This window comes from Salmo salar, chromosome ssa03 (assembly GCF_905237065.1).
Source record: "Salmo salar chromosome ssa03, Ssal_v3.1, whole genome shotgun sequence".
Taxonomy (NCBI): Eukaryota; Metazoa; Chordata; class Actinopteri; order Salmoniformes; family Salmonidae; genus Salmo; species Salmo salar.
Window position 1 is genome coordinate 13,627,986 of NC_059444.1, and position 122,227 is coordinate 13,750,212.

At 44.4% G+C, this 122,227-nt stretch overlaps 3 protein-coding genes across 15 annotated transcripts; 1 reads left to right on the top strand and 2 right to left on the bottom strand.

Annotated features, from left to right (window-relative positions):
* Nucleotides 1-23,078: 23,078 nt before the first annotated feature.
* On the top strand, nucleotides 23,079-37,860 carry LOC106598874 (CMRF35-like molecule 9). 4 transcript variants are annotated; one of them, XM_045714514.1, is made up of 6 exons: nucleotides 23,079-23,344; nucleotides 23,611-23,952; nucleotides 32,876-33,001; nucleotides 33,705-33,803; nucleotides 35,545-35,588; nucleotides 36,595-37,860. In XM_045714514.1, the coding sequence occupies exons 1-6, from the start codon at nucleotides 23,299-23,301 to the stop codon at nucleotides 36,679-36,681; spliced, it is 744 nt and encodes a 247-aa protein (XP_045570470.1). In that variant the 5' UTR covers nucleotides 23,079-23,298; the 3' UTR covers nucleotides 36,682-37,860. The 4 variants fall into 4 exon arrangements, with proteins under 4 accessions (XP_045570470.1, XP_014045367.1, XP_014045368.1 ...); XM_014189892.2 differs by having other exon boundaries at nucleotides 32,879-33,001; XM_014189893.2 differs by lacking the exon at nucleotides 33,705-33,803.
* An 84-nt stretch (nucleotides 37,861-37,944) lies between these two features.
* On the bottom strand, nucleotides 37,945-47,455 carry LOC106598876 (ras-related protein Rab-6B). 2 transcript variants are annotated; one of them, XM_014189896.2, is made up of 8 exons: nucleotides 47,203-47,455; nucleotides 43,791-43,849; nucleotides 43,437-43,490; nucleotides 42,840-42,945; nucleotides 42,568-42,679; nucleotides 40,780-40,873; nucleotides 40,381-40,447; nucleotides 37,945-38,793 (listed from the first exon to the last, which is right to left on the bottom strand). In XM_014189896.2, exons 1-8 carry the CDS (start codon nucleotides 47,270-47,272, stop codon nucleotides 38,729-38,731), a joined length of 627 nt encoding a protein of 208 aa, XP_014045371.1. In that variant the 5' UTR covers nucleotides 47,273-47,455; the 3' UTR covers nucleotides 37,945-38,728. The 2 variants fall into 2 exon arrangements, with proteins under 2 accessions (XP_014045371.1, XP_014045370.1); XM_014189895.2 differs by having other exon boundaries at nucleotides 43,425-43,490.
* A 20,657-nt stretch (nucleotides 47,456-68,112) lies between these two features.
* On the bottom strand, nucleotides 68,113-114,430 carry LOC106598877 (kinesin-like protein KIF1A). 9 transcript variants are annotated; one of them, XM_045714517.1, is made up of 50 exons: nucleotides 114,121-114,430; nucleotides 112,221-112,416; nucleotides 105,563-105,636; nucleotides 105,130-105,312; nucleotides 100,095-100,163; nucleotides 98,207-98,385; nucleotides 97,938-98,049; nucleotides 97,527-97,604; nucleotides 97,238-97,303; nucleotides 97,113-97,130; nucleotides 96,857-96,935; nucleotides 96,611-96,689; nucleotides 96,247-96,389; nucleotides 96,045-96,083; nucleotides 95,427-95,453; nucleotides 94,835-95,034; nucleotides 94,505-94,584; nucleotides 94,317-94,392; nucleotides 94,076-94,155; nucleotides 93,678-93,784; nucleotides 91,322-91,405; nucleotides 90,856-91,036; nucleotides 90,683-90,755; nucleotides 90,487-90,583; nucleotides 90,198-90,346; nucleotides 88,846-89,024; nucleotides 88,548-88,685; nucleotides 88,228-88,346; nucleotides 88,004-88,089; nucleotides 87,734-87,869; nucleotides 87,129-87,327; nucleotides 83,951-84,041; nucleotides 83,661-83,779; nucleotides 83,509-83,582; nucleotides 83,291-83,399; nucleotides 83,109-83,175; nucleotides 82,927-83,011; nucleotides 82,489-82,594; nucleotides 82,057-82,080; nucleotides 80,509-80,623; nucleotides 80,235-80,368; nucleotides 80,041-80,102; nucleotides 78,999-79,144; nucleotides 78,505-78,693; nucleotides 78,239-78,310; nucleotides 76,627-76,733; nucleotides 73,916-74,038; nucleotides 73,439-73,631; nucleotides 73,022-73,140; nucleotides 68,113-72,812 (listed from the first exon to the last, which is right to left on the bottom strand). In XM_045714517.1, the coding sequence occupies exons 2-50, from the start codon at nucleotides 112,324-112,326 to the stop codon at nucleotides 72,773-72,775; spliced, it is 5,211 nt and encodes a 1,736-aa protein (XP_045570473.1). In that variant the 5' UTR covers nucleotides 112,327-112,416; nucleotides 114,121-114,430; the 3' UTR covers nucleotides 68,113-72,772. The 9 variants fall into 9 exon arrangements, with proteins under 9 accessions (XP_045570473.1, XP_045570472.1, XP_014045373.1 ...); XM_045714516.1 differs by having other exon boundaries at nucleotides 90,198-90,358; nucleotides 91,322-91,420; XM_014189898.2 differs by having other exon boundaries at nucleotides 87,995-88,089; nucleotides 90,198-90,358; nucleotides 91,322-91,420.
* Between the last annotated feature and the right edge of the window lie 7,797 nt (nucleotides 114,431-122,227).

Sequence of the window (122,227 nt, forward strand, 5' to 3'; positions counted from 1 at the left end):
ATTGTGCCAAGTCACAATTGCCTCCCTGAATTTTCAATTAGACTGGAATTTCCCAATAGCTGGGAAATGCTGACCAATTTGATCCAGTTTGCAAAATATTTCCCATATTCGAGCCGAATTGGTAGAATGCTCACGTGCCTCTTTCAGCACCTCTAAAGATTTACTAAACTTTTCTTCCTCTAGCCCCACTTTACAGGGAAAATTGGGGCCGCCTGTCGCCATTTCAATAGTTATTATTCCGAAACCTCTCCCAACGGTGTCCAGTGTATTTAGAATTCTTCACTCCCGGCGCTAATACACTCCTTCTATGAACTATTTTCCAAAGTAGCGCTACCTACTTTCCCGGGGGAATAGTTATGGTATGTGTGCCTATTAATTGGTCACGGCACTTAATACTTTGTATTAGAACCAATACTATAGCGTCTGCAAATGTATTTACTGGAGAATACGGATGACCTAATGTTTTATTCAAGTGTTACGCCTTAAATATCACTGTTGTTGATTACACCCATTACCAAAAATGATTCACAGTTGTCTTCCTATTTCCACATAATCTGTCACGGTTCCCCGTCCCAATAGGGCATAAACCAACCTCTCTCCTTATTTTATTTATTGAACCTTTATTTAACTAGGCAAGTCAGTTAAGAAGAAATTGATACTGCTAATATACTCAAATCATGTTCAAACAACATTTGAATTTCTTCCTTTTCACACCATGGATGAGGCTCTCCTCCAGACACTTTATCCATCCCCTGGCACTATACTGCCTCACAGCCACTGCGGCTGAGACTTTCACCCTCTCGTTACAGGCTTAGCAGGGAACCAACCCCACCCGGGTCTTACCCCCTAGGACTTACCCTCTGCAGGTACCAGCCTGCTCGGGCTTACCTTCCGGGACTTACCCTACTCTTTATGATACTAGCAGGAACCAACCCACTCTGGATTTACCCCCTAGGATTTACCCTCTGCAGGCACCAGTCTGCTCGTGCTTACCTTCCGAGACTTACCCTATACTGTAGAGCTACAACCGGTCGTAATACAGTGGGACTACTGAATAATCTCAGGCTTTCTAGGTCCGTATCCTATAATTGACTCAGCCTATGACTCATCTCCCCAAGATTTCAGAATGAGTGATAACAGGTGTAGGAACTGTGCCTGCTCCTGTTCACTGATTCGGAATCTCTAGTTCGACTGTAAATCATGGTGAACCCTGCTCACAGCGCCAACTGTTAGGTTCTAAATTACGATTAGTAAAGCTTAAACCAAGTTTATTCACCCATTGGGTCACACAGCTGCATAAGACAAAGACATATTTCCACCAGTGGAAGTATACAGTTGAAGTCGGAAATTTACATACTATTAGGTTGGAGTCATTAAAACTTGTTTTTCTACCACTCCATAAATTTCTTGTTAACAAACTATAGTTTTGGCAAGTCGGTTAGGACATCTACTTTGTGCATGTCAGACTTTTTCCAACAATTGTTTACAGACAGATTATTTCACTTATAATTCACTGTATCACAATTCCAGTTAGTCAGAAGTTTACATACATTAAGTTGACTGTGCCTTTAAACAGCTCGGAAAATTTGAGAAAATTATGTCATGGCTTTAGAATCTTCTGATAGGCTAATTGACATAATTTGAGTCAATTGGAGGTGGACCTGTGGATGCATTTCAAGGCCGACCTTCAAACTCAGTGCCTCTTTGCTTGACATCATGGGAAAATCAAAAGAAATCAGCAAAGACCTCGTAAAAAAATTGTAGACCTCCACAAGTCTGGTTCATCCTTGGGGGAAATTTCCAAATGCCTGAAGGTACTATGTTCATTTGTACAAACAATAGTATGCAAGTATAAACACCATTGGACCACGCAGCTGTCATACCGCTGTCACGCACTGACCATAGAGAGCCCTTGGTTCTCTATGGTATAGTTGGTCAGGGCGTGACTGGGGGTGTTAAGTCTATTTCTATGTTGGTGTGATTGGTATGGTTCCCAATCAAAGGCAGCTGTTTAGCGTTGTCTCTGATTGGGAATCATATTTAGGCAGCCATTTCCCCACTGTGTTTTGTGGGATCTTGTTTTTGTGTAAGTGCCTGTTTGCACTTCACTGTCTTCATGTTTCGTTTGATCATTTATTGTTTTTGTATTTTGCTGAAGTTTCACGTTATAATAAAGATGTGGAACGCTACTCACGCTGCACCTTGGTCCAATCATTATGACGATCGTGACAGAAGATCCCACCACAACAGGACCAAGCAGCGTGCCCAGGAGGAGAGTGTATCCTGGACTTGGGTGGAGATCCTGGATGGGAAGGGATCCTGGACTTGGGAGGAAATCCTGGCAGGACGGGATCGCCTTCCTTGGCAGGAGCGGCAGACAGAAGGTTATGATGGAGGACAGCGACGACGCCGGGGTTCGCGGCCACATAGAAAGCCCAAAAAACAGCCCGAAAATATCTTGGGGGGGGGGGCACAAGGGGTGGTTGGCAGAGCCGAGGAGTGAACCAGAGCCAGTCTGGGAGAAGAAGGATAAACTGGAGGAGAGTGAATGGAGAGAATCAGACACCATCAGTGAGTTGAGGGAGAATTTGGAGGAGAGAGAAATGAGAGAGTTATTGAATTGGTGGAGGATGCACGACATTTGCCCTAAGGAGCGTGTTATCGGTTTAATGCCACCTGAGTCAGCTCTCCATACTCATCCTGAGGAGCGTGCTCTCAGTCTGGTGAAAGTTGTGCCGGCTCCACGCACCAGGTCTCCAGTACGCCTTCCCAGCCCTGTACGTCCTGAGCTAGCTCTCCACACTCGCCTTGAGGAGCGTGTCATTTGTTCGGTGCCATGTGTGCCGGTTCTATGCACCAGGTCTCCAGTGCGCCTCCACAGCCCAGTATGTCCTATGCCAGCTCCTCGCACTCATCGTGCGAAGTGTGTCATCAAACCGGTACCATTGATGCCGGCTATATGCACTAGGTCTCCAGTACGTCTCCACAGCCCAGTACATCCTGTGCTAGCTCCACGCACCAGGCCTCCAGTGCGCCTCCCCAGTCCGGTACGTCCTGTGCCGGCCCCATGCATCAGGCCTCCAGTGAGCCTTCACAGGCCAGAGCTTCTGGCGACAGTTCCCAGTCCAGAGCTTCCAGCGATGGTTCCCAGTCCAAAGCTTCTGGCGACAGTTCCCAGTACAGAGCTTTTGGCGACAGTTCCCAGTCCAGAGCTTCCAGCGACGGTTCCCAGTCCAGAGCTTCCGGCAACGGTTCCCAGTCTAGAGCTTCCGGCGACGGTTCCCAGTCCAGAGCTTCCGGCGACGGTTCCCAGTCTAGAGCTTCCGGAGACGGTTCCCAGTCCAGAGCTTCCGGAGACGGTTCCCAGTACAGAGCTTCCGGAGACGGTTCCCAGTCCAGAGCTTCCGGCGACGGGGTACTGTCATGCCCTGACCATAGAGAGCCCTTGGTTCTCTATGGTATAGTAGGTCAGGGCATGACTGGGATGTTCTATGTTGTTTATTTCTATGTTGGTGTGATTGGTATAGTTCCCAATCAGAGGCAGCTGTTTAGCATTGTCTCTGATTGGGGATCATATTTAGGCAGCCATTTCCCCACTGTGTTTTGTGGGATCTTGTTTTTGTGTAGGTGCCTGTTTGCACTTCACTGTCTTCACGTTCCGTTTGATCATTTATTGTTTTTGTATTTTGCTGAAGTTTCACGTTATAATAAAGATGTGGAATGCTACTCACGCTGCGCCTTGGTCTAATCATTATGACGATCGTGACAACTGCTCAGGAAGGAGACGCATTCAGTCTCCTAGAGATGAACGTACTTTGGTGTGAAAAGTGCAAATCAATCCCAGAACAACAGCAAAGGACCTTGTGAAGATGCTGGAGGAAATAGGCACACAAGTATCTATATCCACAGTAAAACGAGTCCTATATAGACATAACCTGAAAGGCCTCTCAGCAAGGAAGAAGCCACTGCTCCAAAACCGCCATAAAAAAGCCAGACTACGGTTTGCAACTGCATATGGGGACAAAGATGGTACTTTTTGGAGAAATGTCCTCTGGTCTGATGAAACAAAAATCGAACTGTTTGGCCATAATGACCATCGTTACGTTTGGAGGAAAAAGGGGAGGCTTGCAAGCCGAAGAACACCATCCCAACTGTGACGCACGGGGGTGGCAGCATCATGTTGTGGGGGTGCTTTGCTGCAGGAGGGACTGGTGCACTTCACAAAATAGATGGCATCATGAGGAGGACAATTATGTGGATATATTGAAGCAACATCTCAAGACATCAGTCAGGAAGTTAAATCTTGGTTGCAAATGGGTCTTCCAAATGGACAATAACCCCAAGCATACTTCCAAAGTTGTAGAAAATGGCTTAAGGACAACAAAGTCAAGATATTGGAGTGGCAATCACAAAGCCATGACCTCAAGCCTATAGAAAATTTGTGGGCAGAACTGAAAAAGCATGTGCGAGCAAGGATGCCGACAAACCTGACTCAGTTACACCAGCTCCGTCAGGAGGAATGGGCCAAAATTCACCCAACTTATTGTGGGAAGCTTGTGGAAGGCTACCTGAAGCGTTGGACCCAAGTTAAACAATTTAAAGGCAATGCTACCAAATACTAATTGAGTGTATGTAAACTTCTGACCCACTGGGAATGTGAGGAAATAAATAAAAGCTGAAATAAATCATTCTCTCTACTATTATTCTGACATTTCACATTCTTAAAATAAAGTGGTGATCCTAACTGACCTAAGACAGTGCATTTTTTTAACTACGAATGTATTGTATGGATTTAAAAAATGTATATCATGGTTTTTTTAACCCCTTTTTCGTGGTATCCAATTGGTAGTTAGTCTTGTCTCATCGCTGCAACTCCCATACCGACTTGAAACACAACCCAACCAAGCCGCACTGCTTATTGACACAATGCCCACTTAAGCCAGCCGCACCAATGTGTCGGAGGAAACACCGTACTGCTGGCGACCATGTCAGCATGCGCTGCACCCGGCCCGCCACAGGAGTTGCTAGTGTGCAATGGGACTTGGACATCCCTGCCGGCCAAAACCTTGCCTAAACTGGATGACACTGGGCCAATTGTGTGCCGCCCCATGGGTCTCCCAGTCGTGGCTGGCTGCGACAGAGCCTGGACTCGAACCCAGAACACAGATCACTGCGCCACTCAGGGGGCCCCCTAAAATAGATTATTTTTAAAGCCTTAGCAATCTACACGTGATGTTTGCTAACTTATATATTTTTTTATATCTTATTTACATAACTATTCAGACCCTTTGCTATGAGACTCGTAATTGACTTTCCATTGATCATCTTTGAGATGTTTCTACAAATGGATTGGAGTCCATCTGTGGTAAATTTAATTGATTGGACATGATTTGGTAAGGCACACACCTGTCTATATAAGGACCCACAGTTGGCAGTGCATGTCAGAGCAAAAATCAAGCCATGAGGTCAAAGGAATTGTCCGTAGAGCTCCGAGACAGGCACAGATCTGGGGAAGGGTACAAAAAAATGCATGCAGCATTGAAGGTCCCTAAGAACACAGTGGCCTCCATCATTCTTAAATGGGAGAAGTTTGGAACCAACAAGACTCTTCCTAGAGCTGGCCACCCAGCCAAACTGAGCAATCAAGGGAGAAGGTCCTTGGTCAAGGAGGTGATCAAGAACCCAATGGTCACTCTGGCAGAGCTCCAGAGTTCCTCTGTGGAGATGGGAGAAACTTCCAGAAGGACAACCATATCTGAAGCACTCCATCAATCAGGCCTTTATGGTAGAGTGGCCAGACAGAAGCCACTCCTCAGTAAAAGGCACATGACAGCCCGCTTGGAGTTTGCCAAAAGGCACCTAAATACTGTCAGATAATGAGAAACAAGATTCTGTGGTCTGAAACCAAGATTGAACTCTTTGGCCAGAATGCCATGTGTCACGTCTGGAGGAAACCTAGCAGCATCCCTACGGTGAAGCATGGTGGTGGCAGCATCATGCTGTGGGGATGTTTCTCAGAGGCAGGGACTGGGAGACTAGTCATGATCAAGACAAAGATGAGCGGAGCAAAGTACAGAGAGATGAAAACCTGCTCCAAAGCGCTCAGGACCTCAGACTGGGGCGACGGTTCACCTTCCAACAGGACAACGACCATAAACACACAGCCAAGACAATGCAGGAGTGGCTTCGGGACAAATCTCTGAATGTCCTTGAGTGGCCCAGCCAGAGCCCAGACTTTAACCCGATCTAACATCTCTGGAGAAACCTGGAAATAGCTGTGCAGCAACGCTCCCCATCCAACCTGACAGAGTTTGAGAGGATCTGCAGAAAAGAATTGGAGAAATTCCCCAAATACAGACTCGATGCTGTAATTGCCGCCAAAGGTGCTTCAACAAAGTACTGAGTAAAGTACTGAGTAATGGGTCTGAATACTTACGTAAATATTACATTTCTGGGGGATTTTATTTGACAAATTAGCAAAAATTTCGAAAAACCTGTATTTTCTTTGTCATTATGGGGTATTGTGTGTAGATTGAGGTAAAAAAAATAAATGTTTAAATAAATTTCAGAATAAGGCTGTAACGTAACAAAATATGGAAAAGTATATGGAAAAGTGAATACTTTCCAAAGGCACTGTACACGGGGTACCAGTACCGAGTTTATGTGCAAGGGTACAAGGGTACTCTCCGAGTTGGGCATCTCCGGCGCGGCCCACGCTTGGATTGCGTCCTACCTGACAGGTCGCTCCTACCAGGTGGCGTGGCGAGAATCTGTCTCCGCACCATGCGCTCTCACCACTGGTGTCCCCCAGGGCTCTGTTCTAGGCCCTCTCCTATTCTCGCTATACACCAAGTCACTTGGCTCTGTCATATCCTCACATGGTCTCTCCTATCATTGCTATGCAGACGACACACAATTAATCTTCTCCTTTCCCCCTTCTGATAACCAGGCGGCGAATCGCATCTCTGCATGTCTGTCAGACATATCAGTGTGGATGACGGATCACCAGCTCAAGCTGAACCTCGGCAAGACGGAGCTGCTCTTCCTCCCGGGGAAGGACTGCCCGTTCCATGATCTCGCCATCACGGTTGACAACTCCCTTGTGTCCTCCTCCCAGAGTGCTAAGAACCTTGGTGTGATCCTGGACAACAGCCTGTCGTTCTCCACTAACATCAAGGTGGTAACCCGATCCTGTAGGTTCATGCTCTACAACATTCGCAGAGTACGACCCTGCCTCACACAGGAAGCGGCGCAGGTCCTAATCCAGGCACTTGTCATCTCCCGTCTGGATTACTGCAACTCGCTGTTGGCTGGGCTCCCTGCCTGTGCCATTAAACCCCTACAACTCATCCAGAATGCCGCAGCCCGTCTGGTGTTCAACCTTCCCAAGTTCTCTCACGTCACCCCGCTCCTCCGCTCTCTCCACTGGCTTCCAGTTGAAGCTCGCATCCGCTACAAGACCATGGTGATTGCCTACGGAGCTGTGAAGGGAACGGCACCTCCATACCTTCAGGCTCTGATCAGGCCCTACACCCAAACAAGGGCACTGCGTTCATCCACCTCTGGCCTGCGGCCCCCCTACCTCTGAGGAAGCACAGTTCCCGCTCAGCCCAGTCAAAACTGTTCGCTGCTCAGGCACCCCAATGGTGGAACAAGCTCCCTCACGACGCCAGGACAGCGGAGTCAATCACCACCTTCCGGAGACACCTGAAACCCCACCTCTTTAAGGAATACCTAGGATAGGATAAAGTAATCCTTCTAACCCCCCCCTTAAAAGATTTAGATGCACTATTGTAAAGTGGTTGTTCCACTGGATATCATAAGGTGAATGCACCAATTTGTAAATCGCTCTGGATAAGAGCGTCTGCTAAATGACTTAAATGTAAATGTAAATGTACAAGGTAATTGAGGTAGATATGTACATATTGCAGTGGAGGCTCCTCAGTGGAAGGGGAGGACCATTGTAATGTAACATTTTAATTGTATGTGTCCACATAACTGAGTATGTGACTAACCTTGTGAAACTGTGTGAAACTGCCCTATTATAATCTCCTGTTCTTGGGAGTATAATCCTGTGTTTCAAACCAATTTGCTCCTGTGTCCTTTTATAGATAAAAAGGGAACTGAGAGTCCTGCCCAAGAACAGGAACTATAAAGATATGTGCTTTTCACCCAATGCTTTGGAATTCAGACTGTCTACACTGTAACTCCAGCAGATCCTTATTTTATAATATCCACCACAATTTGGCTGATGTATCGTTGACCTGTAGCTCCGAGAGCTGTGACTCTAGGGTAAATTCCTCCTCTTCAAACGAGGGAACGGAGAGACCCGCTTGACGTCCACGGGAGTTGAGGGTCAGCAATCGCTCAGTCAATTTTTTACTAAACTGGTGGGTCATCATTTGAAGATTCTTTATGTGAATGAAATCACTTTGCGATAAGGGATAGAGGAGCATGCTCTACCGCACAGTGCGACGCGGGTAGACCGGTTAGGATGTCATGTTAGACTAGAATATCAGGTTAGGGATGGACTTACTAACCAGTGAACAGGAAGAACTGTTTCTCATACAGTTGAAACTAACTATAATAACAAAACTGTGTTTATGTAGGTACGATATCCATTTGGACTAGTTCTCCAGTGGTTCAACGACAAATAGGGCAATATTTTAGCAGCCATACAATTGCATGGTTTAGGTTGTAGGAACTGATCACTCCTCTATGTTGTGTGTGAGTGTAAAGAGATAGGAACTCAAGATGAGATCATCCTCGAGCAAAAAGTGTTTTCCAGCCACCACATGCTACACAGGGCCATTGAAAGTAATGGTAAGCAAATGGGGACCGATTGTTGCGAGAACGTGTCACAATGGCACAGTTTAACAAATTGAGATTTTCCCGAAGAAGGCACCCTCAATGTCGTTAAGTTGAAATTAGTCAGAACAGTTGGAGAAAGTAGGGAAAGGCAAGAAAAATAATATAGGATGGGATAATTTTAGAAAGTGGGAAGTTGAAGCAGAGACAAGGACAGAGAGAGAGAGGATAAGTGCAGAGGTAATGATGAAATCTGAAGAAAAGAAAGGCAAAGCAAGTAGGAACAGATGTAAAGATGAACTGTACCATCATCCACCACACTACACTCCCCCCACCTCAACAAAAGCTACCACCTCCACAACCAGGACCCTCAGCAGCAGGAGTGGGGGCTGTGTGGGCAGACGGCGGAGAATCTGAGGAAGACGAAGAAGAAAAACCTTTGACCACATTTTACATTTTAGTCATTTAGCAGACGCTCTTATCCAGAGCGACTTATAGTAGTGAATGCATACATTTCATACATTTTTTTTCCGTATTGGTCACCCCTGGGAATCGAACCCACAACCCTGGCGTTGCAAACACCATGCTCTACCACACACACTGAGTTCCGACACCTCAGGACTGCCCCTGCCGAGACCCTAAGCCTCCCAAATGACTGGTCACCAAAATGACCTGTTGAGTTTATCCAGACTTACCACTCCATCCCCCTCCTATTTCCACACCACCCAATGCTGCACTGTTTCCCCTGACGTCAATACCAAATCCAGTGGCGGGCCATGACGCGAACGCCACTCCAACCATCCTCCTATTACAATCTCCTGTTCTTGGGAGTATAATCCTGTGTTGCAAACCAGTTTGCTCCTGTGTCCTTGTATAGATAAAAAGGGAACTGAGAGTCCTGCCCAAGAACAGGAACTATAAAGATATGTGCTTTTCACCCAATGCTTTGGAATTCAGACTGTCTACACTGCGCTGTGTAACTCTGTTATTCTCTCTGAGCTCAGAAATAAAGAATCTTGGTTTGATTTGGACTCCAGCAGATCCTTATTTTATCATTTCCACCACACCATCCTACTCAATGTATTTCAGAAAAATTAAAACAGTTAAACATTAAAAAGTTATCCTTTTTAGATAAAACTATACTAAATATGTATATTCACGTCACCAAATAATTGATTAAAACACACTGTTTTTCAATGAAGGTATACAGTAGCCTCAGCAGCACTCTTTAGCGTAGCACCATGGTGTAGCTGGAGGACAGCTAGCTTCTGTCCTCCTCTGGGTACATTGAACAATTCAAAACCTACAGTAGGAGGCTGTCACGTTCGTCGTAATGATTGGACCAAGGCGCAGTGTTGCTCTATAAAAAAACTTTTCTTAAACGGAAGTAAATGGAATGAAACGGGGAAAACACCTAAATTTGTCCAACAGAAACTCTCGTTTGCAACTGTTGTACTAATGATAACAACCTAGATCAGCTAAATGCAGGCAAGAGTGTGCATGGCAGTATTGAATGTGTCACTGTCTGTCAGCTTGACTACTCTTATTTCTCTCGACCTGTGCACCTACGTTGTAACTTTTAATTGTTGGACTAGGTTATGTATAGGGAAAATTCTAGTATCATGTAGTAGCCTAAACCAATCGATGTTACATTGAGCTGGGTGAATGGAATATGAATAACAGTCATCCAATATGCTATAATAGAAATAAGGCTGTGTTCATATAGAGTTGAAGTCAGAAGTTTACATACACCTTACATACACATTTAAACTCAGTTTTTCAAAATTCCTGACATTTAATCCTAGTACAAATTACCTGTCTTAGGACAACTGGGATCACCACTTTATTTTAAGAATGTGGAATGTCAGAATAATATTAGAGAGAATGATTTATTTCAACTTTTATTTCTTCATCACATTCCCAGTGGGTCAGAAGTTTACTTACACACAATTAGTATTTGGTAGCATTGCCTTTAAATTGTTTAACTTGGGTCCAACGCTTCAGGTAGCCTTCCACAAGCTTCCCACAATAAGTTGGGTGAATTTTGGTCCATTCCTCCTGACAGAGCTTGTGTAACTGAGTCAGGTTTGTAGGCCTCCTTGCTCACACACACTTTTTCAGTTCTGCCCACAAATTCTCTATAGGATTGAGGTCAGGGCTTTGTGATGGCCACTCCAATACCTTGACTTTGTTTTCCTTAAGCCATTTTGCAACAACTTTGGAAGTATGTTTGGTGTCATTTTGTGAAGTGCACCAGTCCCTCCTGCAGCAAAGCACCCCCACAACATGATGCTGCCACCCCCGTGCGTCACAGTTGGGATGGTGTTCTTCGGCTTGCAAGCGTCCCCCTTTTTCCTCCAAACATAACGATGGTCATTATGGCCAAACAGTTCGATTTTTGTTTCATCAGACCAGAGGACATTTCTCCAAAAAGTACGATCTTTGTCCCCATGTGCAGTTGCAAACTGTAGTCTGGCTTTTTTATGGCGGTTTTGGAGCAGTGGCTTCTTCCTTGCTGAGAGGCCTTTCAGGTTATGTCGATATAGCACTCGTTTTACTGTGGATATAGATACTTTTGTACCTGTTTCTTCCAGCATCTTCACAGGGTCCTTTGCTGTTGTTCTGGGATTGATTTGCACTTTTCGCACCAAAGTACGTTAATCTCTAGGAGACAGAACGCATCCCCTTCCTGAGCGGTATGACGGCTGCGTGATCCCATGTTGTTTATACTTGCGTACTATTGTTTGTACAGATGAAAGTGGTACCTTCAGGCGTTTGGAAATTACTCCCAAGGATGAACCAGACATGTGGAGGTCTACAATTTTTTTCTGAGGTCTTGGCTGATTTCTTTTGATTTTCCCATGATGTCAAGCAAAGAGGCACTGAGTTTGAAGATAGCCCTTGAAATATATCCACAGGTACACCTCCAATTGACTCAAATTATGTCAATTAGCCTGTCAGAAGCTTCTAAAGCCATGACATCCTTTTCTGGAATTTTCCAAGCTATTTAAAGGCACAGTCAGCTTAGTGTATGTAAGCTTCTGACCCACTGGAATTGTGATACAGTGAATTATAAGTGAAATAATCTGTCTGTTAACAATTGTTGGAAAAATTTGTTGTGTCATACACAAAGTAGATGTCCAAACCGACTTGCCAAAACTATAGTTTCTCAACAAGAAATTTGTGGAGTGGTTGAAAAACGAGTTTTCATGACTTCAACCTAAGTGCATGTAAACTTCCGAGTTGTCACGCCTTCTTCACGACTGTGTTGGTGTGTGTGGATCATGATAATTCCTTAGTGATGTGGACACCCAAGTAACTTGAAGCTCTCATTCCACTACAGCTCGTTGATGTGGATGGGGTCATGCTTGGACCTCCATTTCCTGTAGTCCACAATCAGCTCCTTTGTTTTGTTAACATTGAGGGAGAGGTTGTTGTCCTGGCACCAAACTGCTGGGTCTCTGACCTCCGCCCTGTAGACCGTCTCATCGTTGTCGGTGATCAGGCCTACCACCGTGCTGTCGTCTACACACTTAGTGATGGTTTTGGAGTCGTGGGTGAACAGATAGTACAGGAGGGGACTTAGCATGCAACCCTGAGGGGTCCCTGTGTTGAGGGTCAGCGTGGCAGATGTGTTGTTGCCTACCCTCACCACCTAGGGGTGGCCCGTCAGGATCCAGTTGCAGAGGGAGTTGTTTAATCCCAAAGTGTTGAACGCTGAGCTGTAGTCAATGAATAGCACTCTCACGTAGGTGTTCGTTTTGTCCAGGTGGGAAAGGGCAGTGCGGATTGCAATAGAGATTGCATCATCTCTGGATCTGTTGAGGTGGTATGCAAATTTGAGTGGGTCCAGGGTGTCTGGGATGATGGTGTTGATGTGAGCCATGATCAGCCTTTGAGCTAAGGCTACAGATGTGAGTGCTATGGGGCAATAGTCATTTAAAGAGGTTACCTTAGCATTATTGGGCACAGGGGCTATGGTGGCCTGCTTGAAACATATTACAGACTGGGTCAGTGAGAGGTTGAAAATGTTAGTGAAGACACATGCCAGCTGGTTAGTGCATGCTCTGAGTACGTGTCCTGTAATCCGTCTGGCCCTGTGGCCTTGTGAATGTTAACCTGCTTAAAAGGTCTTACTCACATCGGATTTGGAGAGCGTGATACACAGTCATCCGGAACAACTGGTGCTCTCATGCATGTTTCAGTGTCGCTAGCCTCGAAGCAAGCATAAAAGCTATTTAGCTCGTCTGGTAGGCTCACGTCACTGGATAGCTCATGGCTGTGTTTCCCTTTGTAATCCATGATAGTTTGCAAACCCTGACACATCTGACGAGGATTCAATTTTAGTCCTGTATTGACGCTTTGCCTGTTCAATGGTTTGTCAGAGGACATAGCGGGATTTCTTATAAGCTTATAATGGATTTTCTTATAAGCAATTAGTGTCCCGCTCCTTGAAAGCGGCAATTCTAGCCTTTTGCTCATTGCAGATGTTGCCTGTAATCCATGGCTTCCGTATGGGATATGTACGTACGGTCACTGAGGAAATGACATCGCTGCAACTCCCCAATGGGCTCGGGAGGCAAAGGTCGAGTCATGCATCCTCCGAAAACTTAGCCCGCCAAACTACGCTTCTTAACACCACCCGCTTACTCCGGAAGCCAGCCACACCAATGTGTCGGAGAAAACACTGCTCAACTGATGATCGGGGTCAGCCTGCAGGTGCCCTGCCCGCCACAAGGAGTCGCTAGAGCGTGATGAGCTAAGTAAAGCCCCCCTGGCCAAACCCTCCCCTAACCCAGATGACGCTGGGCCAATTGTGCACCACCCTAGGGGACTCCCAATCACAGCCGTTTGTGATACAGCTCAGGATCGAACCTGGGTCTGTAGTGACGCCTCTAGCATTGCGATGTGCCTTAGACCACTGCGCCACTCGGCCACATCAATGCACTTAATAATGAAGCCGGTGACTGATATGATAAACTCCTCAAATCAGATTGCAGCCGATGACCGTCTCTGCAGACTGGACAATGAATTGCAGTTTGTCCTTGCAGCGGGTAGATGCAGACCCAAACCAGACGGTGATGGAGGAGGTGAGGATTAATTCAATGATTGATGTATAAAGCCGGATCAGAATTGACTGGGAGATTGAGTTTTGTCAGCTGCTGCAAGTAGTACATGCGCTGGTGTGCCTTCTTGGTGACCACTGTAACGTTGTCCTCCCTTGTGAGGTTGTGGGAGATGATGGTCCCCAGGAATTTGAATGATTCAGCCATGCTAACAGCTGAGCCATCAATCTCGAGTGGTAGAGATGGTGGGGGGCATTTTCTAAAGGCAACTGTCATTTCCATGGTTTTGTCCGTGTTGAGTTCCAGGTTCTTGTGACTGCACCAGGCCACTAGCTGGTCGACCTCTCCACGGTACATGGACTCATCGCCGTCAGTGCTGAGACCAACCAGAGTGGTGTCATCTGCAAACTTTGCATTGTTGTAGGTGCAGTCATTTAGAAACATTTCCAAAAATGTGGAATTGGAATTTGGTTTACTTTCTGAATTGACTGTAATTGAAATGGAATTGACCCCAAACCTGATAGTAGTTGAGTGATTGGAAATGTGTGGGTGGCAGCCTTCCAGCTACCACAGAACTCCTGTACTTCATCCATTGTCGGTCTCTCCATCACCACCAGCATCTTCAAAGGGAACTGGGACTTTGTCAGTGGACAAGGGGTCCTCAGATTCAGGGTTCTCAATGGCTGGGGGGCAGCTCCTCACTGTCACTGTCAGAATCTGATTCCTGACTTTCAGACTTTCAAAATCTCCAGAATTTCCGCATTTGTGAGTTGTCTCCTTTTGAAAGACATTGCTAATGCTACAGCTTAGCTCACTAGCTACATACATAAACAACAACACTGAATGGTTCAGAGTGAGAGGTTATGTGATTGACTGCCTGCTCGCGCCATTTGTATCAAATTATTGATATATTTACTGTTTCATTCACATGTTTTTCAAGTACCGGTGATGAATCATGCGTTCCGATTCTTGCATAGATTGTAATGTGCACATATTATGTGTTTAAAATACTTTTTTGAAGGTTGTACTGATTATGATGAGCTAAGCTAATTCCAGCTATGTGTGTGTAGCCATGTTTGTTGACATACAATGCATTCTGGGTTTCACGTAATCGTCTGTTGGACCGAAAATGTTATAACAAAATGAGGGGCATAAGGGTTCACTCATTTTTTGAGGACTTCCGGAAATGAATGGTGGGATGTGAACAATGGTGGACGACACCCCCCTTTGAACATGCATACTATAAATAGACCAAACTCATCTTGTCTCCTCTTATTATTCTCTTTGGTTTATGTGAGGAAAAAAAGCATGGCAGTGAGCAGAAACTACCCATCGTCGGATTACTTTCGATTTCTAGAAGGTGTTTTACTCAAATATTTCGATCCATGGTGAGCTCACCCATGATGTGATTAATTATAAATAGTAATTTATATTAGCTAATTCATATTGTAGTTGGTCAGCGAGAGTTATACAAATATGACCGCATGTGTTATGTCAATCTTTCCTCAGTTAGCGCTAAGACAAATGAAGCCTACATTTTTCCAATTTGGATGATTGTGTTATGCTGTAGATACTTCTGTGAATGTCTGAACATTGCATCCAAAAATAAACTGCTCACATTCTGAACATAACTTTGTAAGGACTGTGTTTGTGCAAAATGTTTCTGAAAAAGTGTGGCCAGCTCAAATGCTGATTGTTGCATCATTTGAAACTGGCCGTTCTAAATAAGCATTGTAAATAAGCGTTCTAATCACACCAGTTTGATCGTATGCTACAGGGACCACTGTAGAATGATCACACCCGTGTGTTGGTACATGTGAAAAGGTTAACCTCTATGGGCTAGGTGGGACGCTTGCTTCCTCTCTCGATCATTTTAAATGATATCCTCTCTAGATCATTTTAAATGGTATCCTCTCTAGCTCACTTTCAATGGTATCCTCTCTAGATCATTTTAAATGGTATCCTCTCTAGATCATTTTAAATGGTATCCTCTCTAGCTCACTTTAAATGGTATCCTCTCTAGCTCACTTTCAATGGTATCCTCTCTAGCTCACTTTCAATGGTATCCTCTCTAGCTAACTTGCTGTAATAGTATCTGAGATACACATGAGATCACTTTTTCCACAATTTTTTGAATAGCCAGATAATTTGCCAAATTAATTGATAAAGTCTAGTAGTTTAGGGACAGAGGCTACTGGGTCCGAGAGGTATAAAAGCACATTGTCTGCATATAACGAAATGTGTCTTTCTATTTTTCCTACTTTAAGACCTTGGATATAAGGATGAACCCTTATTTGTATCACTAGGGGTTCAAGGACGACATCGAAGAGCAGAGGACTGAGTGGGTAGCCCTGCTGGACAGATCTATGTAGTTTAAAGGGACTATATTTGTCACTGTTGGTCAGAATAGAGGATGTTGCGCAGACATAGAGAATTTTGACCCAGGCGATAAATGAGTCACCATATCCAAACCTAGTGAGTGCTTCAAACATGTATGACCATTCTATTTGGTCAAATGCTTTTTGAGCATCTAGCGATATAATAGCCACCTTGGAGTCTTTCTCGTGATTTGCATATAGAATGTTAAGCAGCCTACGGGCATTCTGAAAAAAAGAGAACCTGCCGGGAATAAACCCTGTCTGATCTGGATGAATAATGGTTGTTACATGTTTGTTCAACCTATTAGCAAGCACTTTGGTGATTATTTTTTTATTTCAATTAAGCAATGCTACCAGGGCCTGCAGACTTTCCAGGTGGGAATGCTTTTATTGCCTCCAGTACTTCCTTTGTTGTGAAATTTGAGTTCAATTCTTTTTTGGCGCTGTCATCAAGTTGTGGCAGGCTGGTGGAATCAAAGAAGACTGATACATCAGAACTAGAAGCATCAGATCTAGAAGAATATAACTGAGTAAAATTATTTGAAGCAGTTGTTTATCTCTTTAGGATCTGTCAGCAAGGTGCCTGTGTAACAGATGTAAATCGTACTCTCCTTGCGTTGTGTTTTGTCCAAATAAATCACATCAGCCAGTGCTCCCAGTTGAGCATCATTTATTTCTGTTGCTGTTGTTAAATAGGAAACAGCACGTTAGTTGTACAGGGCTTAACGGTATTGATGGCTGTCGATGGCAAAATCCCTTGCATCACATTTTCATACTGGGCGAAAGCAGTCCTAGACGGATTACCAGGACGTGTACTCAGAACATGCTCTGACCAACTGGCAAGTGTCTTCATTCACATTTTCAATCTGTCCCTGACCGAGTCTGTAATACCTACATGTATTCAAGTAGGCCACCGTAGTCCCTGTGCCCCAGAACACTAAGGTCACCTGCCTAAATGACTACCGACCCGAAGCACTCACGTCTGTAGCCATGAAGTGCTTTGAAAGGCTGGTCATGGCTCACATTAACACCATCATCCCAGATACCAATCTGGGTAGCCTTTTGATTAGCTGTCCAGGAGTCTTATGTCTTGGGAGCTAGAAGCCGTTAAGAAGCCTTTTGGACCGAGACTTGGCACTCCAGTACCATTTGCCGTGCGGTAGCATAGAAAACAGTCGATGACTAGGGTGGCTGGAGTCTCTGTCTCCCTCCCTTCATCTACACTGATTGAAGAGGATTTAACAGGTGACATAAATAAGGGATCATAGCTTTCACCTAGATTCACCTGGTCAGTCAATATCAACGGAAAGAGCAGGTGTTCCTAATGTTTTGTGTACTCAGTGTATATTAAGGTTACGACTGCTTTTCCATTGTGAGACAGATTGATCAGGACACAGTTGTATGTCAGTGAAGTGAGAAGCTTAGATGGAATACAATGAGGGAGAGGGCTGGGTGTGTCTGTCTGACTGGAAGCGTGACAAACAGCTGGACCACAACTTAAAACCTGTTTGGGCTAGGGGGCAGTATTGAGAATTTTGGAAAAAATATGTGCCCATTTTTAACTGCCTCCTACACCAACTCAGAAGCTAGAATATGCATATTATTGTTCAGGTTTGGATAGAAAACACCCTAAAGTTTCTAAAACTGTTTGAATGGTGTCTGTGAGTATAACAGAACTCCTATGGCAGGCAAAAACCTGACAAGGTTTCATGCAGGAAGTGGCCTGTCTGACAAGGAGTCGTGCGTCTTGCATCTGTTTATTGAAGAGTAAGGATCTTAGCTGTAACGTGACAATTCCCAGGGCTCCAATAGGCTCTCAGAACCCGGGAAAAACCTGAACGATGACGAGGCAGCCTCTGGCTGAAACAGATTATCGCCTTATCCAAGTGGCCGATCAGAGGACCATTGAATGAGGCGCGTGCACGATTCGCCCCAGTGGAGAAATTTCATTCGGCTGTTTAGCTTATTGCAGATTCCCGGTCGGAATATTATCGCTTTTCTACGAGATAAATGGCATAAAAATTGGTTTTAAACAGCGGTTGACATGCTTCGAAGTACGGTAATGGAATATTTAGACATTTTTTGTCACGCCATGCGCCATGCGTGCGACCGTTATTTACCATTCGTATAGTGTCTAGAACGCATCGAACAAAACAGAGGATATTTGGATATAACGATGGATTATTTGGGACCAAACCTACATTTGTTATTGAAGTAGAAGTCCTGGGAGTGCATTCTGACGAAGAACAGGAAAGGTAAGAACATTTTTCTTATAGGAAATAGGATTTTGGTGAAGGCTAATCTTGCCGGGTGTCTAAATAGCTAGCCGTGATGGCTGGGCTATGTACTTAGAATATTGCAAAATGTGCTTCATCCGAAAAGCTATTTTAAAATCGGACATATCGAGTGCATAGAGGAGTAATGTATCTATAATTCTTAAAATAATTGTTATGCTTTTTGTGAACGTTTATCGTGAGTAATTTAGCAAACTGTTAGTAAATTCCCCGGAAGTTTGCGGGGGGTATGCTTTTTCTGAACGTCACATGCTAATGTAAAAAGCTGTTTTTTGATATAAATATGAACTTGATTGAACAGACATGCATGTATTGTATAACATAATGTCCTAGGTGTGTCATCTGATGAAGATCATAAAAGGTTAGTGCTGCATTTAGCTGTGGTTTGGGTTTTTGTGACATTATATATTACGAATTCGTCCCACCTACGTAACAGCCACTGCTATCCTGTGGCGCGATTTTCAAAACCTTAAAAATCCTATTACTTCAATTTCTCAAACATATGACTATTTTACAGCCATTTAAAGACAAGACTCTCGTTAATCTAACCACACTGTCCGATTTCAAAAAGGCTTTACAACGAAAGCAAAACATTAGATTATGTCAGCAGAGTACCAAGCCAGAAATAATCAGACACCCATTTTTCAAGCCAGCATATAATGTCACCAAAACCCAGAAGACAGCTAAATGCAGCACTCACCTTTGATGATCTTCATCAGATGACAACCCTAGGACATTATGTTATACAATACATGCATGTTTTGTTCAATCAAGTTCATATTTATATCAAAAACCAGCTTTTTACATTAGCATGTGACGTTCAGAACTAGCATACCCCCCGCAAACTTCCGGGGAATTCGCTAACATTTTACTAAATTACTCACGATAAACGTTCACAAAAAGCATAACAATTATTTTAAGAATTATAGATACAGACCTCCTCTATGCACTCGATATGTCCGATTTTAAAATAGCTTTTTGGTGAAAGCACATTTTGCAATATTCTAAGTACATAGCCCAGGCATCACGGGCTCGCTATTTAGACACCCGGCAAGTTTAGCACTCACCATAATCATATTTACTATTATAAAAGTTTCATTACCTTTTGTTGTCTTCGTCAGAATGCACACCCAGGACTGCTACTTCAATAACAAATGTTGGTTTGGTCCAAAATAATCCATCGTTATATCCGAATAGCGGCGTTTTGTTCGTGCGTTCCAGACACTATCCGAAATAGTAAAGAAGTGTCGCGCGCATGGCGCAATTCGTGACAATAAAATTCTAAATATTCCATTACCGTACTTCGAAGCATGTCAACCGCTGTTTAAAATCAATTTTTACGAAATTTTTCTCGTAGAAAAGCGATAATATTCCGACAGGGAATCTCCTTTTCGGCAAACAGAGGAAAAAATCCCAAGGGCGGGGGCGGTCGGGGTCACGCGCATAAGCCCAGTGTCCCTTGATCGGCCACTTGAGAAAGGCGATAATGTGTTTCAGCCTGGGGCTGGAATGACGACATTCTGTTTTTTCCCGGGCTCTGAGCGCCTATGGACGACGTGGGAAGTGTCACGTTAGAGCAGAGATCCTTAGTAAATGATAGAGATGGAAAAGAAGTTCAAGAAATGGTCAGACAGGCCACTTCCTGTAAAGGAATCTCTCAGGTTTTGACCTGCCATTTGAGTTCTGTTATACTCACAGACACCATTCAAACAGTTTTAGAAAATGTAGGGTGTTTTCTATCCATATGTAATAAGTATATGCATATTCTAGTTACTGGGTAGGAGTGGTAACCAGATTAAATCGGGTATGTTTTTTATCCAGCCGTGTCAATACTGCCCCCTAGCCCTAACAGGTTAAAGTGTACATTTCCCAGCTGTCAGGTTTACATCTAAATATTGTGAAATGTATGTGATTAAACATGAAACTATTTGTGAAAAGATGTAATGGGATGTTAACCTTCTAAATGAGAGTATGGATGTTCATATAAAGTTTAACTGGTCAGTGGCCACGCCCCCGTGAGGCCAGACATAACATCAGGTGTCATAGAACCGCCACATTTTTCCACAGAGTATTAAACCACTTCCTACAAAATATACATTAAGTCAGAGAACATCGGAACAGAGTCCCCACGTTGGAACTGCTACAATTCTATAGACCAAAATATGGAGCTGACGCTACATGTTGAAATGGTTAAGAACTACAACTCTATAGGCCACGGAGACCATACAGATTTCTTCCCTGTGGCTCAGTTGGTAGAGCATGGTGTTTGCAATGCCAGGGTTGTGGGTTCGATTCCCACGGGGGGCCAGTACGAAAACAAAAAAAATGCATGAAATGTAAGTTGCTACTGTAAGTTGCTCTGGATAAGAGCGTCTGCTAAATGACTAAAATGTAGTGTTGGCTACATGGCTGGAAACGGTTAAACTCTGAGAATATCAATCACTACAGAATATGAGCAAATCCTAGATGTATAATTACTAGTCTGCAGCTGGAAATTACGTAAGCCTAGGACAAGAATGCCGAAACAACTATTCTATAAAACATCCATGTGTACGCCTGATGTATCCATAATTAACACAACCAGAGACTTTCTGTCAATTGACACTCCAGCAGACAGACCGGATTCCAACAGAGAAGACAACGACATACGGGTGTAAATATTTACACTACCGTTTAAAAGTTTGGGGTCATTAGAAATGTTCTTGTTTTTGAAAGAATAGCTAATTTTTGGTCCATTAAAATAACATCAAATTGATCAGAAATACAGTGTAGACATTGTTAATGATGTAAATGGCTATCGTAGCTGGAAACGGCAGATTTTTTACGGAATATCTACATAGGCGTACAGAGGCCCATAAAAAGCAACCATCACTCCTGTGTTCCAATGGCACGTTGTGTTAGCTAATCCAAGTTTATCATTTTAATAGGCTAATTGATCATTAGAAATCCCTTTGCAATTATGTTAGCACAGCTGAAACCTGTTTGCCGATTAAAGAAGCAATAAAACTGGCCTTCTTTACACTAATTTAGTATTTGGAGCATCAGCATTTGTGGGTTCGATTACAGGCTCAAAATGTCTAAAAACAAAGTCCTTTCTTCTGAAACTCGTCAGTCTATTCTTGTTCTGAGAAATGAGGGCTATTCCATGTGAGAAATTGCCGAGAAACTGAAGATCTCTTTCAACGTTGTGTACTACTCCCTTCACAGAACAGCGCAAACTGGCTCTAACCAGAATAGAAAGAGGAGTGGGAGGCCCTGGTGCACAACTGATCAAGAGGACAAGTACATTAGAGTGTTGAAGTGCTGATTGTAAAGTATGTGTTCTAATGGTACTGTTTGTTTCTGTGTTCAGATACATCAGAGGGCATCATATTATCTGGGAATGTGGTTATGCTGCTATTGGTGCTTGTGGTCAGCCTGCTCATAGTCTATAGATGTGAATTCAACAAGGAAACAGGTGAGAAACACTCCCTCTCACACACACCCACACAAATAAGGGAAATTACTCTTTTCACATCCAGTTTTCAATTCCAAGAAACCATTTGCACATACAATCATCCTCTGGCCCTGGTTGAGAAATAGAGTTCTCATTGTGAACAGGGCTCTGTGTGTGTGTGTGTGTGTGTGTGTGTGTGTGTGTGTGTGTGTGTGTGTGTGTGTGTGTGTGTGTGTGTGTGTGTGTGTGTGTGTGTGTGTGTGTGTGTGTGTGTGTGTGTGTGTAAAATGTTTTAGTCTATGTTATCTATCAAAGACCCTCAGTTATGGAACAGCTTGCCCTCTCAGGTAAAAGGAGCAGAAACCGTTGAGGTTTTTAAAATCACAGTTAACAATGTACCTTTTAGCTTGGCCTTTAATCAGTGACTGTTTTAGACATCCTCTGTGTTTTATGTTCTTTTATTCATCCTTTTTACTGCTTCCTGTTTGCTTCCACATTTTTAATTTGATTGTTTTAATGTAAATTGTGTTGCGATTTAAAATGGACTTTAAATTAAAGGGCAGTGCTGTTAAAAACGTAATTTGATAATACAGTATTTTGTTTACATTGTTGACAAAAAATGACAATCCATTTTAATTCCATTTTGTAACACAACAAAACGTGGAAGAAATCTACGGGTGTGAAAACTTTCTGAAGGCACTGTAGCAGATGGTCTTATCTAGAGCGACTTACAGAAGCAATTAGGGTTAAATGTCTTGTCAATGAGAACGCCCTGATTTTTCACCTTGTCAGCTCGGGGATTCAAACCAGCATCCTTTCGGTTACTGGCCCATAGGTTACCTGCCACCCTAACTAGTAAAACATTAACAAATCATTTACAAGTTGTTTGAAAATCTGTCTATATACAGTATATGTTTTTATTTAATATTTATTGTAGGAATAAATTATTAATAAATGGTGAGTGAACTGTATATAAATGTCTTATTGCCGGACGTTATTTTAAAGTGTTACTGAGAAGTGAAATGGTTTCAGGAAGTGCTTAGTGAAACAGCAGGACTTCTGTGGCTCAGCATAAACACACTCACTCTCAGAGGGGTTCTCGTACGCACTGCAGGAGCAGACCTTCCTGTACTGGGGTGGTAACTGGACGTAGAGGTCTGAGGTGACTACTCTGAGTCTTTTATCCGTATTTTTTGAAACTGCACTGTCAGTTAGGGGCTCGTAAGTAAGTATTACAATTTGATTTCATTTGATTTTACTGGAGTAAACAGGGTGTACAGGGTCTGAAGAGACTTGAACTAGAGCCACAAATCATCATGGTTATCTTGCTGGTCCCCACACTGAAGATTGTCCTCCTCTTAGGTGAGTACATCAGACTGAATGAACACATCTCCAGTGACTCCTCTCTATAGTTGGATACATTTGGTTATAACATTTTACAGTGTAACTCACTTCACTCACTGATAATGTTGTTAGATAAAGGGGAGGGGACACTGAGGAACACAAGGTCCAGTATGTACTGATGGATGTGATGGATCACCAGTGGTGTACCAGACCAGAATCCACTCTTACAGTATGTGAAATGGAAGCTGGGGTGTTTGTACTGAGACTGTTGATGTGTCCTGCAGCTGCTGTGTGGACTGTGCGTACAGCAGAGTTGATCACAGTGGAAGGATATGAGGGGGGCAAGGCAGAGATCAGATGCCCCTACAAAGAGGAGTGGAGGAGCCAGCAGAAGTACCTCTGCAAAGGGGATTGTCCTGTTTTTAATAAAGACAAAGTTATTAAGACTGAGGAGGGGGAAAACAGTGCTTCTAAAGGGAGATACTCGATGAAGGACATCAGAGAGGAAAGTGTCTTCATTGTGACAATCACCAACCTGACATTAAAGGATGCTGGGAGATACTGGTGTGGAGTGGACAAATGGGGACAAGATAACTACATTAAAGTCAACCTTGAAGTCTCTGAAGGTAGTGTAAACCTTTGATTCTCATCCTCAAAACTTTGTCACTTCCTAACTAAACATATTATAATATACATTCCTAATCAAGCTTCTGCTATTGACCTGAGTCTTAACTTGAGATCCTGCACATTATTCCATTTTTTATGCACATTATTCATTGACACAGTGCATGCATTGTTCTGTTATGCACATGTAGCAATTGCAGGGGCAATCTGCAATTGCTACATACAGTACCAGTCAAAAGTTTGGACACACTTACTCAATCAAGGGTTTTTCTTTATTTTTACTATTTTCTACATTGTAAAATATTAGTGAAGACATCAAAACTATTAAATAACACATATGGAATCATGTAGTAACCAAAAAACGGTTAAATGAATCAAAATATATTTGAGATTTCAGATTCTTCCAAGTAGCCACCTTTACCTTGATGACAGCTTTGCACACTCTTGGCATTCTCTCAACCAGCTTCATGAGGACAACTTGTCCATCCGGCTGGACAACCACTGGCTACCTGCGGACGTTCAGATCGGGGTCTGGTGGTTCCATCCCCCCGCACCGTCTCTCCAATACCTATGGAGCTGGGAGGGGCGGTACGCAGGGAGACCGGCGGGGGTTCCAGCTCGTGCACCATCTGTGGCCGCAGAGGTCACACTGCCGGTCGGTGCCGGGCTGGTTCCTCTGGGGATCGAGGTAACAGGCAGGGCGCTCTGGCGTCACCCCAGTTGAGCCGGCACCATTCTCACCCAGAGTCTTCTGTTGCGCTCGTCGATTCAGGCGCGTCTGGGAACTTTATAGATAGAGCGTTCGCCTATAGTTTAGGGATCCCCATTGTTCCCGTGGTTGTGCCCTTCCCCGTTCACGCCTTAGATAGTCGACCATTAGGGTCAGGTTTGATCAGGGAGGCCACCGCTCCTCTGGGTATGGTGACACGGGGGGGGGGGCACAAGGAGATAATCAGTCTCTACCTTATTGACTCTCCTGTGTTTCCCGTGGTGCTAGGCCTACCCTGGTTAGTTTGTCATGACCCCACTGTTTCTTGGCCACAGAGGGCTCTTACGGGGTGTTCGTGGGTGTGCTCGGGGAGGTGTTTAGGGGTTTCCGTTGGTGCTACTACGGTGGAGAGTCCAGACCAGGTCTCCACCGTGCGCATTCCCCCTGAATATGCCGATTTGGCTCTCGCCTTCTATAAAAAGAAGGCGACTCAATTACCACCCCATCGACGGGGCGATTCTGCGATAAATCTCCTGGTAGACGCTGCACTCCCCAGGAGTCACGTGTATCCCCTCTCACAGGCAGAGCCAGGGACTATGGAAACATATGTCTCCAAATCCCTGCGTCAGGGGTACATTCGGTCCTCCACTTAAACCGCCTCCTCGAGTTTCTTTTTTGTGAAGAAGGAGGAGGGAGGTCTACGCCCGTGTATTGACTATCGGGGTCTGAATCAGATCACTGTCAGGTATAGCTACCCGCTACCACTCATAGCTACAGCGATTGAGTCAATGCACGGGGCGCACTTCTTCACCAGACTAGATCTCAGGAGCGCTTACAACCTGGTGCGTATCCGAGAGGGAGACGAGTGGAAGACGGCTTTTAGTACCACCTCAGGGCGCTATGAGTATCTTGTCATGCCATACGTGTTGATGAATGCTCCATCAGTCTTCCAAGCCATTGTAGACAAGATTTTTCGGGGACCTGCACGGGCAGGGTGTAGTGGTGTATATTGATGACATTCTGATAAACTCCGCTACACGCGCCGAGCATGTGTCCCTGGTGTGCAGGGTGCTTGGTCACATGTTGGAGCATGACCTGTATGTCAAGGCTGAGAAATGCTTGTTTTTCCAGCAATCCGTCTCCTTCCTAGGATATCGCATTTCCACCACAGGGGTGGAGATGGAGAGTGACCACATTTCAGCCGTGCGTAATTGGCCGACTCCCACCACGGTAAAGGAGGTGCAGCGGTTCTTAGGGCTTGCCAACTACTACCGGGGTTTATCTGAGGTTTTGGTCAGGTCGCGGCTCCCATTACCTCACTGCTGAAGGGGGGCCTGGTGCGTTTGCAGTGGTCGGTTGAGGCGGACAGGGCTTTTAGTCACCTGATGGCTCTGTTTACCTCGGCTCCCGTGCTGGCCCATCCGGATCCCTCTTTGGCGTTCATAGTGGAGGTGGACGCGTCCGAAGCTGGGATAGAAGCCGTGCTCTCTCAGCGCTCGGGTACGCCACCGAAGCTCCGCCCCTGTACCTTCTTCTCGAAGAAGCTCAGCCCGGCGGAGCGAAACTATGACGTGGGGGACCGGGAGCTGTTTGCTGTCGTCAAGGCCTTGAAAGCGTGGAGACACTGGATTGAGGGGGCTAGACACCATTTTCTCATCTGGACTGACCACCGCAATCTGGAGTACATCCGGGCAGCGAGGAGACTGAACCCTCGCCAGGCAAGGTGGGCCATGTTTTTCACCCGTTTTGTGTTTACCCTGTCCTACAGACCACGCTCCCAGAATGTGAAGGCAGACGCATTGTCCCGGCTGTATGACACAGAGGAGCGGCACATGGATCCCACTCCCATACTCCCCGCCTCCTGCCTGGTGGCACCGGTAGTGTGGGAGCTGGACACGGACATTGAGCAGGCGTTACATGCAGAGCCTGCTCCCATCCAGTGTCCCGCTGGGCGTCTGTACGTCCCGTCTGCTGTTCGTGACCGGTTGATCTATTGGGCCCACACGTCACCCTCCTCTGGTCATCCTGGGATCGGTCGGACAGTGAGCTGTTTGAGCGGGAGGTACTGGTGGCCTACCTTGGCTAAGCACGTGAGGGTTTATGTTTCCTCCTGCTCGGTGTGCGCCCAGTGTAAGGCTCCTAGGCACCTGCCCAGAGGTAAGTTACACCCCTTACCCGTTCCACAGCGGCCTTGGTCGCACCTGCCAGTGGATTTTCTAACTGATCTTCCACTCTCACAGGGTAACACCGCGATCCTGGTCGTTGTGGATCGTTTCTCTAAGTCCTGTCGTCTCATTCCTCTGCCCGGTCTCCCTATGGCCCTACAGACTGCGGAAGCCCTGTTTACACACGTCTTACGGCATTACGGGGTGCTCAGAACTCGCTCCGCCACTCCTCCACTAACCTCTCCCCCGTCCAGTGTGTACTGGGGTACCAGCCAGTTCTGGAAACTTGGCATCAGAGTCAGACCGAGGCTCCTGCGGTGGAAGACTGGTTCAGGTGCATGGAGGAGACATGGGACGCCGCCCATGTTCACCTCCAGCGGGCCGTGCTGCGCCAGAAAGCCAGCACAGACCGTCACGGCAGTGAGGCCCCGGGAACCGGGTCTGGCTCTCAACCCGAAACCTGCCACTCTGCCTGCCCTGCCGGAAGCTGGGCCCGCGGTTTGTGGGGCCATTTAAAGTCCTGAGGAGAGTGAACGAGGTTTGTTATAGGTTACAGCTTCCACCCGATTACCATATTAGCCCCTTGTTTCATGTGTCTCTCCTCAGGCCGGTGGTGGCTGGCCCGCTCCAAGAGTCTGAGGTGCGGGAGGTTCCTCCGCCCCCTCTGGACATCTGGGGGGCCCCGGCGTACTCCGTTCGCTCCATACTGGATTCGAGGCGTCGGGCGAGGGGCCTTCAGTATCTTGAGGAGTGGGAGGGGTACGGTCCGGAGGAGAGGTGCTGGGTTCCGGTCGAGGACGTGTTGGACCCTTCTATGCTGCAGGAGTTCCACCGTCTTCGTCCGGATCACCCTGCGCCTCGCCCTCCGGGTCGTCCCCGAGGCCGGTGTCAACGCGCTCCTGGAGCCGCACGTCAAGGGGGGGTACTGTCACGACTTCCACTGAAGTCGGTCCCTCTCCTTGTTCGGGGGGTGTTCGGCGGTCTACGTCACCGACCTTCAAGCCATCGCCGATCCACTTTTCATTTTCCATTGGTTTTGTCTTGTCTTCCATCACACCTGGTTCCAATTCCATCAATTACATGTTGTGTATTTAACCCTCTGTTCCCCCCCATGTCCTTGTCCGTAATTGTTTGTTGTCAGTGCTTGTGCACGTCTTGTTCTGGTGTGCGTCGGGTTATGTACCCATGTATTTTATTGTTCTGTATCCGGTGGGTTTTGATAATTAAACTTAGCCATTGGAAACACAGTTTTTCTCTCCTGCGTCTGACTTCTCTGCCGCCAGTACGCACCCTTGACAGGATGGCTACTTTGAAGAATATCAAATATAAAATATATTTAAATTTATTTCAGACTTTTTTGCTTACTACATGATTCCGTATGTGTTATTTCATAGTTTGTCTTCACTATTATTCTACAAATACAAATAAAAATAAAAATAAAAATAAAGAAAAACCCTTGAATGAGTAGGTGTGTCCAAACTTTTGACTGGTAGTGTACATTTTTGTACTTTTAAATAAATGATATATTCCCATTGATTCTTGAAGTATATAACTTATAAGTGCCTCATGAGTTTAGTTCAACTGTCATACCCCACTAAAATTCAAAATATAAGCTTATTTTACTCCATTGTTTGTAAACAAACAAACACTGGATAGACAAACCATGGTTAAAACTACAGCTTTGATGTAATGGATGGTCAGTGTCTATATTTCTCCAGGCCCATCCGTCAGCTGTTTAACAAAAACAGTGATGGGGTGACTGCTTTGTTGTTGTTTGATCTTCAGTTTTCCCCTTTAACATCTCAACAAGATTTCACCCTAAATCAGGTCAGATCCTTCAAGTGGCGTGAACAATGGATTAAACACACAGTATAGTACATGTATTGGAGAACGACAGATCACACATCATTAATGCATTAGACAAGGAATTGTCTTTGGAGTTTCAAAACAACTCTAGTTCTGTTATGGCATATCCTTTTCTTGTGATAAATTGGTTGAACATCTTTCTGAGAGCTAGGCCTAGATGTTTGTTTAAAATGACAGATTGGTGTTGTGAGAACCTCACTGAGGTGACATTGTGTGTATTGTGTGTATGAAGAAAAACAATGCCAGGTTCTCACTGTTCGACAACAAGACAGCCAGAGTTGTCACCGTGACCATCACCAGCCTAATCCAAGAGGATGCTGGGAGATGTCTCTGTGGTGTGCAGAACAACCACACCCTTCATACCCGGTCAGCAGTCCAGCTAGATATCAAGAGTAAGGGTCCTGTTGCATGAGCCTGTTCTGCATTGTGAGACAGATTGATCAGGACACAGTTGTACGTCAGTGAAGTGAGAAGCTTAGATGGAATACATTGAGGGAGAGGGCTGGGTGTGCCTGTGTGAGTGGAGGCGGGAAAAACAACCAGTAGTATATTAAATGTGTCTACATCTTAGGCCTAGCTACATGGTCTGTAACCTGATTTGATGTGAGCATAAAGTAAGCATGTGCGGCTAGGTGTTGAATTAAAAATGTACAGACGCTCTTATCCAAAGCGATTTATAGTAGTGAGTGCACACATTTTCACATTTATTTATACTGGTTCCCATGAGAGTCGAACCCACAACTCTGGCGTTGCAAGTGCCATGCTCTACCAACTGAGCCACACTGTAATGAGCATGATGAGAGACAGAGAGCTGGTTTCAAGCATATGGCGCAGCAGGTGTTTATTGTAAAGGACTGTCATGACGTTGGCCTGTGGGTAAGGTTTATGACCCCCCCATAAATACCTTTCTCCCTTCCCCTCTCTTTCTGACCCTACTGAAGGACTTTTGAATAGCCTTTGTTAAATATAGAGAGTCTGGGAACATCAAACAAGTGGGGGGAAAGGAACCATATTTCGGTAACAGAACCAGTTAGAAATATACCAGGTACTTAATGAGTATGGATGTCAGTTCGGTTGTCATCTGAGACTTTATGACTGATGACAGGACGACATAAACTGTACCTGGGAAAGTCTACACATTCTAGTTATCAGATTCACATGGAATTGTTGTGCAATTTAAATGTTTGATATTGAAACTGTTTGTTAGGAGATTAAATGTAATTTTAGCTTCCAAATGAGAGAATTGGGTTTTCATAAGGAAAGAGCCCTGACCAATCAGTGGCCCGCCCCTGTGAAGAGACAGGGGTTATAAACGATGAAACACACCCTTCTCCCCTCGCCACTATATAAGTCTTTGACAAAATGTAACCAGCCAATTCCGGGTACGTGAGGTCTGCAGCCTATGCGTTAAAAGGACTCACATGTCAAATACAGAACTAAGCCAACCTCAGCGTGAGCTTTGGTTGCGAATGGTATGAACTTTGAACTCTTATTCACTACAGAAGTGATACTTCCTAGTCGTTGAGTTAGCAGCGGCCGCTGTAGACGTGGGCTAGGAAAGGACGGACGACGTATCCACTCTAACACACAACGAAGGTACTACAACGTATCCATTTTACCACCAGTGACATTCTTCCGAGGACAGGAAGATCTCTGTTGGCCAACACGGCCAGCATCTACGACCAACCTACCGAAGCGCAGCTCAGAGTAAATATTTATTGCATTTTCCTTTTCCAAATGGGCGGTAATTTAGAATGCATAAGATACTGTATTTACGATGGCATAGCTGCTTTCTTTATTACTCAATCTTCCCGCTCTTTCATTCAAGCCCAACTCCCTTTCTTTGTGTAACAAGCCGCCATGCCGGTTTAGCCCACTAGGGCACATTCTCCTATCATTTCCTTGTAACCATATCTGTTTGTTATGCATTTCTGTGAATTATTTAGTTAGTAAATAAATGATTTTAAGACAATTGATGTATGGATGACTTATAGTGAAGACTGGGTTCGTGCAGATTTACGATTTACGACGTTTGGAATGAGATTGACGTGAGGTAAACTAACACATCATTAAAGGAGGCTAATCGATCAGATATTATAATATCTGAAAGTTATATTAGGAAAATTATAACTTTGTAATCTGAATATTTTCCTTGGTGCCCCAACCTTCTAGTTAATTACAGTTACACGATTAATCAGTTTAATCGCGTAATAATAATTACAGAGAGTTATTTGATAAACGTGTCTTCCGTTTTAATGATGCCAAAGACACGACAGGACCATAGGAGGAGGCAGGTAGCTGGGTCCAGGGGCAGGCAGAAGGTCATACACAGGGGGTCCAACGAGACAACAGTACAGGCAGGGAAAAGGCTAGTAATGTCACCTGGGAGATCAGGCAGATAACAGGAAATCCGATAGTTTTTGCCTGCCTCACTAGCCTATCATACAGAGGAGGATTAAATTACGGTAAAAACAGCGCACCAAATAGAAGCGTGTCACAAAACAAACAATACCTCACAATGATGGGGTGCAAAGAACTGAACTAAATAGTGTGTGATAATGACATACAGGTGTGTGAACAGGTGATCAGAATTCAGGTGATTGGGATCTGGAAAGTGAGCTGCGTTCAGGGGATTTATGTGTTTGAGAGTGTGAGCTGGAAGCAGACGTTACACACACGGGACCACAATGTCTGTACCCAGGAGACAGCCATTTTATCTTAGGTCCAGGGCCAGCTCCTTCTTGACCTCTTGGTCGGCCAGTCCAAGTGGATTATTATTTGTTCAGATGGTGACGAAAAATAAGTAGAAAAAAAAGCATGCCCAAACTAAAGACTCAAAAACAAACGAAAGGCCTCATGGCTACCAAACAAAAACCAGCAGCCTCATGGCTCTGCCAGCTGGGACACTCAACTTAATTGGCAGCACCTGTGAGCAACTAGAAACTTGGCTCAGCATCTAGACCCAGTTGGTGCTGCCACCTGAGGATGTAGTGTGAAAGTGTATCATGGTAGTGTGTTTGTCTATGTCCTAACACTAACCTTCCCCCATATCATAACACTATCAACACACAACGGATCCTTTTTACACTATGCTAGTTTGTAAACATATTTTTGTACTGTAAAGAGACAGATCTGGCGTCAAATCTGACTTTGAATCAGATTCCCGCCTGAGTGGTATAGTGTACAAACAATGTCTCTCCGACTGTCACGTCCTGACCAGCAGAGGGAGTAATTGTATTAGTATTTGGTCAGGACGTGGCAGAAGGGTATTTGTTTTGTATGGTTCGGGGTGGTGGTTTGTTTAGTAGGGTATTTGATTTATGTATTCCGGGGGGTTTTGGGTTATGTTCTATGTTTGTATTTCTATGTTCTTTCTAGTTCTTTGTATTTCTATGTCTAGGTTTGGGTGTTGGACTCTCAATTGGAGGCAGGTGTTTTTAGTTGCCTCTGATTGAGAGTCCTATATATAGGTATGGTTTTTGTTTTGTAGTTTGTGGGAGATTGTTCCATGTATAGCTTATGGCCTTACAGGACTGTTTATTCGTCTTTGTGTTTCTTTTGGTGTACGTGTTAATTTTGGTTTTTCCTTCTTTCCTTAATAAAAGAAGATGAGTGCACATATTCCTGCTGCGTTTTGGTCTACTTTATCCGACGACCGTTACACCGACAACACATCTGTCAGTGATTCCCCGTACTCCTGCTCATTCCGTGCACCAGTTCCGGAGGTCTACGTCACCGGCCTCTAGGCGGCACTGAACTGTCCTATTACGCACACCTGGTTCCCATTCCCCCTGATTAGTAATTGTATATATGTGCCCTCTGTTCACCATTGTGTGGTCGGTTATTGTTCCCATGACCGTTGATGTTGTGAGCACCTGTGCTTTGTTGTATTGTGTACTCGTTATTATGGGTCTCGTCCTGTGTATTTAGAGGTTTAACCTCTTGTTTGGGTTACATCCCTGTCTTTTTGTACATGTGTGTGTTTTGGACTTCGTCCCTGTGTCTTTACGTGGCATGTTGTATTTGTGGGTGGAGTTTTAAAACCCCCTATTACGTATTCCTGCCTCCAATCCTTTTATACAACGTGACAACATCCCCCTACAAGAACTACTTTAATACCACTAGACAGCAGTTTTGTTGTTAGCCAAGTGGAAAATTGTCACTTTGTTTTGTGGTCCTTTTTAGCAGCACCAACAATCACCACCAAAACAGAACCTACTACAACTGCATCAAACCCAGATTCACCAACTCCATCATCCTTAGCCACCACCATCTCACCATCATCCATCTCATCAACACACAATGGATCTGGTAAATAAACTCTTATGGCTGTGTTTTTCACTAATTCAATCAGATCAGCTCTGAAAAAGATGATTTGAAAATATCTGTGATTGGTCAAAAGTTGTGTGAACACAGCCTATGAGCCTTTTAAAACCACTGTATGCTGGTTTCTCTTTGAGACTGGTTTCACAACACGTACTTTTGTAGTGTTAAGTTACTGATTTGGAGCCAAATCTGACTTTAGGTAGTGTGGGACACTTCGACACCAGATTCCCCACTCTGAGTGGCATAGTGCAAAGACAATGTCTCTCGGACAACTCATTAGATCTTTTTCAGAGCTGATCTGATTGGTCAAAAGATCAGAATTGGGCTGCCTGTGTAAATCAGCCTTAAACAAATGGGGAAAATGTCCACACCTGTGAATTGATGCATTACTAAAGTATGCAATATGGTTTAGATGAGACGCTCCTGTATAGTTGAACAGCTAGCCTTCTTTTGTTAGTCTATATACTATGGTGTATGCTAATAGCTGCACCCATACATGAAGCATGAATGTTGGCCACCACATCCAAGGCTAATGTAAGGATAGGATGTAAACAGAAAAGATACACATAAAATGTAACATTTTATCGAAGAGGCAGATCTTACTTTACATTTTAGTGTAAAAAGGCCCTATGTAAGTTGAACAGAAGTGCTGATTGTAAAGTATTGGCGCTACTTGTGTCTGTTCCAGGAATATCAGTGATCATCATAGTATCTATGAGTCTGGTTACATTGCTGCTTGTAGTCAGTCTGCTTATAGTCTACAGATGGAAATGCAACAAGGAAACAGGTGAGAAAGACATGCTGTCAAAACATTTAAATGCCCCTTTTCACACTTCATTTCAAATAAATAATTTGCATATTCATGATTGCACATTTCGTCACAATTGTTTTTAGTGTTCTCTTGAGGACTGATGCCTGACTGGCTAGTGCATTCTCTACTGGCTAGTGCATTCTCTACTGGCTAGTGCATTCTCTACTGGCTAGTGCATTCTCTACTGGCTAGTGCATTCTCTACTGGCTAGTGCATTCTCTACTGGCTAGTGCATTCTCTACTGGCTAGTGCATTCTCTACTGGCTAGTGCATTCTCTACTGGCACTGATTAAGATTTAGTCTAAAGTGCATTATAGTGATTTGGAAACAAATAATTAGTAGGAAAACCTGTCATTGTGATGTCATCAGATTGACTTTAGGTGTAGTATAACGTTAGCTAGCTAAGAGTGTTAGTAAATTCACTCTGGCTATCTACTCTGATTTCAGAGCATTCATCTGTGACAGGAGTGCAGAATAACTGAATTTACGAACTGTAACACCTGCTGAATATGACCGGTGTCAGTAAACGTTGGCAAAAAAACACCATTAAATTGTTGCCCGCAGCAGTTATAGTATCAAAGCTCTAGATAACATAAACAGCCTAACCAGCTCTGCTAGGATGAGTAAAATGGTCAGTGTCACACCCTGATCTGGTTCACCTGTCTTTGTGCTTGTCTCCACCCTCCAAGTGTCGCCCATCTTCCCCATTATCCCCAATGTATTTATACCTGTGTTCTATTTGCCAGTTGCGCGTTTTTATTTCGTCAAGCCTACTAGCAGATTTCCCGCTCTCCTGTCTCTAGTTCCTGTTTTTTTGTTTTGATCATTCTACCTGCCTTGAGCCTGCCTACCGTTCTATACCTTTCGTACTCTGCTCTGGATTTCTGACCTTTGCCTGCCCCCCTGTTTTTGTAATAAACTTTTGTTACTTCGAAACTGTCTGCATCTGGGTCTTCTCCTGAGCCTTGACAGAGTGAGAAATTCCCTCATTTCTGTCTGCAGTATCTAGCAAGTTAGCCAGTTAGCTTGGGCGCTTGACTGCTGTTGTGAAATCAGAATGCTCGGATCAACCCTACTCCTCGGACGGAGCGTCCAGTGTTCTCTCTGAACTCTCAGAGAGTGAAACGCTCTGAATTTACTATGACAATCTGACAATGTTCTGAATTTACAAATGCCCAGAAAACACTGAGCGCACTCTGGCACTCCAGAGTGAATTTACAAACACACCCGTATGTTAGCTAGATAAGAGTGAGAGGAGCACACTGAATTATAGCTATTTAACATCAGCATTGCTAGGTATTTGACAAACTTGGCTAGCTAATGACAACATTGCCATCTGTCTAAAGTAAATTTGACAACATATTGATGACAAAATTGTTTCCTACAAAATAGCTGCCTAATGACAATGTCATGCATTTCCAGGCTACTATAGTGTAATTTAAACAAAACAATCATAGCCCCTGTTAAGAATGACTGGGCACCACTCGACTTTCGGGCATCAGTATGGCTGAGCGTCATTAGAATGTTGATGACAATGGCGTGACGTAGGTGCAACATGAGTACAAATCATCCTTTGGCCCTGATTGAACAATAGAGGTCTCATTGTGACAGTGTGCACTCGGCTCCCTGTTCTTGGAAATGCAGCTCTCAAATCCACCTGAACAGACAGCTGGAGCCCAATAGTGAGCTGTGTGTTGTGTTTGTCTGTGTTCTACAGCTGTCTCCTCTGCACTGACGGTGAACACTGGGATCAACAGAGAGGTCAGTGTGTGTGCCCCCTTTGGTGGAAATGCAGCTCTCAAAACCACCTGAACAGATTGCTGGATACCCAATACTGAGCAATGTGTAACATAACTGTGTAGCTTCTTGATATGTCACCTGTCAGGTGGATGGATTATTTTGGCAAAGTTGAAATGCTCACTAACAGGAATGTAAACATTTATGTACAAAATTTGAGAAAAGCTTTTGTGCATATGGAACATTTCTGGGATCTTATTTCAGCTCAGGAAAAACATTTTTGTTACTTCGAAACTGTCTGCATCTGGGTCTTCTCCTGAGCCTTGACAGAGTGAGAAATTCCCTCATTTGTGTCGGCAGTATCTAGCAAGTTAGCCAGTTAGCTTGGGCGCTTGACTGCTGTTGTGAAATCAGAATGCTTGGATCAACCCTACTCCTCGGACGGAGCGTCCAGTGTTCTCTCTGAACTCTCCGAGAGTGACACGCTCTGAATATACTATGACAATCTGACAATGTTCTGAATTTACAAACGCCCAGAAAACACTGAGCGCACTCTGGCACTCCAGAGTGAATTTACAAACACACCCGTAGTATGTTAGCTAGATAAGAGTGAGGGGGGCACACTGAATTATAGCTAATTAACATCAGCATTGCTAGGTATTTGACAAACTTTGCTAGCTAATGACATAGACAGATGGCAAAAGTAAATTTGACAATTTTGATGACATTGTTTCCTACAAAATATCTGCCTAATGTAGCAATGTCATTGAGTGTGAGCATGCTGTTTAATCAGCTTCTTGATATGTCACACCTGTCAGGTGGATGGATTATTTTGGCAAAGTAGAAATGCTCACTAACAGGGATGTAAACAAATTTGTGTACAAAATGTAATGTTTTTTGTGCCTATGGAAAATTTTCTGGGATCTTATTTCAGCTCATGGGACCAACACTTTGCATGTGTTTTTGTTCAGTATATGTTCTTCCCTCTCGTATGTCCTCCCATCCCTCTCCTCGTTTTCTTCCTCTCCAGGGTTGTGATGGTGTCTATGAGGAAATAAACGACCGACCCCTAGAGTCCATCTACGCCAACTTACCCACAATCCCCTCTGAATCTTAACTATGCCGGTGTCAACTTCCACAAGGACCCCAGCTGCCCCAAAGAAGCCAGTGCTGTCATTTAAGAGGGCCCTTCTTCTGGTGACTATGCCACTGTCAACATTGGACGGAGTAGGCAGGCAGGGTTTTGACCATCTACTCCAGTCAGCAAACCCAGAAACACCTGAGTCACTGTCAACCAATCAGAAGGGACATACACACACTGGCAACAAATCAGTGACATGTTATTAACTGTGTGTCACCTCTTGAGCATTGAGATTTAATTTGAGCAAACATCTGCATAATCTGCTTCATGTCCTCACAATCAGATGTGCTACCTTGACTTCTGTCTTTCATGTCTCTGCTCACCTTGTCTAAATGTTTAGGTCACTTAGGCCTAATTTGCATGTTAATATCTAAGTAAATATTGGCTCACTATTTGGCAAGCACTGAATTTTGACTAAATGCATTATAACTGTCTAATGGTTTTTAACAAATAGACATTAAGGGATAATCAACAAGGGACTCTATGCATTCTGTGGAAAAATAATGCACGATTTGGAAGTTGTGTGCCACCACGCACAGCGCCGTGGCACTAACCTTCACGGAGTTGCATTATATTCCAGGGAACGCATAGAGCCCCGAGTTGACTATACCACGGCTATAACACATTTTCCTCTAGAAATGCACTGAAATAGCTAGCTGGCAAGTTTCCTAGATAGCTACAGTAGTTACCTAACCAAACAGACTTGCTACAGTAGATTAGCTAAGCAAACCATCAGTCCTTCTAGCTTGCTATTAATGAAAATCAATATTGCCAATTATGTTTTCAATTTGACTTTTGCTTTCAAAAGCAGGTTAGACCCCTGGTAGTGTCAAATAGGTAGTAGTCTCTAACCATGTTCTCCATTTCCCCCACCATGTGCCCACCATGCCCAACATCATTAAATAGCTATTGACTTGATACCGGTACCCCCTGTATATAGACTCGTTATTGTATTACTTTTTTCTTTTACGATTTTACTTTAGTTTTTAGTAAATATTTTTGTAGCTCTTTCTTGAACTGCATTGTTGGTTAAAGGCTTTAAAGTAAGCATTTCACGGGAAGGTCTACACCTGTTGTCAGAGCCTGTGACAAATACAATTTGAACTGTAAATGAGAGGATCATGTTATGTAGAATTAAAACATGTTATATTCTGACTTAGTCTGATATACAGTATGTATTTGAAAGGATCATAAATATAATGACGGGTAAAGCAGAAGAGACACTTTTGAAAGACGAGACCACTTTTAAGCTTTTATTAATCATTAAACATTGTTACATTATTCATACCGGTGAACAATGACCACTTCTACTAAGGGACGTTCACAACATACATATTACATTATTATATACAGTGCAGTACAGTGGATCGTTATGTGAGTTGCCGGGGGAACGGGGGGAGGGCATGTGAAATTCCATTGGCTTTTTCTTCTTCTTGTACCACAGCACAGTTGTTCTATAAAAGTTGCCCATTGAGTTACACATTTTCACAGCTACAGTAACTTAAGGGTGAATCTATGGTAAATCAACTCCTGTGGGGAATATGAATTGGGACACATTGTTGATATGAGTATGCTATTATTACGCTATAAAACATTCTAAGTTAGTCGACCAGCCCCGGGGTTCGGGAGCCAGAGGAGAGGCATGAGATCAGCGTGCATGCGTGCTGCAGACATTCAGACAGGGCAGCCATCTTGAAAATGGACTGGCCCACTTTTCCCCATTTAAGCCTCATTTTTGGTGCTTTCCCTTTTATATAAAAAAATACAAAACATAACGGCGAAAATAATTCAAGTTTCATTCCATTTTCCCTTTTTTCTTTTTTTTTTCTTGTCTGGCACTTAGCTACATATTGACAAAGTATACAATATTTTACAACTGAAGACTGAAATAACACTTGATTCGTCTAATCGGATATATACGGTATAAGGCCAATATCCAATCAGAAAAGTCAACTGGAAGCTAACCAGTAGGAAGCAACACAACAAGCCTATGGTGTGAAGGAAGCTGTCCGACAGCTCTGCATTAACACGAGCACCCGCCCTCTGGGACAGTGGGTTCTGCTGGTTTGTCCAGCTTTATGTCAATCACTGGAAAGTGTCCAATTAAGGAAAACTTGGGAAATACATAGAAAATGGTTAAACATTATCTGAATATTCCATTCTAAACAACAAAACTGTGTCACATAACATAGTTTAATGCAATATAATAGACCCTCTACCTTTCTCTCTCACACCCACACACACAATCACACAATTCCACACTATATGTCACTACAGTACACCGTCCTTCCAACCACAATAGTGTATTCTTCATCATGTCTCCCTAGTACAGCTCTGCTACCCAACTTGAGCACTAAGGGCCCCGACATTATACATCGGGTTAGGAAGGACCTGTTTTTTAAATCAATAACTAGGGTATTGGCCAGGCTTGGGTATCATTTTCAAGAACTATTCAATTGATCAATAACATTTTGAAGCTGAGCCATTCACACCCTCCTGCTCTTATTCAGTGTCTCTGTAGAATCATCTCTTAACATCATAACACGGTGTCAACTGGAGAGATTATTTCACACTTTTGTCAGAGTTTAGAGTGATCTAAAGAAGCTACTTAACAACTGTCAGTCCCTCTCTCGTCTGGTGAGCAGCCAACTCAGTCAGTCCCTCTCTCGTCTGGTGAGCAGCCAACTCAGTCAGTCCCTCTCTCGTCTGGTGAGCAGCCAACTCAGTCAGCCCCTCTCTCATCTGGTGAGCAGCCAACTCAGTCAGTCCCTCTCTCGTCTGGTGAGCAGCCAACTCAGTCAGTCCCTCTCTCGTCTGGTGAGCAGCCAACTCAGTCAGTCCCTCTCTCGTCTGGTGAGCAGCCAACTCAGTCAGTCCCTCTCTCGTCTGGTGAGCAGCCAACTCAGTCAGTCCCTCTCTCGTCTGGTGAGCAGCCAACTCAGTCAGTCCCTCTCTCGTCTGGTGAGCAGCCAACTCAGTCAGTCCCCCTCTCGTCCGGTGAACAGCCAACTCAGTCAGTCCCTCTCTCGTCCGGTGAGCAGCCAAGCGGAGCCATTGTTATGGATACTCACACATGTAGAGAGCGTATTGGAGCAGATAAACGCAGCAGTGCAGGGATGGAGCGGGGGACAGACAGAGAGGAGCAGCTAACAGTACGGGCCAGGGAACAGTAGGGCCTGAATGTTGTGGGTATTGGAAGGGCTCAGGCTTAAATTTCATGCCCGTGTAGGGCTCTACTCCCTAGGTCCTACCCTGCTATACCGTCACTAGGCTGCTATCCTGCTATACCATCATCAGGGGGGATCCTTTCCCCTTGTCCTATACTGCCCTACAAAACCTTTCATCTGTTGTAAAGGCCAGGTATGTTATCTGATTAATGTGGTATTTAGTTACCTGAAACAAGAACAAGCCAATCGATCAAAATACATCATGAAGTACCATAACGTAGTTACTGAACTTTGCCTTCTTAGGGCAGTATAGATTCCATACAAACCAATGATCATATTACTGGTTCACTGCACAGGAGATGGCAGCCTATTTCTGCCTACTTCTTTATTACCGTACCAGCAACCACAATGAGTTAAAGGATTCTTTCCCTCTACTGAGTTTCTCTTCATTGTTCTGAGCCTTGATTAACAGTGTTGAGTCACTCACTCTCTCTGTTCTAAAGGATACTGCCTTCAGGGTTCACATCGTCCAAACTCTCCATCCCAGGTAAGGTTGCTGCCACACGCCGAAACAGCTGGAGAGGGAGGGAGGGAGGGAGGGAGGGAGGGAGGGAGGGAGGGAGGGGGAGGGAGGGAGGGAGGGAGGGAGGGAGGGGGGAGGGAGGGAGGGAGCGAAAGAGAGAGGGAGGGAGGAAAAGAGAGAGGGAGGAAAAGAGAGAGCGAGAGAGGAGGGGAAATAGTTTGAAAGAATAGAATCAAACTAACATAATAAAACAACATACTAGAAAGAATTTCCACAGTCTAAATCGTATGTTTGAGTGAGTGACATGAAGCAAATTAAGAAGCTAAAATTCTGAAATGTTGACTGCCTAATTAAGAAATGCTAAATGTATATAGCAAGAATCACCTGTTTGACATTGGTGCCTGTCTTGGCACTAGTTTCGATGAACATCACGTTCAGTTCTTTGGCTCTCTGCTCTCCTGCCTCAATAGTGATTTGCCTGTGGGAGAATCAGACCATAGCATGCATTCAAATGTTTCAAGGGAAATACTTGATAGACATCGTAAATGATTTATGTAGAACCAATGATGTTGAACAATTGATGCATAATTGAATCAAATCAGGTGACTCATGTTCACGCAGTAAATGCATATATAATCAATTTAAAGGGATTGAAAAAGTAGCTTTAAGGCAGACAAACTACCCCTCCGGAAAGCTTATACAGGGATGCTGGCCCGTGTTGACTGCAATGCTTCCTACAGTTGTGTCAAATTGGCTGGATGTCCTTTGGGTGGTGGACCATTCTTGATCCACAAAGGAAAGTGTTGAGTGTGAAAAACCCAGCACCGTTGCAGTTATTGACACATAAAACAGGTGGCTTGGCATCTACTACCATACACCATTCAAAGGCACTTAAATATTTTATCTTGCCCATTCACCCTCTGAATGGCACGCATACACAATCCATGTGTCAATTGTCTCAAGGCTTAAAAATCATCCTTTAACCTGTCTCCCTCCCTTCATCTACACTGATTGAAGAGGATTTAGAAAGTGACATAAATAAGGGATCATAGCTTTCACCTGGATTCACCTGGTCGGTCTATGTCATGCTAAGAGCATGGCTTCCTAATGTTTTGTACAGTCAGTGTATATGTAAGACATTTATCAGATATAAACTAGAGCAGGGATGATCAACTAGTTTCAGACAGGGATCATCAACTAGTTTCAGACAGGGATCATCAACTAGTTTCAGACAGGGATCATCAACTAGTTTCAGACAGGGATCATCAACTCGTTTCAGATACAGATCATCAACTAGTTTCAGACAGGGATCATCAACTAGTTTCAGACAGGGATCATCAACTAGTTTCAGACAGGGATCATCAACTAGTTTCAGACTGGGATCATCAACTAGTTTCAGACAGGGATCATCAACTAGTTTCAGACAGGGATCATCAACTCGTTTCAGATACAGATCATCAACTAGTTTCAGACAGGGATCATCAACTAGTTTCAGACAGGGATCATCAACTAGTTTCAGACAGGGATCATCAACTAGTTTCAGACAGGGATCATCAACTAGTTTCAGACAGGGATCATCAACTAGTTTCAGACAGGGATCATCAGCTAGTTTCAGCCACAGAACACATTTTTTTGGAGGATGGTCGGGGGGCCGGAACATAATAACTAATAATTTGTAGAGTGCAAATTAACCGCAAGAAGCCCAGACAGATATGTTTCACTAAAACATATTCATTACAAACCTTGCTGACATTTGTATACAATCATGTGTCTTTCTATTATCTTTCTATTATGCATGGTAACACTTGGGACCAGATTTCTTACATTAAAATAACTTGGAGCTGATTTCCTGTTGTTTTTACGGTCTTGCAGTCCTGGGGCGTCAGGTAGCCTAGTGATTAGAACATTGCGCCAGTAACCGAAAGGTTGCTAGATTGAATCCCCGAGCTGACAAGGTAAAAATCTGTCGTTCTGCCCCTGAACAAGGCAGTTAACCCACTGTTCCTAGGCCGTCATTGTAAATAAGAATTTATTCTTAACTGCCTTGCCTAGTTAAATAAAGATCAAATAAATAAAAAATGATGTCCAACAACCTTGGGGGACAAATACTACCACCAGTGGGCCAAATACGGCCCGCGGGCTGCCAGTCGGGGAACCCTGAACGAGACCCACCTCTTCTCCTCCAGGTCTGTCTTGTTGCCCACTAACATGATGATGACATCACTGCCCCTCTCTGTTCGAACATCATCAATCCACTTACAGGTCTGCTGGAACGAGTTCATGTCTGTGGAGGAAATACATCATTTACAACCTTTTTACTGTATTTTACTGTGTACACCAAAACGACAAGCCATTATAGTACATTATAGTAGTGTGTGTGTGTCTGTGTCTGTGTCTGTGTGTGTGCGTGTGGTTCTGCTTGTTGTGTGAGTTGCAGTGCTCACTTGTGATGTCATACACCACCACAGCGACAGTAGAGTCCCGTATGTAGCTAGGAATCAGACTCCTGAAGCGCTCCTGGCCAGCTGTATCCCACAGCTGCAGCCTCACCTAGATAGATAGCATACACAGAGATACAGTACTGGCTAAACAACAGCTCTGTATTGACACGTGTATTTAAGTTAATTTCACCAGGTAAGTTAAATGAGAATACATTGTCATTTATGAATGCCTCATCGATGTAATTAGTATGTAGTATGTACAAGTATGTATAGTTCAGTGGAGGCTGGTGGAAGGAGCTATAGGAGGATGGGCTCATTGTAATGGCTGGAATGGAATAAATAGAATTGAGCCAAACATGTGGTTTCCATATAATTTATAGGGTTGATACCAATCAATTTACTCCATTCAAGCATTACAATGAGCCTGTCCTCCTATAGCTCCTCCCACCAGCCTCCTCTGGTATAGTTAGTATGTATTGTATACTAGGAGAATTGGAGTGCTATTGTACTAGTTAGCATGCTAGGCCACTAAAAGTGTAGAAATAATGTAGTCTGTGTTGATCTGTGTGTTCCTTTCAGGAAACTGACAGAGTTTCTTACTGTTCGGTCCTCCAGGTACATGGTCTTTGATAAGAAGTCAATCCCAATGGTTGCCTGTCAAATAAAACAACAGGAAAGTGATATTAGCAATAATAGAACAATAAAATAAATCCCACAGGGTACAGTGTTTCACCCTCTATAGTTTGTTATTCACAAAATAAAATATGTATTGTGATAGATAGGAAACATAAAAAGCTATTCAGTTTGTAGGCCAAGTACTGACATCTAATCAAATCTATGCTAATTAGATTTGTATTGCCCTTTGTACTATAATTGATGTCCTGTAATTTGTTTGTAATTTATGTCCTGTAATTTGTTTGTACCTGAACATTAAATGAAGGAGACAAGTTTTACCTGATATGTGTTGTCAAAGCTGTCGTACATGAACCTGGTGATCAGTGATGTTTTCCCCACTGGAAGATGAACAGAACACAAGGGTGAACATAGATACATACATACATACATACATACATACATACATACATACATACATACATACATACATACATACAGAAAGTATTCATACGCATTGACTTTTTCCACATTTTGTTATGTTACGGCCTCATTTTAAAATTGATTAAATTGGGGGGGGGTTCTCATCAATCTACACACAATACCCCATAACGACAAAGCAAAAACAGGTTTAGACATTTTTGCAAATGTATACAAGATAAAAAACTGAAATATCACATTTATATAAGTATTCAGACCCTTTAATCAGTACTTTGTTGAAGCACCTTTGGCAGCAATTACAGCCTCGAGTCTTCTTGGGTATGACGCTACAAGCTTGGCACCACTGTATTTTGAGGAGATGCTCCCATTTTTCTGTGCAGATCCTCTCAAGCTCTGTCAGGTTGGATGGGGAGCATCGCTGCACAGCTATTTTCAGGTCTCTCCAGAGAGGTTAGATTGGGTTCAAGTCCGGGCTCTGGCTGGGCCATTCAGGGACATTCAGAGACTTGCATTGTATTGGCTGTGTGCTTAGGGTCGTTGTACTGTTGGAAGGTGAACCTTCGACCCAGTCTGAGGTCCTGAGCGCTCTGGAGCAGGTTTTCATCAAGGATCTCCTGTACTTTGCTCGTTCATCTTTCCCTCGATCCTGACTTGTCTCCCAGTCCCAGCCGATGAAAAAAATCCCCACAGCATGATGCTGCCACCACCATGCTTCACCGTAGGGATGGTGCCAGATTTCCTCCAGACGTGACACTTGGCAGAACAAAGAGTTCAATCTTGGTTTCATCAGACCAGAGAATCTTGTTTCTCATGGTCTGAGAGTCCTTTAGGTGCCTTTTGGCATACTCCAAGTGGGATTTCATGTGTCATTTACTGATGAGTGGCTTCCGAGTAGCTTCCGTCTGGCCATTCTACCATAAAGGCCTGATTGGTGGAGTGCTGCAGAGGGTTGTCCTTCTGGAAGATTCTCCCATCTCCACAGACGAACTCTGGAGCTCAGTCAGAGTGACCATAGGCTTCTTGGTCATCTCCCTGACCAAGGCCCTTCTCCACCGATTGCTCAGTTTGGCCGGGCGGCCAGCTCTAGGAAGAGTCTTGGTGGTTCCAAACTTCTTCCATTTCAGAATGATGGAGGCCACTGTGTTCTTGTGGACCATCAATGCTGCAAAAATGTTTTGCTACATTTCCCCAGATCTGTGCCTTGACACAATCCTGTCTCGGAGCTCTACAGACAATTCCTTTGACCTCATGGCTTGGTTTTTGCTCTGAAATGCACTGTCAACTGTGGGACCTTATATAGACAGGTGTGTGCCTTTCCAAATCATTTTCATTATGGGGTATTGTGCATAGATTGATGAGGAAAATGTTTTATTTAATACATTTTAGAATCAGGCTGTAACGTAAAAAAATGTGGGAAAAGGGAAGGGGTCTGAATACTTTCCTGACGCTCTGTACATACATTGCTTTCAGAAAGCATTCAGACCCCTTGACTTTTTTCAATCAAATACATACATACATACATACATACATGCATACAGCTAACTGCCAAAATAATTCTGGAGTTGTGCCTGAGACAGCATTTTCCAACACCATCAACAAAACATCAAATGATGGAATTTCTTGTGGAAGACTGGTGTCACATCTCTCCAATAGAGTTCCAGACACTTGTAGAATCTATGCCAAGGTGCATTGAAGCTGTTCTGACACACCCTATTAAGACATTTTATGTTTCCTTTATTTTGGCAATTACCTGTATGTACCGTGCAGAACATACATTGTCTACATACATACATACATATATACATAAATACATACATACATACAGTAAATACATACTGTTACGAAATCAATAACTTGCCTATGGATAATGTTGCACTCGCTTTGTCTAGGTGTCTTAGGCTCCTTGTAGCTAAGTACATCACAGTTAGTAACCTACAGAAGGCTATGGGCAGTGGCCATTACAGGCTTGAAATCAGCACCACACCGCTACATTACCACATACCTTACGGAAAACCATTAGGGTGTTAGCGACATACAAATGCAATAACACACATGCTCACAAACACACACACACACAGAGAGAGAGAGAGAGAGAGAGAGAGAGAGAGAGAGAGAGAGAGAGAGAGAGACGAGAGAGAGAGAGAGAGAGAGAGAGAGAGAGAGAGAGAGAGAGAGAGAGAGAGAGAGAGCACCATGGGCAGCTACATCTCAGATTAATTGTCTATGGAAAGCCATGACACCTACCATTACATACACACGCACATACGGTACACACACACACACACACACACACACACACACACACACACACACACACACACACACACACACACACACACACACACACACACACACACACACACACACACACACACACACACACACACCCTAACACAGCATTCATTCTATTAAATAAACCAATAGTATTTTTCACTTCCATGATCGTACTGAGATGTGTATAGCCATTCCGACTGTCTGATGTGTGACCAGTGACCACATATTCCAAGAGGTTTATAGCGCTAAACCATTATCGATCTAGACTCCTGAATCTGTGCCATATTAACCACGTAAACAGTCATTGTTCCCTAAATGATTGAGTTATTGAATACATCATCATGTTACGACACGGAAAAACCATTCGTGACTATCATTATGTTACGGAACTGTGAGTCAAGTGATGGAGATTGGAGACAGTGACTGCGAGGTTTATACATTCTACAGACATCGCCAACCTGGGTGTGTCCCGAACTGACACATGGGATCTGTTTGTCTATTTATTCCTTTTAAACCATAAACAAATTCTAGCTTGTCATGTCATACATTGTAATGTTACATTTACGCCTATAATCAACGATGGAACTGTGATAACATGTTATTATAATCTTGAAACAGAACGAATCTTTCTGCCGGTCACTGCACCACATCAAAACATCCAAATTCGTATTTCACGTCGTCTACTGTATTCTTTCTCTAATACCAATGATATATAAAAAGAAAACATGTTTAAATAGAGAAATTGGTTAAAATAAAATATTAACATCTGGAAACCCGGGAAGACAGATGTATTTCATGACGTTTTAGATCACAATGGATGACTAATCACATTTTCTACAAAAACAAAACCGTGACAGGAACCAGTGAATTGGTTGGTTGAGCTAACATATTACACGACCTCTCAAAACATTTACAAAATAGTGACAACTTTCAAATAGACCAAATAACACAGTTATGGCCTTCAGGATGCATTAGCATGTTTGGCAACTGTTAACCAAGCAAGCCTCCAAGCCAAGGCTCTCCAAAATGCTCGACTCACCGCTCTGTTCTCCTAAAAAGACGAGTTTAAATTTCCTCAGAGGGTTCCCCAAGTCTCCTCCAGCGGACATGGTTACAGCGATAAAACTCTATCGGATTATAATACAGGTTTTCTGATCCAGAGGCGTTGTTTCTTTCACTATCGGTGTGTCGGGATCCTCCTCTGCTCACATAATGGGAATGCAGCTCAGCATCGTCCTGTCAATTTAGGATGCGTGTGCGCCTGTGCGCGACCTCACCTTATTCGTTCTCTCACCTTCTGAAATATTATGGCATTTTCTACCGTTATCCCTTACATTTACACCGTGTATGCATATTCAGCAAAGTAAGTAACATAATGCAATAGCTGTGTTTTCAGGTTCGTTTTTTTTCCAAACACATTGTATTATAAACAATTTGTTATAGTAATATGACATTCACATGCATTCACATATAGTGTCATTGATACAAATCTTCATAAAATTAAAAACGAAGCGAATACTGTACAATATACCCGTAGCATATACCGTTTTTCATGATAAGCAAACCGAAAACATTCCTTTATCAAAATCCCATATGAAGTTATCAAAAGTCCCTTCAAAATAAAATCTACAATGTTAATACTACATAATATAATAATAACATGGTCATTTAGCAGGCACTTTTATCCAAAGCTACTAACAGAGCTGCCATTAACAGTGGCACATATTCAGTTTAATTGGCCAATGCGGGAATTGAACCTGCAACCATAGTGTTTCCAGTATTGTGATCTAACTTGAGCTGAAGGATCCAATGGCCTTGACCCTCTCAGGCTCAGTGCCTTCCTCTTACACCGGCCTCCCAGGCTCCTTCTCAATACTCAGGCCAGGCCTGTGCTGGTTGTAATCTCCAGCCAGCCAGGAATAAGAGCACTGGCCCACCTGTAGCCCAATAACCCGAAAGGTTGCTGGTTCGAATCCCCAGAGCTGACTAGGATAAACATCTGCCGATGTGACCTTTAACAAGGCACTTAACCCGAACTGCTCCTGTAAGTTGCTCTGGATACGAGCATCTGCTAAAATGTGTAAATTTAAAAGTTCACAAAAAACAAGGACAACAAGACTTTGTTCGTGGTGACCCCTAATTTACAAGCACATCAAGTGCATTTGCACCTGTTCCGAAGGATGTTGTTTGTTGTTATAGTAACCGCAGGCGCTCAGTTTATTCCCAGAGGCCTGCTTCCACCAGATACAGGAGTAGTCAATGGCCAGTTTAAACACAACAAGGGCTGGCAACCAGGCTGAAGTATATATGAAATATATGGGTTGAAACATATTTGGAATCTATACTGAACAAAAATATAAACGCAACATGCAACAATTTCAAAGATTTTACTAAGTTACAGTTAATATAAGGAAATAGGTCAATTTAATTTTTTTTATTAGGCCCTAATCTATGGATCTCACATGACTGGGCAAGGGCGCAGCCATGGGTGGGCCTTGGAGGGCATAGGCCCACCCACTTGGGAGCCAGGTACAGCCAAACCGAATGAATTTTTCCCCACAAAAGGCTTTATTACAGAGAGAAATACTCCCCAACTGTCAGGTGGATGGATTATCTTGGCAAAGGAGAAATGCTCACTAACAGGGATCTAAACAAATTTGTGCACAAAATTTGAGAGAAATAAGCTTTTTGTGTGAATGGAACATTTCTGTGATTTTTTTCTCAGCTCATGAAACATGGGACCAACACTTTACATGTTTTGTTTATATTTTTGTTCAGTGTAGATGGGGTTGTGGGATGAATCCAGTGAAGACCATGAGGATCATGGAGGGCAGGAGATGGGGGTTGCTCTTGGTAGAGGAACCTGGACGGGCAGTGCCCATCCCCATGACAGCCCCACCAACAGTCACAGCAGGCACAGCGGGCACACAGCTACACACAATGCATAAGCAAAAGGTTATGCAGCCTCTGACTAGTTTATATTACAGTCTTCCAAATGTCTTTGAAATACTGCTGTCTTGCCAGTTGCCACAGATCTGTGACCAGGCTAGATATCAAATATAATAATAATAATATAATAATATATTATTATAATCATAATATAATCATAATAAGTATATATTATAATAATCTAGAATAACAATAGCAATCTATAAGAATAATCATAATCTATAATAATAATCGTGAATAATAATATATAATAATAATCTCTAATAATAATCTAATAATAATAATATATAACAATATTCTCTAATAATAATATATAATAATACTAATAATCTCTAATAATAACCTCTAATAATAATATATAATAATATATAATAATCATCATCTGTAATTATAATATATAATAATAATCTATAATAATATTCTCTAATAATAATATATAATAATAATAATAATAATCTCTAATAATAATATAGCATAATCATAATCTCTAATAATAATATATAATAATAATATATAATAATCTCTTAAAGTAATAATATATAATAATAATATATAATAATATATAATAATAATATATAATAATAATAATAATATATCATAATAATAATAATCTGTAATAATAATATATAATAATAATATATCGTAATAATAATAATCTCTAATAATAATATATAATAATAATCTCTAATAATACTCTCTAATAATAATATATAATCATCATTATCTCTAATAATAATATATAATAATAATAATAATATATAATAATAATATATAATAATAATCTCTAATAATAATAAGAATCTCTAATAATAATAAGAATCTCTAATAATAATCTCTAATAATAATAATAATATATAATAATTATCTCTAATTATAATATATAATAATATTATATAATAATAATAATATATAATAATAACCTCTAATAGTAATAATATTGTATAATATTAATCCATGGGACTTTTGTAGCACTTTTCAAGGACCCAAAGTCGCTTTACAATTGTAGAAACTAAACAGATCAAACAAGGCAACACCAGACTAGCAGCAGGAAGAAACAGAGACATGAAACAAAGAGAATGGGGAGGGGTTTAAGCAGGGAAAAGAGTGAGATGTGCCAGTGTGTGAGTGAGGGAGCAGGTGATGTGCATGTGTGTGTGAGAGAGAGATAACATTTGATTTGATTTGAGTGTGTGTGTGTGTGTGGGGGGGTGGTTAGGGATAGGCCAAGGAGAAGAGGTGGGGCTTTAGGAGAGACTGAAAGATGGTGATGAACTTTGAGTCACAGATGGCTGGAGGGAGGGAGTTCCAGAGCCGTGGAGCTTGGACTTGGGAACGTCAAGGTGGCCTGCTGTGGTGAGCGTGGTGAGCGTGTGGGTTGGTAGGGGAGAAGAAGGTCGGAGAGGTAAAGGGGGGCAAGGTGGAGAAGAGCTTTGTAGGTCAGAAGGAGGATCTTGTTAATGCGTTGAGAGACAGGGAGCCAGTGGAGTTCATGGAGGATGGGGGTGATGTGCTGCCACGACTTTGGGCTGGAGGAGTCGGGCTACAGAGTTCTGAACCATTTGGAGCTTATAGAGGGAGCTTGCGTTGATGCCGGGAAAGTAGGAGATTAATACATGTATGAGGGTTTCAGCGGCAGGACGGGAGAGGGAGGACCTGACTTTGGAAATATTGTGGAGGTGGAAGAATGAAGATTTGACAGGGGATTTGATATACAGTATTTGACAGGGGATTTGATATACAGTATTTGACAGGGGATTTGATATAGTGATATAACTCAAGGATAACCTATTCAGTACCTGGACTCTGTGAGAGTTTAGTGGGTCGGTAGTGACATTAGTGTAGCCAGTGTGACAGAGAGAGATGTACTCTGTGTTGTTCGCTCCACACACAGGGTTAAAGACATAATTCAGACAGGAACAGTTGGAGTTACAGAGAGGGAGAAACCTGGTAAAATAATAACAGAATAGAATAGACTAGAATATTTGCCAACCTATCAGCGATGGTTGCTTTGGCTACAACGGTGCAATATGTTGAGTACACAATACAGTCAGTGGTCTATATAAAGTGAATGACGTAGAGACAGCATAGGGAGACTGAACATTAATAATTGAGTTAGGATTTGTATCGCCAAAGGTAACAAATGTCACACAGTAAAGTGCAGCAATGAGGGCATACAGTCCACTGGTCCAGTGTGTCACTGTAGCCCACGTTGATCCCTGCCACTCTCTGAGTGGAACAGCCCATGAAGACAAGAGGTTGTAACGCCCTGGCCATAGAGAGTGGTTTTGTTCTTTATTTTGGTTAGGCCAGGGTGTTCTATGTGCATTTTTCTATGTTGGTTTGTTTCGTTGATTTTGGCCGTGTGGCTTCCAATCAGGCACAGCTGTAGAGTGTTGTTGCTGATTGGGAGTCACACATAAGTGCCTGTTTTTCCGTTGGGGTTTTGTGGGTAATTGTTTCTGTTTAGTGTTTTGCACCTGACAGGACTGTTTGGCTGTCAGTTTTCTTGTTTTGTTTTGTGTACTGTTCTTTAGTAAATTAAACTTCAATGATGAACACTAACTCCGCTGCGTATTGGTCCACTTTCTCAGACGATGACTTCTCTGTTTCGTCTGACGACGAAGACAGCCGTTACAGAATTACCCACCAAAAACGGACCAAGCAGCGGAGGAAGGAGAGGCACCAGGAGAAGGAAAGTAATATGGACTCATGGACTTTGGAGAAGATGGAGAGGAACGTTCAGGATTCCTGGAGATGGGAAGAATTAATGGACGGAAAGGGACCATGTGCGCAAGCTGGGGAGTATCGCCACCCGCAGTGGGAGATCGACGCAGCGATAGCTGAGAGGCACTGGTATGAGGAAAGGGAGCGCAACAGACACGAGAGGCAGCCCCCCCAAAAAAATTTGGGGGGGCAAACGGGGAGATTGGCGGAGTCAGGCGGTAGACCTGAGCTTGTTTGTGCCAGTTCAGCACGTCTGGTCTCCGGTGCGCCTTTTCGGTCCAGGTTATCCTGCACCGGCTCTGCGCACTGTGTCTCCAGAGCGCTGGGAGGGCCCAGTTCGCCCAATGCCTGCGCTCCGCCCGTGCCGGGCCAAAGTGGGCATTCAGCCTGGAGTGTGGGTAAAGAGCCTACGTACCAGAACTCCAGTGCTCCCCCACAGCCCGGTTTATCCTGTGCCTCCTCCTCGGACCAGGCCTCCAGTGGGTCTCCCCATCCTGGTCTCTCCTGTGCCGCTCCACGGACCAGGCCTCCAGTGGGTCTCCCCATCCTGGTCTCTCCTGTGCCGCCTCCACAGACCAGGCCTCCAGTGGGTCTCCCCATCCTGGTCTCTCCTGTGCCGCTCCACGGACCAGGCCTCCAGTGGGTCTCCCCATCCTGGTCTCTCCTGTGCCGCCTCCACGGACCAGGCCTCCAGTGGGTCTCCCCAACCTGGTCTCTCCTGTGTCGCCTCCACGGACCAGGCCTCCAGTGGGTCTCCCCAGCCTGGTGAGTCCAGTGCCTGCACCCAGAGCCAGGCCTCCTTCATGTCTCCCCAGCCTGGTGAATCCTGGGCCAGAGCCGCCAGAGACGCCTGCCAGTCCGGAGCCGCCAGAGCCGCCCGCCAGTCCGGAGCCGCCCGCCAGTCCGGAGCCGCCAGAGCCGCCCGCCAGTCCGGAGCCGCCAGAGCCGCCCACCAGTCCGGAGCCGCCAGTGCCGCCTGCCAGTCCGGAGCCGCCAGAGCCGCCCGCCAGTCCGGAGCCGCCCGCCAGTCCGGAGCCGCCAGAGCCGCCCGCCAGTCCGGAGCCGCCAGAGCCGCCCACCAGTCCGGAGCCGCCAGTGCCGCCCGCCAGTCCGGAGCCGCCAGTGCCGCCCGCCAGTCCGGAGCCATCAGAGCCGCCCGCCTGTCCGGAGCCGCCAGAGCCGCCCGCCAGCCGGGCGCAGCCATCGCCGCCCGCCAGCCAGGCGCAGTCAGGGTCGCCTGCCAGATGGGCGCAACCAGAATCGCCAGCCGGGCGCAGCCATCGCCGCCCGCCAGCCGGGCGCAGCCATCACCGCCCGCCAGCCGGATGCAGCCATCGCCGCCCGCCAGCCGGGCGCAGCCATTGTCGCCCACCAGCCGGGCGCAGTCAGGGTTGCCCGCCAGACGGGCGCAACCAGAATCGCCCGCCAGCCGGGCGCAGCCAGGGTCGCCCACCAGTCCTCCGGCGCGGCCAGGGGCGCTACCTAAGTGGGCGACGCCGAGGGTGGAGCGGAGCCCATGTCCCGCACCTGAGCCGCCGCCATAGAAGGCCCACCCGGACCCTCCCCTTCATAGTCAGGTTTTGCGGCCGGAGTCCGCACCTTTGGGGGGGGTACTGTAACGCCCCCTTCTATGTGCATTTTTCTATGTTGGTTTGTTTCGTTGATTTTAGCCGTGTGGCTTCCAATCAGGCACAGCTGTAGAGTGTTGTTGCTGATTGGGAGTCACACATAAGTGCCTGTTTTTCCATTGGGGTTTTGTGGGTAATTGTTTCTGTTTAGTGTTTTGCACCTGACAGGACTGTTTGGCTGGGATGGATGGAGGAATAGGGATGGGGAGAGAGGGATGGGGGAGAGAGGGATGGGAGAAGAGGGATGAGGGAGAGAGGGATGGAGGAAGAGGGATGGGGAGAGAGGGATGGGAGAAGAGGGATGGGGAGAGAGGGATGGGAGAAGAGGGATGGGGGAGAGAGGGATGGAGGAAGAGGGATGGGGAGAGAGGGATGGAGGAAGAGGGATGGAGGAAGAGGGATGGGGGAGAGAGGGATGGAGGAAGAGGGATGGGGGAGAGAAGGATGGAGGAAGAGGGATGGGGAGAGTGGGATGGAGGAAGAGGGATGGGGAAAGAGGGATGGATGAAGAGGGATGGGGGAGAGAAGGATGGAGGAGTAGAGGTAAGAGGGGATGGGGAAGAAGGATAGGGAAGAAGATTAATGGATGGAGAGGATGGGGGAGAATAAAGGGGGTATCGGTACAGGAGCAGAGAGAGAACGGTAGGGGAAAATTCCATTGCATCTGAAAGTCATTGCTTCATATTTTTCTGTCTGTATGTGCTCTTCTTATTACTAACGGTGGAACAGTGACATACTTAAACCTATCTTGTCCACGTCTACATAGATTCAGAGCATCATGGAACCCAGGAGGTACCAGAAGGCTGGCCCAAAAACAGAGATGGCGAACGGGGTGGCTGAAACACATAATAAAGTAATTGTGAATAAAATATCAACCAGGTGATACTTGAAATATAACTCATCACCAAGGCCAGATTCAATGAACCCTCAGAAATGATTTCATTGATAAAATGCTCAGATCAAATCAATATCTCCAACAAAACATTTCACAACAAGACATTTCACTGTTAGTCTACACCTGTTGTTTACGAAGCACGTGACAATTATTTACTTTTTTACCTAAAGAATGTGTCAATGAACATTTTGTCTGGTTCTCTTATTAGAAACTTCATTACAGATTCAGGCAGTACTGTAGCAGTAGCTTACCAATGTAAAGAGCAAAGTCATCCACATAGGAGATGCCAAACAGCACCTGGGAAGCAGCCAGGGTCAGCCACTGTGTACGCTCCTCAGAGGGGTGTCCGCTGCCCCCTGTCTGCACACCTCAGGGGCAGAGGAGTTCTCTCTGGGAACACACACGTCCCACAACCCTTCAGCTAAAAACAACAACACATGCGTATATTTCTCTGTAATCAGTTCAGTACCTTTGAAAAACATGCAGTGAGCGTTATTATTGCTTGTGCCAGCCATTACACATGAAGTACAAAAACATTTAAATATATATATATATATACACTACACTACCGGTCAAAAGTTTTAGAAAACCTACTCATTCAAGGGTTTTTCTTATTTTTACTATTTTCTACATTGTAGTAGTGAAGACATCAAAACTATGAAATAGCACATATGGAATCATGTAGTAAACAAAAAAGTTTAAACAAATCAAAATATATTTTATATTTCAGATTTGTCAGATAGCCACCCTTTGCCTTGATGACAGCTTTGCACACTCTTGGCATTCTCTCAACCAGTTTCACCTGGAATGCTTTTCCAACAGTCTTAAAGGAGTTCCCACATATGCTGAGCACTTGTTGGCTGCTTTTCCTTCACTCTGCGGTCTGACTCGCTGCAGAATGCTGTGGTAGCCATGCTGGTTAAGTGTGCCTTGAATTCTAAATAAATCATAGACAGTGTCAACAACAAAGCACCCCACACCATAACACCTCCTCTTCCATGCTTTACGGTGGGAAATACACATGTGGAGATCATCCATTCACCCACACCGCGTCTCATAAAGACACCGCGGTTTGGAACCAAAAATCTCCAATTTGGTCTCCAGACCAAAGGACACATTTCCACCTGTCTAATGTCCATTGCTCGTGTTTCTTGGCCTAAGCAAGTCTCTTCTTATTATTGGTGTCCTTTAGTAGTGTTTTTACTAAAGGATTTACAAAAGAATCGCTTGATAACCTGTTGAAATATAACTAAATTGCTATAATGTTAAACTCAAACTGAGAATTTAATTATTCAAGGTTTTCTCTAGAGGATGCTATCATGAGCCCGCCAGAGCAACACAATTAGACCTGTATTCATAGTCAAACTAGTATCATGGACTTCCTGCACTGTAATGCTTTGAATTTTGGCAAAATGCACTGTAATATATTGAGTAAAATATTTGGGTTTGTCTCCTTACCAGCTAACATAGAGTGGTACTGGTAGGGCTTGGACAGGAAGTGAGGTAAGGTCAGGGTGGCAGCAGCGCAGGACATGATCAGCCCTCCCAGGCCATTGGAACGAGGCCGGTGGACCCGGCTCCTAAAGTAACTGACAAACACCACTAGCACCATGTTCCCCATCTGCAGGACACACACATGCAGTCACAGCCCAGTGGGCTTATTACAGTGGGCTAAATTAGAGTGTTTCTTAGCAATCTTAAACACATCTACTTTGAAACAAAAGTATACACCTCACACACGTGGTGATGGGCTTAAAAAAGAATGCACCTATACCATGTCAGATATAGATTCGAAAGAGTTTGCATCCCAATATTACACTTTAAATATGCAGTGCATTCGGAAAGTATTCAGACCCCTTGACTTTTTCCAGATTTTGTTACGTTACAGCCTTATTCTAAAATTGATTAAATATGAGATTCTCCTCAACAATCTACACACAATACCCCATAATGACAAAACAAAAACAGGTTGTTGTTTTTTTAGGTCGAACAAATTGTCTGTAGAGCTCCGAGACAGGATTGTGTAGGCACAGATCTGGGGAAGGGTACCAAAACATTTCTGCAGCATTGAAGTTCCCCAAGAACACAGTGGCCTCCATCATTCTTAAATGGAACAAGTTTGGAACCACCAAGACTCTTCCTAGAGCTGGCCACCCGGCCAAATTCAACAATCAGGGGAGAAGGGCCTTCGTCAGGGAGGCAACAAAGAACCTGATGGTCACTCTGGCAGAGCTCCAGAGTTCCTTTGTGGAGATGGGAGAACCTTCCAGAAGGACAACCCTCTCTGCAGCACTCCACCAATCAGGCCTTAATGGTAGAGTGGCCAGACGGAAGCCACTCATCAGTAAAAGGCAGCCTGCTTGGAGTTTGTCAAAAGGCACCTAAAGGACTCTGACCATGAGAAACAAGATTCTCTTGTCTAACGAAACCAAGATTGAACTCTTTGGCCTAAATGCCAAGCGTCACATCTGGAGGAAACCTTGCACCATCCCTACGGTGAAGCATGGTGGTGGCAGCATCATGCAGTGGGGATGTTTTTCAGCGGCAGGGACTGGGAGACGAGTCAGAATTGAGAAAAAGATGAACGGAGCAAAGTGCAGAGAGATCCTTGATGAAAACCTGCCCCAGAGCACTCAGGACCTCAGACTGGGGCGAAGGTTCACCTTCCAACAGGACAACAACCCTAAGCACACAGCCAAGACAATGCAGGAGTGGCTTCGGAACAAGTCTCTGAATGTCCTTGAGTGGCCCAGCCAGAGCCCAGACTTGAACCCAATCAAACATCTCTGAAGAGACCTGAAAATAGCTGTGTAGCGACACTCCCCATCCAACCTGACAGAGCTTTAGGGGATCTGCAGAGAAGAATGGTGGAAACTCCCCAAATACAGTTGTGCCAAACTTGTAGTGTCATACCCAAGAAGACTCAAGGCTGTAATCGCTGCCAAAGGTGCTTCAACAATGTAGTGAGTAAAGGGTCTGAATACTTATGTAAATGTGATATTTCAGTTTTAATGTTTTATAAACAGTTTATAAAAACTGTTTTTGCTTTGTGCTTATGGGGTATTGTGTGTAGATTGATGAGGGGGAAAAAACAATTTAATCCATTTTTAGAAAAAGGCTGTATCAAAATGTGGAAAAAGTCAAGCGGCCTGAATACTTTCCAAATGCACTGTACATCCATAAAGACTGAAATATAACAAAAATGTTTGTCATAGATACACTGTATTTTCAGCTGTTTAAAAAAAAAGTGTATTCATTCTTTTTTTTCTTCTTTTTTTATTTACAGTTAAGAACAAATTCTTATTTTCAATGACGGCCTAGGAACAGTGGGTTAACTGCCTTGTTCAGGGGCAGAACGACAGATTTGTACCTTGTCAGCTCGGGGATTCGATCTTGCAACCTTTCGGTTACTAGTCCAACGCTCTAACCACAAGGCTTATGAAAAATATTAATAACATTCCATCCAGCTAGTGCTGGAGAGATTTTACAGTTACACATGACTTTGTGCTATCCCAGTTGAGAACGGCAGATGGTGCTATACCTCGTGGAGGGAGGAGATGGTGCCCATACTGTAGATATGCTGTTGAAACCGGAGGGGTGCTCTATTGTGGTGATGCAGCTCTTGACGTAGGCACTTTGCAGCAGCTGGATGAGCTGGAGCAAACTGTGACACAGCACAAATAGCTTGGGGGGACAGTGAGGGAGGAAGAGAAGGGAGAGAGGGGGGTAGAGAGGGGGTAGAGAGATAAAGAAGAAAGGAGACAGAGACAGAAAGAGAGAGGAAGAGAGAGACGAAGAGAGAGAGACAGAAACAGAGACAGAGAAATAGACAGAGACAGAAAGAGAGACGAAGAGAGAAACGAAGAGAGAGAGACAGAAAGAAAGACAGAGACAGAGAGAGAGACAGAAAGAGAGACGACGAGAGAGACAGAGAGAGACAGAAAGAGAGACGAAGAGAGAAAGCAAGCAAGCACATTTTCATGTTTAACTGTATGTCCCACTACTACATGGGCCCCAATTGGATTCTTGGAAAATCTAGTATAACACCTGACAGAAGTATGGCTCAACATCAGGGAACTTCCCATAATTTATACTGAAAAAAAATATATAGGAATATCTACCAGAGCTGTTGCCAGAGAATTGAATGTTAATTTCTCTACTATAAGCCGCCTCTAACTTCATTTCAGAGAATTTGAGAGTACAGTCGTGGCCAAAAGTTTTGAGGTTGCCAAAGGTTTTGAGAATGACACAAATATTAATTTTCACAAAGTCTGCTGCCTCAGTTTGTATGATGGCAATTTGCATATACTCCAGAATGTTATGAAGAGTGATCAGATGAATTGCAATTAATTGCAAAGTCCCTCTTTGCCATGCAAATTAACTGAATCCCCCAAAATCATTTCCACTGCATTTCAGCCCTGACACAAAAGGACCAGCTGACATCATGTCAGTGATTCTCTCGTTAACACAGGTGTGAGTGTTGATGAGAACAAGGCTGGAGATCACTCTGTCATGCTGATTGAGTTCGAATAACAGACTGGAAGCTTCAAAAGGAGAGTGGTGCTTGGAATCATTGTTCTTCCTCTGTCAGTCATGGTTACCTGCAAGGAAACACGTGCCGTCATCATTGCTTTGCAAAAAAAGGGCTTCACAGGCAAGGATATTGCTGCCAGTAAGATTGCACCTAAATCAACCATTTATCGGATCATCAAGAACTTCAAGGAGAGCGGTGCAATTGTTGTGAAGAAGGCTTCAGGGCACCCAAGAAAGTCCAGCAAGTGCCAGGACCGTCTCCTAAATTTGATTCAGCTGCGGGATCGGAGCTCAGCTTGCTCAGGAATGGCAGCAGGCAGGTGTGAGTGCATCTGCACGCACAGTGAGGCAAAGACTTTTGGAGGATGTCCTGGTGTCAAGAAGGGCAGCAAAGAAGCCATTTCTCTCCAGGAAAAACATCAGGGACAGACTGATATTCTGCAAAAGGTACAGGAATTGGACTGCTGAGGACTGGGGTAAAGTCATTTTCTCTGATGAATCCCCTTTCCGATTGTTTGGGGCATCCGGAAAAAAGATTGTACAGAGAAGACAAGGTGAGCGCTACCATCAGTCCTGTGTCATGCCAACAGTAAAGCACCCTGTGACCATTCATGTGTGGGGTTGCTTCTCAGCCAAGGGAGTGAGCTCACTCACAATTTTGCCTAAGAACACAGCCATGAATAAAGAATGGTACCAACACATCCTCCGAGAGCAACTTCTCCCAACCATCCAGGAACAGTTTGGTGACGAACAATGCCTTTTCCAGCATGATGGAGCACCTTGCCATAAGACAAAAGTGATAACTAAGTGGCTTGGGGAACAAAAACATAGATATTTTGGCCAGGAAACTCCCCAGACCTTAATCCCATTGAGAACTTGTGGTCAATCCTCAAGAGGCGGGTGGACAAACAAAAACCCACAAATTCTGACAAACTCCAAGCATTGATCATGCAAGAATGGGCTGCCATCAGTCAGGATGTGGCCCAGAAGTTAATTGACAGCATGCCAGGGCGGACTGCAGAGGTCTTGAAAGAGAAGGGTCAACACTGCAAATATTGACTCTGCATCAACTTCATGTAATTGTCAATAAAAGCCTTTGACACTTATGAAATGCTTGTAATTATACTTCAGTATTCCATACAAAAATATCTAAAGACACTGAAGCAGCAAACTTTGTGAAAATTAATATTTGTGTCATTCTCAAAACTTTTGGCCTCGACTGTACGTCCAACCGGTGTAACGGTCGTCGTCACAAGAAAACCAAGATGCAGCGGAGGTTGTGTGTTCATCTTGATATTTAATAAAAATGAACCACTTCAAACAAAACACTCGATAGCAACGACAGCAAACAGTCCTGTCTGGTCCCAAATGAACAAAACAGAAAACAATCCCCCACAAAACCCAAAGGAAAAACCTGCTCCTTATGGGTGACTCCCAATCAACAACAACGAACTTCAGCTGTGCCTGATTGGGAGCCACACACGGCCCAAAACAAAGAAATACAAAAAACCTAGAAAACGAACATAGAACGCCCACCCAATGTAACACCCTGGCCTAACCAAAATAAAGAACAAAAAACCCCTCTCTATGGCCAGGGCGTTACCGTACCCCCCCCTCCCCCCAAGGTGCGGACTCCGGCCGCAAAACCTGACACTGAAGGGGAGGGTCCGGGTGGGCCTTCTTACGGCGGCGGCTCAGGTGCGGGACGTGGCCTCTGCCCCACCCTTGGCGTCGCCCTCTTAGGTGGCGCACCTGGCCGCGCCGAAGGTCTGGTGGGCGACCCTGACTTCGCCCGGCTGGCGGGCGACCCTTGTTGTACCCGGCTGGCGGACGACCCTGGCTGCGCCCGGCTGGCGGGCGGCGATGGCTACGCCCGGCTGGCGGGTGTCCCTGGCTGCGCCCGGCTGGCGGGCGGCGATGGCTGCGCCCGGCTGGCGGGCGACCCTTGCTGCGCCCGACTGGCGGATGACCCTGGCTGATCGATGGCTGATCCGGACAGGCGGGCCACTCTGGCAGATCCGGACAGGCGGGCCACTCTGGCCGATACGGACAGGCGGGCCACTCTGGCAGATCCGGAGAGGCGGGCCACAATGGCAGATCCGGACAGGCGGGCCACTCTGGCAGATCCGGACAGGCGGGCCACTCTGGCAGAGCCGGACCGGCGGGCCACTCTGGCAGCTCCGGAAAGGCGGGCCACTCTGGCAGCTCTGAACAGGCGGGCCACTCTGGCAGCTCCGAACAGGCGGGACCCACTGGAGGCCTAGTCCTGGGAGGAGGCACAGGACGGACCAGGATGGGGAGACCCACTGGAGGCCTGGGCCTAGGAGGAGGCACAGGACGGACCAGGATGGGGAGACCCACTGGAGGCCTGGTCCGAGGAGGAGGCACAGGATAAACCGGGCTGTGGGGGAGCACTGGAGTTCTGGTACGGACGCTCGACATGCTTACTCCAGGCTGAATGCCCACTTTGGCCCGGCACGGGCGGAGAGCAGGCATTGGGCGAACTGGACCCTCCCAGTGCCCTGAAGACCCAGTGCGGATAACCTGGACCGAGGGGGAGCACTGGAGTTCTGGTACGGACGCTCGACATGCTTACTCCAGGCTGAATGCCCACTTTGGCCCGGCACGGGCGGAGAGCAGGCATTGGGCGAACTGGACCCTCCCAGCGCCCTGAAGACCCAGTGCAGATAACCTGGACCGAGGAGGCGCACTGGAGACCAGACGTGCTGAGCTGGCACAATCCGTCCTGGCTCGATGCCTGCTCTCGCATGGCACTTGCGGGGGGCTGGCATGTAGCGCTCCGGGCTATCAACGCGTACTGGGGACACCGTGCGCTTTACCGCATAACACGGTGCCTGACCAGTACTGCGCTGCCTCCTGTAAGCACGGGGAGTTGGCTCAGGTCTACCGCCTGACTCCGCCAATCTCCCCGTGTGCCCCCCCCAAACATTTTTTTGGGGCTGCCTCCCGTGTCCGTTGAGCTCCCGCTCTTCGTACCAGACTGGAGGTCTGGAGCACACAACCCCTACGGGCTGAGTGCTCACTCGAGCATGGCACTTGCGAGGGGCTGGAATCACTCTCACCGGACTGTTCGTGCGCATGGGCGAGATCGTGCGCACTCCCGCATAGCACGGTGCCCTTCTGATCCTCTGTTCCCCATAATAAGCACAGATAGTTGGCTCAGGTCTACTGCTTGCCCTAGCCAAACTACCCGTGTGCCCTCCCCCAAAAAATTATTGGGGCTGCCTCTCCGGCTTCCTTGCCAGCCGGTGTTCCCCAGTATAGAGCCTCATACCGGCGCCGCTCCGCCTTGGCTGTCTCTATCTCCTCCGGTGGGCGACGATATTCCCCAGCCTGGTGCCATGGTCCAGCCCCGTCCAGGATCTCCTCCCATGTCCAAGTTTCCGTATAGTCCACATAATTCCTTTGTTGCTCCTTCCCCCGCTGCTTGGTCCATTTGTGGTGGGAGGTTCTGTAACAGTCGTCCTAGGAAGTGGACCAAGGCGCAGCGGGTTGAGTGCTCATTTTAACTTTTAATATAGAACACTGAAAATACAAAACAAGAAAACACACGAACGCACAGTAATGCAGGCTACGCACAGCAATGCACAAACAAGCTCCCACAATACCCATAACAAACACACCCCTATATACAGGACCTTCAATCAGAGGCAACGAGAAACAGCTGCCTCCAATTGAAGGCCCCAATCCCAATTAACTAAACATAGAACTAAACACACTAGATCAGTCATAGAAATACACAACATAGAACCTCACCAAAAACACCGGACTAATCTACATAAACACATACTCTAACACACCCCGAACCACATAAAACAAATACCCCCTTGCCACGTCCTGACCAAACAGGGAAAGAAGGGACTGGACATGGGAGGACATCCTGGACGGCAAGGGATCCTACACTTGGGAAGAGATCTTGGTCGGAAGGGATCGCCTCCCATGGGAACAGGTAGAGGCACTCAGAAGAGTGGAGGCAGCAGGAGAGAAGGACCAACGGTATGAGGGAACACGGCTGGCAAGGAAGCCCGAGAGGCAGCCCCAAAACATTTTGTGGCAGAGTCAGGTTGGAGACCTGAGCCAGCTCCCTGTGCTTACAGGAGGCAGCGCAGTACTGGTCAGACACCGTGTTATGCGGTAAAGCGCACGGTGTCCCCAGTACGCGTGGAGAGCCCGGTGCGCTACGTCCCAGCTCCTAACATCTGCCGTGGGAGGTTGGGCATCGAGCCAGGACGGGTTGTGCAGGCCGTGCACTCTAGACCTCCAGTGCGTCTTCAAGACCCGGTCTATCCTGTGCCTGCGCCCAGGACTAGGCCTCCAGTGGGTCTCCCCATCCTGGTTAAGCCTGTGCCTCCTCCTCGGACCAGGCCTCCAGTGGGTCTCCCCATCCTGGTCTGTCCTGTGCCTGCTCCACGGACCAGGCCTCCAGTGGGTCTCCCCATCCTGGTCTCTCCTGTGCCGCTTCCACGGACTTGGCCTCCAGTGGGTCTCCCCATCCTGGTCAGTCCTGTGCCTGCTCAACGGACTTGGCCTCCAGTGGGTCTCCCCATCCTGGTCAGTCCTGTGCCTGCTCAACGGACCAGGCCTCCAGTGGGTCTCCCCATCCTGGTCCGTCCTGTGCCACCTCCCAGGACTAGGCCTCCAGTGGGTCTCGCCAGTCCGGAGCCGCCAGAGCTGCCCGCCAGTCCGGAGCCGCCAGAGCTGCCCGCCAGTCCGGAGCCGCCAGAGCTGCCCGCCAGTCCAGAGCCGCCAGAGCCGCCCGCAAGTGAAGAGCCGCCAGAGCCGCCCGCCAGTCAGGTGCCGCCAGAGCCGCCCGCCAGTCAGGAGCTGCCAGAGCCGCCCGCCAGTCAGGAGCTGCCAGAGCCGCCCGCCAGTCAGGAGCTGCCAGAGCCGCCCGCCAGTCAGGAGCTGCCAGAGCGGCCCGCCTGTCCGGAGCTGCCAGAGCGGCCCGCCTGTTCGGAGCTGCCAGAGTGGCCCGCCTGTTCGGAGCTGCCAGAGTGGCCCGCCGGTCCGGATCTGCCAGAGTGGCCCGCCGGTCCGGATCTACCAGAGTGGCCCGCCGGTCCGGATCTGCCAGAGTGGCCCGCCTGTCCGGATCTGCCAGAGTGGCCCGCCTTTCCGGATCTGCCATCGCCGCCCGCCAGCCGGGCGCAGCCGGGCGCAGCCATCGCCGCCCGCCAGCCGGGCGCAGCCAGGGTCATCCGCCAGTCGGGCGCAGCCGGGTGCAGCCATCGCCGCCCGCCAGCCGGGCGCAGCCAGGGTCATCCGCCAGCCGGGCGCAACAAGGGTCGCCCGCCAGCCGGGCGAAGTCAGGTCGCCCACCAGACCTTTGACGCGGCCAGGTGCGCCACCTAAGAGGGCGACGCCAAGGGTGGAACAGAGGCCACGTCCCGCACCGTAAGAAGGCCCACCCGGACCCTCCCCTTCAGTGTCAGGTTTTGCGGCCGGAGTCCGCACCTTGGGGGAGGGTACTGTAACGCCCTGGCTTCTTTCAATTGATTTGCAATGACATAACACTCATGCACACTCATTCTGAATTAATAGTCTCTCCAAAAGCACCAAAATGCACTGAACAGTCTAATAACACAAACAAGTTTTACAAATAAATATCAAAAGACAAAGTTAAAACCAGGACTAATGTTTGAAATCCTTCCAGAAAGCAGGCTGTGGTTGGTGTATTCACAGATCTTGTTGTTGCTGAAACAGGAAAAATTCTGTTGCGCTGCTACACTTTAGAAGCTCTTCTTCCGGACTGGCAGTCTACACTATGAACTAGCCTTGTGCCCAGACACTGGCACTCTCTGGTGTCTCCTGGATGGTACCTTCCAGGTGCTGCAGCATTCCCAAAGAGCTGATGTCCTCAAATCTGTCAAGCCACAGCCGCTTCCCTTCCTGGATCTCCTGGAGGACCGCCTTGTGGAAGTCCCTGACAGTCTCCCATGGGAAACGCCCTACGTGGTAGAAGACATCGTCTCACAGCGGGTGCCCTCATTTTCAGCTCCTCAGCTGACAACTCCTGCTCCAGGATGTGGAAGTAGCCCAGCATATAAAGGTCAATGGTCAGGCTGTCATAGATCACCGGGGGAGGCAGGAAGTGCTCGGGGCAAGAGGTGGTGGGGCGATGCTGGCTTGGGGAAATCGGAGAATACGGGTGTTGAGCATCTTGTCCACGGCAGTTTTTAGGTGGTAGAAGTGGAAGAGAGAGCTGGTCCGGTGTGGCACCCCCGGTTGTGTTGTATCCCTGACTGTGTCGTGTTCATTGTGTCGACCACGGCCTCGTTCGACCGCCTCCTATCTCACCCTGGCTCTCATGGAGATGGCTTACAACGACTTCAGGAACAGAACAACGACGCGCTCTTGTCTCAGACTGGTCGTCTCCATGACCCAGATGGGGGTAGGGGTGTCATGGCGGGCTAGTTAAAGTTCACAGCTTAGAGCGGTGTTAGCGATTTGAACAGCTACCTCAGCAGCTTCCACCCTCCCTCTCGGAGTCTGGTTCCTTGAGACCGGTCGATGAGTCATTCACAAACCCTCCAAAAAGGTAAATCAACCCCAATCTGACCTTCAGAGTTGGACCTCAAACTCCTAACCGACACCCCAGACAGCTGATCTCCCTCTCCACCCTCTGCTGTATATTTACAGTACCAGTCAAAAGTTTGGACACCTACTCAGTGCAGGGTTTTTCTTTATTTTTACTATTTTCTACATTGTAGAATAGTGAAGACAAACTATGAAATAACACATATGGAATTATGTAGTAACCAAAAAAGATTCTTCAAAGTAGCCACCTTTTGCCTTGATGACAGCTTTGCACACTCTTGGCATTCTCACAACCAGCGTCATGAGGTAGTCACCTGGAATGCATTCCAATTAACAGGTGTGCCTTCTTAAAAGTTAATTTGTGGGATTTCTTTCCTTCTTATGTCACGTCCTGACCAGCAGAGGGAGTAATTGTATTAGTTTTGGTCAGGACGTGGCAGAGGTTTTCTATGTGTAGGTTGGGTGCTGGACTCTCAATTGGAGGCAGGTGTTTCTAGTTGCCTCTGATTGGGAGTCCTATAAACAGGTGTGTGTTTTTCTTTGTGGTTGTGGGTAGTTGTTTGTGAGCACTGCTTTTGTTTAGCCTGCCACACTGTTCTTGTCGTGGGTATTGTTTATTGTTTTTTCCTGTGGATGCTTTACTCGTGTTTTATTAAAAAGATGAGTATCCACATTCCCGCTGCGTATTGGTCCTCCCTTCAACACAACGACATTATCTGTGACATCTTAATGTGTTTGAGCCAATCAGTTGTGTTCTGACAAGGTAGGGGTGGTATACAGAACATAGCCCTATTTGGTAAAAGACCATGTCCATATTATGGCAAGAACAGCTCAAATAAGCAAAGAGAAACAACAGCAATAGCAGCCCATAGTCACAACTCAGATAGGGCACCTTCTGAGTGTTAATTATTCAACGATGGGATTGGATGTCCAGGGATGAGGAAGTACAGTAAATCAGAGGAGACTGGTGGGAGGAGCAATAGGAGGATGGGCTCGTTGTAATGGTAAACAAATATATGTAAACCATGTTTGACTCTGTTCCATTTCAGCCATAACGAGCCAATCCTCTTATAGCTCCTCCCACCAGCCTCTGCTGAGTAGACCCATGGCTATGTGTATGTACAGTTAAAGTCGGAAGTTTACATACACCTTAGCCAAATACATTTAAACTCAGTTTTTCACAATTCCTGACATTTAATCCTACTAAAAATTCCCTGTCTTAGGTCAGTTAGGATCACCACTTTATTTTAAGAATGTGAAATGTCAGAATAATAGTAGAGAGAATGATTTATTTCAGCTTTTATTTCTTTCACCACATTCCCAGTGGGTCAGAAGTTTACATACACTCAACTAGTATTTGGTAGCATTGCCTTTACACTGTTTAACTTGGGTCAAACGTTTCGGGTAGCCTCCCACAAGCTTCCCACAATAAGTTGGGTGAATTTTGGCCCATTCCTCCTGACAGAGCTGGTGTAACTGAGTCAGGTTTGTAGGCCTCCTTGCTCGCACACGCTTTTTCAGTTCTGCCCACACATTTCTATGGGATTGAGGTCAGGGCTTTGTGATGGCCACTCCAATACCATGACTTTGTTGTCCTTAAGCCATTTTGCCACAACTTTGGAAGTATGGGGTCATTGTCCATTTGGAAGACCCATTTGCGGCCAAGCTTTAACTTCCTGACTGATGTCTTGAGATGTTGCTTCAATATATCCACATCATTTTCCTCCCTCATGATGCCATCTATTTTGTGAAGTGCACCAGTCCCTCCAGCAGCAAAGCTGATCTGATTAAACAGCATGATATTTATAAAGGTGCACCTTGTGCTGGGGATAATAAAAGGCCACTCGAAAATGTGCAGTTTTGTCACAAAACACAATGTCACCGATGTCTCAAGTTTTGAGGGAGTGTGCAATTGGCATACTGACTGCAGGAACTGTTCACCAGAGCTGTTGTCAGAGAATGTCATGTTAATTTCTCTACCATAAGCCGCCTCCAACATCGTCCAATGTCGTTTTAGAGAATTTGGCAGTACGTCCAATCGGCCTCACAACACCAGACTACGTGTATGGCGTCGTGTGATGTCAACGTTGTGAACAGAGTGCCCCGTGGTGGCGGTGGGGTTAAGGTATGGGCAGGCATAAGCTACGGACAACAAACACAATTGCATTTTATCAATGGCAATTTGAATGCATAAAATTACCATGCCGAGATCCTGAGGCCTATTGTGATGCCAATTTTTTTTAAAGGTATCTGCGGCCAACAGATGCATATCTGTACTCCCAGTCATGTGAAATCCATAGATTGGGGTCTAGTGAATTTATTTAAATTGACTGACTTCCTCAAATGAACTGTAACTCAGTAAAATCAATGAAATTGTTGCATGTTGTGTTTATATTTTTGTTTAGTATATTTCATTAGTTGAATTAGATGTGTTAGTGCTGGGCTAGAGCAAAAACCTGCACACCATGTATAGTAGGGGCCGCAGGAACAGGTCTGAACAACACTACATTAGAGACACTTACGATTTTAGATGTCCAGTTGAGTTATTTTGTTGCTACAAATTTCAAACCAGCACGTCCTTGCATCCTTGTATAAGGTAGGATCTATGAGTTTTAGATGATTGGCGATGCCAGACAACAAAATCCAGACAAAGGACACAAGCAAATGTTGCATAAGTTCCACATTTATTTCACTTTATTCTGACAAATTGTTTACGTGTCCACAAACATTAGAAGACACTAGAACTCCAACACTCAAAAGATAACGTGAGCACTGAGTTGACATCACAGGCCAGTTATTATGGAACGGGGGTTACATCTGTGCGATCGGACCCACCACTGCCAATCAGGTTCATTATTGACAAGACAAGAGCCATTCAAATGTCAAGGTCAATGCAGAGTCATTTAGGCGGGCGTTTAGTATACAGGGCTGTTCCTATACAGAGCTGCACTGAGGGGGATAGGGCGTCATTAGCAAGCAGTGAGGGTAAGAGAGAGCAGGGTGAAGAAGAGGCAGATCCACATGCTTGGATCCAGGAAATGTAATGCTACATAAAAAAGCTGTCAAAGCAGTAACAGAATCCATCTGTATTTGTATATATAGCCGGCTCACGGAACTTCAAATGCGTCGTTTTAACTTCTTCTTTGAGGACGGAACTTCAGATATCCTAGCTGTAAGAAGTACCCTAGTTTTAAGAAATGTCCTAGTTTTAAGAAGCATCCTAGTTTTAAGGAGCATCTTAGTTTTATGAAGTACCCTGGTTTTAAGAAGTATACTAGTTTTAAGAAGCATCCTAGTTTTGAGATGTATCCTAGTTTTAAGAAGTATCCTAGTTTTAAGAAGTAGAGTTAAGAGTTAGTAGACGATAAACGCTAAAGCGGCAATAGTACAGTTTCAAACAAAACAACATCTCCTTCTTTTGAGGGATAATATTGTAACCCCCAACCAATCTTATGCATTCTGTTCATTCTTAATATGATAAATGATGATGTGATAAGTACAATAAATTATACTTGGATGACAATTCAATAGCCCTAATATTCCTTACTCATGTAATCCACCTCCAAATAGAAACAAGAATTCATAAATAAAGCTTTCTTTTCTTCCATTGGTCGAGCGGGCAAAATAGTGGCATACCAGTGTACACCAAAGTAAAAAATTGCATACAACACACACCAAGATGACCACGACTGGGTCGGCAGGTAGCCTAGTGGTTAAGAGCGTCGGGCCAATAACCAAAAGATTGCTGGTTTGAATCCCCGAGCCAACAAGGTGAGAAAAAAAACATCTATAGATGTGACCTGGAGCAAGGCACTTAACCTTAATTGCTCATGTAAGTCGCTCAGGAAACGAGTGTCTGCTATATGACAAAAATGTAAAAAAAACGGATCCACAATATGAAACCCAGAGATAGGTTGTATTTTAATTAGATCATAGTATTTATCTTGTGATAGGATGTATTTAAGTTTCAGCATTCTAGAAACAGAAAACAAAGAACCGTGTGATTTTCCACTGCAACCAATCAACTCTCAATTATTGCACTTCAGTATATACGTAATCTATTCCTAATAGGAAGGATATAGGAAGATATGTTCATAATTGAGGATATAAGCACTTATTAACATCAGTTGGGGAACATCATGTGTGATTATGCCATGTCTTGCATGTTGCTCCCTTGCTGTGGCTATCTGAGCATGCTCTGTAGGTTGGCAGGCCTAAGGCATGCATAAAAACCCAACACTTTGTGTTAGATGGGAGAATTGTGTTTGACCAAAACACGAACCTCGCCATACAAACAAGGAACAACAGTAGGACATGATCCAATTGGCTGTCTGGCCATGGCTGGTCTGCTGCACTCACACATAATGTTGCTGTAAACACAACACTAACGCTTGGTTTTCAATAAAGCAAAAGGACGTACAAAAGCATAGAACACTCAGACTATGAGACAACAGGCAACTTTAGTTTGAAATTGTCGATCTCCTACGGCTGCTAGACCAACGTAGCACTGAAGAGCCACTTTGCTTCAGTCGGCAGTGCCACCTTGATTCACTTTGGACTATTCTCGTTTCAGATAGCAGTTTGTGGTCATCTGGGTGTGAAAGAATGGTCACAGCAACAATAAACCACAAGTCCCCAGGATGTGCGACTTCATAACATCTACAGGTTCCTACTGTATAGGTTTCTGACACAGACACCAGGCTGTAAAACAGCTATACAAAAAAGCATAACGGAGGATGTTAGCTGCTACTTTACACAAGAAGCTAGTGTAGTCTATAGACTGTACACATATTAGTCGAAATGGATAGAATCACATGGACACACGGCATCAATATTAGGTTCATAGCATCAGAGTAAATAAAAGCTTGCTGCGATACATGTAACATCGAGCTAATGTGGTGGACGTCAATGATATTAAAGTGTGGACTTGATGAAAAACAGGAAAAAGAGAGAGCGAAGTGGAGAAAGGGAGGCACTACCTGGTGCATAGCGATGCACTTTCAGACAACTCGACTGGCGGAAAAAAGGTTAAAAATATCCCACTAACCTATCAATAGAGTATAATCACAGTTTTTTTTTTTGTATTATTCAATGTACTCTAACCCACCACCATAGAACGCAAAGTAACCCACCACCATAGAAGGCAAAGTAACCCACCACCATAGAACACAAAGTAACCCACCACCATAGAACACAAAGTAACCCACCACCATAGAAGGCAAAGTAACCCACCACCATAGAAGGTAAAGTAACCCACCACCATAGAACGCAAAGTAACCCACCACCATAGAAGGTAAAGTAACCCACCACCATAGAAGGTAAAGTAACCCACCACCATAGAACACAAAGTAACCCACCACCATAGAACACAAAGTAACCCACCACCATAGAACACAAAGTAACCCACCACCATAGAACACAAAGTAACCCACCACCATAGAACACAAAGTAACCCACCACCATAGAAGGTAAAGTAACCCACCACCATAGAAGGTAAAGTAACCCACCACCATAGAACACAAAGTAACCCACCACCATAGAAGGTAAAGTAACCCACCACCATAGAAGGCAAAGTAACCCACCACCATAGAAGGTAAAGTAACCCACCACCATAGAAGGCAAAGTAACCCACCACCATAGAACACAAAGTAACCCACCACCATAGAACGCAAAGTAACCCACCACCATAGAAGGCAAAGTAACCCACCACCATAGAAGGTAAAGTAACCCACCACCATAGAAGGTAAAGTAACCCACCACCATAGAAGGTAAAGTAACCCACCACCATAGAACGCAAAGTAACCCACCACCATAGAAGGTAAAGTAACCCACCACCATAGAACACAATAAACATCCTCTTGCTGGAGAGGAGCCATTGTTAGTGTATCCACGTGGAATATTTCACTTATAAACAGACATTCAGGGCCAATAGCAGAATTGTAGGTTTCGCAAAGGATTACATTAATATCTCACTAAAACCTAGGAGCCATTTTTTCAAGTCTACATGACGGAGGATATCTTCAGTATTTTAAATAGATTGGACTGCTTTGGTTAAAAACAACTGAGTGAATGGGACAGACATCAACTCAAGAGAATAAAGTCGATATAATGCAACAATAAAGTGCCATGCGACAAAACTGGTCAGTGATCCCACACAAATAAATTAAACTGGTCAGTGATCCCACACAAATAAATTAAACTGGTCAGTGGTCCCACACAAATAAATTAAACTGGTCAGTGATCCCACACAAATAAATTAAACTGGTCAGTGATAAATAAATTAAAACTAAAATAACAAATAAATAATGTATATACACAAAGAATATGTAAACGGTCAAGGACACATTGCTCTCCAGTGTGAGTCAGGCAGCTGGTGTATTATATTGCCTAATGCTCTACAAACATGTTACTATGAAATGTCAACACAGTGAACTCACCATTCTCCAAGCATGGAAGGCAAAGAGTCATCCTATTGCCCTATCATATCCCCATGATCCTAATCTGTCCATTACATTATCCAACTATTACAGCACCCCACTTCCATCCCACTGTATACTGTCAAAAACCTGGATATATCACGTTCATCCTATACTGTCTTAAACCTTGGATACAAAACAGATGCAACGACAACGAGTTACAGTATGCGACTGGCAGCCATTTCAACATGAGGTAAATGTGGATATGCTGTTTTAACATGAGAACACACACACAGAAACAGATATCTCTTATGAGAGGACTAGAAAAGGGAATATACCATGTCACCATTCATATTTTTCTTATCAGTCTACAGTGTTTATAAGAAATACATGAGTGGTTTTGATCTGGGGTATAATGTACAGTTAGAGTGGGGCGGTAGTAAGTAGCAGGCCATTGGAACTGATAACAACTTGGACTAAGACTTATACACTATAACATTTCTCTTTGTTTGGATAAACCCTATGGGGACTGTTAGCATGTTAGATAACGGTAAAGTTTACGTGCACATGACAATGGGGCGTGTCACAACCAGGCACAATACAGCCAGCAGGGGTAAGCCCCACTTCACAGGGTCGGGTTGTTAGTTAAGTCTTACATGGGTATTAAGGGTGTTTAATGGGTAGTTTAAACTGTGCATGTTCCAGGTAACCAGGAAGAGGCTTCAAATAGGGCATCAGCTGGGATGGTTTTAAGTGCAGTTTGGGGAAGTATCAGCAACAGGATGAGCACTGTTAGGACACGGAGCGCTGTTTAGATGAGCTATATACAGGAGAGGGTCAGTGGAGCTTTGAGATTGTGTTGTTTTTTTGTTTTCTCTCCCCCCCCCCCACACGTGTTCCTCTCTCTCACATCCTTGGGCCTGACTTTCTTCTGGAGAGCTTAGACCTTGGGGAGGGAGGGAAAAGAGGGGAGGGTTAATGTTTGACAGAAAATGATCAGGGGGAGACAGTGAATTTGAATTAGAAATGAGCTTGAACAAGTGTTTACGAGGAGATTTAAGTAACCTGGTATTACACAAAAAATAACATTTTGAGGAGGGGTTTTCATTGATGAACACGAGGTAACAAGGTTGAAGCAGTGAGGGGTTACTATACCTGATAGTTCCGGCGAGCAGGGGGTTAAAAGCATACAGCCAGTCGTGCATCTCCTTGTCATTACTGGCTTGGAGAAGTATTCCGCGATGCTCGGTGCACACTGCAAATGTGTTTGGAGTCTAAAAGCAGAAATTATTTAGATCACTAAAAGGATCTGGTAAATTAACTACAATTGGACAGACACAGGAAATCAATGGTATAAAAAATATATTTATTATCTATATTCTTTTTAAAGATTTCTCTATAAACAAAAAATATATCCAAGAAGTACATTCCAACAAACATATTAGTGGTATACTGTATTTTTGGTATATCCATAGTATATGTGTAATATAGTAGTGATTTCTTTTTTAAATGTATATGGTATATTTTTGCTATATTTATGATATACTTGGAAGAAGTTTCTGTCAGTCGTACCCGGAGCAGAGTCTGCTTGTCCTCGCTGTACTCCACCTGGGCAGAGGAGAGGTTGATGACAGCGCGCTCCACATTGTCCCTGTCGTTGCGGTACAGGTAGACGTAGGGCCGGCGTACCACCACATAGCGCTTCACCCAGCCACTGGTGTGGGGCTCCAGGAAGTGCAGGTAGCCTTTCTTAGACACGATGGGGCTGCAGCCCAGGGGAGATAGAAGGACAGTTATATTTCACTTATATATGAAGTAAACATCATATTTTATTATTTATTGTTGATTTAGTAGCAGCCCATCCGAATAACTTAAGTATTGCTCATATATTTTTTCATCTTTATAGTGATTCCAAACAATTAATCTAGCAGAGATATATCATAATTCACCCCAATATCAAACTGTATGACTCATCTGACCTCTATGGAATCCTGTACAGCAGTCTAGTCCTAGCTGAAATCGCTAAGCCCCAGAGTGGTCTGGTCTCACCTGACGCGGATCTCCTGGATGTCAGGGACGAAAGTGCAGCCTCTACCCGGGATCCTCTTCCTATCTACAGGGCTAAAGGGGTCCAGGTCTGGGGTTGAAGCTCCAGAGCTGGGCTCAATGTGTCTGCAGACCAGAGATAACGTTCCATCAATGTTCTCTCAATGTTCTTAAAAGTCTGTGCTTTCTCAATGTTCAATCAATGCCCTTTTAACAAAGCTCTTTCTACAAAGCGAATTAATTAATTTGCATTTACAGTGCATTCGGAAAGTATTCAGACCCCTTGACTGTTTCCACATTCTGTTACATTACAGCCTTATTCTAAAATTGATCTTTTTTTTAAAAAATCAATCTACACACAATACCCCATAATGACAACGCAAAAACAGGTTTTTAGAACTTTTTGCAAATGTATTTAAAAAAAACGGAAATTTAACATTTACATAATTATTCAGGCCCTTTACTCAGTACTTTGTTGAAGCACCTTTGGCAGCAATTACAGCCTCGAGTATTCTTGGGTATGACGCTACAACTTCGGGAGTATTTCGGGAGTTTCTCCCATTCTTCTCTGCAGATCCTCTCATGTTCTGTGGGGAGCTTTTTTCAGGTCTCTCCAGAGATATTCGATCGGGTTCAAGTCCAGGCTCTGGCTGGGCCACTCAAGGCCAGTCAGAGACTTGTCCCGAAGCCACTCCCGCGTTTTCTTGGCTGTGTGCTTAGGGTCGTTGTCCTGTTGGAAGGTGAACCTTCGCCCCAGTCTGAGGTCCTGAGCGCTCTGAGCGCTCATTTTGAAATGCCTGTTTTTCCATTGAAAGCCTATTCACCATACAAAGACTTATGACCCACCCAGTTCACGATCCCTATGGCTTCCACTACATGTGGCCAGTCTTTAGGCATTGTTTCAGGCTTTTACTCTGAAAAATGAGGGAGAAACACCACTTTCAATGAGAGGACAGTGGAAATTTCCAGACATGAGTCCAGCGCATGACCGGGAGCGCGCCTTTCTTGTTTCTCCTTTTCTATTGACGAAGCTTTTGTTCGGTTGAAATATTATTGATTATTTATGACAAAAATAACCTGAGGATTGATTATAAACATCGTTTGACATGTTCCTACGAACTTTTATGGTACTTTTTAGATTCTTCGTCTGCATGCGGTGACCGCGCTTTGTTCCAATGGATTACTGAACAAACAAACAAAATGGAGGTTTTTGGATATAAAGAGGGAATTTATCGAACAAAACGAACATTTATTGTGTAACATGGAGTCTTGGGAGTGCTATCATATGAAGATCAACAAAGGTAAGTGATACATTTTATCGCTATTTCTGACTTTTGTTACTCCTCTTCTTGGCTGCTAACTGTTTGTAATGATTTGTCTGCTGGGCGCTGTTCTCAGATAATCGCATGGTATGCTTTCGCCGTAAAGCCTTTTTGAAATCTGACACAGCGGTTGGATTAACAAGAAGTTTATCTTTAAGCTGGTGTATAACATTTGTATCTTTTATGTATTTTTATTATGAGAATGTCTGTTTTGTTGAGTTTCACGCTCTGCAATTTCACCGGATGTTGTTTGAGACAGTGGATTACTGAACAAAACGCGCTAACAAAATTGAGGTTTTTGGATATAAAGAGGGACTTGATCGAGCAAAACTAACATTTATTGGGTAACTGGGAGACTTGTGAGTGTAACCATATGAAGATCATCAAAGGTAAGTGATATTTCAGACTTTTGTTACTCGTCTACTTGGCTGGTTACTGTTTGTAATGATTTGTCTGCTGGGCGCTGTTCTCAGATAATCGCATGGTTTGCTTTTGCTGTAAAGTCTTTTTCAAATCTGACACCGTGGTTGGATTAACAAGAAGTTAATCTTTCAACCGATGTATAACACTTGTATGTTTCATGAATTTTTATAATGAGTATTTCTGTTTTTGAATTTGCCGCTCTGCAATTTCCCTGGATGTTGGCCAGGTGGGACGGTAGCGTCCCACACCCCCTAGAGAGGTTAAAGGCCTGAGTGGTGGAGTGCTGCAGAGATGGTTGTCCTTCTGGAAGGTTCTCCCATCTCCACAGAGGAACTCTGGAGCTCAGTCAGAGTGACCATCGGGTTCTTGGTCATCTCCCTGACCAATGCCCTTCTCCCCCGATTGCTCAGTTAGGCCGGGTGACCAGCTCTAGGAGAGTCTTGGTGATTCCAAACTTATTCCATTTAAGAATGATGGAGGCCACTGTGTTCTTGGGGACCTTCAATGCTGCATACATTTTTTGGTGTCCTTCCCCAGATCTGTGCCTCGAAACAATCCTGTCTCGGAGATCTATGGACAATTCCTTTGACCTCATGGCTTGGTTGTTGCTCTGACATGCACTGTCACCTGTGGGACCTTATAGACAATCTTATATAGATGATCGATGGAGCTCAATTTCGAGTCTCATAGCAAATGGTGTGAATACTTATGTAAATAAGATATTTCTCTTTCTTATTTTTTATAATTATTTCTAAAAAACAGTTTTCATGTTGTCATTATGGGGTATTGTGTGTAGATTGATGAGGAAAAACATTTATTTAATCCATTTTAGATTAAGGCTGTAACATAACAAAATGTGGAAAAAGTCAAGGGGTCTGAATACTTTCCGTATACTACTTGTCAATAGCAGGTCTGGGGTGAATAAAATGGGAGTGAGGGGTGACAGTTGAAAGGTGAAAGGACACATACCTGATGTCATAATGTCCCTCCACCAATGAGGGGCAAGTAGAGGATGGCGTTAGCGTGCTCAGACCAGAAGAGGACGGTGACATCAGCGACGCTGACATCTCAGACAGCTGAAACACATACACACAAGCATACACAGATAATCACACACACACACATACAAACAAACATGAACATATACACACACAACATAAGCACACACAAACACGCACATACAATGACACCATTATACATTCATCAACAGTTCCCATGTATTGCATTTGGAGGGTCTGCAAGGTCTATGACAGAATCTGATACTCATCAAGTAATCCGATGAGGTCATGAGAGGACATGTGTTCCAGCCCCAGGCTTTGGTTACACATGTAGAGACAACATGCTGTAGTAGGGACAGAGAAGCCTGACATTCTCTGAGACGGGGGTGGGAGGAGAGGGGGGTTGGAGGAGAGGGGGCTAGGGGTGAGAATGAGAAAATCTGTAGGTTGGGTGAAGGTTTACGAGTGATGATGAGCAACTGAATATGAATTAATTAATTAAGTGTGGTGAATATGGTAGTTATTTTGTTTTAAGGTTAAGTTCTTCATTAGAATGTATTTCCTTCTGAGAATTCAGTTATTTGTTAGAGTTTAGTTCTTTGTTTAACAAATAAGTAAATGATCAGAAAGGCTGCGTGTGTCAACTAGACAGGGGATCAGGAGGGGAAGGATGTAGATGACAGATTTCTTGGGTGGGATCAGTGAGAATGGGCTGGAATCTATAGGGAGCACGTTTGATGGTATACAAAGTGCTTTGGGCTAGGGGCTGGCTGGGTGAAAGTATCCTGCACGGTGTACTGTAAGTTGATTATAGAGGGGGTTAACAGGCCTGGGGGCTGGGTTCTGTAAGTGGGTTATAGAGGGGGTTAACAGGCCTGGGGGCTGGGTTCTGTAAGTGGGTTATAGAGGGGGTTAACGGGCCTGGGGGCTGGGTTCTGTAAGTGGGTTATAGAGGGGGTTAACAGGCCTGGGGGCTGGGTTCTGTAAGTGGGTTATAGAGGGAGGTAAACGGACTGGGGGCTGGGTTCTGTAAGTGGGTTATAGAGGGGGTTAATGGGCCTGGGGGCTGGGTTCTGTAAGTGGGTTATAGAGGGGGTTAACAGGCCTGGGGGCTGGGTTCTGTAAGTGGGTTATAGGGGGGGTTAACGGGCCTGGGGGCTGGGTTCTGTAAGTGGGTTATAGAGGGGGTTAAATGGACTGGGGGCTGGGTTCTGTAAGTGGGTTATAGAGGGGGTTAACAGGTCTGGGGACTGGGTTCTGTAAGTGGGTTATGGAGGGGGTTAAAGGGCCTGTGGGCTGGGTTCTGTAAGTGGGTTATAGAGGGGGTTAACAGGCCTGGGGGCTGGGTTCTGTAAGTGGGCTATAGAGGGGGTTAAAGGGCACGGGTGCTGGGTTCTGTAAGTGGGTTATAGAGGGGGTTAACAGGCCTGGGGGCTGGGTTCTGTAAGTGGGTTATAGAGGGGGTTAACAGGCCTGGGGGCTGGGTTCTGTAAGTGGGTTATAGAGGGGGTTAACAGGCCTGGGGGCTGGGTTCTGTAAGTGGGTTATAGAGGGGGTTAACAGGCCTGGGGGCTGGGGCTCACCTTGCTCTCACTGGCACTGCTGCTCACCTGGCTGTACTCCCTGTTGAAGGTGTGCATGAGCAACCGCAGACACTGAGACCGCAGGAGGAGGAGAGGAGGAGAAGAGGAGAGGAGGAGCAGAAAAAATGTATTATTATTACTAATAATCACAACCATTAAAAGTCCAAAAAAGAGAGAGAACTAGAAAGTGTTCTGGCAAGCAAGCGTTGTATTAGGAGCTCCAAGGTAGGCCTGGTTCCTAATAGAAGCCAGGGACTTGTAGTCACCTTGGCAGCCAGCTCCCTTTGCCTCTGGCTGGGGCTTTCCAGGGCGGGACTGCCCCCGGGGCTGTAGCTGAGGATGGGGCTCTTGGCAAAGTCGCTGATGTCGCCACTCTTGCAGAGCGCGTCCTGCCCCGCGGCCAGGGTGGCCTCTAGTTTCTCCCGCAGCAGCAGGTAATGCCTGGTCTTCTCTACCTGTAGTGACACACAGAGAGAAACCGCTGAGTCTCTGGCACAAAATGGCCACTATCCATTATCCAGGTAAGTGACTCATTGGTGAGTAGTACCGCCACACAATACTATTTTGAAAACAGCTACTGTTTATGAATGGAAACGTAATTGATTATTTATTATTCAGACCACATTTCAATGGCAAAGTATTGTTTGTTGATTTCATTCATTCATTCATTCATTCATTCATTCATTGACTATCACACTTGACTCCATCCCTCTGAATTCCGGCCCCCCACCCTACAGACCCTACCAATCCCAGGCCTCACCTCCTGCAGCAGGCTGAGTTTCTCCAGCTCCCACTGGTGGTCCAGGATGAGGCTGTCGCTACGGGGCCTCCATCCAGCCAGGTTCTCCTCTCCACGGACGTACGCCACTGAGGTGTCCAAGACGCGCCTGCGCCGCCGCTGCATGCCTGAAGGTAAAAAAGGGTAAAAAGACAACAATGTCAAATATAAAAACAGAACTACGTTTATATACTGCCTATATACTACCTATATACTGTCTATATGCTGCCTATATACTGACTATATACGGATATGCTGTCTATATGCTGCCTATATACTGCCTATATATGGATATGCTGTCTATATACTGCCTATATACTGCCTATATACGGATATGCTGTCTATATACTGTCTATATACTGCCTATATACGGATATGCTGTCTATATACTGCCTATATACGGATATGCTGTCTATATACTGCCTATATACGGATATGCTGTATATATACTGCCTATATACGGATATGCTGTCTATATACTGTCTATATACTGTCTATATACTGTCTATATACTGTCTATATACGGATATGCTGTCTATATACTGCCTATATACGGATATGCTGTCTATTTACTGCCAGAACACACTGGGGATGTGGGTTGTAGCTCATTCCAGATTTATCTCCAGATAGAGTGACTGAACTGTTAAATTGACAGTTACACACACAAGTTGGATGAAATGCAGCCCAGATGCTTGTGTAGAATTAAGCAATAAGGCACTAGGGGGTGTGGTATATAGCCAATATACCACGGCTAAGGGCTGTTCCTGGGAACGACGCAACACGGAGTGCCTGGATACAACCCTTAGCCATGGTATATTGGACATAGACCACAAAGCTCCGAGGTGCCTTATTGCTATTATAAACTGGTCACCAACGTAATTAGAGCAGTAAAATACATGTTTTGTCATACACGTGGTATACGATCTGATATACCACGGCTGTCAGCCAATCAGCATTCAATGCTCGAACCACCCAGTTTATAATTGTGTTTATAATGAAGCATTCTGCCATTCCTTTACTCTACCTGGACTTCCGGCATCAGCGACATGGCAGAGACTGACTTCATACACTCCAGTGACACGGTTACTGAGGAAGAGAAGAGAGAACAGAGTTAGTACTGTCAGATTCCACAGAGAGGGCTTGAGGTGGGGCCTACCCATATAGAGATATATAACCTAGAATAATACGTTCTAATTCTATTTCCACGGGCCTAGCTACCTCTCTGAGGGCCTTAGGCAGCCGGTGCTGAAAAGGTTTCTAATGGAGCGAGAGGCGGGGAGCTTGGCATCACGGGAGTAGAACACCATACAGAAGTCTTTGGTGATCACCGTCGGCTGGGTGCAGTTCTCCATCTGAAAGGAATGGACCAGAACCAGCATTAAACTCACAGCACTTTACATTGTAGTGTACAGGCTAACTCACCACTTCCCCCCATCAATATAGAGAGCCAACCTGGGTGATGTTTCAGGGTTGCAGTGAGGGAAATGTTTACCTCTAGGTAGGCTGAGAGGGTGATGTAGATCTTCTCTCCATAGGGAGTGACGCGGTTCAGAAGGAGGGAGTTGTGCATGGAGCTGTCCCATGCTGCCTCAAACCGGTAAAACGTCCTGTAGGTAAACACAAGGGGAAAAGTTAGTGTTTTTTGTGTATAGCACAGGAGGCTGGTGGTACCTTAATTGGGGAGGACGGGCACGTGGTAATGGCCGGAGTGGAATTAGTGGAAAGGTATCAACAACATCAAACACATGGTTTCCGTGCATTTGATGCCATTCCATTCGCTCCATTCCAGCCATTATTATGAGCCATCCTCCCCTCAGCAGCCTCCACTGGTGTATGGACATTGTTTTCAATTTGTCAATGATGAATGAATGGAAACTTGTAGTATGACTTTCCTTCATCGGCATAGATCAGGCAATATCAAGAGGAAAGGGTATTCAGTTGTGCAAGCCCCTCAAAGACAAGGGGTACTGAAACAAACTCTATACATGGACAGAAACAACAGCTTTGAATTCACTGCTAAGCGTCAAGCCAAATGAACATGTCGGGTTAAAAAAACTGCAGAAAAAAGTTAGAAATGAAACAACAAAAAGCAAAGAAACAAAGAAACAAAGAGTTGAGAAGCAGAAAGGTTGTATTAAGAGAGGAGAGAAGGAGAAAGGTTGTATTAAGAAAAGAGAGAAGGACAAAGGTTGTATAAAGAGAGGAGAGAAGGAGAAAGGTTGTATAAAGAGAGGAGAAGGAGAAAGGTTGTATTAAGAGAGGAGAGAAGGAGAAAGGTTGTATAAAGAGAGGAGAGAAGGAGAAAGGTTGTATAAAGAGAGGAGAGAAGGAGAAAGGTTGTATTAAGAGAGGAGAGAAGGAGAAAGGTTGTATAAAGAGAGGAGAGAAGGAGAAAGGTTGTATAAAGAGAGGAGAGAAGGAGAAAGGTTGTATAAAGAGAGGAGAGAAGGAGAAAGGTTGTATAAAGAGAGGAGAGAAGGAGAAAGGTTGTATAAAGAGAGGAGAGAAGGAGAAAGGTTGTATTAAGAGAGGAGAGAAGGAGAAAGGTTGTATAAAGAGAGGAGAGAAGAAAAAATGTTGTATTAAGAGAGGAGAGAAGGAGAAAGGTTGTATAAAGAGAGGAGAGAAGAAGAAAGGTTGTATTAAGAGAGGAGAGAAGGAGAAAGGTTGTATAAAGAGAGGAGAGAAGGAGAAAGGTTGTATAAAGAGAGGAGAGAAGGAGAAAGGGTGTATAAAGAGAGGAGAGAAGGAGAAAGGTTGTATAAAGAGAGGAGAGAAGGAGAAAGGTTGTATAAAGAGAGGAGAGAAGGAGAAAGGTTGTATAAAGAGAGGAGAGAAGGAGAAAGGTTGTATAAAGAGAGGAGAGAAGGAGAAAGGTTCTATAAAGAGAGGAGAGAAGAAGAAAGGTTGTATTAAGAGAGGAGAGAAGGAGAAAGGTTGTATAAAGAGAGGAGAGAAGAAGAAAGGTTGTATTAAGAGAGGAGAGAAGGAGAAAGGTTGTATAAAGAGAGGAGAGAAGGAGAAAGGTTGTGTGTTATACCTATGGTCAACTCCCAGGGAAACACTGCAATACAGCGAAGCACAAAGAGAAGAGGACGAGCGGGTTAAACAAGCAGCTTGGCTGAGGATTTCACAGCAGCAAAGTGACCAAAATATACAGTGTTAATATACAACAACAAATAAAAAGAGAAAAATAGACATACTGCAGCAGAACATTATGGAAAATCATATTCAGCTGTTGTTGTGAAAGAGAGAAACAAGCTAAAGCCATTGATTCATAACTACAGTATGCACAGTATGCACAGTATGCACAGTATGTCCAGTATGTCCAGTATGTACAGTATGCACAGTATGCACAGTATGCACAGTATGCCCAGTATGCCCAGTATTTCCAGTATGCACAGTATGCACAGTATGTCCAGTATGTACAGTATGTCCAGTAAAAAGCTAAGAAAGGGGAAAGCATACGTACTTGTCGTCATACGAAGGCCAGACGTAGCCTGCCGACAAGATGTTGAGGGAGAGGATGTTTGGGTCAATGATGGTCTCGTCAGCCTCCGGAGTGTTCCGGATACGCCCTGAGAGAGGTCAAAGGTCAAAAGTCAGAGATGGATGTTTATGATCCACCCGACACAGCCAGAAGAGGACTGGCTACCCCTCCGAGCCTGGTTCCTCTCTAGGTTTCTAGGGAGTTTTTCCTAGCCACCGTGCTTCTACATCTGCATTCTTTGATGTTTGGGGTTTTAGGCTGGGTTTCTATATAACACTTTGTGACATCTGTTGATGTAAAAAGGCCTCTACAAATACATTTGATTGATCGATTGATGTACTGTAAAGATGGAGCTAGTGGATCTTTATTGTCATTACGCTCTGTTGTCTCCTAATAAAGCATTCTTCCAGCCGTACTCACCCACCACCAGCTCCTTGACCTCCTTCCACTCTACGTCATTTCCTGTCTCGTGTGCTATGGTAACTGTGATCCTCCTCTGGATGCCCTGTGGACAGGTCACCACACAGGAAGTCAACACTGGGCTTTGAATAACTGAGAAATAGATTCAAATCAACTCCCCTGAAAATGTTGCAATTCTTTACCTGGTGAAGGAGGAAGGTTCCATGGCAAGGCATGCCACCTCTGTGGTCCACCACTGAGGGGATATAGCTGAGGACAAACACAGAACAAATGTACAAACTATATGGGTAGATTATGATTGTTGTGTCCATTTGATTCCTTGATATGAACGGGGAAGTAAGGAAACAGATGTAAGGTTGCTCACTCTCCGTTGGCCTCCAGCTCACAGATCTCAAAGAAGGCCATGAGGTCATATTTGGAGTGACATGGGCCTGCCGTGGAGCGGGTCAAGGTGTTTAGCTTGGTGGCCGGCACTGTGAACGAGAAGGAATGAATCTGGCCCATGAATCTGGTTAACGTTCTGGCACTGTGACAAAATACTAAGATAAAGAGAAGGACACAATGCTATGTTTGACCCCTCACCTGGTTTAGACAAGGGCATGACCCTCGGGAATTGCCTCCTAGAAGGTCGAAGGGGACTGTAAAAAAAGTGTGAACTTTTAAAATGGACTATTTTAGCAAGACAGTGAAACAGGATCATTTGAAGAAGAAGAGAACAAGTAGAGTTTTATCACCTGATGAGGTCTTTGCAGAGAGGTGGGAACGGCTGTTTCTGGTAGTGACCAAACACCTCGAAGACGATGGGCTGGGTCTTGATGTACTCCACAAACGACTTGGTGACCTCTACCGTGATCTAATAGACAAATCAAAAGCGAGGTTAGCCATCACTCAATAAGGCCTGTAACAATGGATGATACGAGGAAATAACAAAATAAATGGATTAATGAATGGTAATATCATAGAAATGAGACTTGACCTATTAGTTGTAATGAATAAGAATATATTGTTTCTGGTCAGTGCTTACATTCTGTACATGGTAGAATCCCAGAGGTGGTCCCCTGCCAGTGTTCTTCAGTGGCTCAGTGGAGAACGCCTCGTCATGTCGGTGGATGAAGCTGGAAGTAGAAAAACACATTCAATCAATATTAAATATTAATTCATCATGTACATTGAGTGTATACAAAACAATATACATTAAACTACTGCACTGTAACATTACTAATATACACTGAGTGTACAAAACATCTTTCCATGACATAGACTGACCAGGTGAATCCAGGTGAAAGCTATGATCCCTTATTGATGTCACTTGTTAAATCCTCTTCAATCAGTGTAGATGAAGGGGAGGAGACAGGTTAAAGAAGGATTTTTAAACCTTGAGGCAACTGAGACATTCACAGGGTGAATGAACAAGACAAAAGATTTAAGTGCCTTTGAATGGGGTATGGTTGTAGGTGCCAGGCCCACCAGTTTGTGTCAAGAACTGCAACACTGCTGGGTTTTTCACACTCAACAGTTTTCCGTATCAAGAATGGTCCACCACCCAAAGGACATCCAGCCATTGGAGTCAACTTGGGCCAGCATCCCTGTGCAACACTTTTGACACCTTGTAGAGTCCATGCCGCGACAAATTTAGGCTGTTCTGAGGACAAAAGGGAAAGTGTTCTTAATCTTTTTTACACTCAGTGTATACTATGTACTACTCTCAATATCCTGCACTGATTATGAGCACATTTGATGGACACTTGTCTTTCACCGTCAGACGAGTCTGCCATAGGAATAACACTAACCCTTAGGAATAACAATAACCCTTAGGAATAACAATAACCCTTAGGAATAACACTAACCCTTAGGAATAACACTAACCCTTAGGAATAACAATAACCCTTAGGAATAACAATAACCCTTAGGAATAACACTAACCCTTAGGAATAACACTAACCCTTAGGAATAACACTAACCCTTAGGAATAACAATAACCCTTAGGAATAACACTAACCCTTAGGAATAACAATAACCCTTAGGAATAACACTAACCCTTAGGAATAACACTAACCCTTAGGAATAACAATAACCCTTAGGAATAACAATAACCCTTAGGAATAACACTAACCCTTAGGAATAACAATAACCCTTAGGAATAACAATAACCCTTAGGAATAACACTAACCCTTAGGAATAACACTAACCCTTAGGAATAACACTAACCCTTAGGAATAACACTAACCCTTAGGAATAACACTAACCCTTAGGAATAACAATAACCCTTAGGAATAACAATAACCCTTAGGAATAACACTAACCCTTAGGAATAACACTAACCCTTAGGAATAACACTGACCCTTAGGAATAACACTAACCCTTAGGAATAACACTAACCCTTAGGAATAACACTAACCCTTAGGAATAACAATAACCCTTAGGAATAACAATAACCCTTAGGAATAACACTAACCCTTAGGAATAACAATAACCCTTAGGAATAACAATAACCCTTAGGAATAACACTAACCCTTAGGAATAACAATAACCCTTAGGAATAACAATAACCCTTAGGAATAACAATAACCCTTAGGAATAACACTAACCCTTAGGAATAACACTAACCCTTAGGAATAACAATAACCCTTAGGAATAACACTAACCCTTAGGAATAACACTAACCCTCAAGAATAACACTAACCCTTAGGAATAACACTAACCCTTAGGAATAACACTAACCCTTAGGAATAACACTAACCCTTAGGAATAACAATAACCCTTAGGAATAACACTAACCCTTAGGAATAACACTGACCCTTAGGAATAACACTAACCCTTAGGAATAACACTAACCCTTAGGAATAACACTAACCCTTAGGAATAACACTAACCCTTAGGAATAACACTAACCCTTAGGAATAACACTGACCCTTAGGAATAACACTAACCCTTAGGAATAACACTAACCCTTAGGAATAACACTAACCCTTAGGAATAACACTAACCCTTTGGAATAACAATAACCCTTAGGAATAACACTAACCCTTAGGAATAACACTAACCCTTAGGAATAACAATAACCCTCAAGAATAACACTAACCCTTAGGAATAACACTAACCCTTAGGAATAACACTAACCCTTAGGAATAACACTAACCCTTAGGAATAACACTAACCCTTAGGAATAACAATAACCCTTAGGAATAACAATAACCCTTAGGAATAACACTAACCCTTAGGAATAACACTAACCCTTAGGAATAACACTAACCCTTAGGAATAACAATAACCCTTAGGAATAACACTAACCCTTAGGAATAACAATAACCCTTAGGAATAACAATAACCCTTAGGAATAACACTAACCCTTAGGAATAACAATAACCCTTAGGAATAACAATAACCCTTAGGAATAACACTAACCCTTAGGAATAACAATAACCCTTAGGAATAACAATAACCCTTAGGAATAACAATAACCCTTAGGAATAACACTAACCCTTAGGAATAACAATAACCCTTAGGAATAACACTAACCCTTAGGAATAACACTAACCCTTAGGAATAACACTAACCCTTAGGAATAACAATAACCCTTAGGAATAACACTAACCCTTAGGAATAACAATAACCCTTAGGAATAACACTAACCCTTAGGAATAACAATAACCCTTAGGAATAACAATAACCCTTAGGAATAACACTAACCCTTAGGAATAACAATAACCCTTAGGAATAACAATAACCCTTAGGAATAACAATAACCCTTAGGAATAACACTAACCCTTAGGAATAACAATAACCCTTAGGAATAACACTAACCCTTAGGAATAACAATAACCCTTAGGAATAACACTAACCCTTAGGAATAACACTAACCATAAGATTTAAGTTTGTTTAAATCAAGAGAGGATGTGGTGGTTTCTGGATAGAGAGAAGTGACAGGTCCTGAATGGCACGGCACTGTCATAGCATAGCTATGAGACAGTTAGAATACCTGAGTTAAAGTACCTGAACCATAGACACTTGTTGTTGTTCCTAAGAAGAGATTTTAAAAACAAATGCCCCCATATGCAACATCATCATCATCATCATTCAAAATGCTTTTCCTCACTGACATCTTGTAAGTCTCTCTCAAAAACATTGAACCTAAACCTCAAGGCACTTCCTGGTCAAATAAAGTCTAAAATACATCAAAATGTTGGGTGGGAGGCACTAACTTGAACTGGCAGAAGATATCGGCATATTCAGCAGAGATGCTGGAGGCTTGCAGCACGGTGACCCTGAAGGTGAAGATGGATCCGATGCGGAGGTGGGACAGGGCCTTCTCCTGGTTCAGCTCCAGGGGTAGTTCCAGACCCAGAACCCCCTTCAATGGGCTCTGAGGGGCCTCCGGAGTGGCTGTGATGGGGGACAAGTCTGTGGTCATAGTGAGTACATGTTGACCTTTCAGTTAACATTTAATTGACATATTATGGTTTATTTGGATAGGAAGGCGATGCGAAACACATCGACACATTGAATAAACAATTATCCGATGCATTACACCCTAGATAGGCTTACATAAATATGTCTTCTCTAAACATATTTGTGCGTATAATATCTGAGGACCACAATGGGAATAAGTCCTTGACTTTGTTTGTCATCCTCAATGATTTGTACTGTGGGCGCTGCCATTGTACACCATTGAATATCTCTTTATAGTAGAAAGGGGGGGCCTAACGTTGAGACCACACTTGCAATACCAACAGAACTTCCATAACACATTATATTATAGAGAAATCAGGTGTGATGATGATGAAGATGATGACTAAGATGCCCTCACCAGCACAGGTGTTGTTGTTGACCTCGTCAGGGTCAGCTCCTATGTCAGAGGTCTGTCCCTCCCCCTCAACAAAGCGGAGCTCCTCTTGGGAGGTGTTAGAGTGGGACATGCTGCTGGAACACGACTCTGTCTGGAACTGACCAGACAAACACTTGATATGATATATATTATAACCCTTTTAGATAATGACACTGTATTGTTTTAGATACAGCATGCAGACAGTGGCTTGGCAAGCACTCAAGTTTTTATATCATTTCTTACTGATTCTACCTTCTCAAACTGTTGGTCCTCAAAGGAGATCTTGGCAGTTCCTGACTGTCTGACACCAGAGCCATAGTCAGGGGCTTCTTCATCAGCTGGGGAGAGAAGACAGCTGGTTGGTTACAACTCCAAACACTCAACAAATACTAGAAGCATCCATAAACAAACTGTAATAGCTGCTGTATCACTCTGTCTCAGTCTTTCTCAGTTTCACAAGAGTCAACTCTCTGTACCTGAGATGGCCTGCACTGCCACCCTGAGGAAGCCCTTCACCTCTCCCTTCTCACTGACGATGGCCACGCGGTGCACCAGGGGCACGGGGTACAGCAGGTTACTCAGGTACACAAAGGCCCTGCGGACGGGGACAGAGAAGGAGAGTGGGAGCAGGAACAGACACGGGGCAATCATTTCAGTCCCCTCTGTATCTGTATCGTATTGGATCTGTTTCCTTTTGCTCTCATAATGAAAACACTGGCTGCTTAGTTATTACCTCAAGGAAGTAAGGGAAAGACGGCTACATTTGAAAAGAACAGGGCCTGGGTCCATGACTGACCTGCCCACCAGACGGAACCATGGGAAGCGGTCATAGAAGGGGTCTCCCCCGGTCAGGGCCTGGTCACAGTCCTCCACAGTGCTGCTGGGCACCTCCGCCGCACGGTCGTACATCTCCCTCATCAGGTCCAGCCTCTGCCTACAGGTGGCAGAACAGTCAACACACATCAGCTCAGATTACATCAAACCAACAGACACAGTAAAGTAGATGCTGGGTAACGTAAACCCATATAGTCCTACATACCAGAGCTATGTGCAAAATAAACCTGTACAAACTCCCACGATCCCCCCACACATACCTGAGTTTCTCCAGGGTCCAGTAGTGTGTGGCCCCGTTCTTCTGGTCCTGGACCTCCACTGCTACGATGGTGCGGGGGAAGGGCTGCCTCTCCCTCTCCTTGGTCAAGCTGGGGGGCAGCAGGTCCGGGGGCAGTGGGGAGTACAGGGTGTCGGTCAGCAGCACAAACTGGAACTGGACCTGCAAAGGAGAGAGTGGATCATTTGAACATTTTAGCATGTTAGCAACAAAATAGTTTTGTTTTAGAATGTTGTCGTCAAATCTCATTTCACTGACTCATCGAACCGATTCACAATTGGTAAGGTTCAATGACGACGCAAGGGTCTTTTTTTGAAATACCAGTCTTTGCCGACACGTTGAATGGATTTACAGTTTCCTAAGACAGTTAACATTTTAGTCATTTATCAGATGCTCTTATCGAGAGCGACGTACAGCAGTGAGTACATAGGTTTTATTTTATTTTCATACTAAGAATAGTACCCGTCTGGTAGATTGACTGAACTGATTAACAACGCAGTTTCATTGTACTGATAGCTGACAGTTTCACCATTGAATCTTTGTTCTACTTTATAGATATAATATACAGTGAGCTCCAAAAGGTATTGGGACAGTGAAGCATTTGTTGTTGTTTTGGCTCTGTACTCCAGCACTTTGGATTTGAAATGATACTTTGTACCCAATAGAAATGAATGGTAAATTATGTATTGTGTCATTATGCAGTCACTTTTATAGTAAATAAGAATATAATTATTTACCATTCATTTCTATTGGGCACAAAATAATCTGAAACACAACCCAAAAAAACAGCAAATGCATCTAACAAGTGTGTAGAGTCACAAGCTTTATGTAGTCATTGCGTGCTGAGAATATGGGACCAAATACTCAACTTTTGACTACTTTAATACACATATATGTGAATTTGTTCCAATACTTTTGGTCCCCTAAAATGGGTGGACTATGTACAAAAAGCGCTGTAATTTCTAAACGGTTCACCTGATATGAATACAAAATACCCTCTAATTAAAGCTGACTGTCTGCCGTTCAACCACAAGGTCGTCGTATCAATCCAAAGTGCTGGAGTACAGAGCCAAAACAACAACCAATGTGTCTGTCCCAATACTTTTGGAGCTCACTGTATATTTTATTTTTATTTGACCTTTATTTAACTAGGCAAGTCAGTTAAGAACAAATTGTTATTTTCAATGACGGCCTAGGAACAGTGGGTAAACTGCCTTGTTCAGGGGCTCGGGGATTTGAGCTCGGGGATTTGATCTTGCAACCTTTCGGTTACTAGTCCAACGCTCTAACCACTAGGCTACCTGCCACCCCAAAATATCATGACAGTGTACCTACCTTCTTCTTGAGCTCCACACTGATGGCGTTGGCTTCCTTGAGGAAGATGGCGTTTCCCCACAGCAGGTCCCTGAGGGAGGTAAACTGGTAGAAACGCCACTTACGGAATGCCCACAGTGCAAGCTCCGTCTCACACTTGGTCCATGGAACTATGGGAAAAACTTAAAACATTCCATCATTCTAAAAATATTCCATTGGCTGGCCTCAGCAACGGGCATCTTATTTCAAAACCATTGTAAAAATGTGAAAAAGGGTGGTCTAGGTGGAAAACTGTCAATCACTGTCTCACCTTCCTCCTCAGGCTCCTCCTCTTCCTCTGGGGGGTCCAGGCAACGGGAGTTTCTGTCCACCTGTTTCTGCAGGGCCTCCAGTTTACTCTCATAGTCCTAGGAGAGACCATGGTACAGACACATCAAATCACATGACAGAATATAGAGCATATATCTCATACATATTTCAAAAAATCTCTTAGTGGCCTGTCTTACCAGTCTCTGTTGTTCCAGAAGGTTACTGGCCTCCTCTCGTTCTCTTCGGTACTGATCTTCTAACTCTTGAAGCCTGCAGACAAAACGATCACAAATCAGTTTTAAGCTATATAAAAGGATGATAGTTCATTACAGCTGGTGCTTTGCCAAAGGTAGACCATCGATTATTGTACCTTGACTCCATCTCCTGCTTCATGTCGATGCCCTGTTTCTCCAGCAGCTCTCTCTGGGCGAAGGCCCAGTCCACGGGCTCCACGGGGGTCTCAGCGCAGGGCGTCCTCTCCCGCTCCTGCCGCGCCTGCTCCGGGTCATTGAAGCGGAACACATGGCTCTTCCCCATGATAATGCGGTTCCCTGGGGTCAGGAGTCAAAGGTCAATCCGAGGTCAACCGCATCATGCATCACTCGTTTCATACATTTTTACCTATTGATGTTTTTCTAAGCCTGGATTGTTCGCGTGTGAATCACCTGTGATGATTCCTTGTTTATTTGTAGATGTTGTATATGGAAGCAGATTCATGCCAAAACAAATAAAACATTTTAAAATAAAATCATTACAAAGTTTTTCAGTATGTTTTACGTGTGTGGTAAATATGTTTCCCACGCTCAGTGGAAGATGCTGAGGGGTTCAAGACTTACCTGAGCGAAGCAGAGTAGGCGTGGTCACCAGTTTCCCGTTGACATAGATCTCCGCCCCCTCGCAGGGCTCCAGGATGACGTTCCCTGTGTCATCATCATCAACAGACAAGAACCACCGGGGATGGTGAACATTTGGCCATTCTACTGACTCTCTTGCACTGGTTCTCTGCACACTCACTGGACTCTACCCACACACTCACTAGACTCTACCCACACACTCACTGGACTCTACCCACACACTCACTGGACTCTACCCATTCTACTGCCAGTCATCCTAATCTATAACACCAGTCTTCCTAATCTATAGTCTATAACCCAGTCATCCTAATCTATAGTCTATTAGCCAGTCATCTTAATCTATAACACCAGTTTTCCTAATCTATAGTTTAAAACCCAGTTTTCCTAATCTAGTCTATAACACCAGTCATCTTAATCTATAGTCTATAACACCAGTCATCCTAATCTATAGTCTATAACACCAGTCATCTTAATCTATAGTCTATAGCCCAGTCATCTTACTCTATAACACCAGTCTCACTAGTCCGCGTCTCTATAGTATAGAACCTCACTAGTCCACGTCTCTATAGTATAGAACCTCACTAGTCCACGTCTCTATAGTCTAAAACCTCACTAGTCCACGTCTCTATAGTCTAGAACCTCACTAGTCCACGTCTCTATAGTCTAGAACCTCACTAGTCCACGTCTCTATAGTCTAGAACCTCACTAGTCCACGTCTCTATAGTCTAGAACCTCACTAGTCCGCGTCTCTATAGTCTAGAACCTCACTAGTCCACATCTCTATAGTCAAGAACCTCACTAGTCCACATCTCTATAGTCTAGAACCTCACTAGTCCACGTCTCTATAGTCTAGAACCTCACTAGTCCGCGTCTCTATAGTCTAGAACCTCACTAGTCCACATCTCTATAGTCTAGAACCTCACTAGTCCACGTCTATATAGTCTAGAACCTCACTAGTCCACGTCTCTATAGTCTAGAACCTCACTAGTCCACGTCTCTATAGTCTAGAACCTCACTAGTCCACGTCTCTATAGTCTAGAACCTCACTAGTCCACATCTCTATAGTCTAGAACCTCACTAGTCCACGTCTCTATAGTCTAGAACCTCACTAGTCCACATCTCTATAGTATAGAACCTCACTAGTCCACGTCTCTATAGTCTAGAACCTCACTAGTCCACGTCTCTATAGTCTAGAACCTCACTAGTCCGCGTCTCTATAGTCTAGAACCTCACTAGTCCACATCTCTATAGTATAGAACCTCACTAGTCCACGTCTCTATAGTCTAGAACCTCACTAGTCCATGTCTCTATAGTATAGAACCTCACTAGTCCGCGTCTCTATAGTATAGAACCTCACTAGTCCACGTCTCTATAGTCTAGAACCTCACTAGTCCACATCTCTATAGTCTAGAACCTCACTAGTCCACGTCTCTATAGTCTAGAACCCAGTCATCCTAATCTATAGTCTATAACCCAGTCATCCTAATCTATAGTCTATTAGCCAGTCATCCTAATCTATAACACCAGTATTCCTAATCTATAGTCTATAACCCAGTCATCCTAATCTATAGTCTATTAGCCAGTCATCCTAATCTATAACACCAGTCTTCCTAATCTATAGTTTAAAACCCAGTTTTCCTAATCTAGTCTATAACACCAGTCATCCTAATCTATAATCTATAACACCAGTCATCCTAATCTATAGTCTATAACACCAGTCACCCTAATCTATAGTCTATTACACCAGTCATCCTAATCTATAGTCTATTAGCCAGCCATCTTAATCTATAGTCTATAACACCAGTCATCCTAATCTATAGTCTATTAGCCAGCAATCTTAATCTATAGTCTATAACACCAGTCATCCTAATCTATAATCTATAACACCAGTCATCCTAATCTATAGTCTATTAGCCAGTCATCCTAATCTATAATCTATAACACCAGTCATCCTAATCTATAGTCTATTAGCCAGCCATCTTAATCTATAGTCTATTAGCCAGTCATCTTAATCTATAGTCTATAACACCAGTCATCCTAATCTATAGTCTATAACACAGTTTTCCTAATCTATAGTCTACAACACCAGTCATCCTAATCTATAGTCTATAACCCAGTCATCCTAATCTATAGTCTATAACATAGTTTTCCTTATCTATAGTCTATAGCCCAGTCATCTTACTCTATAGTCTATAACACCAGTCTCACTAGTCCCAGTCTCTACAGAGTCTCTATAACCTCTGCTGCACTCAGGCATAATCTGCCAATTATTCCTCCCATAGAAATATAACAAATAGAACTAGCATGGTTCATCCACAGTTGGTCAATTCAGTCTCACCTTCTCCCCCGGGGCCTGTGGTGCTGCTGAAGGTGCAGTGCTCGCCCTGGATAAAATGGCCGCTGAGCACGATGTCCTGGCGACTTCTGGCGTCCTCACGACCCACCCTGAAGGAAAGATACAGAGGATATGGAGTCTAGAGTGATTTGCTGTACGCAGATGTGTTTCTTGTAAGAAAGCTATTTCAGTCTTCACATTCTGAAGATGATAAAATATCCTAGCCCACTTCCCAGGACCATTCATCACCTTTGATATTCCAGGTAGTAAACTTAAACAGCTGACCCCCTACTCCAAATCCATATATACTGTACTACAGGACTGTTGGCCACCTCAGTCCAAAATAGTTCTCAATGAAAAGTACACATTTCCTGCAGGTGAAAGAAAGCAGTCGTTCTTACTTGGTGGTCCCATCTTTGATGTAGTAGAGTAAGCACTCAGACATCAATGGGTCCTCGTTAAGGTTCACCAGGTGAGGGGTCTGAAAGAAAGACATGAACATTAGGACTTGTGTCTAACTGTTGTTGACAGGGGTTGTTGTAGCATGATGGGAAAAAATGATTATGTACAGAGCATTATGGGTACTGTAGTGAATATCATTACAGTTGTGATATGGGTGTACTGTATTTTTGAGGTTCTGACCTTCTTGGGGGAGAACACGCCCACGGTGCCTCCATCTTCTCTCATGGCCACACCCATCTCAGCCAGCAGGGCTTCCCTACAGATAGCAGAGAGCCACGTTTTTTGGGGTTAGGGTTTGGGTTAGTTATAACGGTTATTTAAGACAGAGGGACTCAGATGAGGATAAAGGTTAAATCCGTCTGACACACCTCTGCATCCGGATATCTTCAGTGCGGCGCAGCTTCTCCTCCCATGTCTCATTGAGCTCTGCAATGATTTTCTCTGTTTCCTAGGGTGGAAAGAATGACAAATGTCTAAATTGTTAGCCTCCCTCAGCCTTGCCATCTCTCTCAAATGTTCTTCTTCTCCTCTCTATCTCCATCTGTCCCCAGCCGTCTCTCGATCTCTCCACCGCCTTCCTCTCCTCCTCTCTCTCCCCTTCCCACCCTGTCTCTTTCTCCTTCAATCCCTCTAGCTCACACAGTCACCTACTCACTCCCCCACTACCTCTCATTTCACCCTACCTCCCTCCTCCCTACCTTGAGTCTCTCTATGGCCTCCTCGGAGGCGGGGCTGAAGATGCGGTCGTGCAGGTTTGCCATGGAGCCCGCGCGGCTGGACAGAGCAGAGAGTGAGGGGGAGGGGCTCATCCCAGTCATGGCATTGGTCACTGTGGATAGATCACCCATTTGATTGACAGCCTGGCGATTATTGACAAAGTTGTTGTAATCACACAAGTCTGCCAGAAGAAGAGCGGGAGTGTGTGGGGGAGAGAGGGAGAGAGAGGGAGCAGACAGCAGGAAGGTGAGGAAGAGGAGACATCGGGGTGGAGAGAAAAACAGAGAAATGGACATATGGAAGAAAGGGAAGAGCAACAAAAAGAAGAAGAGAGCTCAAAAGATGGATTGTAGAAGCAGACAGGTGCTTACCAAAGCCACTGCAGAGAGAGCGAGAAAAGAGCAACTTAAAATGACGGAATATGTTAAGCATACGATAAGTTAGAGCCAATGCATTTCTCTGACATTCATATGCAAAATACATCAAATACCAAGCTAAAAACAAGCAATGTTATATGAAGACCAGCCAATATATAGGGCAGCCAGTCTAGAAGAAATGTCTTTTAGTTCTTACTTGCAGCATAATCTCCAGGCTGAAAGGCTGTGAAAGCATTATTGAATTAAATTCAATGCAATTCCAAAAAAACGTTATTCATCCGCAAGGGACAATTATGCCGGGCAAGCAGTGTGAATTAGAAGGCAGCTGAGCTCTAGAGCCCCAACCAGAGCCCACATTAAGAACCTGGCATATCAAATCTCCTCTACAGAAGCAGAGCGTCCAATCAGCTAGCTACACACCCAGAGAACCGGTGTAACCAAGGCTGCATGCATCCCAACAGTCTAAAATGGCTTCCTCCCCTCGTCTCCTCTTCTTGATCTACACTGATCTGAAAGGACTGGACAGGTGAAAGTCTGTTCCCTAAGAGGAGTCCACCATTGTGCTTTCACCTATACCATGTTTGCAGATCAGTGCAGATATACGAGAGGAAATGAGAACATGGAATGTACTATGAGAGCAGTTTCTTGTCTACAGGGTCTGCTGGTCTCATGTAAAACCTTTCTATAGGTTTTAGATTAGTTTTGGTTCGGAGTCCTGTCATAGCTCTGGGGTGTAAGGACTTTAGTGTCATAAGAGTTTGAGCTTTATTATCAAGTTAGCTGCAAAAGCGTGAGGTTGCCAGAATATACACACTTTTCAAACCAGCTATCACAGGACCAGGACATCGATACGCTGAGAGGAGAGGGGAGAGAGAAGAGTGTGTGTGAGACACTCATCCTGTGTGTGTGTGTGTGTGTGTGTGTGTGTGTGTGTGTGTGTGTGTGTGTGTGTGTGTGTGTGTGTGTGTGTGTGTGTGTGTGTGTGTGTGTGTGTGTGTGTGTGTGTGTGTACTCACTGTCTATGATATCTCCCAGGCCCTGAGCATAGAGGAGGTCCTTGAGGCGACACACCTCCTCCTTCAACTCACGCACCAGACGGTTGTTGGGGTCCTCGTTGATAACAGCGTTACAGCGGATCTGCTTAGCGCGGTCTGCATACCTGAGTGAATGAAAACCATTAAAGGGGACGTTCACCCCAAAATCTCAATTCTACTTTTTTCATAATTTTATTGACAGTGCTCCTGGATTACTTTCAGGTTTAGTCTCACAATGCATTGTCATTACATTACACAAATGATGACATTGATAGTGTACTATAGGGTCACCCAATGACTACTATGATTTTAACCGGAGAATGTGACCTCAGAGCTGGGTTCTTACCTGAGGGTGCTCAGGGTCTCGTCATAGTTGATATCAGCAGGGCTGAGGGCTGCCACCATGGCGGTGCGAGAGTTACCTCCTAATGGACAGAAAGGGGAAAACAGATGAATTGTGGATGAGGGCGGGAGGAGGAAAGATTATTTAAAGGGTATATGCAGAGGAATTAAACAAAAGAGTAAACAGTGATGAGGATGCTACAATTGGCGTAGTCGGCAGGATCTGGGCTACTAGGTGGAAAGTGCGTACCCAGGTTCTCTCTCAGTAGCCAGGTCAGCACTGAGTCTCTGTATGGGATATGGCTCTCCACCTTCTTCTTCTTCTTGTTCTGTTAACAGATAATCTTCCCAATTAGAATACTGCTTCAATAGAAGTGCATTTACATGTTGACAAATGTAGGCATACTGGTATAAGAAGAAACGCTTGTTAATGAACCATCTCTTAATACCACTTCCCCAAATATTTTCTCATGACAGAAATTGAATAAGTAATTGAAATTGTGTACCTTATTTGGTGCTGAGTCCTAGAAAAATAACAAATTGACAGTATTGTATTAATAGACAGTCTTACCAAATTGCTTAAATTACCATACAGACAAAGATCTGTGTACAGAAGAGAAAGGACTCTAACCACTTCAGCTAAAGCAGAGATGACTTTTCCCAGTGTGGTTAGAGATTTGTTGATATTTGCTCCTTCCTGAAAAGGAACAGATGGGGCGTAGTTAATCAAACGAGAAGCATTGCTTGGGACACAAAAACTACAATCTCCACAATTTCGAGACACAGAGCCGAGATGCTTTGTAAAATGCATAGACATGTCAACTAGAAATGTTAACTCAAAACTTTGAGGAATTCATACATCGACATCACTGGGGGATCAAATTCAGCCCATAAAGTAGACCCAAAAAGGACCCTCTCACCTTCAGCCTGGTTCCTTTGGCTCCTGTAGAGTCAGCTCTCTCACTCCCAGCCAGATCCACCAGGCTGATCTTGCTCACCTGCAACAAGAAACCACTCGGATGTCATCATTTATTTTGGCATGAATCTGCTTCCATACTCTGTATTACAAAGGAAAAATGCCTAGATTCCAAATACACAGTGGTAGCCCCAATAAACGCTCTTTGAGGGCTTATCTGTAATGAGCATTTGAGTAGTGTTATCATAAATGATAACACTGTGGATGTCCAGATAACATGGCAATAGATCTCAACTATAAAAGTGTAAACCCTACATATTGGTCAGAGTTATTAACTCTATGGCCTCAAACTATTGCAGAAGCTTGAACAGGAGGTTGAACCTGGTCATTCATTTGTTATAAGCCTGTACCGTACCTTCTCAGACGTGTTCTCTGAATCCATGTCGTGTTTCTTCTGAGTGAAGATGATGTTGAAGACAGCGTGAGAGCGGCTGCTGGTCTCGTTCATGTTAGTGGCTGCCACCGTCCTGAAGGAAGAGAGAATTTAACCTTGTAACATCCATCCATCCCTCCCTCTTTCATCCATCATCCATCCTCCCTTCCAACCCACCCACCTGCCCACCCACCCATCCATCTATCATCCATCCATCCATCCATCATCCATCCACTGAAAGTCCCATCTACCTGGCCTTGTTGCCAGACTCCATCAGGTCCTGGATGTCGTTGTAGGAGGTGACGGCCAGTTTGGACAGGTCCTCCACGTAGGGCCCCATCAGGGGGTGCTCTCTCACACGCAGGTTCCCTTTGTTCTTCGGGTTCAGCAGGTCACGCACACGCTCACAGTAGATCTCCATGTAGCTCACCTGTGGAGGTCGTCAATACTCTATAGAAGTGCCAATCAAACTAAGTGCCAATCAAACGTCTATTGAGCACTTGGGGTACAAAAGACACTCTTATCAGAACTCTTATCTTATGTTTGTGTTATGACAATACTGTGTCCTCCCCATTGTTTTAACATATTACTTGTCTTGGGGTTAAGCACCCTAATGTGGATTTGCTATTTCATGACTGTCAACCACGTTAGGATACAGTTATGGTGGATTATATATAGATTTAACAGAGCTATTCATATCACCCTGGAGTTAAAGTAAAGTTCCCCTCATTTTGAGTGTTATATCGTATTTGTGCATCACTGAGTGATGTCATAACAATTCCCAGGGTCATTTCATGTTTTCATGTGTATCTGATTTATTGGCGTTCAAACGGGCAGAAATCTGTCCGATATGATGAAGCACCGTGATAAAGTCTCTCTCACTATACTGGAAGTTAATAGGAACACGACTTTTCGATCGCGATAACCTATATCATACATCAGATTTCAATACTGGCCGATGTCATAACTCGTGGGGATGTCGTCTCTCGAATGCGCCATTGATCTTATGTTTGCAATATTCCTACCTGGAGAAATTGGTAATTTAACGGAGGGTCTAGCGCATTTTTCCTATTTGTCTGCCTCTTTAGACCAGGATGCATTGCATGGTGCCGTTGCTAGATATATTATAGAAAGGAGACAGGAATCCAATGAAGGATTTTATAACGCCCCACCCAGCAGACTGTCGACCAATCGCGTTCACGTTGTGATGTTGCGTCACGCGGTTGCTAAGCTAATCATCACGCAATCCCTTCTCAAAGTCATTGTATATTTCGAGAAACGTGCCTATTTGCCTCGAGAGTACGAAAAGTCACAATTCCAAAGCTATACGATACTACAGATAGCAAGTTAATTATCTCACAAGATTTGTAATGTTTTACTTCTTGTTGACGAAATTCATGCTAATGTTGGGTTTTTGAGCTAGTGCCCAAAATGCTCCCATTCAATCTTTGAAGGAGAGCGCTCCTTGTCCCCGAATCGCCCAGAATGGACCGTGCAACCAATTGACGTAGCATTGGCAACATTTCCCATCTGAAAAGTGTATCTGTCGTTGCGAATGTCAGACTCCACTTTGTTTTTTAATTTTTTTATTTGTATTTTTATTTCACCTTTATTTAACCAGGTAGGCAAGTTGAGAACAAGTTCTCATTTACAATTGCGACCTGGCCAAGATAAAGCAAAGCAGTTCGACAACATACAACAACACAGAGTTACACATGGAGTAAAACAAATATACAGTCAATAATACAGTAGAAAAATAAGTCTATGTACGATGTGAGAAAATGAGGTGAGATTTGTGAGGCACATCGATCTGTAGGTTGAACATGGTGAGATAGTAGACTCCTAAATTGATAGTGCAGTTTGTTTAGGCGATTTTACAGCTAACTAGCTACGTTACATGCTGATATTATTGTGTGTAGCTACGTTTGCTAGCTAGCCAGCCCATAGAGAGAGCAATGCATTGTGGATTTTGTTGTCGACTTGAGCTGAAACAGATTTCCACAACGATTTTCCATGTTGCTACCAACCTTACTATAACGCCAAAACGTTAACACTTTAAAATCCCTAACCTACTATGGAGTAGGCCTCTCCTGTATTCAAGTTTATTCTAAAAACACTAAGAGGGTCGGGAGCACTCACCTCTACGGAGTAGGACAAGCTGTTGTCGGTATTGCTGTCACTGATCTTGGTGAAGAGGTCCTCACACAGCTGGCAGAGAAGAAAGCATGGAAGGTTAATTGTTATTTGTTGTTATTATTATTGTTGTTATTTGTATTTATTAAGGATCCCCATTAGCTGCTGCCCTCTTCCTGGGGTCCAGGAACATTAAGGCAGTTATATACAATTTTAAATATTACATGACATTATATGTCATAACACTTTCACAACCTATTAAAGTGTGTTCCCTCAGGCCACTACTCTACTATCACATATCTACAAAATGCATGTGTATGTGTAGAGTGAGTGTCTTCTCATGTGTATGTGTGTCTGTTCCTGTGTGTGTCTCTTCACAGTCCCCGCTGTTCCATAAGGTGTATTTTTATCTGTTTTTTTAAATCTGATGTGGAATAGAGTTCCATGTAGTCTTGGCTCTATGTAGTACTGTGCGCCTCCCATAGTCTGTTCTGGACTTGGGGACTGTGAAGAGACCTCTGGTGGCATGTCTTGTGGGGTATGTATGGGAGTCTGAGTTGTGTGCAAGTAGTTTAAACAGACACCTCAGTGCATTCAGCATGTCAACACAAGTAGTGATGAAGTCAATCTCTCCTACACTTTGAGCCATGAGCGATTTACATGCATATTATTAATGTTAGCTCTCCGTGTACATGAAACTAACTGCAGTTCTTTGTTACGTGTTGCAGCCATTTCAGTTGCTGTAGTAGCTGAGATGTATAGTGTTGAGTCATCCGCATACATAGACACACTGGCTTTACTCAAGGCCAGTGGCATGTCCTTAGTAAAGATTGAAAAATGTAAGTGGTCTACACAGTGCCCTGGGTAATTCCTGATTCTACCTGGATTATATTGGACAAGCTTCCATTAAAGAACACCCTCTGTGTTCTGTTAGACAGGTAACTCTTTATCCACGATATAGCAGGGGGTGGAAAGCCATAACACATAGATCATAGTCTGCTGCTGGGAAAACCTATAACGTCAAAATCTGCACTGAAGTCTAACAAAACAGCTCACACAATCTTTTATTATCAATTTCTCTCATCTCAGCCAATCATCAGTCAATTGTATAAGTGCCATGTTTGTTGAATGTCCTTCCCTATAAGCGTGCTGAAAGTCTGTTGTTAATTTGTTTACAGTAAAATAGCATTGTATCTGGTCAAACACCATTTTTTTCAAAAGCTTACTAAGGGTTAGTAACAGGCTGATTGGTTGGCTATTTGAGCCAGTAAAGGGGGCTTTACTATTCTTGGGTAGCGGAATTACTTTTGCTTCCCTCCAGGCCTGAGTGCACACACTTTCTAGTAGGCTTAGATTGAAGATATGGCAAATAGGAGTGGCAATATTGTCCACTATTATCCTCAGTAATTTTCCATTAAATCAGACCTCAGTGGCTTGTCATTGTTGATAGACAACAATCTTTTTTTAATGGGTGCATGCTTATTAGTAACTGGAATAAGCAATTTCATAAATGTGTCAAGTGCAGCGTATTTGTTGGTGATGTAAACACCAAGGAACTTGAAACTCTCGACGTGCTCCACTACAGCCCTGTCAATGTTAATGGGGGCCTGTTTGGCCCTCCTTTTCCTGTAGTCCACGATCATCTCCTTTGTCTTGCTCGTGTTGAGGGAGAGGTCGTTGTCCTGGAAACACACTGCCAGATCTCTGACCTTCTCCCTATAGGCTGTCTCATCGTTGTTGGTGATCAAGCCTACCACTGTTGTGTTGTCAGCAAACTTAACGATGGTGTTGGAGTCGTGCTTGGCCACAAAGTCATGGGTGAACAGGGAGTACAGGAGGGGAGTAAGTACGCACCCCTGAGGTGCCCCTGTGTTGAGGATCAGCGTGGCAGATGTGTTGTTGCCTACCCTTACCACCTGGGAGCGGCCCATGAGGAAGTCCAGGATCCAGTTGCAGAAGGAGGTGTTTAGTCCCAGGGTCCTTAGCTTAGCGATGTGCTTTGAGGGCACTATGGTGTTGAATGCTGAGCTGTAGTCAATGAACAGCATTCTCACATAGGTGTTCCTTTTGTCCAGGTGGGAAAGGGCAGTGTGGAGTTGGGGCGGTATGCAAATTGGAGTGGGTCTAGGATTTCAGGGATGATGGTGTTGATGTGAGCCATGACCAACCTTTCAAAGCACTTCATGGCTACCTTCGCATTCTTGGGCACTGGAACTATGATGGTCTGCTTGAAACGTGGGTATTACATACTCGGTCAGGGAGAGGTTGAAAATGTCAGAGAAGATACTTGCCAGTTGGTCCACGCATGCTCTGAGTACACGCCCTGGTAATCCGTCTGACCCCGCGGCCTTGTGAATGTTGACCTGTTTAAAGGTCTTGCTCACATCGGCTACGGAGAGCGTGATCACACAGTCATCCGGGACAGCTGGTGCTCTCATGCATGCTTCAGTGTTGCTTGCCTCAAAGCGAGCATTAAAGGCATTTAGCTCATCTGGTAGGCTTGCGTCACTGGGCAGCTCGCAGCTGGGTTTCCCTTTGTAGTCCGTAATAGTTTGCAAGCCCTGCCACATCTGACGAGCGTCAGTGCCGGTGTAGTAGGATTCAATCTTAGTCCTGTATTGACACTTTGCCTGTTTGATGGTTCGTCTGAGGGCATAGCGGGATTTCTTATAAACGTCTGGATTAGTGTCCTGCTCCTTGAAAGCCGCAGCTCTAGCCTTTAGCTCGGTGCGGATGTTGCTTGTAATCCATGGCTTCTGGTTGGGATATGTATGTACAGTCACTGTGGGGATGATGTCGTCAATGCACTTATTGATGAAGCAGGTGACTGAGGGGGTATACTCCTTAATGCCATTGGATGAATCACGAAACATATTCCAGTCTGTGCTAGCAAAACAGCCCTGTAGCATAGCATTCGCGTCATCTGACCACTTCCGTATTGACGAGTCACTGCTACTTCCTGCTTTAGTTTTTGCTTCTAAGCAGGAATCAGGAGGATAGAATTATGGTCAGATTTGACAAATGGAGGGCGAGGGAGAGCTTTGTATACATCTCTGTGTATGGAGTAAAGGTGGTCCAGAGTTTTTTTCCTCTGGTTGCACATGTGACATGCTGGTAGAAATAATGTGAAATGGATTTAAGTTTGCCTGCATTAAAGTCCCCGGCCACTAGGAGCGTCGCTTCTGGATGAGCATTTTCTTGTTTGCTTATGGCCTTATACAGCTCGTTAAGTGTGGTCTTAGTGCCACCATTGGTTTGTGGTGGTAAATAGACGGCTACTAATAATATAGATGAGAACTCTCTTGGTAGTGTGATCTACAGCTTATCATGAGGTACTCTACCTCAAGTGAGCAATACCTTCAGACTTCTTTAATATTAAACATCGCATATCAGATGTTATTGACAAATACACACACATCTCCGCCCCTCGTCTTACCACACGTAGCTGCTCTGTCCTGCCGATGCACGGAAAACCCAGCCAGCTCTATATTATCTGTGTCGTCGTTCAGCCACGACTCGGTGAAACATAAGATATTACATTTTTTTAATGTCCCATTGGTAGGATAGTCTCGGCTGTTGATCATCCAGTTTGTTTTCCAGTTATTGCACATTGGCCAATAGAACCAATAGTAGTGGTGATTTACTCACTCGCCTACGAATCCTAACAAGGCACCCCGACCTTCTCCGTTTGTATCTCCGCCTTTTCTTCGCGCAAATTACAGGGATTTGGGCCGGGTCTCCGGAGAGCAGTATATCTTTCGCGTCGGACTCATTAAAGAAAAAATCTTTATCCAGTTCTGAGGTGAGTAATTGCTGTTCTGATGTCCAGAAGCTCTTTTCAGTCATAAGAGACCGTAGCAGCAACTTTATGTTCAAAATAAGTTACAAACAATGCGAAAAAGCAAACAGAATAGCACAGTTGGTTAGGAGCCCGTAAAACGGCAGCCATCCCCTCCGACGCCATTACTATAATGTGATCACTACATCAGATGGATATCGATACTGCTTTAAAGCAAATTTCTGCAGCATTAGTAAAGATGTGATCAATACATGTTGATGATTTCATTCCTGTACTAATTGTAACTACCCTGGTAGGTTGATTGATAACCTGAACAAGGTTGCAGGCACTAGTTACAGTTTGAAGTTTTCTCTTGAGTGGGCAGCCAGATGAAAGCCAGTCAATATTTCAATCACCCAGAAAGTATACCTCTCTATTGATATCACATACATTAACAAGCATTTCACACGTTATCCAGATATGGACTATTAGCACTTGGTGGTCTATAGCAGCTTCCCACAAGAATGGGCTTCAGGTGAGACAGATGAAGCTGTAGATCATGAATATAAACGGCTACACCTCCACCATTGGCATTTCTGTCTTTTCTGTAATGTTATAACCATGTATTGTTACCACTGTATCATCAAAGGTATTATCTAAGTGAGTTTCAGAGATTGTCAGAATATGAATGTCATCTGTTACTAGTAAATAATTGATTTCATGAACCTTGTTTCTTAAGCTACATATGTTCACGTGGGCAATTTATTTTGCACTTTTCTGGGATACTTGATTGTTTTCATTGCTTTACTGGGATGCTTAGCAGAAGTAGACATGCTCATGTTATTTATGTTAGTGCAGGGTGTGCTGCACACAGTGGACTAACAGTGCTAACAGTATAACTCTGGTTCATAGGCACATGATTACTGCATACAATATCTGTCGGATCAGCAGAGGCATTCAGGGCAGTTAAGAGCGACATAAATTAAGTTACTTACATTGTGTCTTCCAACGCACAAGGGATAATGTACATTTGCTGAAGCATTATGACAACTCAGCGACACAATGGTAGGGATTAACTGAGCTGGGCTTGGGTCATTGAACACATAAATCAGATTGTATTATAAATAAGAGGCATTTTTTGGTATAAACCTAAATGTGTTTTCATAGTTTCAGTATCTGACATGTACGTGATGAAGTATCTATAGATTATGATGTCTTTACTACATTTTGTCATCCATCCATTTATCCATCCATCCATCCTACCAGAGGGATAATGCCTTGCTGGTCCTTCTGGTCCTGCTTTCCCATCATGGTGTAGCTCTTCCCTGATCCAGTCTGGCCATATGCAAAGATACACACGTTGTAGCCCTCAAAGGCATGCAGCAACATCTCCTCTCCAATGTCTTTGTACACCTGCTTCTGTGAATGATAGTTGATGTCGTCCGGCTGCAGAGAGAGAGAGAGAGAGAGAGAGAGAGAGAGAGAGGAGGGAGAAACAGAGAGAGAGAGAGGGAGCAAGAGCGCAAGAAGAGAGAGATAGAGAGAGCGCGAGAGGAGAGCGAAACAGAGAAAGGGATTGAGGTTTAATACACCTTTATTAAGCAATTGCAGAGTAAATACTGACCTCATGACTTGCATGATCTTTAAATGCACGACATTCAAGTCTCTAGTGTGGGACTGGTGTGGAAAAACACACCGTGGTATGTGACCAGTAGGAGTAGTCGAAGTTGAAGCTCTTGTTCTCCTTCGGCTGTTTGGGGTTTAGGATCGCTGAAAGGACAGGAAGGAAACAAAGGTTAGAAGAATACAAACCAAACCCAGAAATCTAAACCAAGTAAAGTATTGTGATACACTGTATATGGCAGACCGGATATATAATATATTTGGCTGACTACATACAGTAAATACAATTAGTGGAAAATGCATTGTCATCATTTCAGGAAGAATTGTGGAGCTGGTGGAATCTGAAACTAGGCCAGGCGTTTGTGGAAAACTGAGCAAGTCCCTCTCTGTGAAAGCTTTAATGGCCAAGGCACAGAAGCTGAGAAAGCACCTGGCAGCAGCTGGTGTCTGTGGCCCATAGAGGTAATGCAGCGATGAGGTTCATCTGAGCCTGACTGAAACAGCCGCATCATCAGTGGTGTCTGACCAATCATGATGTCACTTATGTCATAGACTGGGGAATGTACTCTAGCCACGTTCACGTGCTAGCAAGTCGAAAATGTCAGAGTTTCCTAGTTCTGACTAGCACGTGAACGCGTCTAGAGTACATTCCCCAGTCTATGACATAAGTGGCATCATGATTGGTCAGAGACCACTGATGATGCTGCTGTATCAGCATTAGGAATTGATAGAGATATGTAGGAAGTCACAGGAAGAATATAGGCAGTCACATGAAGGATGTAGGCAGTCACAGAAAGGATGAGGGCAGTCACAGGAAGGAAGTAGGCAGTCACATGAAGGATGTAGGCAGTCACAGAAAGGATGAGGGCAGTCACAGGAAGGAAGTAGGCAGTCACAGGAAGGAAGTAGGAAGTCACAGAAAGGAAGTCGTTGAAAGTCGTAAGACAATGTTTCAGTTGAACAGAAGAATGCGTCAGTAACTATGTTTCCATCCAAATATTTAAAAATCCGCATAAAAAACGCACACAAAATGTACTTTTTCACTTACGTTTTAATATACAGAATAAAAATCTAAAGGTCAATGTGTTTCCATCTCAATTGAACTCTACCGATAGTTTTGTCACAAAAACTGTTGAATTTAAATAGCAAATGTGCCTACTCTGGTCTTTGCACGTGTTCTCTAGCCAACAGCTCGCAGGTAGGCTGTGCAGAAGGCTAGACTACATGATGAGATTATTATGGATAAGAGTGAGAATATTTTTATTTGTCAAACGTAGTCAAGCATCGATCATCATGTCACCAAAATCAGACACTCAATATTTATTGGAAAGGAGCATTAAGATCACTGTGCACTTCACCACCTTGTGAAGTTCATCATAACTTATTTCATCTGTAGCCTAATAAACTGCATGATTTCCAAAGTCGTAGTGGGAGGACCACACACCATGTCATCGCGTAACTCCAAGTTTACTTCTTATATGATGGTTATTATATCAATATTTGCTCATAAAGGCGTGTCGACTGCCATGTTTAACTAAATTCATTTTACAGACACAAAAAGATCCCACCATGTCAAATCAACAAATTATCTGTCAGCATTTATACAATTGCACTGAAACTTCCTGTTTCCATCACAGCTGTCGTGATTTTTTTTTGTTCATAACAAATGACTTTAATCACATAAAAACTGTGGATGGAAACGTGGTTACAATCCCTCAGTGATACAAGAGATGGGATTTCTGCAAGCGTTCCCATCCTAATAGTCTAAAGTTCCTTGAAATAACCGTAGAGTGGAAGCAAACAGGAAGAGGATGAGGCTAGCTGATGTTTACATGGTAAACAGTACACTGTATTACCTCCACCAAAGTAATTTCAGATATTTCCAGAGATCTAACCTAATCTGTACCATGCCAAAGATTGTGAGAATGAGGTCATAAACAGACCCGCCGACAGGCACAAAGCAGCGGAATAAGACACACCCACACACACATCAGCTGACCCAGTGTCTCAGCTCAGACAGAAACAACGAGGCCTTTTGGACCCTCTGGCTCGAGGGATAAGACGCTCTAGAGGTCCACACACACAGACACACTCAGTTCTGACTGGACCCTTTGTTTCACTTCCTATGGAGATGTGTTACATGCTCCACTGCCCACCGTCGCATTGCTTTCAAGCGTGTGTTCCAAGCAGAAAATGGCAGAAGCGCAACGTTTCATTGATTCTCTACAGTAATTCTCCACAGTATAAATTATTGAGCAAACAAGGGCCTATGTTGTGAAGTGATGAATTTCTGTAAATAAGCTTGAAATAGTGTTAGATCCAATTTTATAAATACATGTCTTTTAAAACCATATACAATGTCATATTGTCAATGTCTGATGAAAATCTCTTCTCTCCAAAACATAAACTTTTCTTGACCACATTTTCCCATGAATGAACATAAAAATATGGGAACTTCAGAATTATTATTATTTATTTAACTAGGCAAGTCAGTTAAGAACAAATTATTATTTACAATGACGGGTTAACTGCCTTGATCAGGGACAGAACGACAGATTTGTACCTTGTCAGCTTGGGGATTTGATCTAGCAACCTTTCGTTTACTAGCCCAATGCTCTAACCCCTAGGCTACCTGCTTGGTCCTTGGTCCATGAGTCATGAAATGTTCAGAGTACATTGGGGGGAGTTACTGCTCTCAACAAATTGAAAACATTTACAATGTAATGGCAAAAAAGGAGTTACAAGATTTTTCATCAGACCGCGACAATATGAGATCGTCTCTTGAAGGCCCAATCTAAATCAGACCATATTAGTAAATATTTCATCAACTGTATTTATTATTGACAAGAACATATTTGCCTGGAGTTATCAGACTGTAAAATGATGTATATCACAATGGAAGGCCTTTCAAGGATTTGTCACGCCCTGATCTGTATCACCTGTCCTTGTGCTTGTCCTTGTGCTTGTCTCCACCCCCCTCCAGGTGTCGCCCATCTTCCCCATTATCCCCTGGGTACTTATATCGGTGTTTTCTGTTTGTCTGTTGCCAGTTTGTCTTGTTTGTTCAAGTCAACCAGTGGTTTGTCTCAGCTCCTGCTTTTCCCCCGGTCTCTCTTTTTCTCGCCCTCCTGGTTTTGACCTTTGCCTTGTCTGTCCTGACTCTGAGCCTGCCTGCCGTCCTGTACCTTTGCCCCACTACTCTGGATTATCGACCCCTGCCTGTCTTGACCTGTCGTTTGCCTGCCCCTGTTGTTGTAATAAACATTGTTACTTCAACACAGTCTGCACTTGGGTCTTACCTGAAACTTGATAGGATTCATCAATACATATTCCGGAGATCACTATAGAACAGTGGCTACATTGCCTACTATAACAATGGCAGACTAGGCATAAAACCAGTATTTCCCCTACCAGTACTTAGGCAATCACTGCCTTCATCAGTTGGCACCCAACAAAAATATTTTAGATTTGACATACACTACATTACCAAAAGTGTGTGGACACCTGCTTGTCGAACATCTCATTCCAGAATCATGGGCATTAATATGGAGTTGGTCCCCCCCCCTTTGCTGCTATAACAGCCTCCACTCATCTGGGAAGGCTTTCCACTAGATGTTGAAACATTGCTGCGGGGACATGCTTCCATTCAACTACAAGAGCATTAGTGAGGTCAGGCACTGATGTTGGGTGATTAGGCTTGGCTAGCAGTCAGTCGGCATTCCAATTCATCCCTAAGGTGTTCAATGGGGTTGAGGTCAGGGCTCTGTGCAGGCCAGTCATGTTCGTCCACAACGATCTCGAAAAACCATTTCTGTATGGACCTCGCTTTGTGCACAGGGGCATTGTCATGCAGAAACAGGAAAGGGCTTTTCCCAAACTGTTGCCACAAAGTTGGAATCACAGAATCATCCAGAATGTCATTGTATGCTGTAGCGTTAAGATTTCCCTTCACTGGAACTAAGGGGCCTACCCCGAACCATGAAACACAGCTCCAGACCATTATTTCTCCTCCACCAAACTTTACAGTTGACACTATGCATTGGGGCAGGTAGCGTTCTCCTGACATCCGCCAAACGGTGAAGCGTGATTCACCACTACAGACAACACGTTTCCACTGCTCCAGAGTCCAATAGCGGTGAGCTTTACACAACTTCAGCCGATGCTTGGCATTGCGCATGGTGATCTTAGGTTTGTGTGTAGCTGAGCTGTTGTTGCTTCTAGAAGTTTCCACTTCACAATAACACCACTTACAGTTGACCGGGGCAGTTCTAGCAGGGCAGTAATTTTACAAACTGACTTGTTGGAAAGGTGGCATCCTATGACGGTGCCATGTTGAAAGTCACTGAGCTATTCAGTAAGGCCATTCTACTGCCAATGTTTGTCTATGGAGATTGCATGGCTATGTGCTCGATTTTATACACCTGTCAGCAATGGGTGGGGCTGAAATAGCCGAATCCACAAATTTGAAGGGGTGTTCACATACATCTGTATACAGTGCATTCGGAAGGTATTCAGACCCCTTGACCTTTTCCACATTTTGTTACATTACAGCCTTATTCTAAAATTGATTAAATAAAACAATTTTCTCATCAATCTACACACAATACCCCACAATGACAAAGCAAAAACAGGTTTTTTTACATATATATATTTTTTTGGGGGGGGGTGTATTTTACCCCCCTTTTTCTCCCCAATTTTCGATCTTGTCTCATCGCTGCAACTCCCCAACGAGCTCGGGCTAGGCGAAGGTGGAGTCATGCATCCTCCGAAACATGACCCACCTAACCCCGCTCCCTAACACCCGCCAGTTTAACCGGGAAGCCAGCTGCACCAATGTGTCGGAGGAAACACAGTTCAACTGGCGACCGGAGTCAGCCTGCAGGCACCCGGCCCGTCACAAGGAGTCACTAGAGCGCGATGAGCCAAGTAAAGACCCACCGGCCTAACCCGGACGACACTGGACCAATTGTCGCCGTCCTATGTGACTCCCAGCCATGGCCGGTTGTAGCACATCCCGGGAATGAACCCGGGTCTGTAGTAACGCCTCTAGCACTGCGATGAGGGGCCTTAGACCGCTTCACCACTCAGGAGGCCCTCGAAAACAGGTTTTTAGAAATGTTTGCAAATATTTTAAACATTAAACAACAACAACAAAAAACTTTTTTACATAAGTATTCAGACCCTTTGCTATGAGACTCGAAATTGAGCTCAGGTGCATCTTGTTTCCAATGATCATCCTTGAGATGTTTCTACACCTGTGGTACATTGAATTGATTGAACATGATTTGGAAAGGCACACACCTGTCTATATAAGGTTCTACAGGTGACAGTGCATGTCAGAGCAAAAACCAAGCCATGAGGTTGAAGGAATTGTCCGAGACAGGATTGTGTCAAGGCACAGATCTGGGGAATGGTACCAATACATTTCTGCAGCAAGAACACAGTGACCTCCATCATTCTTAAATGGAAGAAAATTGGAACCACCAAGACTCTTCCTAGAGCTGGCCGCCCAGCTAAATTGAGCAATCAGGGGAGAAGGGCCTTGTTCAGGGAGGCAACCAAGAACCCGATGGTCACTCTGACAGACCTCCAGAGTTCCTCTGTATAGATGGGAGAACCTTCCAGAAGGACAACCATCTCTGCAGCACTCCACCAATCAGGCATTTATGGTAGAGTGGCCAGACAGAAGCCACTCCTCAATAAAAGGCCCATGACAACCCGCTTTGAGTTTGCCAAAAAGCACCTAAAGGACTCTCATACCATGAGAAACAAGATTCTCTGGTCTGATGAAACCAAGCCTGAATGTCAAGATTCACGTCTGGAGGAAACCAGGCACTGCTCATCACCTGGCCAATACCATCCCTATGGTGAAGCATGGTGGTGGCAGCATCATGCTGTGGGGATGTTTTTCAGCGGCAGGGACTGGGAGACTAGTCAGGATCGAGAGGAAAGTTGAACGGAGCAAAGTACAGAGAGATCCTTGGATGAAAACCTGCTCCACAGCGCTCAGGACCTCAGATTGGGCGAAGGTTCACCTTCCAACAGAACAACGACCCTAAGCACACAGCCAAGACAACGCAGGAGTGGCTTCGGGACAAGTCTCTGAATGTCCTTGAGTGGCCCGACTAGAGCGCAGACTTGAACCCGATCGAACATCTCTGGAGAGACCTGAAAATAGCTATGCAGCTACACTCCCCATCCAACCTGACAGAGCTTGAGAGGATCTGCAGAGAGAAATCGGATAAACTCCCCAAATACAGGTGTGCCAAGCTTGTACCGTCATACCAAAGAAGACTCAAGGCTGTCATCGCTGCCAAAGGTGCTTCAACAAAGTACTGAGTAAAGGGTCTGAATACTTATGTAAATGTGATATCCGTTTTTTTTTTTTAATACATTTGCAACAAAAAAATTACAAGCCTGTTTTTGCTTTGTCATTATGGAGTATTGTGTGTAGATTGGTGAGGGGGGAAATTATTTAGTCAATTTTAGAATAAAGCTGTAACGTAACAAAATGTGGAATAAGTCAAGGGGTCTGACGAAGGCCTTGAGACCGAAATGTAAAACGTAATAAAGAGTAGTGAAACTAGCAAGAGTAATGTGAGTAATGTAAGAGTAATGTTATTCAATTATTACCATGCAACTGCAACAAAGATAGCTCAGATGTGCAAGTGCCTTTTGCATTTTCTTACAATACTAGAAATGTCTTATAAAACCAAATATCCAATGCTCACTTGTGGTGTTCCCTGTCATCTGGATGATGCACTTGCTCTCCTTCCCGATCTCTCGAGAGTTGAAGGGGCGGACCCGGACCGCCACTTTCACTGAAGCCCCCGCCATGCTTCCTGTCAGTGGGGGGGCAACGTGATTATAGATGAGTTCAGTCAGGAGGGGAGGGGAGGGGCTTGTCGCCAGGTAGACACCTGACACCTGTGGAGAGGGAAGTCATGGTGAGATGAGGCTCTGAAAGAAGATCTGATTTTAACTACTTTGTAATGCCATCATCTAACAGAAAAACGGGTAACAACTTTACATAACCTGCATGGTTGCATTATGATGCAGTTATAGTGCATTGAAAGACTTCCTGAGCACCTGGCCCCTTATAAGGTCTTATACTCATCTTATAATGATCCTGACTAAATGCCAGCCAGTTACCTTGTTTTTAGTAGCACTGTATGGTTGTAAAGTCTAGGCACATATATTCCCCTTATGAATTGACTGCTAGGTGACATACAGTGTTTCTTATTCTGGAAGAATCACATGACATGTTGTCATTGCCTACTTGTTGCACACAGAATGAAGTTCTCCTAAATCTATTTTTGACAACCACAAACGTAGACTAGGCAGCCCTACATGCTGCGTCATTCGCCACCTCCTCAATGAATTCGGATGACCCACATCATCACCTGCACTTCATTAATCAATGTATCAATATAGTTGATTCGCCTATGATACAACATCATGCCATCATCACAATGTAGGCCCTCCTTCTTACTTTTTTTCTTTAGTCGGATAATTCAATACCTAAAATTAAAATATTAATAAATAAATAGCGTCATTTTAGTCGACTATAAACTAGTACATGTTGGGGTAAACATTCTAATCTAGGCTATCTAAAATTAAAATGGCTGCTTTCATCGTAGCGGACATCATTCCTTATTTTTCTCCATCCTCGACGGACCTACTTACAATGGGCGCGTCTACAACGCTGCAGCTGACAATGCCGACTTTGCTGCACCTGCCTGAGGAGTCATAGCCTATGGGTAAATAATATGTAGCCTAACTGGGGCCTGCGTCTGTTGTCCTATATTGACAAAAAAAAAATACCACCCATTACAAAATGGGTTGGCTTGTTACGTTTCATGAATTCGTTGATTCTACAGACAGCAATATCCACTCGACGCAGCAGCTAAACATCTCAGTCATATCATTTTATGTGCACACTGTCAGAGCATCATCAAACCTACAGCCCGCAAAAATAATGTAATAAATTACATAATTGACATCGATATTAAAGTCACAAATGTTAGTATGCAGCAACCTAGTTCGTGGTTTTTTGTTTACACTCGAAAAGACCCAACATTCATAATGTAAATATTGTTATCTCCACCATCTAGCGCTGCCGCACCTCAAAGCAAACGCACTGTCGAATCAATTTAATATAGGCCATCGCGCAATTTACTGCTAGGCTATTCGCCCACTGTAGAAATCAATGTCATTGAATTCCTCCAGACATAAATTAAACCGTGCAACACATTAACAAATTCATGATTATCAGATTTAGTTGTTTATTTTGGACTGTGGATCTGATCAAATTAAAGAGGCTATTGACAAGATGATTCTGTCAATCTAAAAACAATTGTTTCACAATGTCTAATCATGTGGATGCCAATTTTCCTCAAAATAACAACACATTTAGTTTACAGTATCCAAATAATCCAGACTTCGTGCATAAACATGTCGCAGTGCCCTTTTAAGATCCTTAAAAGCCCCAAGATAAGGAAGAAGAGCCTCAAAATGGCCAATCCAAACCATGAGGAACAACAACACCCTTGGTTCCCCACTGCGTCAACCCAAGACCGTGATGAAAAGCAACATCTCATCAGAAAAGAACAAAACCTCAAAGTGTCTTACCAAACCACCTCGAATTCAACAACCGCAGTGGGTCCCTCCTTGATATTTTTCCTTCCGTTAATATCAGCTAACAGCCTCCCTCAGTGTATCCATGCAGGGAGTATCCGCCCGGAGCAATAGAGAGAAACGGAGAGAGCTAGACCACCCCAGTCAGGGCTATGGCTGGGTGGGTTCTAACAACAGGGCCTGGTACACAGTGGTGCGTCAATCGGTCTGCCAGCCAAGGGTAGGGGAGTGAACAGGGAGGAGAGAGAGGAGGGGGCTACACTGGATTAATGCAGGAGGCGAGCTCAGAGAGAGAGAGAGATAGAACGTCCTTTACGGTAGGTCCAAAGAAAATGGTGCTGATGATGATGTCAATGATGACATCATCATCAGCATCATCGGAGTGGAGCAGGTAGAGAACAGTGAAGCAGCGCAGAGAAGGAGGGAGGGGGTGAGGGAGGGAGCAAGGAAAGGGAGGGATAGGAGGAGAAGACCAGGTTGAGGGAGGGAGGGAACAGGGAAAGGAAAGGGAGGGGTAGGAGGAGAAGACCAGGTTGAGGGAGGGAGGGAGCAGGGAAAGGAAAGGGAAGGGTAGGAGGAGAAGACCAGGTTGAGGGAGAGAGGGAGCAGGGAAAGGAAAGGGAGGGGTAGGAGGAGAAGACCAGGTTGAGGGAGGGAGGGAACAGGGAAAGGAAAGGGAGGGGTAGGAGGAGAAGACCAGGTTGAGGGAGGGAGGGAACAGGGAAAGGAAAGGGAGGGGTAGGAGGAGAAGACCAGGTTGAGGGAGCAGGGAAAGGAAAGGGAGGGGTAGGAGGAGAAGACCAGGTTGAGGGAGGGAGGGAGCAGGGAAAGGAAAGGGAGGGGTAGGAGGAGAAGACCAGGTTGAGGGAGAGAGGGAGCAGGGAAAGGAAAGGGAGGGGTAGGAGGAGAAGACCAGGTTGAGGGAGGGAGGGAGCAGGGAAAGGAAAGGGAGGGGTAGGAGGAGAAGACCAGGTTGAGGGAGGGAGGGAACAGGGAAAGGAAAGGGAGGGGTAGGAGGAGAAGACCAGGTTGAGGGAGGGAGGGAACAGGGAAAGGAAAGGGAGGGGTAGGAGGAGAAGACCAGGTTGAGGGAGGGAGGGAACAGGGAAAGGAAAGGGAGGGGTAGGAGGAGAAGACCAGGTTGAGGGAGGGAGGGAGCAGGGAAAGGAAAGGGAGGGGTAGGAGGAGAAGACCAGGTTGAGGGAGGGAGGGAACAGGGAAAGGAAAGGGAGGGGTAGGAGGAGAAGACCAGGTTGAGGGAGGGAGGGAGCAGGGAAAGGAAAGGGAAGGGTAGGAGGAGAAGACCAGGTTGAGGGAGGGAGGGAGCAGGGAAAGGAAAGGGAGGGGTAGGAGGAGAAGACCAGGTTGAGGGAGGGAGGGAGCAGGGAAAGGAAAGGGAGGGGTAGGAGGAGAAGACCAGGTTGAGGGAGAGAGGGAGCAGGGAAAGGAAAGGGAGGGGTAGGAGGAGAAGACCAGGTTGAGGGAGGGAGGGAGCAGGGAAAGGAAAGGGAGGGGTAGGAGGAGAAGACCAGGTTGAGGGAGAGAGGGAGCAGGGAAAGGAAAGGGAGGGGTAGGAGGAGAAGACCAGGTTGAGGGAGGGAGGGAGCAGGGAAAGGAAAGGGAGGGGTAGGAGGAGAAGACCAGGTTGAGGGAGGGAGGGAACAGGGAAAGGAAAGGGAGGGGTAGGAGGAGAAGACCAGGTTGAGGGAGGGAGGGAACAGGGAAAGGAAAGGGAGGGGTAGGAGGAGAAGACCAGGTTGAGGGAGGGAGGGAGCAGGGAAAGGAAAGGGAGGGGTAGGAGGAGAAGACCAGGTTGAGGGAGGGAGGGAACAGGGAAAGGAAAGGGAGGGGTAGGAGGAGAAGACCAGGTTGAGGGAGGGAGGGAGCAGGGAAAGGAAAGGGAGGGGTAGGAGGAGAAGACCAGGTTGAGGGAGGGAGGGAGCAGGGAAAGGAAAGGGAGGGGTAGGAGGAGAAGACCAGGTTGAGGGAGAGAGGGAGCAGGGAAAGGAAAGGGAGGGGTAGGAGGAGAAGACCAGGTTGAGGGAGGGAGGGAGCAGGGAAAGGAAAGGGAGGGGTAGGAGGAGAAGACCAGGTTGAGGGAGGGAGGGAACAGGGAAAGGAAAGGGAGGGGTAGGAGGAGAAGACCAGGTTGAGGGAGGGAAGGAGCAGGGAAAGGAAAGGGAGGGGTAGGAGGAGAAGACCAGGTTGAGGGAGGGAGGGAACAGGGAAAGGAAAGGGAGGGGTAGGAGGAGAAGACCAGGTTGAGGGAGGGAGGGAACAGGGAAAGGAAAGGGAGGGGTAGGAGGAGAAGACCAGGTTGAGGGAGGGAGGGAGCAGGGAAGGAAAAGAGCTGGGAGGGAGGGGACATGCAGGTACCAATGGGAAGCCCCCATTATACAAAGCACAGATCATTTGAGGTGGTGCAGATCTCATTGGTTTCTCACTGAGCTAAACAGTAGAGAGTAAGGTTGTAATTCTATACCTACAGTACTACAACAGAAATCTCTGGCTGGCTGTTCAGTGAATGAAGTCTTTGTTGTTCAAGTTCAAGTATTTAGCTGTGTGGGCAATAATTAACAATATAGGCTATTGTTTCTCATAAATATGGTTTCTTTGTCTAGTGACCACAACAAATGTGTGTTATAATACTGGACTGTAACGCTATTAGAGAGTAGAGAGCAGAGATATGTTAATACATCTTCTAAGAAGTAAGCATGTATTTGATTGTATTTTAAATTTTCATGAATGATCTATGTGAAGGAAACATATTATACTTGAATGGGATTTTCCTCCCTCCAAGATACTGTTGTTCTCTTCCAATATATTCCTTGTAAACTCTTTCATCAGATCATTTCACAAAGTAACCCATTTGAATAAAAAGGATTTATCCTTGATCACATACTCTGTCAGAGCCTGGTCATAGAGGAAGCTGAGGAGGGTAATATAAGCTCATTGATTGGACCCCATCTGCTGGACAGCTGTCACTACTACATAAAGCCAACATACACTGAGTGTACCAAACATTAGGAACACCTTGCTAATATTGAGTTGCTAGTGTACCTGTGGATATATTTCAAGGCCTACCTTCAAACTCAGTGCCTCTTTGCTTGACATCATGGGAAAATCAAAAGAAATCAGCCAAGACCTCAGAAAAAAATTGTAGACCTCCACAAGTCTGGTTCATCCTTGGGAGCAATTTCCAAATGCCTGAAGGTACCACGTTCATCTGTACAAACAATAGTACGCAAGGATAAACACCATGGGACCACGCAGCCGTCATACCGCTCAGGAAGGAGACGCGTTCTGTCTCCTAGAGATGAACGTACTTTGGTGCGAAAAGTGCAAATCAATCCCAGAACAACAGCAAAGGACCTTGTGAAGATGCTGGCGGAAACAGGTACAAAAGTATCTATATCCACAGTAAAAAGAGTGCTATATCGACATAACCTGAAAGGCCTCTCAGCAAGGAAGAAGCCACTGCTCCAAAACCTCCATAAAAAAGCCAGACTACGGTTTGCAACTGCACATGGGGACAAAGATCGTACTTTTTGGAGAAATGTCCTCTGGTCTGATGAAACAAAAATAGAACTCTTTGGCCATAATGACCATTGTTATGTTTGGAGGAAAAAGGGGGGGCTTGCAAGCCGAAGAACTCCATCCCAACCGTGAAGCACGGGGGTGGCAGCATCATGTTGTGGGGGTGCTTTGCTGCAGGAGGGACTGGTGCACTTCACAAAATAGATGGCAACATGAGGGAGGAAAATGATGTGGATATATTGAAGCAACATCTCAAGACATCAGTCAGGAAGTTAAAGCTTGGTCGCAAATGGGTCTTCTAAATGGACAATGACCCCAAGCATACTTCCAAAGTTGTGGAAAAATGGCTTAAGGACAACAAAGTCAAGGTATTGGAGTGGCCATCACAAAGCCCTGACCTCAAGCCTATAGAAATTTGTGGGCAGAACTGAAAAAGCGTGTGCGAGCAAGGAGGCCTACAAACCTGACTCAGTTACACCAGCTCTGTCAGGAGGAATGGGACAAAATTCACCCAACTTATTGTGGGAAGCTTGTGGAAGGCTGCCCGAAATGTTTGACCCAAGTTAAACAATTTAAAGGCAATGCTACCAAATACTAATTGAGTGTGTGGTAACTTCTGACCCAGTGGGAATGTGATGAAATAAAAGCTGAAATAAATCATTCTCTCTTCTATTATTCTGACATTTCACATTCTTAAAATAAAGTGGTGATCCTAACTGACCTAACACAGGGAATTTTTACTAGGATTAAATGTCAGGAATTGTGAAAAACTGAGTTTAAATGTATTTGGCAAAGGTGTATGTAAACTTCCGATTTCAACTGTACTACAGTATATCTCCAATGTATTTATCTCAATTCACACTTTTGATGGCTGCTACTTCAAATTCAAGCCCTAAATTCCTCTCTCCTCAGACACAATACCCTGTTTCTTGTAGATACATCTCTTGGGGAAACACCTATTTTCATGGACCAGCAGAGTAAGAAAACTTTTAATCTTGGTTAACCCGGAACTAAAATATGGCGTAATTTGGTCAAATGCTTGGTACCATTAATGTTCACGTAGTCTGTCCATGAGATATTAGAAAATGTCAGATTCTTGTTTCATTGTCAGTATGTCTGTATTAGTGTAACATGTTATGATAATTTTATTGTCTTTGTAGATATTGACATTCTGTACAATGGCACAGCACCCATCTCTTTCAATGAAAGAGCATGGTAAGGACTCTGTGTGTATTTGTGTGCATGCCTGTGTGTTGTATGAGTTACAGAAGAAAGAGAGGGATTATATTATTGAATTGATACAAAGTGAATGTTTGAAATTTGAGAAATATAGACTTTTACACTCCCTCTTGAAAAGCCCCGCTTTATCTCAGCTCATTGGTCACCATAGCAGCGCCCACCCGTAGCACGCGCTCAAGCAGGTATATCTCCCGGGTCACCCACAAAGGCAATTGCTCCTTTGGCCGCCTTTCCTTCCAGTTCTCTGCTGCCAATGACTGGAACAAACTGCAAAAATCACTGAAGCTGGAGACACATATCTCCCTCACTAGCTTTAAGCACCAGCTGTCAGAGCAGCTCACAGATCACTGCACCTGTATATAGCCCATCTGTAAATAGCCCATAGAACTACTTCATCCCCATACTGTATTTATTTATTTATCTTGCTCCTTTGCACCCCAGTATCTCTACTTGCACATTCATCTTCTGCACATCTACCATTCCAGTGTTTAATTGCTATATTGTAATTACTTCGCCACCATGGCCTATTTATTGCCTTACCTCCCTTATCTTACCTCATTTGCACACAATATATATATACTTTTTTTTCTACTGTATTATTGACTGTATGTTTGTTTATTCCATGTGTAACTCTGTGTTGTTATATGTGTCGAACTGCTTTGCTTTATATTGGTAAGGTCGCAGTTGTAAATGAGAACTTGTTCTCAACTAGCCTTCCTGGTTAAATAAAGGTGAAATAAATATAAAATAAAAAATACACACAAATGTAAAGGGATGGGATAAGAATATTTACATATAAATATATGGATGAGCGATGGCCGAGCGGCATAGGCAAGATGCAATAGACGGTATAAAATACAGTACACACAAATGAGATGAGTATGTAAGATATGTAAACATTATTAAAGTGACTAGCGACAGTCTTTGTCTCCCTCTAGGGGCTGGAGGAGCCTTGGAGTCACCACAAGGAGGTGTCAGGGTACCTTTGGAAGGCACTACAAGTCCTTACACCATGGCAACCCTGCCTCCCTACAAGCTGTGGGTATTGATCATGTTCCGGCCTCAATTAGAAAAGGGGACCATCTTAAACAGCTAAACCAAAGGGAACGTTTTTGGATTTACAAACTACAGGCCACTAAGTACCCTGGTTTAAATGAAGATATGGATTTCTCACCTTTCCTGTCAGGTCGTGATAGGTCCCTTTTGCTGTCATCTAGTGGATAAATTGCTCTATTGCCCTCAGCTAGGTTTAGACTGTTGTGGTCCATGTTTGCTGTGATCAAGTGTACGATCAAGTAGATAGCTCTCCTATTCTTACCACTTTGCCCAGTCATATTCAAGGTTAGAACTACCTTTCTAGGGGTTATGATGCTTTTAGCCAAGAGTTGCATTTTTGATAACATATCAACAGTATTTCACTTTTTAATGTGTATAGTTTTGCTAACTAGGTGTTGTCCAATGAATTATGTAACCACTCCCTCTTCAAATCAGGGTTGATTGGAAAAAGCTGTTCAAAGGAGGACATTGTATAGTCGTGGCCAAAAGTTTTGACAATGATACAAATATGAATTTTCACAAAGTCTGCTGCCTCAGTTTGTATGATGGCAATTTGCATATACTCCAGAATGTTATAAAGAGTGATCAGATGAATTGCAATTAATTGCAAAGTCCCTCTTTGCCATACAAATTAACTGAATCCCCCAAAAACATTTCCACTGCATTTTAGCCCTGTCACAAAAGGACCAGCTGACATCAAGTCAGTGATTCTCTCGTTAACACAGGTGTGAGTGTTGACAAGGACAAGGCTGGAGATCACTCTGTCATGCTGATTGAGTTTGAATAACAGACTGGAAGCTTCAAAAGGAGGGTGGTGCTTGGAATCATTGTTCTTCCTCTGTCAACCATGGTTACCTGCAAGGAAACACGTGCCATCATCATTGCTTTGCAAAAAAAGGGCTTCACAGGCAAGGATATTGGTGCCAGTAAGATTGCACCTAAATCAACCATTTATCGGATCAACAATAACTTCAAGGAGAGCGGTGCAATTGTTGTGAAGAAGGCTTCAGGGCGCCCAAGAAAGTCCAGCAAGCGCCAGGACTGTCTCCTAAAGTTGATTCAGCTGCGGGATCGGGGCTCCACCAGTACAGAGCTTGCTCAGGAATGGCAGCAGGCAGGTGTGAGTGCATCTGCACGCACAGTGAGGCAAAGACTTTTGGAGGTTGGCCTGGTGTCAAGAAGGGCAGCAAAGAAGCCACTTCTCTCCAGGAAAAACATCAGGGACAGACTGATATTCTGCAAAAGGTACAGGGATTGGACTGCTGAGGACTGGGGTAAAGTCATTTTCTCTGATGAATCCCCTTTCCGATTGTTTGGGGCATCCGGAAAAAAGCTTGTCTGGAGAAGACAAGGTGAGCGCTACCATCAGTCCTGTGTCATGCCAACAGTAAAGCATCCTGAGACCATTCATGTGTGGGTTTGCTTCTCAGCCAAGGGAGTGGGCTCACTCACAATTTTGCCTAAGAACACAGCCATGAATAAAGAATGGTACCAACACATCCTCCGAGAGCAACTTCTCCCAACCATCCAGGAACAGTTTGGTGACGAACAATGCCTTTTCCAGCATGATGGAGCACCTTGCCATAAGACAAAAGTGATAACTAAGTGGCTCGGGGAACAAAACATCGATATTTTGGGTCCATGGCCAGGAAACTCCCCAGACCTTAATCCCATTGAGAACTTTTGGTCAATCCTCAAGAGGCGGGTGGACAAACAAAAACCCACAAATTCTGACAAACTCCAAGCATTGACTATGCAAGAATGGGCTGCCATCAGTCAGGATGTGGCCCAGAAGTTAATTGACAGCATGCCAGGGCGGATTGCAGAGGTCTTGAAAAAGAAGGGTCAACACTACAAATATTGACTCTGCATCAACTTCATGTAATTGTCAATAAAATCCTTTGACACTTATGAAACGCTGTAATTATACTTCAGTATTCCATAGCAACATCTGAAAAAATATCTAAAGACACTGAAGCAGCAAACTTTGTGAAAATTAATATTTGTGTCATTCTCAAAACTTTTGGCCACGACTGTAGTATCATAACTTTGTACTTACTCCCTGACGAAGGCCAAGCAGCCGAAATGCTTCAGAGTTTTTAAACTTTGTTTCCATTGAACATGCCATACAAATAAAGGCATTTTAATGAATTATATGAAGAGTGCCTTGGTCCTCCTTTCTTTTTGAGAACTAATGGGTGATTTAATATTTTCTACCTGTTCAACACTAATAACATTTAACCCAAAGGCCGGCAGATGGCGATATTTT

Bases quoted from the DNA above. Each gene is read 5' to 3' on its own strand.
- LOC106598874 (XM_045714514.1), top strand. From the start codon at position 23,299: ATGGTTATCTTGCTGGTCCCCACACTGAAGATTGTCCTCCTCTTAG. The intron at 23,953-32,875 runs GTAGTGTAAACC...GGTCCTTTTTAG, and splicing joins CAACCTTGAAGTCTCTGAAG to CAGCACCAACAATCACCACC. The intron at 33,804-35,544 runs GTGAGAAAGACA...TGTGTTCTACAG, and splicing joins GAAATGCAACAAGGAAACAG to CTGTCTCCTCTGCACTGACG.
- LOC106598876 (XM_014189895.2), bottom strand. From the start codon at position 47,272: ATGTCCGCTGGAGGAGACTTGGGGAACCCTCTGAGGAAATTTAAACTC. The intron at 42,680-42,839 runs GTGAGCACTGCA...TTTCCTCCACAG, and splicing joins GGTGGTGTATGACATCACAA to ACATGAACTCGTTCCAGCAG. The intron at 40,448-40,779 runs GTGATTCTTGCT...CTCCCTCTCCAG, and splicing joins CAGGCACCAATGTCAAACAG to CTGTTTCGGCGTGTGGCAGC.
- LOC106598877 (XM_014189898.2), bottom strand. From the start codon at position 112,326: ATGGCGGGGGCTTCAGTGAAAGTGGCGGTCCGGGTCCGCCCCTTCAAC. The intron at 97,304-97,526 runs GTGAGAGGGTCC...GTTCCTTTTCAG, and splicing joins CCAAAGGAACCAGGCTGAAG to GAAGGAGCAAATATCAACAA. The intron at 93,785-94,075 runs GTAAGAACGACT...TCTTTCCTTCAG, and splicing joins ATCAAAGATGGGACCACCAA to GGTGGGTCGTGAGGACGCCA.